Source organism: Leuciscus leuciscus, assembly GCF_965113295.1.
Source record: "Leuciscus leuciscus genome assembly, chromosome: 10".
NCBI lineage: Eukaryota > Metazoa > Chordata > Actinopteri > Cypriniformes > Leuciscidae > Leuciscus > Leuciscus leuciscus.
Genome location: NC_138734.1, coordinates 30,554,874 through 30,699,052, shown reverse-complemented (window position 1 = coordinate 30,699,052; position 144,179 = coordinate 30,554,874). Strand labels below are relative to the sequence as shown.

General features: G+C 38.3%; 2 protein-coding genes across 3 annotated transcripts; one reads left to right on the top strand and one right to left on the bottom strand.

Annotated features, from left to right (window-relative positions):
- Positions 1–2,605: 2,605 nt before the first annotated feature.
- Positions 2,606–5,696, top strand: LOC309507338 (serine/threonine-protein kinase pim-2-like; the record flags this gene model as incomplete). Its single annotated transcript, XM_082181502.1, has 7 exons — positions 2,606–2,735; positions 3,770–3,913; positions 4,246–4,340; positions 4,493–4,543; positions 4,786–5,164; positions 5,269–5,448; positions 5,589–5,696. 7 exons carry the CDS (start codon positions 2,606–2,608, stop codon positions 5,687–5,689), a joined length of 1,080 nt encoding a protein of 359 aa, XP_082037628.1. The 3' UTR covers positions 5,690–5,696.
- Positions 5,697–56,529: 50,833 nt separating this feature from the next.
- Positions 56,530–101,539, bottom strand: LOC309507549 (protein arginine N-methyltransferase 8-B). Of its 2 annotated transcripts, none has more exons than XM_082181830.1 (10): positions 100,775–101,539; positions 81,257–81,496; positions 79,816–79,971; positions 71,661–71,724; positions 70,199–70,341; positions 70,003–70,090; positions 68,816–68,931; positions 62,490–62,640; positions 59,093–59,214; positions 56,530–57,540 (listed from the first exon to the last, which is right to left on the bottom strand). In XM_082181830.1, exons 1-10 carry the CDS (start codon positions 100,850–100,852, stop codon positions 57,457–57,459), a joined length of 1,242 nt encoding a protein of 413 aa, XP_082037956.1. In that variant the 5' UTR covers positions 100,853–101,539; the 3' UTR covers positions 56,530–57,456. The 2 variants fall into 2 exon arrangements, with proteins under 2 accessions (XP_082037956.1, XP_082037957.1); XM_082181831.1 differs by having other exon boundaries at positions 100,784–101,539.
- Between the last annotated feature and the right edge of the window lie 42,640 nt (positions 101,540–144,179).

Below are 144,179 nucleotides of genomic sequence, written 5' to 3'. Positions count from 1 at the left end.
AAATGTTTCCAGAAAAAAATAATACTCAAGTAAAGTACAGATACTCAAAAAGTGTACTTAAGTACTGTACTCAAATAAATGTACTTTGTTACTGTCCACCTCTGCCGCTGCCAGACCCGATCCAGACACAGAGCCAGGATCGTCCTGGACATTTACCATCTCTGTCTTCTGAGTTTTCTTTTTCTGTGTCCAAAGGTCAGGCTCACGGGGCGACGGCGAAGCAGAACCCAGATGTTGGACGTCCGTCCACTTCATCTAAACACTCTCGCAGAGGTCAGAATAGGCTTTTAATAAAGATGTAATGGCTTAGTTTCTATTTCTATTTTCAATGGCTGATTTGTCAACTAAACCAACTAAAGTACGGTAACACTTTATTTTGATGGTCCCTTTTGACCAATCTGTCGACTATAAGTAACTTTGCAACTACATGTCGACTAACTCTCATTAGAGTATATCAGTAGACTCTCTCCTTAATATCTGCAAACTCTTTATTGTAATGCTCACCAACAGACACTCTACTGACAACAAGTAACTTTTCAACTACATGTCAACTTATTCTAACCCTACCAGTCTATTAATACTCTAATGAGAGTTAGTAGACATGTAGGTGCAATTTTACTTATAGGCAACTGAATGTCTGTTGGGAGGAGCATTTTACTATTAAGATTTGAATAGTAAAATGTAAGTTATGTCATTGGTTAATTTGATGTCAGAGATGGGTCTAATAGTTGTTTTCATTCGTTTTTTCTTCATTTCAGAAAAAGCTCCAGAACATAGGGAGAGACTTTGCCTCAGGATCTGGAAGGCTACGAAGGGTGTTTTCAGCTGCTGTTTCTGTGGTGCTGTGACTGTTGTGGAGCCTTTCATTCCTGAACCATCGTCACCTGCTGCAGATCACTCTGGTGTCAAGCCAAATAATGGTAAATCATTATTTCTCCAACATTATTTTAAACAGTATTATCTTGTTTTCCACTCAAAATAAGGCTTGTTTTTACAGAATATTAAAATTATTTCCCCCATTATAATATTATTTTCTCGACCAGCACTGACATTTTTAAAATAAAACAATGGATTATAAAATTATAAAATAGAATGTTCCTTTAACCAAGATAAAACATTTTTGAAACGGTGAAACTGGACGTTTTGAACGTTCAGGGAACATTTAGAAATAATGTTTTCTTAATTGAATGGGAATGTTAGCAAAACGTTCTCAATAAGGCATGAGCTCGATGGCTGTCTGACACACACCCGAAACACACGCACAGAATGCCGCTTCACAGACAGCATACGATCCAGAAAAGAATTCAATTTCACCACTTATTTCTCTTGAATTGTCAAAAACATGCAAAATTGTCAAAATGGCTGTCGTGCCGAGTATTACAGAGTCAGTTATGTCATAAATAAGACATTGCTATGCATTTAATAAATGTCAGTGTTTAATAAAATATATCTATATTTAGATATGGCCCATATGATCTTTACCATTACAAAAACTGAGCCACATGTGCCAGAGTTGGCCAAATGAAGCCTGGAAATGTATGTTTTCTTTTTAATTAAAGATCAGATAAAATAAGAAAAATAACTTTAGCGTTGAATCGGAATCACCAGGCTCCACCCTCGTAATCGTGATAATAGTGAAATGAAATTACTATTACTATTGTGAAATAATATGTTGGGACATTTATGCAGGCATTAAGCAGAAGTCAGGTGGATAGCGTGAACAATTCCCATTACTTTAGATCTGTAACTTTACAGATAAGATTTGAATAGTAAAATGTAAGTTATGTCATTGCTTAATTTGACGTCAGAGATGGGTCTAATAGTTGTTTTCATTTGTTTTTTCTTCATTTCAGAAAAAGCTCCAGAACATAGCGAGAGACCTGGTCTTTGCCTCAGGATCTGGAAGGCTACGAAGGGTGTTTTCAGCTGCTGTTCCTGTGGTGCTGTGACTGTTGTGGAGCCTTTCATTCCGTCACCTGCTCCAGATCACTCTGGTGTCAAGCCAAATAATGGTAAATCATTATTTCTCCAACATTATTTTAAACAGTATTATCTTGTTTTCCACTCAAAATAAGGCTTGTTTCTACAGAATATTAAAATGATTTCCCCCATTATAATATTATTTTCTCGACCAGAAAAAGCTCCAGAACGTATGAAGAAACCTGGTCGTTTCCATAAGCTCAGGAAGGCTGTTTTCAGCAGGTCTTCCAGTGGTGCTGTGACTGTTGTGGAGCCGTTTATTCCTCAACCATCACCACCTGCTTCAGATCACTCCGGCGTCAAGCCAAATAATGGTAAATCATTATTTCTCCATCATTATTTTAATTAACTGCAGATGTTTTGATATTGGATCATTCGTGCCGCGAGATGTTTTATAGGGGGCGGTGAAAAAAGTCAGGCACCGAAAGTTGCGTTCTTATTCGGTCTCGATACTACCGTTTACGTCGGAACCGGTTCCCTATTGGAACCGGGTTTCGGTACCCAACCCTAATCATTGCTTAATTTGACGTCAGAGATGGGTCTAATAGTTGTTTTCATTTGTTTTTTCTTCATTTCAGAAAAAGCTCCAGAACCTGGTCGTTCTCTCAAGTTCTGGGAGGATACGATGGGTGTTTTCAGCAGCACTTCCAGTAATTCTGTGACTGTTGTGGAGCCTTTTATTCCTCCAGCAGATTCTGTTCCTGAACCATCATCACCACCTGCTCCAGATCCGTCCGGCGTCAAGCCAAATAGTGGTAAATCATTATTTCTCCATCATTATTTTAAACAGTATTATCTTGTTTTCCACTCAAAATAAGGCTTGTTTTTACAGAATATTAAAATTATTTCCCCCATTATAATATTATTTTCTCGACCAGCGCTGACATTTTTTAAATAAAACAATGTATCTAGCAACAGACACTCTACTGACTATAAGTAACTTTTCAACTACTGTACATGTCAACTTATTTTAACCCTACCAGTCTACTAATACTTTAATGAGAGTTAGTAGACATGCAGGTGCAATGTTTCTTATAGACTTATAGAATGTCACCAAAATAAAGTGAAACCAAAGTAACAATTTGATGTGACCACTGACATTGATAATTAATATAATAAAAAAAGTAATAAAAAAACCAAACAGTTTTTGATGTCTGAAATGTTCCATCCTCAGGAACTGTTTCCATAGATTCCTCTCCGGGCATCACGTCATCCTCAGCTTCCTGGTTCGACAGCCTCGAAGGGTTTCTGTGTCCTCCGCTGCCGGGTCAAGTTCCTGTCGAGCCAACAGAGACATCAACTGGCCGAACTGCTCGGCGTGCCGTGAGGGCTTCTCCAGTGAACAAGAGCTCAACAGGTGAGACTGAAATAAGGCTGGGCAGTGCAAAGTCTACAGATAGAGATTTTGCTATTTCATGCATAACTGAGTCAAGTTTTTAACACGTCCGATCACATTTACTGTTGCTCGACCAGCACTGATATTTTTTAAATAAAACAATGGATCTAGCAACAGACACTCTACTGACTATAAGTAACTTTTCAACTACTGTACATGTCAACTTATTTTAACCCTACCAGTCTACTAATACTCTACTAATACTTTAATGAGAGTTAGTAGACATGCAGGTGCAATGTTTCTTATAGACTTATAGAATGTCTTAAAGGGACCAAAATAAAGTGAAACCAAAGTAACAATTTGATGTGACCACTGACATTGATAATTAATATAATAAAAAAAGTAATAAAAAAAAAAAAACAGTTTTTGATGTCTGAAATGTTCCACCCTCAGGCCGCTTCAGATCCTGGAGAACTGTTTCCATAGATTCCTCATCCTCAGCTTTGTCCTCAACCCCCCCTGAGGCCCATGTCGAGAGGAGATGTCGAGAGTCGTTGAATCTGTGCAGCCGAGGCACGTACAGCGTCGAGGAAGAGGGTTTGTCCTGGTCCGACAGCCTCGAAGGGTTTCTGTGTCCTCCGCTGCCGGGTCAAGTTCCTGTCGAGCCAACAGAGACATCAACTGGCCGAACTGTTCAGGGTGCCGCGGAGGCTTCTCCAGTGAACAAGAGCTCAACAGGTGAGACTGAAATAAGGCTGGGCAGTGCAAAGTCTACAGATAGAGATTTTGCTATTTCACGCATAACTGAGTCAAGTTTTTAACACGTCCGATCACATTTACTGTTGCTCGACCAGCACTGATATTTTTTAAATAAAACAATGGATCTAGCAAGCTAATAATTGTCTCATGTTTTTCTGTTTGTTTTTCAGAGTCCTTTGAGTCTCTCTATAACATGGAAAAGTTAATTGGATCCGGAGGATTTGGCAGAGTGTTCCTGGGAACACGCAAATTTGATGGCAAAAGGGTAAATCTTACTGAATTGTACAAACATTTTGCTCTTGCATGCATCAAAACACATTTAAAACAATTTACAAATGGTTTAATACTTAATACAAGGCCAGATGCTTGAATACTGTTACTGTTATTGAAACTGTTTTTTTTGTTTGTTTTTTGCAGGTTGCCATCAAGCAGTTACGCAAGATTGACAACAATCGTTATCTTAATATTGTAAGTTGGCCAAAACCTGAATGTGTATAGAGTTGTTTAAGTGCAGATTACTGTAGTTAATACACCCGTAGGAAGCATTAGGTATAAATGTGATCAACAAATAAGCTTAGAGGCACCAAATAACTTTGAGCTGAAAAGGCTCTTTTGAACGCATCTAAAAAGATCAAAGAATAGTACATTTCAAAATGATGTTTTCTTCAGATTTTTACCCAGCTAACCTTCTGTCTGCTTCTTCTCTCTAGCCTGGGAATCCCGAACCTCTCGTTACAGAGGTGGCACTGCTGTTGCTGATAAAGCGAGAACCCATAAGCCCTTTTGTCATACAACTGCACGAGTGGTTTGAACATCCTAGATCATTCACTCTGGTTATGGAGTATCCGGAGCCCTGCCAGACCTTGCTGGACTCAATGAATCGTCAACCTTTGAGTGACTGTCTCTTACGGGTCATCATGAGACAGGCTGTGCGGGCAGTGCAACACTGCATCCGTTGTGGGGTTTTCCATAGTGACATTCATACGAAAAATTTCCTGTGGAAGAAAGACACGCTAGAACTCAAGCTGATAGACTTTGGCTGCGGTCAGCTAGTTAGTAGTGAAGGCTGCGAGAGCAACAAATACAAGGGTGAGCATTTTGGGAGTGTGGAAACCTGAAGGTAGTGACTTACTAATTATTTGATGATGCTTGAAAAAAAAAAGCTCAACAATGTGCAAATGTCTTTCTTACAGGAATGATGTCATACCGCCCACCTGAAGTCTTTAAAGAACCTCGATTCCACGCCGTCCCAGCAAATGTCTGGTCTCTAGGAGTGTTGCTCTACGAGTTGTCGAACGAATGTCTTCCTTTTGTTAGTGTAACGGAAGTCACACGAGCCAAAGTTACATTTGTAAACCCCGACTTATCCAAACGTGAGTGAATAATGATGATAACATTGAAATCAGAATTTTCATATATAGCTCAACGTATAGCGAAAGCCATCGCTGTTTTCAAAAATGCCAGGTCACATGGTCATGACTAACCAGCTCTCTCCTTATTAAAATGTGTACAGACTGCAGGGATCTGATTAGACAGTGTCTAGCGAGGGATCCAACTAAACGCCCCAGCTTAGACCAGATGTTACAACATCAATGGACTGATGAGGCAGTATAACAGGTAAAGTAGGATTATTATCTTTTGTCTTAAATTCTGGATTATTTGTAGTGAGATTTTCAAATTTGTGTTCATTGTAATGTTCTTGTTATAGTCAAATCACCTATATAGCTATATCATTTATATAGCGCTTGATACTATACAGATTGTTTTAAAGCTGCATCCCTGAAGTAAACAGGAAAATAACAGAATCAGTAAACCAAACAGAATTCAATTCTGCTCTAGCTCTAAAAAAACATTCATGAGTTGACTTGTTCATATTCTCTTTGTTTTGGATAGGAAATAACATACTTGCTGAGAGCTCTGAGCTCGAGACTTGACCCGAAGCCTGAAGACCAACACCAACCTGACAGAAACTCAGAGCCTTTTATTCCTCCAGCAGATCCTGTTCCTGAACCATCATCACCACCTGCTCCAGATCCGTCCGGCGTCAAGCCAAATAATGGTAAATCATTACCATGACCATTAGCTGCAATCACTCATCATCGCCAGCTGCCACTCATCTCATCTCCTATAAATCCTCACCACTTTCTCATCTCCTTTGTCAGATCATTGTATGAAGTCTCTGTGTTGTCTGATCCTGTTCCCGTGCCTCGTGTCCCGTCTTGAGTTCCTGTGTTCCGGTTTCGCGTCTTGTTGGATTACGTTTCATGTCTGGATCAAGTCATCACTCATCAGAGCACGCTGCACTTCATCCATCACTCCGTGTCTGACCATCAAAGTCCCTGCGCCACCGCCTGCATCACCCGGATTAATTCTTCATCATCATCATCATCATCAACATTATTGACTATTAATAAAGAGCTTTTACTTGCATATTGTGTCCTCGTTTCTGACGTAACATGCAGACTATACCTGGCTGCGTTTCATTACAATGAAAATGCTGGTCTTGCACAAGCAACATCATCAATATTGATGAACTTTCGGACACTGTTTCGTCCTATGTTACCTTTTGTGTGGATACTGTTATCCCAGTCAAAACCGTTATCACTTTCCCCAACAATAAACCATGGGTTACCAAAGATCTAAAAACAGTGATTAATAAGAAAAAAAAAGATCTTCTTTACTGGTGACTCATTGGAGAGAAAGTTTGTATCCAGAGAGGTTAGGGCTGAAATAGTAAAAGCCAAAAGTAAGTATAGGGAAAAAATAGAAAAACAATATGTAAATGGCGACCTTAGGTCAGCATGGCGTGGGATTAATCAGTGTGGTAATGAACCCAAGCAGCAGATCAGCCTTAACAGTGTTCAGGATGACTGTTTGCCTGATGCTTTTAATACTTTTTTTTTACTATTTGAAACGTCTGATTTCATGCATGATGTCTCCAGGTTGAAAAACTCCTTGACACCATGTAGGCAAGGCAAGGCAAGTTTATTTATATAGCACATTTCATACACAATGGCAATTCAAAGTGCTTTACATAGAAGAGATTAAAATAATAAAAAGAAATAAGAATAATTAAAACAGTTTAGAAAAATAAAATAAAAAACAGTACTTTTAAAAATAAAAAAAAGAATATTATTATAGATCTTTCCTTCAAAGGATTCCCTTAAGACTTAAATCTTTCCTTCTTTTAACCTTCAATCTTCTTACGACTTCCATCTATCAACTTTCCTTTAACTTTCTTTTCTCCCTCATTTACTCACACGTTCTTTTCACTTTCTTTAGCACTATGTTCACATTCTTTCTCAGACGAAAACTTTAATATCGTCATTTAAATACTGTTCTACTTTCAAACCCACATTAATACACGTCACTTTCACCTCCATAATTATTTCTCATTTGACAGAAAATAGGTGTGTAAAAATGGTCTAGTTTACTGTTAGATGACCCCATGTTTGGCTGAATCCCCTTTCTGGATTTAACTCTCTTGACACGTGTCTTACTAGTCCGTCAAACGTCTTCAACAGACCCAATTTTTTCACCCAAAATCGGCCAGGTTTTAGCAAATATGCTCTGTGATTATCTGTGATTATGGTTTTACTCAGAATCTTCTCATGAGCACTTTCTAGCGCTTGATTACTGATGACCCCATGTAGCAGGGCCGGAGTGGGGCCACTTTTCAGCCCGGGAGTTTCAGGCCCAAGACCGGCCCTCTTTTTCCATGGTGGAATTCCATATTAGCACTTTTTCCAAATTGGATAAATGAAGCAACAGTTCAGCTCTTACTATTGTGTAGTTTTTATTAATAACATGGTTCAACAAATAATGTAAAGGTTAAATAATAATTCACTTAAGCTGAGAAGTTAACAAAAAATGTTCCACTATTCCACATGGGTAGGTTGATAAATTAACAAAAGCAGAAAGAAAGAAAGAAAGAAAGAAAGAAAGAAAGAAAGAAAGAAAGAAAGAAAGAAAGAAAGAAAGAAAGAAAGAAAGAAAGAAAGCATTTGAAATGTATCCCACTCTTCCACAAAGAGGCATATTGAACTAATGTTTACAGATTTATTTGTATTTAAAAATATTCAAAAAGAATGCTTTTTTAATCAAAAAACGTGATACCTAATGACATTTGAGGTTATTAAAACAGTAAGTCCCGCCCATCGACTGCCAAAAATAAAAGTGTTCGAGCGAGCAAAAGCAGGAGATCAAGCGCGAGAGCGTGGGGAATGATCACGCGCGCGCGCGAGGGCAGAGGAGATGTCATACGCGCGCGCGGGGTTTGAATGAGCTCGCGAGTTCCCGCTTCCTCGCGTGTAGATCTGTTATCCTCTCGCGAATGTCATTTACTGCGCGCGCCAGCATCAGTTGTGCGCTCCGTTTATTTTGTCATTGATTTGCCGCCATAGGGCCGGCCCAGCTATCGGTAGGCACCGGCGGTGCCGCGGTAGCCTACCTGAGAAAACGTTTTAGAAAAGACAGGCTATGGACCCAACCAACTCTATGGGAGGGGAGGGGAGAACTCCCTCTCATGGTACAACCCATGCAGAGGCTGCGCGCTGCGGTGTCAGAATGCGGAAAGTGCATTTTCCTAACATAAAATGTAACTAACGTGACAAATAAAAAAAAATAAAAAATCCTCGACCGGCCCAAAAGTGAAGCGGCCCAATGTAACTAACGTACGGTGACGCATTGCTGCCACATACATATTATTTTTTTTCCCTCAATTATGTCGTAATAACGAGATCTTATGTCGTTTTAACGACATCTTTTCTCGTAATAACGAGATCTTATGTCGTTAAAACGACATCTTTTTCTCGTAATAACGAGATCTTATGTCGTTAAAACGACATCTTTTTCTCGTAATAACGAGATGTTATGTCGTTAAAACGACATCTTTTTTTTGCCCTTATAAGGACATGTGTAGTCATGTACAAAATATGCCTTTATCCACATAAAATTGACAGCCTATCTCGCCTTTATCACACGTTCAAAAAGCTTAAGCAAATAGTAGCAGCCCCCAATCATGCAAAATTAATCAATGAGGCCCTTTTTTGAAAATATATTTTAAATAGGCCTATAAGTTTTTTTATATATATAATATATTATATATAAGCTTTATTTTTGTTAATAGGCTATATCTTCATTCATTAGATACAAGTAGTCAAAACACAACAGAAAATTTTACAACATTGTGTTCTTATTTTGTTTAATTAACGAAATGTCAATCTTCGTCTTTATAACAGAAGATACAATACAATACAAAAATCTTCAAGATGTATAACGGATTGTCACCTTATAAACAGTCCTTTTTTAATGGAATAATACACCCTTATAATAAAGAAAAAGCTTCAGTGATGAAGAATATGAACGCAATGCATTTAATTATACGTTAAGCGTTTTAGAAACCCTTTATTATAAAGAAAATAGGTGGCTCTTAACGTGTCTTTCTATGGGAGGATGGTATTGCGGTGCACAGCAAATATTCAATGCATGCAATGCAAATATTCAATGGTAGCTATTCAATGCAAAACAAAAATGAAAAATACAAGTAGCCAATAAAATCAACAAATTATTGTGGCATTAATTAGCCCATAAACAATATTTATTTTAAAGCCTAAACGAATTTGTTTAAAGAAAAACACCAGCGTTGGGCGTTTATCTGCAGGCTTCAGCCGCCCTTTTCAAACTGGCGCAATAAAATGCAACAGAATTTGATTAGTTAAACATGAAGAGGATTATCCGTCTGGCATGGCCACTCGCTCTAACGTTAACCTAGATAAATGTTTATTAAGCGTATATCCAAGTGTTTGTGCGGAGTGTGGAGCGCGCAATGACATGGATGAAGGCGCCGGTGCCATCACTCGCATTTTCCTATCAACAGTGGAAACAACTTAAAATACTCCATCATTTCTGGTCATACAGAAAATAATACATCAGTCGCAACTACTTTTATTTGTGTAAACTCACAACAACAAGAAAACGGTGTGCTTTTGTAAAATAAAAGAAAACGAACAGGGCGCGCTTTCATGATCTCCGTGAATTGGAGCGCGCCTGAAAAATGAACTGAAAAACAGTGTATAGACAAGCCTCACAGACATGAGAAATATATAACTATAAAGTTTATAAAAAAAAATGTCTACCAACGAAAAAAAATCCAATCGAAAGCAAATACGGTACCATCTGATTATGTAATCCTGTCCGTATGAAAGGCGCATCTAGGCTACATTACAGCGGAGATGTATGGAGATATGTATGCAGGCAGCCTACACTGATTTAGAAAAGACTAGTTCATTAATTAAAATGCTTCGTTATTTTTTTCAGATACATTTATTATATCATTAGCCTACTTTTGCCGGCGCTTTGCGGCAAGTTTTATGCATGCGCTTGAGCGCGGAATATCCTACATGCACCCAGGATTGAATATAAACGTGCATTCATTAAATGAATGAATACTAGTCTAGAAAAATCCTTTAGTCTATGGCAACTCTAATCAATAGCCTACATTTAATATTTGACATTATTTCATTAGTAATTAGTATCCAGCTCTTCACATTTAATTAGTTGAGTTAGCATAATTAATGAACTAATAAAATAATAAAATAAAATTTAAATTAAGATACTAACCATATATTTCTATATAGCATTGCTTATTCCACCACACAAAGGACTGTTTATAAGGTGACAATCCGTTATACATGTGAAGATTGTAGGCTGTATCTTGAAGATTTTTGTATTATATTGTATCTTCTGTTATAAAGACGAAGATTGACATTTCGTTAATTAAACAAAATAAGAACACAATGTTGTAAAATTTTCGGTTGTGTTTTGACTACTTGACTCTAATGAATGAAGATATAGCCTATTAACAAAAATAAATCTTATATATAATATATTATATAAAAAAAACTTATAGGCCTATTTAAAATATATTTTCAAAAAAGGGCCTCATTGATTAATTTTGCATGATTGGGGGCTGCTACTACTTGCTTAATAAGCTTTTTGAACGTGTGATAAAGGCGCGATAGGCTGTCAATTTTATGTGGATAAAGGCATATTTTGTACATGACTACACATGTCCTTATAAGGGCAAAAAAAAGATGTCGTTTTAACGACATAAGATCTCGTTATTACGAGAAAAGATGTCGTTAAAACGACATAAGATCTCGTTATTACGAGAAAAGATGTCGTTAAAACGACATAAGATCTCGTTATTACAACATAATTGAGGGAAAAAAATAATATGTATGTGGCAGCAATGCGTCACCGTACTAACGTGACAAATATATGTAAAAAAAAAAAAAAAAAAAAAAATCCTTGACCGGCCCAAAAGTGAAGCGGCCCACCGGGAATTCTCCCGATTACCCACCCCGGGCCTGGTAGTATAGATAACAAGGGTAACATGATAGGGTCCAGGTCCAAAGACAGTTTATAAATAAAAAGACATCAAAAGCAGAAAAAAGCTCCTAAAGTGCATAGTGCCAAGAACAGATCAGTCCATAATGATTTCCTCAGCTCAATATTTAAAAGCATAATTGCTGAAGGAATAAATGATCTTCCATAACGGTTTGTCTTTCTAGGGGGCTGCAAGTAACGCCGACCTGATGACATAAGAACAAATTCATCTCCCAGAATATGATGTTGGTTCATCAGACTTTTTACTTTTTGAAGAACACGTTTCTCCCAAAGAGAATTTAAGTCGCACATTTGGATTCCAATAATTTTGGAACAGACTTTCACAATATTATTTAAACAGTTTCGGTCCTTCACTGAAATATTACCAAACCAACAAATGAAAGAAAAAGTAAGAAGGCTCTCAATATAAGACAAATACACCGTGCACAGTATAGATTTAGAAACCCCAAAGGAATTTATCCTGCGCAATAAATGTACTCTCTGCTGGGCCCGTTTGACCACTGATTCAGAGTTCCTTTCAAACTTCAGTTGAATCAAAAACCGTACCCAGATATTTATAATAATTTACCATCTCCACATCCTCGCCATGGATCCTGCATACTGAAGTATTTGTCCCTTTTTTTCTAAAATCGATAATGAGTTCCTTAGTTTCAAGAAGGCTGTCATCACACCACTTAACGAAATCAGGAAGTGCACGTCCGTGATCTGACTCTGTGCCATGGAGGAGTGACAGCAGAGCAGTATCATCAGAAAATTGAACAAGAAAACTATCCTCTTTAAGAGACCTACAACTATCCGTGTATAAAATGAACAGTAGCGGGGAAAGTACACAGCCTTGTGGGGAACCTGTGTTGGAGACTTGGGTTTTTAAAGTAACCCCATTTACTAAAACCCTCTGTGTCCTATCAGTCAGAAAATGTAAGAACAAGGCTAAAAGCTGATCGGGCAGATTAAAATAAGAAGCAAGCCTCTCAATCAAAATGAGAGGCTGCATTTTGTTAAAAGCTGATGAAAAGTCAGCAAATAAAAGCCTGGCATGAGATTGGGGTTTCTCCAAATGCTTATAAAGTGTGTCCAAGATAAAAAGCTTAGCATCATCCACACCTTTATTCCTCTGATAGGCAAATTGAAGAGAATCAAGTTTGCCCTCGACCAAGATGAGAACCTCTTCTTTTAGGATTTTCTCAAGGTTTTTTACTACAAGGGAACTTGCTGATATTTAAAAAGTCACCCTAAGAATATAGGAAGCTGTAGTGATTTGTTGCTTTCTTTAATATCATTGAATCTATTCACACAGAGTATTGCGGAAACAAATAAGGTGTCGGACAAGCATGCAAACAGTTTTTGGATACACATAAATAGCTTTCTGTTAGTCGCAGGTGTCTTTCGAATATATTTAAGAATGTCCGTTTGAATTCACTAAACAGGTCATGAGAGAAATGTAACTCTGAAATAGTAAACACCTGTTTAAGTAACTCTTCTGAACCATGCTTAGTAACCGACGTTATTCTAGTTTATTAATAAACCCTAAAATAGTGTTGGAATTCTATACACACACTGTTTTAAACTAACACCTCTTAATGCTGACCATTTCTAGTATCTTTAGTTACTTATATTTGCTTTAGTCCACTCTCTAAAGCGAATGAAATGTTGCGAAATGTTCAATGGCATTGAAATCCATCCACTAAAAACCTGGCTCTGACTGCAATGGTCCTAATTTTACATTGTTTCCTCACTGTCGCTCTGAATGCACACAGTTAATCACATGGTGCAGGATTTGTCCAGTGGATCCTGTGGAGGGGGCGCCGGATGCTGCGCCGCTCCCGTCTTGGGTATCGCCACCATGGGTTTGGGCCGCAGGGCAGGGGGCTTGAGCTGCACCCCCATGCGCGGGGCCACGGCGGGTTTGAAGGTGCTCATGGTATCGCAAGGGCGAAATTGTCAATCACACATTGGGGGGGACAGCTGTGTACTTGGTACCTCTAGGGGGGTCCGGGGGCATGCTCCCCCGGAAGAAAATTTTGTACATTTTAAAGGTAAATTCATTAATCTGGTGCACTTTGAGTCACCCGAATCCACTGTTAAAAATAAATAATCCACCCGCAAACCGCCCGAACCTATGATATTCTCTGATTTAGATATCTGCATCTGATCATCACATTACAATTATTCAAATTCTTAGTGTTAAGCATGATAATATGGTAACATATCACACTGACATGCTGATTTAAAATGAACATTTATTTAAAATAAAAGTTCTTCTTTTGGCAAAATTATATTTCCTTAATAGCCTAAACAGAGGCTTTACTCCCTTCAAACTTAAAATTGTCAATTTTTCATTACATCACTGTTTGAAAACACTCAGAATAGTTTTTTGTACCTTTATAAAGGGCATTTTCCCCCCTAATTTTATTAACTGTATGCTCCATCTTTCATTTCAAATTCTTAAATTTGATAAATATATCCAATTAAAATAATAAGACACTAGGCTGTTACCAATCAAATTAAATAATTTACATTGAAAAATTATAACTGTATTAAATTAGATTATTTTAAATATTTTTATAACTGCAACAGAACCATCACGGTGGGGAAAGTGTATCTGACCATGTGACTGTCTGTCCGAGTTTTGTCGAGAGCCGGAGGCGGCACGAAATTTGACGGAGGCAGCCGCCTTATAATTCTTTATGCAGGAAAAACTCTGGCAATACCCATAAATGGAAACATACATTTACAACTGTACTTCGGTTTCTCTGCGAGGACACCGCCGTCACCTGCCATATGAGATTTCACCATGTGAGACGACACCGCCGTCACCTGCTCTGTCAGATTTCGCGCTCCTAACTCTTCTTCTGTTTGGTTTTTCCTAACTCACTGACGGTGCACGAGCTACTAAAGGTATAGGGAAAACATGACATGGATTTCAGGAGAAATAGGTTTTGTTATTGTATAGTGTAAGGCCAGTCGAATGGATTTGGGAAATGGACCGGCCGGGATTTTATATTTTCGGAGCTGGAAAGAAAGACATATTTGCAATCACATCGATATTGCCCGCATAATCATACAGTATGATCAAATATTGGGGGGGACAAATTGTCCTTCTTTGAATATTGGGGGGGACGTGTCCCCCTGTCCCCCCATAGAATTACGCCTATGTGGTATCGCTAGAGGAGCTGGTGCTGCGGCGCATGGGCGGCTCCGTCAGGGCGGGCCGGAGCAGGAGCCCGTGCAGTTGGCTAAGGGACTCGGTGGAGCTGGCCGGTGTGGGAGCGTAAAATATGCCTTATTGATGAAACACAAGCAGAATGAGTGTGTGAACTGTTTGTAAAGCCATTTTTACTTTACTTAAATTAAATTAACTTCTGGTATTTCGGTAGCTTCAACAAGGGGGTCATTATGAAGCCTCAGAAAACTTCCAAGGGTTTCAAATGAGACAAAACAAGTTTTAAAATAATCAACAACAACAACAACAACAACAACAACAACAACAACAACAAAACAATGTAAAAAATGTTTTCCTCTTCCCCTGATTACTATACCTAAAATAAAACAAAATATATATTTTTTTGAATTAGAAAAACATTCAAAGAAAATATAAACTGAATACGAAAATATTTTTTTCTAATTGATCCTTAAAATATTTTATTGGGTAGAAAATGCTCTTTGTGCGCAAAAATATTTGTAAAAGTTTTTATTCAGTATTAATCACAAATGACTGGAAAGTTAACGTAAATTCACTAGGGTCTCAGCAAACTTATTTAAAATAATAATAAAATATAAAGACATGGACATTTCTATAATTCATATAAATATCCAAATCATTTTACTGGGTAGAAATTTATCTTTGAGAGCAAAAATATTTGTAAAAATCATGTAAATTAATTTGTCAAAAAGAGTGAGAAGCCTAAAGAATTTTAAAGAAAAGCATTTTCTGGGCCAGCAAGTTTCAATCACTTAGAAGCCTATGGAGAGGTGATCCAGCTCTCAGTTTTAATCAAAAATATCTTAATTTGTGTTCCGAAGATGAACGAAGGTCTTACGGGGTTGGAACAACATGAGGGTGAGTAATTACTGACAGAATTTTCATTTTTGGGTGAACTAACCCTTTAAGAGTTTTTCTTTATTTCTTCTGTAATTGTGATTGTTAAAAGTTCATGTCGTTATCATTTTGTTCCTTTAATGTTAGGGGTATTCAAGATTTAACTAAACGAAAGGCTGTTTTTTTGTATTGCAAGAGATTTAATGTAGATTTTTATTTTTTTACAAGAGACTCATGCTTGTTCTTCAGATGTGAATTTTTGGAAGTTTCAATGGGGCAGCGAAATTTGGCATTCTTTTGGAAGTAATTACTCAGCAGGAGTTGCAATTTTAAAGGGTTCATTTAAAGGTAAAATTGTTTATAGCAAAGTTCACATTGGGGTAGGTGGATAATTCTAACGATATCCATTGATGGGAAAATGTTTTTGTTAGGTACAGTATATGCTTCAAATATTAAAAAATATAATGTTGATTTGTTCTCTGATATTGAAAATGAGATTAAGAAAGAAAAAGATTCCATGATATTGAAATAATTCTAGGTGGGGACTTTAATATTGTCCCAGATGTTAAGATGGATAGAATTCATATTCCAATTGGACCATCTACAGGTGATTCAGAGCTATCTGTATTTTGTGAAAATGTAGGGGTAATTGATATATGGAGATATAAACACCCACATTTGAAAGAGTACACATGGGGTAATAGGGATAAATCTTAACAGTCAAGAATCGATCTTTGGTTAATTTCTAATTCATTAGAACAAACAAACAGAGTATCAATTGAACCATCGATATTGTCTGATCACAAAATGATTTATCTTTGCATCAAAGGGAATAATGAAACTTCATTTAAAGGCTCTTAGACTTATTGGAAACTTAATAATAGATTATTGGAAATTGATAGTTTTCAACATGAAATTTAGAAGATAATACAAACATATTGGAATCAAGCTTAGTGAACAAATTTATACTGTAAAAATTGGGAGCTTATGAAGTTTCAAATTAGACTTAGTGCAATTGATAAGGCAAAGAAGTTGCAAAGTCTAATAAGTCAAAGGAAGAGGAAATTATTAGATTCTAATTTTTTAATGAATCTGCAGGCTGAGTTAGATAAATTATATATAATCAAGGCCAGGGGCGATTCTAGGATTTTCATTTTAGGGGGGCTCAGCCCCCAATGAGGGTATGATTTAAAAAAAAAAAGTTAGTTTATGGTCTAATGCGCATTATTAACTAGTTTCATTCATTCATCCAGTAACATGCATATGTCAGGGTTTTATAATCACTGAGGTACCAAATGCGAGGTATTTAGGGGGGTTCGGGGGTAAGCTCCCCCGAGAAAATTTTGATTTCTCTGATCTACATATATGCATTTTAAGATGTTTTGAAAGCCAAAAAAATTGGATAACAACAGCTTTAAAACCATGTGCGGGTAGCTGTTTATTTTCCACACTTCATCAGCATCACACTCTTTTTCTCTTTGTTTTTATCTTGCTCTGTCTTTTCCCCTCCTAAAGCTGAGCTTTGACTGATATAGGCTTTTCATTTTTGTCTGTCAGTGAAGAAAGTAAACATAGGGTCAACTGATAGGTTGATTTATGAATCATTTTCTCAGACAAAGCTACCAGGAAAGCTAGGTAACTAAGTTTATTAAATTCATTCACAATATGTACACATTCATTATTGATCTAGGCCTAATACATGGCCGTAGACAGGGCTTTATAATTAAAGAGGTCATAAATTTGAGGTTGTTATGGGGTTAAACATTTTTATTTCTCTGATATGTGCATTTCAAGACGTTTGAAGGCCAAAAAAGGATAGGAAATATATTTAAAACCTGCTCTCTCCTCATCTCCATCACTCTGTCTTTTTCATCACTTCAGTCTCCTGATCTTACCCTGTCTCTTCACCTCCTAAAGCTGAACTTTTTTAATTTACTGAAGGCTACAAATTGTATTAGGCTATATTAATTCTCAACATGTACACATGCATTATTAATCTTGTGCCTATGAAAACGGCTTTGTTAATGTTTCTTGTCCCCTCACAATGACATAATTACACGTTATATAGGCCTATTTTCAGCTCAAAATGGCGAAATTAGACAAAAGTTTATTAGTTTTCTAATTATTTTTGTCATTCGTTTAACATTTATGACCTAAAAAACTGTCAAATATAAAATGTTTAGTTTAGCTATTTACATCTTCTTAACTCGCACTTGACCGTAAACTGAAGCGTCAGTCGTGCTGCTAAAATTCCATGTAAAATTCGCGCTCAGCAGCTTCTGTGAACATAAAGCCCGCCTACTTTAATTTGATTGGTCATCTCAAATATTCTGACACTGACGAGAAGTGAAAGACCAATGAGGCTCAGATGAACAAACACACACACACACACACACACACACGCGCGCACCTCTGTTTCTGACCTTCGCTCTGCTTGGCGCTGCTGCCGACTGAAGATGAAGAACATTATTTAACCTTGTCAAAGACAAAAAAAAAATATATATATATATATTTAGAATAACAACATTTCTTACTCCAAGTTTTAGGGGTGCTGAGCTCCTTTTTAGGGGTGCTGAAGCACCCCTAAAAAGGGGCTAGCCTCGCCCATGATCAAGGCAAAAGGAACATTTGTTAGATCACGAAGACGTTGGTTAGAGGAAGGGGAAACTAATTACAGATACTTTTATAATTTGGGGAAAAGAAATGGAGAGTATACTATACATCTATTAGAAAGCTTAATATTAATGGCCATGAAACACAGGACCCTATTATTATTTCAAAATATGTTTCAAATTTTTATGGTAAATTATATTCCAGCAATGCATGTTCTGTAAACAAAATAGATGATTTTTCAAAGCCCGCTTACTTGGACATCAGTGTGTTTTTTCCCCCTCAAATTATAAATGGTTCGCTAGTACTTGTGTATTTAAATGCCTGAAAAAAAAAAAAAAAAAAAAAACATTATTTGGTTGAAAACTGTCTGAACTTTGTGATAAATGACAACTGACACACAGTGCAGTGCAGAGAGCTCTCTGGCTCAGTGCCAAACGTGCGAAAGCAGCGCTAATCAGCGCTGTGATCATGCGTCAGTGAGATACAGTGCTATACTACAGTGATTATTACAACTCTGATCTGTGGTTTTAGAAGGTAGATCAAGTCTTTCCAAGTCACTCACAGGGCTCAAGTCCGAGTCAAGTCGCGAGTCATTGTTGTCAAAGTCTAAGTCGAGTCGCAAGTCATCTTTGATTATGGCAAGTCGAGTCGCAAGTCATCAAATTTGGGACTCGAGTCCAAGTCAAGCGACTCGAGTCCACAACCCTGCAATTGAACATGACTTTATTTTTTAAAACTCTTAAATTCTTCGGTTTTGGGGACAAATTTCAAAAAGCAATCAGAACCCTATATAATAAGATTCCCAGCTCTGTAAAATTGGCATATGGAACTTCTCATAGATTCGAAATTAAAAGGGGTATTCGACATATGAATACCTGCCCTATTAGTCCATTACTTTTTTTGTTGGTTAGACAAATTATGGCCATTCATATTAAGAAAGACATTTTTCGCGGTATTAAAATAGGAGATACAGAAATTAAATGCACACAATTAGCTGATGACACTACTCTTTTCTTAAGAGACTGAAGTTGAAAAAGCAATTAATTCCCGTGCAAAAAGTTATCAAATATTTGGGTATTAAGATTTCAAAAAATAAGGAAGTCAGGAATGAGTTAAACTTCACTCCCATCATTCAATCATTTGTAAAAGAAACTGAATTCTTGGCTGATGAGAGATCTCTCTTTCACTGGTCGAGTGTTATTGGTTAAAGCTGAGGGTTTATCCAGGTTGGTTTATGCTGCTCAAGTGTTAGATGTCCCCCCCTCATTAATTAAAATGATAGACACCAAACTCTTTAAATTTACTTGGAAGAACAAATCACATTATTAAAAAAGAAAATATTTGTAGGTCAAAAATTGAAGGAGGATTGAATGCTTTGGATGTTAAGACCTCTAACACGATATTTAACATAAAATGGCTCCAAAATTATTAAAAAAAAACAAAAACAAAGTAGGCTATGGTATACAGTACCTAATTTTATATTTCAAAAAGTAGGTGGTATAGAATTTATACTGAAATGTGATTATGATGTTAACAAAATACCCATTAAACTTGCAAGTTTCCACAAACAATCATAACCCTCATGGACCCAATGGAGGGACCCAATGGTCTCCAATGTCCCAAGACCCAAATGTTTTGGAAAGAACTCAGTATTACTTGCAAAGAAAAGTTATGACTCTTGTTAACTTTGAAGAAATTGATGTTATGTTAAAATTTGTTTCATTTGAGGGTGATACAAATATTTTGTTTATTTTATATTGAATTGTTATAATTGCCCGTTACTATATTCATAAAGTCAAATGGAATGGAAAACTACCACATTTTGAACATTTTAAAATTGAACAATGTTAAAATATATTTAGAAACAATATCCAAAAGTAAAAACCTAAAAGCTAGGAAAACTACACAGCTGTTTGACAGGTACAGGTGTTTTTTCTTTTTTTTTTGGGCTTTTTTTTATTTTCTTTTTTTACCCCTGACATGTATGGTTATATGTACTCTTGTATGTAAATTATGTTTTGTTCTTGTTAAAATGCAATAAAATAAAAATAAAAAATAAAATCAGTTGTCACCCAAAAGTTCAGGGATCAGCGGCCATTTTGACGTCAAAATAGCTGTATTATTTATATGTAATTTGTAAGTTTACCCAGAGACAATTTATATAAGAGACATGCCACTTCCTCAATCCTCAATACAACTATATAAGGAAAACCATAGACAGTATAAGAAGATTACAGCGCAGTCTTGCCCTCCGCAAAATGGCGGACGCGTTGACGTATCGCAGCAACGTTCCAAAGCGGCCAATAGGGCATATTTATTATGTCTATGTGTCCGATCTGATTGGTTAATAATAATCCTATTTCAGTATCTTGCCGCACTATTGGCTCGACTTATATAGTAGGCAACCGCGTTTGCCTGCATATTTACGGGTCGTGCAATATAATTTCGGGGGGAAATGTGCAATAAATGGGAGTGGCAACACTTTTCATATCGTTGAGAATAAAACAACCGTCACAACTTTACAAATCCAGGTTCTCCCTCCATGGGGATCATCCATTTCGAAAAGTAAAGCAGATACGGACCCTCGGCCCACGCGAGATGCAATGCGATTGGTTGCTGGACCAGCCAATGGAATTAATCTGTGTAAATCCTATTATTTTAATAATAAAAAATCCTATTATTTTAATAGGATTTAAAATTGCCTAGTCATTAGATTTGTGAATTCTCTTTCTGAAAAACAAAATTATATCATTAATCTTTTAATTATTTTGGCGAAGTTTTATATTCATTAGACAAAAATAACTCAAAAGAAACCCTCCTATATTACCTTTTATAACACTGATCTCACAATATACTTAGAATATCTTTTAAACATGAGATCACAAAACAAAAAGCTTATAAAAACAATACAACTTTTAAAGCTTTTCAAATACATATAACTGCCCTGATATTATAAACTTTCATTTCTGTATTTATTATTTATTTTATTATTATTATGTACATTTATACTTTAGTTGTTGTTGTTATTAATACATTTTGAATTGTATTTACAGTGCCTTGTATTCATTTTGTTTTTTGTTGCATTGTACTTGAAATGTTTGTAATTTAACTAAATAAATAAAAAGCCAAATATGTTATGTATACCGTACGTAATAAGATATATTTCTAAAATCAATACTTTCAAGCAAATCTGGAGGCTAATGAAATGAAACAGATGAGAATCATTTTCCCATCTAAATACAGTTGATTTTATTGTAATGTGATGAATCAGAAAAATAAAAAAATATAACATTCGCTTAGGCTGTTTTTTAAATGGAACAAAATAAAGTGAAACCAAAGTAACAATTTGAAGTGACCAGACCACTGACATTGATAATGAATATTATAAACAAATATATAAGATGGCACCACAAGACGACTTTCACTTGCAGAGCAAATTTAGCACGTTTATAGTTAACTGGGTAGCAATTGTGAACAATTTTAATAGAGAATTCAAAAATAATTTGGATTTCTTCACCACTACGGTTGGATGGCGTATTAGTGATACTGAAAGCTGATTGGCCTTGATATATATGCGGAAAAGGGACAATTTAATTATTAATTTATATGATGTCCGTTTATTTGATGTTTTTGCGCGCATTTTCCACGGGTTTTAATAATAAAACTGGTCTGAAAGAATGAATATCATATTAAAGAAAACGTCAACATTAAGGTTGCAATTATTTAATAAATCAGAGTCGATGTGCGCGTGCATGCGTGATTCGAATTTTAGTTGCTAATAGCAACGCATTTTATGAATCTGAACAATCTGCATATATCTAGCTACTCCGCGATCGACCGCTGTCTGTTGGTTGAGAGACGAGGCGAATTGACAGACTGACTTTTGCAGAGCGAAACTTGAGACTTTTAACCTGTTTTTTGGATTTGTGAGAGGAGACTTAACGTTATATTCTTGAAGGACATCGGAGGATATATCCTTTTTGAAAGCGTCATTGAATTTTCTGATAATACTTTTGTTTGATATTTTTTTTCAGAGGAGTAACTTAACGTTAACGTTATTTCTGAGGAGATTTCGATTGTATTGTGTTGTGTTGTCTTGTTTGTTTTTTTTACCGATTTTATTGCAGTTTGGGGAGGTTGGCGATGGCTCGTCGTAACCACATGATGGGTGAAAGAGGAAGTGAGTGCTTTAATTTTTCATTTATTTGTTATGGTGTGTTGTACAATGACTGACTGATCCCATTTGATCCCATTTATTTGATTCATTGCATGTGAAATAAACTTGAATTGAATTTGAGTAACTTAACTGAAGTAAAAATCAGTAATTGACCACAGAAATTGATTATTGATTATTATGATTAAATTAACGTTATGTGATATGTGAAATATTCCATCCTAAGAGCACTCCAGATCCAGGAGAGCTGCTTTCGGTCAGACGGCTGGTCAGGAGGTTTGGAGGCCCGATTCTGATGACCGTGATCAGGATCCGCTGCCCAGAGATGGACAAAGTAAGTTACACAATTTCCTTACTTGAGTGAAAGTAAGTTACAGATACTTCTGGTCAAATATTACTCAGTTACAAGTAAAAGTTGAAAAGACTGATTTTTACTTGAGTAAAAGTACAGAAGTACTTGTTTTTAAAAGTACGTAAGTATCAAAAGTAACGTAAAAAGTAAATGTCAATGCATTGTTTTATTATTGTTTGTAATACGTATAGTACCTTATGCCTCTGAATCTATGCCTGCCTACCTACCCACCCTCATATCAATATGAAATTTATTTCTAGAACACAGTTCCTGTAGTGGGATTGAATGTGAGATTGAATAAGTGCTCTCAATAACGTCCACAATAGTTTCGGCTGTTCCCTCAAATAGTGCCCTATTTAAAAAAATGTGGCTTTTAGGATGAATATGTCAGCCACTGTTATAAGCTAGTGTGTTCCAAAACAATGGCAAAATGAGCATTTAGAAGACCAAACCCAACATTGAAAATGAAAGTCAGATTGATGTCAGAATCCAACTACTTTCTACTCAAGGACCTTGACAGAAATGTAACGTTAGTGGAGTAAAAAGTATGATACTTGTCTTTCAAATGTAGTGAAGTTAAAGTAAAATGTTTCCAGAAAAAATAATACTCAAGTAAAGTACAGATACTCAAAAAGTGTACTTAAGTACTGTACTCAAATAAATGTACTTTGTTACTGTCCACCTCTGCCGCTGCCAGACCCGATCCAGACACAGAGCCAGGATCGTCCTGGACATTTACCATCTCTGTCTTCTGAGTTTTCTTTTTCTGTGTCCAAAGGTCAGGCTCACGGGGCGACGGCGAAGCAGAACCCAGATGTTGGACGTCCGTCCACTTCATCTAAACACTCTCGCAGAGGTCAGAATAGGCTTTTAATAAAGATGTAATGGCTTAGTTTCTATTTCTATTTTCAATGGCTGATTTGTCAACTAAACCAACTAAAGTACGGTAACACTTTATTTTGATGGTCCCTTTTGACCAATCTGTCGACTATAAGTAACTTTGCAACTACATGTCGACTAACTCTCATTAGAGTATATCAGTAGACTCTCTCCTTAATATCTGCAAACTCTTTATTGTAATGCTCACCAACAGACACTCTACTGACAACAAGTAACTTTTCAACTACATGTCAACTTATTCTAACCCTACCAGTCTATTAATACTCTAATGAGAGTTAGTAGACATGTAGGTGCAATTTTACTTATAGGCAACTGAATGTCTGTTGGGAGGAGCATTTTACTATTAAGATTTGAATAGTAAAATGTAAGTTATGTCATTGGTTAATTTGATGTCAGAGATGGGTCTAATAGTTGTTTTCATTCGTTTTTTCTTCATTTCAGAAAAAGCTCCAGAACATAGGGAGAGACTTTGCCTCAGGATCTGGAAGGCTACGAAGGGTGTTTTCAGCTGCTGTTTCTGTGGTGCTGTGACTGTTGTGGAGCCTTTCATTCCTGAACCATCGTCACCTGCTCCAGATCACTCTGGTGTCAAGCCAAATAATGGTAAATCATTATTTCTCCAACATTATTTTAAACAGTATTATCTTGTTTTCCACTCAAAATAAGGCTTGTTTTTACAGAATATTAAAATTATTTCCCCCATTATAATACTATTTTCTCGACCAGCACTGACATTTTTAAAATAAAACAATGGATTATAAAATTATAAAATAGAATGTTCCTTTAACCAAGATAAAACATTTTTGAAACGGTGAAACTGGACGTTTTGAACGTTCAGGGAACATTTAGAAATAATGTTTTCTTAATTGAATGGGAATGTTAGCAAAACGTTCTCAATAAGGCATGAGCTCGATGGCTGTCTGACACACACCCGAAACACACGCACAGAATGCCGCTTCACAGACAGCATACGATCCAGAAAAGAATTCAATTTCACCACTTATTTCTCTTGAATTGTCAAAAACATGCAAAATTGTCAAAATGGCTGTCGTGCCGAGTATTACAGAGTCAGTTATGTCATAAATAAGACATTGCTATGCATTTAATAAATGTCAGTGTTTAATAAAATATATCAATATTTAGATATGGCCCATATGATCTTTACCATTACAAGAACTGAGCCACATGTGCCAGAGTTGGCCAAATGAAGCCTGGAAATGTATGTTTTCTTTTTAATTAAAGATCAGATAAAATAAGAAAAATAACTTTAGCGTTGAATCGGAATCACCAGGCTCCACCCTCGTAATCGTGATAATAGTGAAATGAAATTACTATTACTATTGTGAAATAATATGTTGGGACATTTATGCAGGCATTAAGCAGAAGTCAGGTGGATAGCGTGAACAATTCCCATTACTTTAGATCTGTAACTTTACAGATAAGATTTGAATAGTAAAATGTAAGTTATGTCATTGCTTAATTTGACGTCAGAGATGGGTCTTTCATTCCGTCACCTGCTCCAGATCACTCTGGTGTCAAGCCAAATAATGGTAAATCATTATTTCTCCAACATTATTTTAAACAGTATTATCTTGTTTTCCACTCAAAATAAGGCTTGTTTCTACAGAATATTAAAATGATTTCCCCCATTATAATATTATTTTCTCGACCAGAAAAAGCTCCAGAACGTATGAAGAAACCTGGTCGTTTCCATAAGCTCAGGAAGGCTGTTTTCAGCAGGTCTTCCAGTGGTGCTGTGACTGTTGTGGAGCCGTTTATTCCTCAACCATCACCACCTGCTTCAGATCACTCCGGCGTCAAGCCAAATAATGGTAAATCATTATTTCTCCATCATTATTTTAATTAACTGCAGATGTTTTGATATTGGATCATTCGTGCCGCGAGATGTTTTATAGGGGGCGGTGAAAAAAGTCAGGCACCGAAAGTTGCGTTCTTATTCGGTCTCGATACTACCGTTTACGTCGGAACCGGTTCCCTATTGGAACCGGGTTTCGGTACCCAACCCTAATCATTGCTTAATTTGACGTCAGAGATGGGTCTAATAGTTGTTTTCATTTGTTTTTTCTTCATTTCAGAAAAAGCTCCAGAACCTGGTCGTTCTCTCAAGTTCTGGGAGGATACGATGGGTGTTTTCAGCAGCACTTCCAGTAATTCTGTGACTGTTGTGGAGCCTTTTATTCCTCCAGCAGATTCTGTTCCTGAACCATCATCACCACCTGCTCCAGATCCGTCCGGCGTCAAGCCAAATAGTGGTAAATCATTATTTCTCCATCATTATTTTAAACAGTATTATCTTGTTTTCCACTCAAAATAAGGCTTGTTTTTACAGAATATTAAAATTATTTCCCCCATTATAATATTATTTTCTCGACCAGCGCTGACATTTTTTAAATAAAACAATGTATCTAGCAACAGACACTCTACTGACTATAAGTAACTTTTCAACTACTGTACATGTCAACTTATTTTAACCCTACCAGTCTACTAATACTCTACTAATACTTTAATGAGAGTTAGTAGACATGCAGGTGCAATGTTTCTTATAGACTTATAGAATGTCTTAAAGGGACCAAAATAAAGTGAAACCAAAGTAACAATTTGATGTGACCACTGACATTGATAATTAATATAATAAAAAAAGTAATAAAAAAAACAAAACAGTTTTTGATGTCTGAAATGTTCCACCCTCAGGCCGCTTCAGATCCTGGAGAACTGTTTCCATAGATTCCTCATCCTCAGCTTTGTCCTCAACCCCCCCTGAGGCCCATGTCGAGAGGAGATGTCGAGAGTCGTTGAATCTGTGCAGCCGAGGCACGTACAGCGTCGAGGAAGAGGGTTTGTCCTGGTCCGACAGCCTCGAAGGGTTTCTGTGTCCTCCGCTGCCGGGTCAAGTTCCTGTCGAGCCAACAGAGACATCAACTGGCCGAACTGTTCAGGGTGCCGCGGAGGCTTCTCCAGTGAACAAGAGCTCAACAGGTGAGACTGAAATAAGGCTGGGCAGTGCAAAGTCTACAGATAGAGATTTTGCTATTTCACGCATAACTGAGTCAAGTTTTTAACACGTCCGATCACATTTACTGTTGCTCGACCAGCACTGATATTTTTTAAATAAAACAATGGATCTAGCAAGCTAATAATTGTCTCATGTTTTTCTGTTTGTTTTTCAGAGTCCTTTGAGTCTCTCTATAACATGGAAAAGTTAATTGGATCCGGAGGATTTGGCAGAGTGTTCCTGGGAACACGCAAATTTGATGGCAAAAGGGTAAATCTTACTGAATTGTACAAACATTTTGCTCTTGCATGCATCAAAACACATTTAAAACAATTTACAAATGGTTTAATACTTAATACAAGGCCAGATGCTTGAATACTGTTACTGTTATTGAAACTGTTTTTTTTGTTTGTTTTTTGCAGGTTGCCATCAAGCAGTTACGCAAGATTGACAACAATCGTTATCTTAATATTGTAAGTTGGCCAAAACCTGAATGTGTATAGAGTTGTTTAAGTGCAGATTACTGTAGTTAATACACCCGTAGGAAGCATTAGGTATAAATGTGATCAACAAATAAGCTTAGAGGCACCAAATAACTTTGAGCTGAAAAGGCTCTTTTGAACGCATCTAAAAAGATCAAAGAATAGTACATTTCAAAATGATGTTTTCTTCAGATTTTTACCCAGCTAACCTTCTGTCTGCTTCTTCTCTCTAGCCTGGGAATCCCGAACCTCTCGTTACAGAGGTGGCACTGCTGTTGCTGATAAAGCGAGAACCCATAAGCCCTTTTGTCATACAACTGCATGAGTGGTTTGAACATCCTAGATCATTCACTCTGGTTATGGAGTATCCGGAGCCCTGCCAGACCTTGCTGGACTCAATGAATCGTCAACCTTTGAGTGACTGTCTCTTACGGGTCATCATGAGACAGGCTGTGCGGGCAGTGCAACACTGCATCCGTTGTGGGGTTTTCCATAGTGACATTCATACGAAAAATTTCCTGTGGAAGAAAGACACGCTAGAACTCAAGCTGATAGACTTTGGCTGCGGTCAGCTAGTTAGTAGTGAAGGCTGCGAGAGCAACACATACAAGGGTGAGCATTTTGGGAGTGTGGAAACCTGAAGGTAGTGACTTACTAATTATTTGATGATGCTTGAAAAAAAAAAGCTCAACAATGTGCAAATGTCTTTCTTACAGGAATGATGTCATACCGCCCACCTGAAGTCTTTAAAGAACCTCGATTCCACGCCGTCCCAGCAAATGTCTGGTCTCTAGGAGTGTTGCTCTACGAGTTGTCGAACGAATGTCTTCCTTTTGTTAGTGTAACGGAAGTCACACGAGCCAAAGTTACATTTGTAAACCCCGACTTATCCAAACGTGAGTGAATAATGATGATAACATTGAAATCAGAATTTTCATATATAGCTCAACGTATAGCGAAAGCCATCGCTGTTTTCAAAAATGCCAGGTCACATGGTCATGACTAACCAGCTCTCTCCTTATTAAAATGTGTACAGACTGCAGGGATCTGATTAGACAGTGTCTAGCGAGGGATCCAACTAAACGCCCCAGCTTAGACCAGATGTTACAACATCAATGGACTGATGAGGCAGTATAACAGGTAAAGTAGGATTATTATCTTTTGTCTTAAATTCTGGATTATTTGTAGTGAGATTTTCAAATTTGTGTTCATTGTAATGTTCTTGTTATAGTCAAATCACCTATATAGCTATATCATTTATATAGCGCTTGATACTATACAGATTGTTTTAAAGCTGCATCCCTGAAGTAAACAGGAAAATAACAGAATCAGTAAACCAAACAGAATTCAATTCTGCTCTAGCTCTAAAAAAACATTCATGAGTTGACTTGTTCATATTCTCTTTGTTTTGGATAGGAAATAACATACTTGCTGAGAGCTCTGAGCTCGAGACTTGACCCGAAGCCTGAAGACCAACACCAACCTGACAGAAACTCAGAGCCTTTTATTCCTCCAGCAGATCCTGTTCCTGAACCATCATCACCACCTGCTCCAGATCCGTCCGGCGTCAAGCCAAATAATGGTAAATCATTACCATGACCATTAGCTGCAATCACTCATCATCGCCAGCTGCCACTCATCTCATCTCCTATAAATCCTCACCACTTTCTCATCTCCTTTGTCAGATCATTGTATGAAGTCTCTGTGTTGTCTGATCCTGTTCCCGTGCCTCGTGTCCCGTCTTGAGTTCCTGTGTTCCGGTTTCGCGTCTTGTTGGATTACGTTTCATGTCTGGATCAAGTCATCACTCATCAGAGCACGCTGCACTTCATCCATCACTCCGTGTCTGACCATCAAAGTCCCTGCGCCACCGCCTGCATCACCCGGATTAATTCTTCATCATCATCATCATCATCATCAACATTATTGACTATTAATAAAGAGCTTTTACTTGCATATTGTGTCCTCGTTTCTGACGTAACATGCAGACTATACCTGGCTGCGTTTCATTACAATGAAAATGCTGGTCTTGCACAAGCAACATCATCAATATTGATGAACTTTCGGACACTGTTTCGTCCTATGTTACCTTTTGTGTGGATACTGTTATCCCAGTCAAAACCGTTATCACTTTCCCCAACAATAAACCATGGGTTACCAAAGATCTAAAAACAGTGATTAATAAGAAAAAAAAAGATCTTCTTTACTGGTGACTCATTGGAGAGAAAGTTTGTATCCAGAGAGGTTAGGGCTGAAATAGTAAAAGCCAAAAGTAAGTATAGGGAAAAAATAGAAAAACAATATGTAAATGGCGACCTTAGGTCAGCATGGCGTGGGATTAATCAGTATGGTAATGAACCCAAGCAGCAGATCAGCCTTAACAGTGTTCAGGATGACTGTTTGCCTGATGCTTTTAATACTTTTTTTTTACTATTTGAAACGTCTGATTTCATGCATGATGTCTCCAGGTTGAAAAACTTCTTGACACCATGTAGGCAAGGCAAGGCAAGTTTATTTATATAGCACATTTCATACACAATGGCAATTCAAAGTGCTTTACATAGAAGAGATTAAAATAATAAAAAGAAATAAGAATAATTAAAACAGTTTAGAAAAATAAAATAAAAAACAGTACTTTTAAAAATAAAAAAAAAGAATATTATTATAGATCTTTCCTTCAAAGGATTCCCTTAAGACTTAAATCTTTCCTTCTTTTAACCTTCAATCTTCTTACGACTTCCATCTATCAACTTTCCTTTAACTTTCTTTTCTCCCTCATTTACTCACACGTTCTTTTCACTTTCTTTAGCACTATGTTCACATTCTTTCTCAGACGAAAACTTTAATATCGTCATTTAAATACTGTTCTACTTTCAAACCCACATTAATACACGTCACTTTCACCTCCATAATTATTTCTCATTTGACAGAAAATAGGTGTGTAAAAATGGTCTAGTTTACTGTTAGATGACCCCATGTTTGGCTGAATCCCCTTTCTGGATTTAACTCTCTTGACACGTGTCTTACTAGTCCGTCAAACGTCTTCAACAGACCCAATTTTTCCACCCAAAATCGGCCAGGTTTTAGCAAATATGCTCTGTGATTATCTGTGATTATGGTTTTACTCAGAATCTTCTCATGAGCACTTTCTAGCGCTTGATTACTGATGACCCCATGTAGCAGGGCCGGAGTGGGGCCACTTTTCAGCCCGGGAGATTCAGGCCCAAGACCGGCCCTCTTTTTCCATGGTGGAATTCCATATTAGCACTTTTTCCAAATTGGATAAATGAAGCAACAGTTCAGCTCTTACTATTGTGTAGTTTTTATTAATAACATGGTTCAACAAATAATGTAAAGGTTAAATAATAATTCACTTAAGCTGAGAAGTTAACAAAAAATGTTCCACTATTCCACATGGGTAGGTTGATAAATTAACAAAAGCAGAAAGAAAGAAAGAAAGAAAGAAAGAAAGAAAGAAAGAAAGAAAGAAAGAAAGAAAGAAAGAAAGAAAGAAAGAAAGCATTTGAAATGTATCCCACTCTTCCACAAAGAGGCATATTGAACTAATGTTTACAGATTTATTTGTATTTAAAAATATTCAAAAAGAATGCTTTTTTAATAAAAAAACGTGATACCTAATGACATTTGAGGTTATTAAAACAGTAAGTCCCGCCCATCGACTGCCAAAAATAAAAGTGTTCGAGCGAGCAAAAGCAGGAGATCAAGCGCAAGAGCGTGGGGAATGATCATGCGCGCGCGCGAGGGCAGAGGAGATGTCATACGCGCGCGCGGGGTTTGAATGAGCTCGCGAGTTCCCGCTTCCTCGCGTGTAGATCTGTTATCCTCTCGCGAATGTCATTTACTGCGCGCGCCAGCATCAGTTGTGCGCTCCGTTTATTTTGTCATTGATTTGCCGCCATAGGGCCGGCCCAGCTATCGGTAGGCACCGGCGGTGCCGCGGTAGCCTACCTGAGAAAACGTTTTAGAAAAGACAGGCTATGGACCCAACCAACTCTATGGGAGGGGAGGGGAGAACTCCCTCTCATGGTACAACCCATGCAGAGGCTGCGCGCTGCGGTGTCAGAATGCGGAAAGTGCATTTTCCTAACATAAAATGTAACTAACGTGACAAATATAAAAAAAAAAAAAATCCTCGACCGGCCCAAAAGTGAAGCGGCCCAATGTAACTAACGTACGGTGACGCATTGCTGCCACATACATATTATTTTTTTCCCTCAATTATGTCTTAATAACGAGATCTTATGTCGTTTTAACCAGGGCCGGCCCTGACCAATTTGCTGCCCTAGGCAAGATTTTACCTGGCGCCCCATGCATCACAGCCCATTTCACCCCATCATTGTGTTCATGATTTAGCATATATATATATATATAGGCCTATATACACACACACACACACACACACACACACACACATTACAGCCTAAACACAAATACCAAGAGCATTACATAGCATTCAAGTCAAGTCCCCATTATCTTTTATAGCACGATTTACAATAAAGATTTAATGTGAACTTTGCTATTTTGAATAAACCTGTAAATAAATATCATTACTATGCCATAAAATGTACAGGCCAAAAGTTTGGAAACATTACTATTTTTAATGTTTTTGAAAGAAATTTCTTCTGCTCATCAAGCCTGCATTTATTTGATCAAAAATACAGAATTTTTTTTTATATTGTGATATATTATTACAATTTAAAATAATTGGTTTTCAATTTATTATACTTTAAATTATCATTTATTTCTGTGATGCAAAGCTGAATTTTCAGCATCATTACTCCAGTCTTCAGTGTCACATGTGACATCCGGTCTATCACATGATCCTTTAGAAATCATTCTAATATGATGATTCATTATCAAAGTTGGAAACAGTTCTGCTGCTTAATATTTTTTCATAACCTGTGATACTTTTTTAGGATACTTTGATAAATAAATAGTAAAATAGTTTTTTTAAATGTTTTAAAAATAGAAATCTTTTGTAACAACAATATACACTACTGGTCAGTAATTTGGGGTCATTTTTTTTTTTTTTTTTTTTTTGAAATAAATCAATACTTTTATTCAGCAAGGATGTGTTAAATTGATAAAAAGTGATCGTAAAGATGATTTATATAATTAGAAAATATTTTTATTTTATTTTAAATAAATGCAGTTCTTTTTAACCTTTTATTCATCAAATATATTAGGCAGCAGAACTGTTTCCAACACTCATAATAAATCAGAATATTAAAATGATTTCTAAAGGATCATGTGATAGACTGGATGTCACATGTGACACTGAAGACTGGAGTAATGATGCTGAAAATTCAGCTTTGCATCACAGAAATAAATGATAATTTAAAGTATAATAAATTGAAAACCAATTATTTTAAATTGTAATAATATATCATAATATTTATAATTTTTTCTGTATTTTTGATCAAATAAATGCAGGCTTGATGAGCAGAAGAAACTTTTTTCAAAAACATTAAAAATAGTAATGTTTTTAAACTTTTGGCCTGTACTGTATCCCCACAACTGTAGAGTAAAACATTAATAAAAAAGTGATAATAAAAAATGCGTCTTAAAACTGACATGATTGTTACAAAACCACACAGTCTGGGGACTCTGGAGAACTCAGAACAACTGCTAAAATTAAGTTTAAGGTAAAAATAACTGCCATGAAATTATAGTATCTTACTCCTATGCCATAAATTGTTCATTCACTACATCACTTTACCTCTGTATTTATCCCCTTTTATCCTCTTCTCTTCGGCACTGTATCTATCGCAGACTATGCTCATTTATAATGTGTCATGTAAATTCGGCCTTCCGTCACAATCAGGAAACTTTCACCGCGTCTAGAACTGGCGCGAGCCCGTTTCTACGTCGCGCACGCTACACAACAAATTACCAACAACTGATCGCGCGCGCGCTCTGTTTCTGACGCACTTCAAGCACTCGATGGGCGGGGGACGATTGGTGAGCCGGACTTTTTTTTTTTTTTTTTGGTAGTATTTCGAATTAATGGTTTTAAAATAGTATTATATATATTAAAAAAAAAATGTAAAAAAATAAAATAAAATAAAAAAATTCACTCGTTCACTCATTCTGGCGCCCCTATGGATGAGTGGCGCCCCTAGCATTTGCCTATACCGCCTATGCCGCGGGCCGGCCCTGGTTTTAACGACATCTTTTCTCGTAATAACGAGATCTTATGTCGTTAAAACGACATCTTTTTCTCGTAATAACGAGATCTTATGTCGTTAAAACGACATCTTTTTCTCGTAATAACGAGATCTTATGTCGTTAAAACGACATCTTTTTTTTGCCCTTATAAGGACATGTGTAGTCATGTACAAAATATGCCTTTATCCACATAAAATTGACAGCCTATCTCGCCTTTATCACACGTTCAAAAAGCTTAAGCAAATAGTAGCAGCCCCCAATCATGCAAAATTAATCAATGAGGCCCTTTTTTGAAAATATATTTTAAATAGGCCTATAAGTTTTTATATATATATAATATATTATATATAAGATTTATTTTTGTTAATAGCCTATATCTTCATTCATTACCTAGAGATACAAGTAGTCAAAACACAACAGAAAATTTTACAACATTGTGTTCTTATTTTGTTTAATTAACGAAATGTCAATCTTCATCTTTATAACAGAAGATACAATACAATACAAAAATCTTCAAGATGTATAACGGATTGTCACCTTATAAACAGTCCTTTTTTAATGGAATAATACACCCTTATAATAAAGAAAAAGCTTCAGTGATGAAGAATATGAACGCAATGCATTTAATTATACGTTAAGCGTTTTAGAAACCCTTTATTATAAAGAAAATAGGTGGCTCTTAACGTGTCTTTCTATGGGAGGATGGTATTGCGGTGCACAGCAAATATTCAATGCATGCAATGCAAATATTCAATGGTAGCTATTCAATGCAAAACAAAAATGAAAAATACAAGTAGCCAATAAAATCAACAAATTATTGTGGCATTAATTAGCCATTTATTTTAAAGCCTAAACGAATTTGTTTAAAGAAAAACACCAGCGTTGGGCGTTTATCTGCAGGCTTCAGCCGCCCTTTTCAAACTGGCGCAATAAAATGCAACAGAATTTGATTAGTTAAACATGAAGAGGATTATCCGTCTGGCATGGCCACTCGCTCTAACGTTAACCTAGATAAATGTTTATTAAGCGTATATCCAAGTGTTTGTGCGGAGTGTGGAGCGCGCAATGACATGGATGAAGGCGCCGGTGCCATCACTCGCATTTTCCTATCAACAGTGGAAACAACTTAAAATACTCCATCATTTCTGGTCATACAGAAAATAATACATCAGTCGCAACTACTTTTATTTGTGTAAACTCACAACAACAAGAAAACGGTGTGCTTTTGTAAAATAAAAGAAAACGAACAGGGCGCGCTTTCATGATCTCCGTGAATTGGAGCGCGCCTGAAAAATGAACTGAAAAACAGTGTATAGACAAGCCTCACAGACATGAGAAATATAACTATAAAGTTTATAAAAAAAAATGTCTACCAACGAAAAAAAATCCAATCGAAAGCAAATACGGTACCATCTGATTATGTAATCCTGTCCGTATGAAAGGCGCATCTAGGCTACATTACAGCGGAGATGTATGGAGATATGTATGCAGGCAGCCTACACTGATTTAGAAAAGACTAGTTCATTAATTAAAATGCTTCGTTATTTTTTTCAGATACATTTATTATATCATTAGCCTACTTTTGCCGGCGCTTTGCGGCAAGTTTTATGCATGCGCTTGAGCGCGGAATATCCTACATGCACCCAGGATTGAATATAAACGTGCATTCATTAAATGAATGAATACTAGTCTAGAAAAATCCTTTAGTCTATGGCAACTCTAATCAATAGCCTACATTTACTATTTGACATTATTTCATTAGTAATTAGTATCCAGCTCTTCACATTTAATTAGTTGAGTTAGCATAATTAATGAACTAATAAAATAATAAAATAAAATTTAAATTAAGATACTAACCATATATTTCTATATAGCATTGCTTATTCCACCACACAAAGGACTGTTTATAAGGTGACAATCCGTTATACATGTGAAGATTGTAGGCTGTATCTTGAAGATTTTTGTATTATATTGTATCTTCTGTTATAAAGACGAAGATTGACATTTCGTTAATTAAACAAAATAAGAACACAATGTTGTAAAATTTTCGGTTGTGTTTTGACTACTTGACTCTAATGAATGAAGATATAGCCTATTAACACAAATAAATCTTATATATAATATATTATATAAAAAAAACTTATAGGCCTATTTAAAATATATTTTCAAAAAAGGGCCTCATTGATTAATTTTGCATGATTGGGGGCTGCTACTACTTGCTTAATAAGCTTTTTGAACGTGTGATAAAGGCGCGATAGGCTGTCAATTTTATGTGGATAAAGGCATATTTTGTACATGACTACACATGTCCTTATAAGGGCAAAAAAAAGATGTCGTTTTAACGACATAAGATCTCGTTATTACGAGAAAAGATGTCGTTAAAACGACATAAGATCTCGTTATTACGAGAAAAGATGTCGTTAAAACGACATAAGATCTCGTTATTACAACATAATTGAGGGAAAAAAATAATATGTATGTGGCAGCAATGCGTCACCGTACTAACGTGACAAATATATGTAAAAAAAATAAAAAATCCTTGACCGGCCCAAAAGTGAAGCGGCCCACCGGGAATTCTCCCGATTACCCACCCCGGGCCTGGTAGTATATAACAAGGGTAACATGATAGGGTCCAGGTCCAAAGACAGTTTATAAATAAAAAGACATCAAAAGCAGAAAAAAGCTCCTAAAGTGCATAGTGCCAAGAACAGATCAGTCCATAATGATTTCCTCAGCTCAATATTTAAAAGCATAATTGCTGAAGGAATAAATGATCTTCCATAACGGTTTGTCTTTCTAGGGGGCTGCAAGTAACGCCGACCTGATGGCATAAGAACAAATTCATCTCCCAGAATATGATGTTGGTTCATCAGACTTTTTACTTTTTGAAGAACACGTTTCTCCCAAAGAGAATTTAAGTCGCACATTTGGATTCCAATAATTTTGGAACAGACTTTCACAATATTATTTAAACAGTTTCGGTCCTTCACTGAAATATTACCAAACCAACAAATGAAAGAAAAAGTAAGAAGGCTCTCAATATAAGACAAATACACCGTGCACAGTATAGATTTAGAAACCCCAAAGGAATTTATCCTGCGCAATAAATGTACTCTCTGCTGGGCCCGTTTGACCACTGATTCAGAGTTCCTTTCAAACTTCAGTTGAATCAAAAACCGTACCCAGATATTTATAATAATTTACGATCTCCACATCCTCGCCATGGATCCTGCATACTGAAGTATTTGTCCCTTTTTTTCTAAAATCGATAATGAGTTCCTTAGTTTCAAGAAGGCTGTCATCACACCACTTAACGAAATCAGGAAGTGCACGTCCGTGATCTGACTCTGTGCCATGGAGGAGTGACAGCAGAGCAGTATCATCAGAAAATTGAACAAGAAAACTATCCTCTTTAAGAGACCTACAACTATCCGTGTATAAAATGAACAGTAGCGGGGAAAGTACACAGCCTTGTGGGGAACCTGTGTTGGAGACTTGGGTTTTTAAAGTAACCCCATTTACTAAAACCCTCTGTGTCCTATCAGTCAGAAAATGTAAGAACAAGGCTAAAAGCTGATCGGGCAGATTAAAATAAGAAGCAAGCCTCTCAATCAAAATGAGAGGCTGCATTTTGTTAAAAGCTGATGAAAAGTCAGCAAATAAAAGCCTGGCATGAGATTGGGGTTTCTCCAAATGCTTATAAAGTGTGTCCAAGATAAAAAGCTTAGCATCATCCACACCTTTATTCCTCTGATAGGCAAATTGAAGAGAATCAAGTTTGCCCTCGACCAAGATGAGAACCTCTTCTTTTAGGATTTTCTCAAGGTTTTTTACTACAAGGGAACTTGCTGATATTTAAAAAGTCACCCTAAGAATATAGGAAGCTGTAGTGATTTGTTGCTTTCTTTAATATCATTGAATCTATTCACACAGAGTATTGCGGAAACAAATAAGGTGTCGGACAAGCATGCAAACAGTTTTTGGATACACATAAATAGCTTTCTGTTAGTCGCAGGTGTCTTTCGAATATATTTAAGAATGTCCGTTTGAATTCACTAAACAGGTCATGAGAGAAAATGTAACTCTGAAATAGTAAACACCTGTTTAAGTAACTCTTCTGAACCATGCTTAGTAACCGACGTTATTCTAGTTTATTAATAAACCCTAAAATAGTGTTGGAATTCTATACACACACTGTTTTAAACTAACACCTCTTAATGCTGACCATTTCTAGTATCTTTAGTTACTTATATTTGCTTTAGTCCACTCTCTAAAGCGAATGAAATGTTGCGAAATGTTCAATGGCATTGAAATCCATCCACTAAAAACCTGGCTCTGACTGCAATGGTCCTAATTTTACATTGTTTCCTCACTGTCGCTCTGAATGCACACAGTTAATCACATGGTGCAGGATTTGTCCAGTGGATCCTGTGGAGGGGGCGCCGGATGCTGCGCCGCTCCCGTCTTGGGTATCGCCACCATGGGTTTGGGCCGCAGGGCAGGGGGCTTGAGCTGCACCCCCATGCGCGGGGCCACGGCGGGTTTGAAGGTGCTCATGGTATCGCTAGAGGAGCTGGTGCTGCGGCGCATGGGCGGCTCCGTCAGGGCGGGCCGGAGCAGGAGCCCGTGCAGTTGGCTAAGGGACTCGGTGGAGCTGGCCGGTGTGGGAGCGTAAAATATGCCTTATTGATGAAACACAAGCAGAATGAGTGTGTGAACTGTTTGTAAAGCCATTTTTACTTTACTTAAATTAAATTAACTTCTGGTATTTCGGTAGCTTCAACAAGGGGGTCATTATGAAGCCTCAGAAAACTTCCAAGGGTTTCAAATGAGACAAAACAAGTTTTAAAATAATCAACAACAACAACAACAACAACAACAAAACAATGTAAAAAATGTTTTCCTCTTCCCCTGATTACTATACCTAAAATAAAACAAAATATATATTTTTTTGAATTAGAAAAACATTCAAAGAAAATATAAACTGAATACGAAAATATTTTTTTCTAATTGATCCTTAAAATATTTTATTGGGTAGAAAATGCTCTTTGTGCGCAAAAATATTTGTAAAAGTTTTTATTCAGTATTAATCACAAATGACTGGAAAGTTAACGTAAATTCACTAGGGTCTCAGCAAACTTATTTAAAATAATAATAAAATATAAAGACATGGACATTTCTATAATTCATATAAATATCCAAATCATTTTACTGGGTAGAAATTTATCTTTGAGAGCAAAAATATTTGTAAAAATCATGTAAATTAATTTGTCAAAAAGAGTGAGAAGCCTAAAGAATTTTAAAGAAAAGCATTTTCTGGGCCAGCAAGTTTCAATCACTTAGAAGCCTATGGAGAAGTGATCCAGCTCTCAGTTTTAATCAAAAATATCTTAATTTGTGTTCCGAAGATGAACGAAGGTCTTACGGGGTTGGAACAACATGAGGGTGAGTAATTACTGACAGAATTTTCATTTTTGGGTGAACTAACCCTTTAAGAGTTTTTCTTTATTTCTTCTGTAATTGTGATTGTTAAAAGTTCATGTCGTTATCATTTTGTTCCTTTAATGTTAGGGGTATTCAAGATTTAACTAAACGAAAGGCTGTTTTTTTGTATTGCAAGAGATTTAATGTAGATTTTTATTTTTTTACAAGAGACTCATGCTTGTTCTTCAGATGTGAATTTTTGGAAGTTTCAATGGGGCAGCGAAATTTGGCATTCTTTTGGAAGTAATTACTCAGCAGGAGTTGCAATTTTAAAGGGTTCATTTAAAGGTAAAATTGTTTATAGCAAAGTTCACATTGGGTAGGTGGATAATTCTAACGATATCCATTGATGGGAAAATGTTTTTGTTAGGTACAGTATATGCTTCAAATATTAAAAAATATAATGTTGATTTGTTCTCTGATATTGAAAATGAGATTAAGAAAGAAAAAGATTCCATGATATTGAAATAATTCTAGGTGGGGACTTTAATATTGTCCCAGATGTTAAGATGGATAGAATTCATATTCCAATTGGACCATCTACAGGTGATTCAGAGCTATCTGTATTTTGTGAAAATGTAGGGGTAATTGATATATGGAGAATTGGAGATATAAACACCCACATTTGAAAGAGTACACATGGGGTAATAGGGATAAATCTTAACAGTCAAGAATCGATCTTTGGTTAATTTCTAATTCATTAGAACAAACAAACAGAGTATCAATTGAACCATCGATATTGTCTGATCACAAAATGATTTATCTTTGCATCAAAGGGAATAATGAAACTTCATTTAAAGGCTCTTAGACTTATTGGAAACTTAATAATAGATTATTGGAAATTGATAGTTTTCAACATGAAATTTAGAAGATAATACAAACATATTGGAATCAAGCTTAGTGAACAAATTTATACTGTAAAAATTGGGAGCTTATGAAGTTTCAAATTAGACTTAGTGCAATTGATAAGGCAAAGAAGTTGCAAAGTCTAATAAGTCAAAGGAAGAGGAAATTATTAGATTCTAATTTTTTAATGAATCTGCAGGCTGAGTTAGATAAATTATATATAATCAAGGCCAGGGGCGATTCTAGGATTTTCATTTTAGGGGGGCTCAGCCCCCAATGAGGGTATGATTTTTAAAAAAAAAAGTTAGTTTATGATCTAATGCGCATTATTAACTAGTTTCATTCATTCATCCAGTAACATGCATATGTCAGGGTTTTATAATCACTGAGGTACCAAATGCGAGGTATTTAGGGGGGTTCGGGGGTAAGCTCCCCCGAGAAAATTTTGATTTCTCTGATCTACATATATGCATTTTAAGATGTTTTGAAAGCCAAAAAAATTGGATAACAACAGCTTTAAAACCATGTGCGGGTAGCTGTTTATTTTCCACACTTCATCAGCATCACACTCTTTTTCTCTTTGTTTTTATCTTGCTCTGTCTTTTCCCCTCCTAAAGCTGAGCTTTGACTGATATAGGCTTTTCATTTTTGTCTGTCAGTGAAGAAAGTAAACATAGGGTCAACTGATAGGTTGATTTATGAATCATTTTCTCAGACAAAGCTACCAGGAAAGCTAGGTAACTAAGTTTATTAAATTCATTCACAATATGTACACATTCATTATTGATCTAGGCCTAATACATGGCCGTAGACAGGGCTTTATAATTAAAGAGGTCATAAATTTGAGGTTGTTATGGGGTTAAACATTTTTATTTCTCTGATATGTGCATTTCAAGACGTTTGAAGGCCAAAAAAGGATAGGAAATATATTTAAAACCTGCTCTCTCCTCATCTCCATCACTCTGTCTTTTTCATCACTTCAGTCTCCTGATCTTACCCTGTCTCTTCCCCTAGCTCCTAAAGCTGAACTTTTTTAATTTACTGAAGGCTACAAATTGTATTAGGCTACATTAATTCTCAACATGTACACATGCATTATTAATCTTGTGCCTATGAAAACGGCTTTGTTAATGTTTCTTGTCCCCTCACAATGACATAATTACACGTTATATAGGCCTATTTTCAGCTCAAAATGGCGAAATTAGACAAAAGTTTATTAGTTTTCTAATTATTTTTGTCATTCGTTTAACATTTATGACCTAAAAAACTGTCAAATATAAAATGTTTAGTTTAGCTATTTACATCTTCTTAACTCGCACTTGACCGTAAACTGAAGCGTCAGTCGTGCTGCTAAAATTCCATGTAAAATTCGCGCTCAGCAGCTTCTGTGAACATAAAGCCCGCCTACTTTAATTTGATTGGTCATCTCAAATATTCTGACACTGACGAGAAGTGAAAGACCAATGAGGCTCAGATGAACAAACACACACACACACACACACACACACACACACACACACACGCGCGCGCCTCTGTTTCTGACCTTCGCTCTGCTTGGCGCTGCTGCCGACTGAAGATGAAGAACATTATTTAACCTTGTCAAAGACAAAAAAATATATATATATATATATTTAGAATAACAACATTTCTTACTCCAAGTTTTAGGGGTGCTGAGCTCCTTTTTAGGGGTGCTGAAGCACCCCTAAAAAGGGGCTAGCCTCGCCCATGATCAAGGCAAAAGGAACATTTGTTAGATCACGAAGACGTTGGTTAGAGGAAGGGGAAACTAATTACAGATACTTTTATAATTTGGGGAAAAGAAATGGAGAGTATATACATCTATTAGAAAGCTTAATATTAATGGCCATGAAACACAGGACCCTATTATTATTTCAAAATATGTTTCAAATTTTTATGGTAAATTATATTCCAGCAATGCATGTTCTGTAAACAAAATAGATGATTTTTCAAAGCCCGCTTACTTGGACATCAGTGTGTTTTTTCCCCCTCAAATTATAAATGGTTCGCTAGTACTTGTGTATTTAAATGCCTGAAAAAAAAAAAAAAAAACAACAACATTATTTGGTTGAAAACTGTCTGAACTTTGTGATAAATGACAACTGACACACAGTGCAGTGCAGAGAGCTCTCTGGCTCAGTGCCAAACGTGCGAAAGCAGCGCTAATCAGCGCTGTGATCATGCGTCAGTGAGATACAGTGATCTACAGTGATTATTACAACTCTGATCTGTGGTTTTAGAAGGTAGGTCAAGTCTTTCCAAGTCACTCACAGGGCTCAAGTCCGAGTCAAGTCGCGAGTCATTGTTGTCAAAGTCTAAGTCGAGTCGCAAGTCATCTTTGATTATGGCAAGTCGAGTCGCAAGTCATCAAATTTGGGACTCGAGTCCAAGTCAAGCGACTCGAGTCCACAACCCTGCAATTGAACATGACTTTATTTTTTAAAACTCTTAAATTCTTCGGTTTTGGGGACAAATTTCAAAAAGCAATCAGAACCCTATATAATAAGATTCCCAGCTCTGTAAAATTGGCATATGGAACTTCTCATAGATTCGAAATTAAAAGGGGTATTCGACATATGAATACCTGCCCTATTAGTCCATTACTTTTTTTGTTGGTTAGACAAATTATGGCCATTCATATTAAGAAAGACATTTTTCGCGGTATTAAAATAGGAGATACAGAAATTAAATGCACACAATTAGCTGATGACACTACTCTTTTCTTAAGAGACTGAAGTTGAAAAAGCAATTAATTCCCGTGCAAAAAGTTATCAAATATTTGGGTATTAAGATTTCAAAAAATAAGGAAGTCAGGAATGAGTTAAACTTCACTCCCATCATTCAATCATTTGTAAAAGAAACTGAATTCTTGGCTGATGAGAGATCTCTCTTTCACTGGTCGAGTGTTATTGGTTAAAGCTGAGGGTTTATCCAGGTTGGTTTATGCTGCTCAAGTGTTAGATGTCCCCCCCTCATTAATTAAAATGATAGACACCAAACTCTTTAAATTTACTTGGAAGAACAAATCACATTATTAAAAAAGAAAATATTTGTAGGTCAAAAATTGAAGGAGGATTGAATGCTTTGGATGTTAAGACCTCTAACACGATATTTAACATAAAATGGCTCCAAAATTATTTAAAAAAAAACAAAACAAAGTAGGCTATGGTATACAGTACCTAATTTTATATTTCAAAAAGTAGGTGGTATAGAATTTATACTGAAATGTGATTATGATGTTAACAAAATACCCATTAAACTTGCAAGTTTCCACAAACAATCATAACCCTCATGGACCCAATGGAGGGACCCAATGGTCTCCAATGTCCCAAGACCCAAATGTTTTGGAAAGAACTCAGTATTACTTGCAAAGAAAAGTTATGACTCTTGTTAACTTTGAAGAAATTGATGTTATGTTAAAATTTGTTTCATTTGAGGGTGATACAAATATTTTGTTTATTTTATATTGAATTGTTATAATTGCCCGTTACTATATTCATAAAGTCAAATGGAATGGAAAACTACCACATTTTGAACATTTTAAAATTGAACAATGTTAAAATATATTTAGAAACAATATCCAAAAGTAAAAACCTAAAAGCTAGGAAAACTACACAGCTGTTTGACAGGTACAGGTGTTTTTTCTTTTTTTTTGGGGCTTTTTTTTATTTTCTTTTTTTACCCCTGACATGTATGGTTATATGTACTCTTGTATGTAAATTATGTTTTGTTCTTGTTAAAATGCAATAAAATAAAAATAAAAAATAAAATCAGTTGTCACCCAAAAGTTCAGGGATCAGCGGCCATTTTGACGTCAAAATAGCTGTATTATTTATATGTAATTTGTAAGTTTACCCAGAGACAATTTATATAAGAGACATGCCACTTCCTCAATCCTCAATACAACTATATAAGGAAAACCATAGACAGTATAAGAAGATTACAGCGCAGTCTTGCCCTCCGCAAAATGGCGGACGCGTTGACGTATCGCAGCAACGTTCCAAAGCGGCCAATAGGGCATATTTATTATGTCTATGTGTCCGATCTGATTGGTTAATAATAATCCTATTTCAGTATCTTGCCGCACTATTGGCTCGACTTATATAGTAGGCAACCGCGTTTGCCTGCATATTTACGGGTCGTGCAATATAATTTCGGGGGGAAATGTGCAATAAATGGGAGTGGCAACACTTTTCATATCGTTGAGAATAAAACAACCGTCCCAACTTTACAAATCCAGGTTCTCCCTCCATGGGGATCATCCATTTCGAAAAGTAAAGCAGATACGGACCCTCGGCCCACGCGAGATGCAATGCGATTGGTTGCTGGACCAGCCAATGGAATTAATCTGTGTAAATCCTATTATTTTAATAATAAAAAATCCTATTATTTTAATAGGATTTAAAATTGCCTAGTCATTAGATTTGTGAATTCTCTTTCTGAAAAACAAAATTATATCATTAATCTTTTAATTATTTTGGCGAAGTTTTATATTCATTAGACAAAAATAACTCAAAAGAAACCCTCCTATATTACCTTTTATAACACTGATCTCACAATATACTTAGAATATCTTTTAAACATGAGATCACAAAACAAAAAGCTTATAAAAACAATACAACTTTTAAAGCTTTTCAAATACATATAACTGCCCTGATATTATAAACTTTCATTTCTGTATTTATTATTTATTTTATTATTATTATGTACATTTATACTTTAGTTGTTGTTGTTATTAATACATTTTGAATTGTATTTACAGTGCCTTGTATTCATTTTGTTTTTTGTTGCATTGTACTTGAAATGTTTGTAATTTAACTAAATAAATAAAAAGCCAAATATGTTACGTAATAAGATATATTTCTAAAATCAATACTTTCAAGCAAATCTGGAGGCTAATGAAATGAAACAGATGAGAATCATTTTCCCATCTAAATACAGTTGATTTTATTGTAATGTGATGAATCAGAAAAATAAAAAAATATAACATTCGCTTAGGCTGTTTTTTAAATGGACCAAAATAAAGTGAAACCAAAGTAACAATTTGAAGTGACCAGACCACTGACATTGATAATGAATATTATAAACAAATATATAAGATGGCACCACAAGACGACTTTCACTTGCAGAGCAAATTTAGCACGTTTATAGTTAACTGGGTAGCAATTGTGAACAATTTTAATAGAGAATTCAAAAATAATTTGGATTTCTTCACCACTACGGTTGGATGGCGTATTAGTGATACTGAAAGCTGATTGGCCTTGATATATATGCGGAAAAGGGACAATTTAATTATTAATTTATATGATGTCCGTTTATTTGATGTTTTTGCGCGCATTTTCCACGGGTTTTAATAATAAAACTGGTCTGAAAGAATGAATATCATATTAAAGAAAACGTCAACATTAAGGTTGCAATTATTTAATAAATCAGAGTCGATGTGCGCGTGCATGCGTGATTCGAATTTTAGTTGCTAATAGCGACGCATTTTATGAATCTGAACAATCTGCATATATCTAGCTACTCCGCGATCGACCGCTGTCTGTTGGTTGAGAGACGAGGCGAATTGACAGACTGACTTTTGCAGAGCGAAACTTGAGACTTTTAACCTGTTTTTTGGATTTGTGAGAGGAGACTTAACGTTATATTCTTGAAGGACATCGGAGGATATATCCTTTTTGAAAGCGTCATTGAATTTTCTGATAATACTTTTGTTTGATATTTTTTTTCAGAGGAGTAACTTAACGTTAACGTTATTTCTGAGGAGATTTCGATTGTATTGTGTTGTGTTGTCTTGTTTGTTTTTTTTTACCGATTTTATTGCAGTTTGGGGAGGTTGGCGATGGCTCGTCGTAACCACATGATGGGTGAAAGAGGAAGTGAGTGCTTTAATTTTTCATTTATTTGTTATGGTGTGTTGTACAATGACTGACTGATCCCATTTGATCCCATTTATTTGATTCATTGCATGTGAAATAAACTTGAATTGAATTTGAGTAACTTAACTGAAGTAAAAATCAGTAATTGACCACAGACATTGATTATTGATTATTATGATTAAATTAACGTTATGTGATATGTGAAATATTCCATCCTAAGAGCACTCCAGATCCAGGAGAGCTGCTTTCGGTCAGACGGCTGGTCAGGAGGTTTGGAGGCCCGATTCTGATGACCGTGATCAGGATCCGCTGCCCAGAGATGGACAAAGTAAGTTACACAATTTCCTTACTTGAGTGAAAGTAAGTTACAGATACTTCTGGTCAAATATTACTCAGTTACAAGTAAAAGTTGAAAAGACTGATTTTTACTTGAGTAAAAGTACAGAAGTACTTGTTTTTAAAAGTACGTAAGTATCAAAAGTAACGTAAAAAGTAAATGTCAATGCATTGTTTTATTATTGTTTGTAATACGTATAGTACCTTATGCCTCTGAATCTATGCCTGCCTACCTACCCACCCTCATATCAATATGAAATTTATTTCTAGAACACAGTTCCTGTAGTGGGATTGAATGTGAGATTGAATAAGTGCTCTCAATAACGTCCACAATAGTTTCGGCTGTTCCCTCAAATAGTGCCCTATTTAAAAAAATGTGGCTTTTAGGATGAATATGTCAGCCACTGTTATAAGCTAGTGTGTTCCAAAACAATGGCAAAATGAGCATTTAGAAGACCAAACCCAACATTGAAAATGAAAGTCAGATTGATGTCAGAATCCAACTACTTTCTACTCAAGGACCTTGACAGAAATGTAACGTTAGTGGAGTAAAAAGTATGATACTTGTCTTTCAAATGTAGTGAAGTTAAAGTAAAATGTTTCCAGAAAAAATAATACTCAAGTAAAGTACAGATACTCAAAAAGTGTACTTAAGTACTGTACTCAAATAAATGTACTTTGTTACTGTCCACCTCTGCCGCTGCCAGACCCGATCCAGACACAGAGCCAGGATCGTCCTGGACATTTACCATCTCTGTCTTCTGAGTTTTCTTTTTCTGTGTCCAAAGGTCAGGCTCACGGGGCGACGGCGAAGCAGAACCCAGATGTTGGACGTCCGTCCACTTCATCTAAACACTCTCGCAGAGGTCAGAATAGGCTTTTAATAAAGATGTAATGGCTTAGTTTCTATTTCTATTTTCAATGGCTGATTTGTCAACTAAACCAACTAAAGTACGGTAACACTTTATTTTGATGGTCCCTTTTGACCAATCTGTCGACTATAAGTAACTTTGCAACTACATGTCGACTAACTCTCATTAGAGTATATCAGTAGACTCTCTCCTTAATATCTGCAAACTCTTTATTGTAATGCTCACCAACAGACACTCTACTGACAACAAGTAACTTTTCAACTACATGTCAACTTATTCTAACCCTACCAGTCTATTAATACTCTAATGAGAGTTAGTAGACATGTAGGTGCAATTTTACTTATAGGCAACTGAATGTCTGTTGGGAGGAGCATTTTACTATTAAGATTTGAATAGTAAAATGTAAGTTATGTCATTGGTTAATTTGATGTCAGAGATGGGTCTAATAGTTGTTTTCATTCGTTTTTTCTTCATTTCAGAAAAAGCTCCAGAACATAGGGAGAGACTTTGCCTCAGGATCTGGAAGGCTACGAAGGGTGTTTTCAGCTGCTGTTTCTGTGGTGCTGTGACTGTTGTGGAGCCTTTCATTACTGAACCATCGTCACCTGCTCCAGATCACTCTGGTGTCAAGCCAAATAATGGTAAATCATTATTTCTCCAACATTATTTTAAACAGTATTATCTTGTTTTCCACTCAAAATAAGGCTTGTTTTTACAGAATATTAAAATTATTTCCCCCATTATAATATTATTTTCTCGACCAGCACTGACATTTTTAAAATAAAACAATGGATTATAAAATTATAAAATAGAATGTTCCTTTAACCAAGATAAAACATTTTTGAAACGGTGAAACTGGACGTTTTGAACGTTCAGGGAACATTTAGAAATAAGGTTTTCTTAATTGAATGGGAATGTTAGCAAAACGTTCTCAATAAGGCATGAGCTCGATGGCTGTCTGACACACACCCGAAACACACGCACAGAATGCCGCTTCACAGACAGCATACGATCCAGAAAAGAATTCAATTTCACCACTTATTTCTCTTGAATTGTCAAAAACATGCAAAATTGTCAAAATGGCTGTCGTGCCGAGTATTACAGAGTCAGTTATGTCATAAATAAGACATTGCTATGCATTTAATAAATGTCAGTGTTTAATAAAATATATCTATATTTAGATATGGCCCATATGATCTTTACCATTACAAAAACTGAGCCACATGTGCCAGAGTTGGCCAAATGAAGCCTGGAAATGTATGTTTTCTTTTTAATTAAAGATCAGATAAAATAAGAAAAATAACTTTAGCGTTGAATCGGAATCACCAGGCTCCACCCTCGTAATCGTGATAATAGTGAAATGAAATTACTATTACTATTGTGAAATAATATGTTGGGACATTTATGCAGGCATTAAGCAGAAGTCAGGTGGATAGCGTGAACAATTCCCATTACTTTAGATCTGTAACTTTACAGATAAGATTTGAATAGTAAAATGTAAGTTATGTCATTGCTTAATTTGACGTCAGAGATGGGTCTAATAGTTGTTTTCATTTGTTTTTTCTTCATTTCAGAAAAAGCTCCAGAACATAGCGAGAGACCTGGTCTTTGCCTCAGGATCTGGAAGGCTACGAAGGGTGTTTTCAGCTGCTGTTCCTGTGGTGCTGTGACTGTTGTGGAGCCTTTCATTCCGTCACCTGCTCCAGATCACTCTGGTGTCAAGCCAAATAATGGTAAATCATTATTTCTCCAACATTATTTTAAACAGTATTATCTTGTTTTCCACTCAAAATAAGGCTTGTTTCTACAGAATATTAAAATGATTTCCCCCATTATAATATTATTTTCTCGACCAGAAAAAGCTCCAGAACGTATGAAGAAACCTGGTCGTTTCCATAAGCTCAGGAAGGCTGTTTTCAGCAGGTCTTCCAGTGGTGCTGTGACTGTTGTGGAGCCGTTTACTCCTCAACCATCACCACCTGCTTCAGATCACTCCGGCGTCAAGCCAAATAATGGTAAATCATTATTTCTCCATCATTATTTAAATTAACTGCAGATGTTTTGATATTGGATCATTCGTGCCGCGAGATGTTTTATAGGGGGCGGTGAAAAAAGTCAGGCACCGAAAGTTGCGTTCTTATTCGGTCTCGATACTACCGTTTACGTCGGAACCGGTTCCCTATTGGAACCGGGTTTCGGTACCCAACCCTAATCATTGCTTAATTTGACGTCAGAGATGGGTCTAATAGTTGTTTTCATTTGTTTTTTCTTCATTTCAGAAAAAGCTCCAGAACCTGGTCGTTCTCTCAAGTTCTGGGAGGATACGATGGGTGTTTTCAGCAGCACTTCCAGTAATTCTGTGACTGTTGTGGAGCCTTTTATTCCTCCAGCAGATTCTGTTCCTGAACCATCATCACCACCTGCTCCAGATCCGTCCGGCGTCAAGCCAAATAGTGGTAAATCATTATTTCTCCATCATTATTTTAAACAGTATTATCTTGTTTTCCACTCAAAATAAGGCTTGTTTTTACAGAATATTAAAATTATTTCCCCCATTATAATATTATTTTCTCGACCAGCGCTGACATTTTTTAAATAAAACAATGTATCTAGCAACAGACACTCTACTGACTATAAGTAACTTTTCAACTACTGTACATGTCAACTTATTTTAACCCTACCAGTCTACTAATACTTTAATGAGAGTTAGTAGACATGCAGGTGCAATGTTTCTTATAGACTTATAGAATGTCACCAAAATAAAGTGAAACCAAAGTAACAATTTGATGTGACCACTGACATTGATAATTAATATAATAAAAAAAGTAATAAAAAAACCAAACAGTTTTTGATGTCTGAAATGTTCCATCCTCAGGAACTGTTTCCATAGATTCCTCTCCGGGCATCACGTCATCCTCAGCTTCCTGGTTCGACAGCCTCGAAGGGTTTCTGTGTCCTCCGCTGCCGGGTCAAGTTCCTGTCGAGCCAACAGAGACATCAACTGGCCGAACTGCTCGGCGTGCCGTGAGGGCTTCTCCAGTGAACAAGAGCTCAACAGGTGAGACTGAAATAAGGCTGGGCAGTGCAAAGTCTACAGATAGAGATTTTGCTATTTCATGCATAACTGAGTCAAGTTTTTAACACGTCCGATCACATTTACTGTTGCTCGACCAGCACTGATATTTTTTAAATAAAACAATGGATCTAGCAACAGACACTCTACTGACTATAAGTAACTTTTCAACTACTGTACATGTCAACTTATTTTAACCCTACCAGTCTACTAATACTCTACTAATACTTTAATGAGAGTTAGTAGACATGCAGGTGCAATGTTTCTTATAGACTTATAGAATGTCTTAAAGGGACCAAAATAAAGTGAAACCAAAGTAACAATTTGATGTGACCACTGACATTGATAATTAATATAATAAAAAAAGTAATAAAAAAAAAAAAACAGTTTTTGATGTCTGAAATGTTCCACCCTCAGGCCGCTTCAGATCCTGGAGAACTGTTTCCATAGATTCCTCATCCTCAGCTTTGTCCTCAACCCCCCCTGAGGCCCATGTCGAGAGGAGATGTCGAGAGTCGTTGAATCTGTGCAGCCGAGGCACGTACAGCGTCGAGGAAGAGGGTTTGTCCTGGTCCGACAGCCTCGAAGGGTTTCTGTGTCCTCCGCTGCCGGGTCAAGTTCCTGTCGAGCCAACAGAGACATCAACTGGCCGAACTGTTCAGGGTGCCGCGGAGGCTTCTCCAGTGAACAAGAGCTCAACAGGTGAGACTGAAATAAGGCTGGGCAGTGCAAAGTCTACAGATAGAGATTTTGCTATTTCACGCATAACTGAGTCAAGTTTTTAACACGTCCGATCACATTTACTGTTGCTCGACCAGCACTGATATTTTTTAAATAAAACAATGGATCTAGCAAGCTAATAATTGTCTCATGTTTTTCTGTTTGTTTTTCAGAGTCCTTTGAGTCTCTCTATAACATGGAAAAGTTAATTGGATCCGGAGGATTTGGCAGAGTGTTCCTGGGAACACGCAAATTTGATGGCAAAAGGGTAAATCTTACTGAATTGTACAAACATTTTGCTCTTGCATGCATCAAAACACATTTAAAACAATTTACAAATGGTTTAATACTTAATACAAGGCCAGATGCTTGAATACTGTTACTGTTATTGAAACTGTTTTTTTTGTTTGTTTTTTGCAGGTTGCCATCAAGCAGTTACGCAAGATTGACAACAATCGTTATCTTAATATTGTAAGTTGGCCAAAACCTGAATGTGTATAGAGTTGTTTAAGTGCAGATTACTGTAGTTAATACACCCGTAGGAAGCATTAGGTATAAATGTGATCAACAAATAAGCTTAGAGGCACCAAATAACTTTGAGCTGAAAAGGCTCTTTTGAACGCATCTAAAAAGATCAAAGAATAGTACATTTCAAAATGATGTTTTCTTCAGATTTTTACCCAGCTAACCTTCTGTCTGCTTCTTCTCTCTAGCCTGGGAATCCCGAACCTCTCGTTACAGAGGTGGCACTGCTGTTGCTGATAAAGCGAGAACCCATAAGCCCTTTTGTCATACAACTGCACGAGTGGTTTGAACATCCTAGATCATTCACTCTGGTTATGGAGTATCCGGAGCCCTGCCAGACCTTGCTGGACTCAATGAATCGTCAACCTTTGAGTGACTGTCTCTTACGGGTCATCATGAGACAGGCTGTGCGGGCAGTGCAACACTGCATCCGTTGTGGGGTTTTCCATAGTGACATTCATACGAAAAATTTCCTGTGGAAGAAAGACACGCTAGAACTCAAGCTGATAGACTTTGGCTGCGGTCAGCTAGTTAGTAGTGAAGGCTGCGAGAGCAACAAATACAAGGGTGAGCATTTTGGGAGTGTGGAAACCTGAAGGTAGTGACTTACTAATTATTTGATGATGCTTGAAAAAAAAAAGCTCAACAATGTGCAAATGTCTTTCTTACAGGAATGATGTCATACCGCCCACCTGAAGTCTTTAAAGAACCTCGATTCCACGCCGTCCCAGCAAATGTCTGGTCTCTAGGAGTGTTGCTCTACGAGTTGTCGAACGAATGTCTTCCTTTTGTTAGTGTAACGGAAGTCACACGAGCCAAAGTTACATTTGTAAACCCCAACTTATCCAAACGTGAGTGAATAATGATGATAACATTGAAATCAGAATTTTCATATATAGCTCAACGTATAGCGAAAGCCATCGCTGTTTTCAAAAATGCCAGGTCACATGGTCATGACTAACCAGCTCTCTCCTTATTAAAATGTGTACAGACTGCAGGGATCTGATTAGACAGTGTCTAGCGAGGGATCCAACTAAACGCCCCAGCTTAGACCAGATGTTACAACATCAATGGACTGATGAGGCAGTATAACAGGTAAAGTAGGATTATTATCTTTTGTCTTAAATTCTGGATTATTTGTAGTGAGATTTTCAAATTTGTGTTCATTGTAATGTTCTTGTTATAGTCAAATCACCTATATAGCTATATCATTTATATAGCGCTTGATACTATACAGATTGTTTTAAAGCTGCATCCCTGAAGTAAACAGGAAAATAACAGAATCAGTAAACCAAACAGAATTCAATTCTGCTCTAGCTCTAAAAAAACATTCATGAGTTGACTTGTTCATATTCTCTTTGTTTTGGATAGGAAATAACATACTTGCTGAGAGCTCTGAGCTCGAGACTTGACCCGAAGCCTGAAGTCCAACACCAACCTGACAGAAACTCAGAGCCTTTTATTCCTCCAGCAGATCCTGTTCCTGAACCATCATCACCACCTGCTCCAGATCCGTCCGGCGTCAAGCCAAATAATGGTAAATCATTACCATGACCATTAGCTGCAATCACTCATCATCGCCAGCTGCCACTCATCTCATCTCCTATAAATCCTCACCACTTTCTCATCTCCTTTGTCAGATCATTGTATGAAGTCTCTGTGTTGTCTGATCCTGTTCCCGTGCCTCGTGTCCCGTCTTGAGTTCCTGTGTTCCGGTTTCGCGTCTTGTTGGATTACGTTTCATGTCTGGATCAAGTCATCACTCATCAGAGCACGCTGCACTTCATCCATCACTCCGTGTCTGACCATCAAAGTCCCTGCGCCACCGCCTGCATCACCCGGATTAATTCTTCATCATCATCATCATCAACATTATTGACTATTAATAAAGAGCTTTTACTTGCATATTGTGTCCTCGTTTCTGACGTAACATGCAGACTATACCTGGCTGCGTTTCATTACAATGAAAATGCTGGTCTTGCACAAGCAACATCATCAATATTGATGAACTTTCGGACACTGTTTCGTCCTATGTTACCTTTTGTGTGGATACTGTTATCCCAGTCAAAACCATTATCACTTTCCCCAACAATAAACCATGGGTTACCAAAGATCTAAAAACAGTGATTAATAAGAAAAAAAAGATCTTCTTTACTGGTGACTCATTGGAGAGAAAGTCTGTATCCAGAGAGGTTAGGGCTGAAATAGTAAAAGCCAAAAGTAAGTATAGGGAAAAAATTGAAAAACAATATGTAAATGGCGACCTTAGGTCAGCATGGCGTGGGATTAATCAGTATGGTAATGAACCCAAGCAGCAGATCAGCCTTAACAGTGTTCAGGATGACTGTTTGCCTGATGCTTTTAATACTTTTTTTGTACGATTTGAAACGTCTGATTTCATGCATGATGTCTCCAGGTTGAAAAACTCCTTGACACCATGTAGGCAAGGCAAGGCAAGTTTATTTATATAGCACATTTCATACACAATGGCAATTCAAAGTGCTTTACATAGAAGAGATTAAAATAATAAAAAGAAATAAGAATAATTAAAAAAGTTTAGAAAAATAAAATAAAATACAGTACTTTTAAAAATAAAAAAAGAATATTATTATAGATCTTTCCTTCAAAGGATTCCCTTAAGACTTAAATCTTTCCTTCTTTTAACCTTCAATCTTCTTACGACTTCCATCTATCAACTTTCCTTTAACTTTCTTTTCTCCCTCATTTACTCACACGTTCTTTTCACTTTCTTTAGCACTATGTTCACATTCTTTCTCAGACGAAAACTTTAATATCGTCATTTAAATACTGTTCTACTTTCAAACCCACATTAATACACGTCACTTTCACCTCCATAATTATTTCTCATTTGACAGAAAATAGGTGTGTAAAAATGGTCTAGTTTACTGTTAGATGACCCCATGTTTGGCTGAATCCCCTTTCTGGATTTAACTCTCTTGACACGTGTCTTACTAGTCCGTCAAACGTCTTCAACAGACCCGATTTTTTCACCCAAAATCGGCCAGGTTTTAGCAAATATGCTCTGTGATTATCTGTGATTATGGTTTTACTCAGAATCTTCTCATGAGCACTTTCTAGCGCTTGATTACTGTTAGATGACCCCATGTAGTGATATTAAAATATCTCAAGAACAAGTTGAGGTTCTATTTAAGAAAACAAAAAAGAGGAAAGCCTCAGGCCCAGACCTTATCTATGGTCACACATTACACCACTGTGCTGGACAACTCAGTGGTGTTTTTTCCCATCTTTTTCAAATGTGTGTTGATAACTGCAAGCTCCCAACTATTTGGAAATCTTCCATTGTTATTCTTATCCCCAAAATCAATAGAGCTAGGGAATTACAAGATTTCAGACCTGTGGCGCTTACTTCCCTTGTAGTAAAAAACCTTGAGAAAATCCTAAAAGAAGAGGTTCTCATCTTGGTCGAGGGCAAACTTGATTCTCTTCAATTTGCCTATCAGAGGAATAAAGGTGTGGATGATGCTAAGCTTTTTATCTTGGACACACTTTATAAGCATTTGGAGAAACCCCAATCTCATGCCAGGCTTTTATTTGCTGACTTTTCATCAGCTTTTAACAAAATGCAGCCTCTCATTTTGATTGAGAGGCTTGCTTCTTATTTTAATCTGCCCGATCAGCTTTTAGCCTTGTTCTTACATTTTCTGACTGATAGGACACAGAGGGTTTTAGTAAATGGGGTTACTTTAAAAACCCAAGTCTCCAACACAGGTTCCCCACAAGGCTGTGTACTTTCCCCGCTACTGTTCATTTTATACACGGATAGTTGTAGGTCTCTTAAAGAGGATAGTTTTCTTGTTCAATTTTCTGATGATACTGCTCTGCTGTCACTCCTCCATGGCACAGAGTCAGATCACGGACGTGCACTTCCTGATTTCGTTAAGTGGTGTGATGACAGCCTTCTTGAAACTAAGGAACTCATTATCGATTTTAGAAAAAAAGGGACAAATACTTCAGTATGCAGGATCCATGGCGAGGATGTGGAGATGGTAAATTATTATAAATATCTGGGTACGGTTTTTGATTCAACTGAAGTTTGAAAGGAACTCTGAATCAGTGGTCAAACGGGCCCAGCAGAGAGTACATTTATTGCGCAGGATAAATTCCTTTGGGGTTTCTAAATCTATACTGTGCACTATTTGTCTTATATTGAGGACCGAAACTGTTTAAATAATATTGTGAAAGTCTGTTCCAAAATTATTGGAATCCAAATGTGCGACTTAAATTCTCTTTGGGAGAAACGTGTTCTTCAAAAAGTAAAAAGTCTGATGAACCAACATCATATTCTGGGAGATGAATTTGTTCTTATGCCTTACCACTACACGTTAATGGACAAATGGCTTTTATTTTTTGATTTACCATCCAACATCTTACATCAATAGATACATAGGCCTATTTATCTTTCATTACAGCATTATGTCAACCTTTACAAACAGTCAAGGACACTTTCAAATATGGCATGCTATTACACCTAAACATTTTACTTGGCTTTAATATTATTAGTTTTAAGTTATGTTATTTACTATTATCTTGACAGATGCTGAAATCATGGCAGAATTATAATTTTTAAAACATTGTTTACATGTAAACCTCAAATTTCAGTAACAAACACTCTATCAGACCTAATTATGAACAATAAATATTAATAAAGGACAATGTGCTTTACTAGTGAACCGAATGTCTTTGGTGAGGACTTGAACAGTATAATCAGCTGTGACACAGGGGTCACAGATGTACCGGGACAGGACGGATCCCAGTCATTGCCTTGGCAAAGACTCTAATAATAGCACGTGGTGAAGAGCAGCATGCCATCCGAGTCCAGCTCATCAAGATCTCACCGCAGACAGAGCCAACATTCCACATGGCATATGGTTTGATATGTATAAATTATGTGTTTCTCTTTCTCTATTTTCAGCTCTGTGCTCTGTTAGCAGATGCAAGTGGAAATGTAATTATCACACACCTAGAATCATAATTAACACTAACACTACATATTGCAATCTCATAAAGCTAATAGAAAAACTAATTCACAAGTTCATCACATCACTGTATTGCAAACTCTCGTTCGGCTTGTAATTTCCATTATTAGCTTTTGATTAATTTTACTCTGTTATTCTTATAGGCGAAAACATTTGTAGGTTTAAAACTGTCATTGATGCCTCAAAACTTATTTTTATTATGGATGGGGCATTCTCAGGAAATGGTGTCCACATGATGCACTACATATAATTGTTAGGATACAGAACTTAATGATTTTATATTATTAAAAAAATACTTTGGTGTGTAATGCACAGAAATTTTAAAATAAAACATTTAGTATTAAATGTATAATTTTCTTTGCAACATGCAAATTGCCATGCAATTTTATTCCAATTTGTATGTCCATGCATCATAATATTATATATATATATATATATATATATATATATATATATATATATATATATATATATATATATATATATATATAAATTTAACTAAATTGTCCTTTTATTGAAATGTATAAAATGCTAAAAAATAAAAAAAATAAAAAGCTGTGACAAACAAAATTGATTTTTTTGACAATATATTTTAACATCATAAAAATGTTTCACCACATAATTTGTCTTACAGTCTTTATCAATATTTTTTCACAATGAACCTGGTTTGCAAAAACAACTATTGAGCTTTTACGAAGCCAATATACGTAGCCTACATTGGCTTCGTAAAGCTCAATAGTTGTTTTTGCAAACCAGGTGGGAAAAAATATCATAGTGATTAATGCTTTAGCTTTACAGAAAAAAAAAAGTTCAAAGCACAAAGCAAAAAAGAAATGCTGACTTTAAAAAAAAAAAAGTGGTATTGGCCAATGATATTTAACTAAAAACCTGAAATTTTCAAACACAAATGGCCTCGTTTCCTGAGAATGACCTGGATTTTGTCAAAACCTGATCCTAAATCTACAAAACGACTTATCCTACAGCAATAAAGTTGTTAAATTTAGTTCAAATGAATTATTACTACAGGTATGTAAGTGGAGTCATTCTCTTAATACAATATGTTAAACTTCGCAATGTCTGGGACTCAGACGCACACCTTCAACATGAACTCACACTCCTAATATAAAAAGCAAAGCAACCATAAACTAACACTTAACATTCATAAGCCCATGACATTCTTTTGTTTGCAGTGGGGTGCAGTCATAGTTGGCCCCTGAACAGTCGGAGAGATGGCGTACTAGTGCAGGCTATAGTTGGCAAAGGCAAGGACGCTATTGCTAGAAGTGCCACCCCGCTCCAAAAAAACATTGGCAAGACTCCCAGGAATAACTTCTGTCCTGGTCTTTCTCTCTGTGTCGCTGTAGCTATGATCTGGAGCGGCTCCTGCATCTGCTTCTCTGAATGCTGTCAAGAACCGTCTCTCGCCTCTGCTGGATATTTAGCGCATCTTATAGTCGTGAGCGATGGCGGCCTCACATAGCTGACCTTTAAAATCCAGCTCAAAGGTAAAGTCCAGATCACGCTGGATAGAAAACAGGAAGAAGCAGAAACGTTAAACTGTAGAATCATTATAACAATTTGAGTAAAGAAAGTTTAAATGAATAATACACTACCATTCAAAAGTTAGATTTATTGCATTATAACTGATTCAATTAATCAAAAGTGACAGTAATGACTTTAAGGGCCCTATTTTAATGATCTAAGTGCATGGTCTAAAGCGCAGGGCAGAAGTGCACTTAGGTCGTGTCTGAAGTTTAATGACGGAAAAATGGTCGGTGCGCGCGGCGCATGGTCTAAAAGGGTTGTCCCTATTTTATTATTGAGTAATGGGTGTGTTTTGGGTGTAACGTGCAAAAAACTAATCAGAGTCTCATCTCCCATTCCCTTTAAAAGCCAGTTGCGCTCATGCCATGGCGGATGGCTATTTACATGACGGAATTTGCAAGTGTAAAGACTGAACGCTTCTCCAGAGAGCAAACGGATCTGCTCGTGCGCGAGGTTAAAGCTCTGTGTGTGTGTGAGGTTAAAGCGCGCGAGCAGACCCTCTACGGGACAAGCCGGATTCCACCATATATTTTTGTACACTTTAAAAATCTTTTACATTGTACTCCTTTTATTTTTTATATTTGGCATGTTTGTGTGCTGCTGCGCGTCCCTGTGTGTGTGTGTAATAAGCAGAGTGGATGCGCATTTAAATAACAAAAAAATACTGCACCATTGACTTTAGAACAGGTTTTTGTTGGTCAATGGCGCAGCCTCAAAATAGCAACGCGCCAACAATACACCTCGTTTTCAGTCCAACACGCCAATGAATTGCCAAAAGACAGTTATAATTTCAGAATTATATTCAGATATAAACTCGCAATAGTCAGTTATTAAGTCAGATTTTTCAGATTTTTTTTTTCTCACAATTGTGAGTTTATATCCTATGGAAGCTTGTTTCCGCCACACACACAAAAAAAGGTAATTGCAACTTTTCATCTCACAATTTTGACTTTGTTTCTCGAAATTGCGAGTTTATATCTCGCAATTCTAACATTATAACTTGCAATTCTGACTTTTGCAACACAATTGCCAAAAAAAAAGATTGAAATTATCTTTTAAATTGTTTTATTCCGTGGCGGAAAGAAGCTTCCATAATATACCGCAATTCTGATTGACTGATTTTTTTCTTACAATTGCAATTACGAAATATGAGATTACAATATGAGAATACAATATGAGTTTTTATCCCGTAATTCTGGCTTCGCAATTGCAAGTTTATACCATGCAATTGTGAGGGGGAAAAAAGTAAAAAAAAAAATATTCAGTGGTGGAAACAAGCTTCCACGGAATTTTTTTTTTTAAATGATAATAATATTTCGCAGTATTCCTGTATTTTTTTATCAAATAAATGCAGCTTTAGTGAGAATAGAAGACGTATTTTCAAAACATTTATCAAATCATACCGACCTCAAACTTTTGAACAGCAGTGTATTTAAAGAGTCTGGAAAACATGTTTTGAGCAGTACTTATATTAATCAAAGAAAGAAAGAAAGAAAGAAAGAAAGCATATTAGTAATGAGGGCACATACCACGTTCTTCTCGTTTGGCTTCATGCTGACGGTGCCGACTATCTCCTCTCCTCTTTTCACAGTCAAATACTCCTCCAGATAAAACACTGTCTGCTTCCAGTGTGTGTAAGGGGCATCTGGTGCTACAGTGGAGTAAACAGAAGAGAACATAAATAACATTAAATAAATAATAGGCTATTTCACACATTGTTACGGCCTTACTGGACTCTCTGAAACAGCTGATTGGTTGCTGCATTTTGTAGGTCAACTATATAATGGCCGCTACTGACCATTTTGTGCTGTCTTTTTGATCATAATTCAAACTTCAATCAATAAATCTATATTTCATGTTAATATATTTATTTGCAAGGCAGCCATGCAATAGTTGATTAATATTTCAAAATATAAGGGTCCTGATCATCCTGTCTGTCTTTATTTTGCAATAGATGTGAAACTATAACAATACAAGTGAATCTTGTACTAACCCCGACAAATTCACTTCATATATTCAGATTATGCTTTCCCAGACATAAATCTGCGTAAGCCTGTACTTATTTCAAGATTGCGGAAAAATAAGATGCAAATGTTTGTGTGTGTGCATTTGAGAGAGGAAGAAAGGACCCTAAAGGAGTCTATGTGTTAGTTTTCATGCCAGCTGAAAGATCACTTGTGCTTCCGTTCCACCCAAGAGGAAACGTCTATATGCTGACTGAGCAATACGCAGAACCTGAAAGGTCAATAGAACTTAACAGAGCCCTCAGATCAAAATCCCACAACACCTTACAACACTGCAGCTCGACATCCAGGAGTCAGGTCTCTTGACTATACAATGCATCACACTGCTAAGGTACACAACAGGGAAAAAAAAAAAAGAAATGCAACAACAAAACCCCCACACAAATCCTCAGTGTAAACCAGGAGCACAGATCTAATTTGTGTCCAGGTGCTAAAAAAAGACTTTGGCGACAGAATTAATAACGCAGAGGACAAATATTTCACATTTCACATATTTCACATTCCAACTGGTGTAGGTTTGCTATTGTTGACTGTGTTAAACCAAACGACCGCAAGAGCACCATCATCGTGTCTGACTTTGCTTCAAAGTAAGGTGCATAATAATACATATAAACTCCCTAATATAACCCTATACGCAAATAGCATAACACGCGTTTCATGAATAGCGCTAGATCGCGTTTGCTCTTTATGGAAGACCAAAAGGGCCAAAGCGTGTGAAACTGTCGTGTAAACACGTAATTACGTCTTAACACGCAATTTACACGTTAACACGTCATTTACGAGTTAACCCTTTAGGCGCCAGAGGTTTTTTCCTAAAACGTTCGATTTTGACATCTTAATTTCAAAAGGCTATATCTTAAAAGTGATAAAAGATAGAGACTTTCTGTAAATTAGAGAAATATTAAGGATGACCCAAAATTTATGTAGGGATTACATTTTCCCATCTAATTTGCATATTATGACGTCATATGGTGGCGGTGATCTTGGATTATAGAATTTTTATTGTTTTTGTTGATGTTAATTTGGTTGTTTTTTTGTTTTTTAGCTGACAAAGACGCACACATCACAAGGACATGAACACACAAAAAAGAACACATATTGTACACTACTAAATGGTCAGGGAAATAGATAGTAAATCTACAGTGTAATAAATGGCAGACAAAAAACAATTGTTGCAGGGCTTTTGCTGTAGAGATAATGACTCCCTATTCATCCAGGTGACATTTCTTGTAGTGTTTCATGGTGTGGTCTTGCGATAGACTATGCATAATAGCCCCTCTGCCCCGTGTCACATCGCCTCTTCTCCTGCTACGAGCAGCGCGGGCGCGGCCAGATCTGTCTCGCGCGCGCGCCGAGTGTGCACAGCTCGGACTACTGTCATTGTCATTGTGACTCCCCACCCTGCCTCCACGTTGCCCCCTAACTGTCCTATGAATACTTCGACCTCGTCTAACATACCCAGTGGCATTAGACAAAGTCTCCACCAGAATACTGTCGCCGCGATTGCGGAGAGGCACACGGTCACCATGGCTAGCGCGGTAAAAATCTCCCGCGGCCGCCTCGTTCCCCACTGCTAACTTCGCGATGAACACTCCGACCCCGGGAAACATTGTTCCCACCACTGACATTGGGCAAAGGACCATCTAACGTTATATTGGGCAAAGGATTCACCGTTTGTGCTTGGTGTAGGGCTATACTTTCACTTTCAGAATCACCGTCATTTTCTGAAGGCAGATAACGTTATTCCCCCTCAGAATCAGGGTCCGCGAATAGAAGACCCAACACTTCATTGCGGGTAAGCTTTATTGATGCCATTAGATAATAATAATAATAATAATCTAATGCAAATACTCGCTGACGATGACAATATTGCTCTGATAAAATGGCTCACTCGCACGCTAGCTCCGCTTTTGTTCGCACTGATTCAATGCGCTCTAGCTCGAATATTTTGTATAGAAGCATGACTTTTTTTTGAGTCGGGGATGAAGTATGACATGTCTGCCAACTAGTGGAGGGGAGGTCGAACGAAATTTGACACCCTATTTGACAAAATCGGCCGTTTTATTCAGTGCCGCATCTTGTCGAGTAAACTCGACCGTGGCGCCCAGAGGGTTAATACGTAATTAACACGTTTTGGCCATTTTGGCCTTCCATAGTTCTTCAGCATCTTGCGTCTTTAAGTTTTTTCTTCAGCACGCAACGCATAGACTGTAAAAAATAGGCACTTGCACTCTATCTATATGAATGAAATCAAGGTGCGTAATTATTATTAATTGAGTCATGAGGATATGGCTTAGTAAATGTATGTAAAGTCAAATAGCTTAAAATGTAGCCTATTCATAATTGTTTAGCCTACTCAATCTTACCTGCATTATACTATAATTAAATAATAAATACATAATTATTATAGTGGGATTTTGTTACTTACTAGCTGGTTACCAAAGTATTATTTTCAACCCAAAAAGGTTGAGCCTACTGGATGAATGTCAAGAAAATTAATATTAATGTGCAAACTCAGCAAAGGCTTCTCAAGTAGTAGGACTTACAGACTCCGGTTATAGCCTATATGAAATTGTACTGCTAAAAGTTTATAATAACTTTAATATCGTAACTTTATAATGCTAAATTGTAATGATATTTAGCAATTATGAACAATATTTTTTACAATGACAAAATATAGGCTATTTTATTTATTATAAAGTATAAATATATGTGTGTATGTAACTATGTTTCAGGTTTACTTCATCCTTGGTGCCTGTTTTGGTTTAATGCAATGTCTTTGGCATTGCTGTTTCACAACTGAGCCACTAGAGTGCAGACATCGATCACAAACTCAAACTACACATTCACATACATCACTGTGGCCACAGGTACATAAAATAGAAGTTTTTAAACATGACACCTGTGGAGAAGCCAGTCTTTTTATGACACTTGGTGAATTCGATATTAAAGTAGGTGACCAAAGCATGGACGTAATCGTTCCTCTGGATCTGCAGACAGAAGGAGGAGGTGAAGGACAGTTCCTCTGGCTTCACCGTGTAGATGTCCACTTCCTGAGAAAAGACAAGCAAAGCCTAAGTTGCTATTTCATGGTCAAATGAAGGCTGGCCATGTGCCAGTGGCTAATAATGTTCTCAGTTGTGTTTCTTTGAAGTATCAACTATGTATCAAGAAAATGTAAGCAAAAAATAAATAAAAAATAAGACCTATAAGATTTATATGGATAGCATAACAGATTATTTGGTCTTGGTAGAATGAGAATGATAATTTAAGTATTTAGATGTTTTACATCTGACTGCAGACTTTGGTATCTCCTGAATCTCTTTGCTATCTCACAATTCTGACGTTTTAAAGATTGCGAGTTATAAAGTCTTAAGTGTGAGATATAAATGTGCAATTCTGAGGGCAAACAAAAATAAGCTCACAATTCGGACATAGTTTCTCGCAACTCAAAGTTTATATCATAATTCTGAGAAAAAAAGTCATATTTGTGAGATATAAACAGACTTTTTTTCTAATAATTGCTACTTTTATCCTGCAATTCAGATTTTTTTTTATCTCAGTATTGTAAGATATAAACTCACAATTGTGAGTCCTAACTGCAAAATATAAACTCGGAATTAAAAAAATTGATAAAAAATTCATAATTGTGAGATAATGATTATTTAAAATGTATTGTTTTATTCCATGGCGAAAACAAGCTTCCGTTCATTTCTCTTTCCTGTGGGAGAGAAAAAATAATCCAGCTTGATCTCTTATTCTCTCTCTATCTAATTCTTCTGAAATGTCATACTGTACTGGTAACATTACAGTAATTACGTTAGGATGTTATTACTGCTCTTGGATCAGTACGTTCAGACCGCTATTTCAGACTCCATCATTTCCCGACAGTAAACTGAGCCCTGTCTCTCGGTCTCACCACTGATATTTGCCTGAAAAACAACAGGAAACTGTTATTTTCTCTCTCTCTTTGTGTTTTCCTCTCACTCTCACCTCCATTAGACATCAGGCTTCCCATTTGTAAATGTGTCCGATCTACTTTAGATTCAGTTATAAAGCACAAAGTTTGAAATGGAGCATTAATCACTGTATCAAACAAGGCGATAGAGGAGGTCCGTGTGAGTGCGTGCTTCACACTTCCATTTAGCACTTAATTTAAGTGCCTTCATCCATTATCCCCCCGCTTTGCTTCATTGGACTGATCTGATCTTTAAAGTAAGTTACTTATCTAAACTTTAAAGAAAGATGGATGCGAGTAAAGGATAAAATGTGACCCTGGACCCCAAAACCAGTCACATGGGTACATTTTTTTAAATTTGATCTGAAGGCGGAATAAATAAGCTTTCCATTGATGTGGTTTGTTAGGATAGGACAATCTTTGGCCGAGATACAACTATTCGAAAATCTGGAATCTGAGGGTGCAAAAAAATCAAAACATTGAGAAAATCGCCTTTAAAATTGTCCATTTATGTTTACGATTGTGCTGCATTCACTCACAAAAATATATGTTTTATATATTTACGGTAGGAACTTTACAAAATATCTTCATGGAACATGATCTTTACTTAATATCCTAATGATTTTTGGTATAAAAGAAAAATCGATAATTTTGACCCATACAATGTATTGTTGGCTATTGCCATAAATATACCGTGCTACTTGTGACTGGTTTTGTGGTCCAGGGTCACAAATATCACGATTTAAATTCCTCATATCATAAGAGGAAAGGTCAGTTCAGGACATGCGTCAATCAGTAGAAAAATAAAGTGGCGTACAATGGCTCCAAATGGTATTAGGACAATTAAGTGGCCCCTAAAAATGCATTATTTATATTTAAAATTTTTTTTACTTTTGGAAAGACACAAAAAGCACACTTCTCAGGCAACATATTTTCAGTCAGGATATAATAATAATATAATAAATCAATATTTATAAAATATTATCAATTTGTTTTCATTCCATACATTGAGTGATATTTTATATATATGTGCGTGTTATGTAAGGGATAATGTAGAGCTAGGCGGTTGTTATAGCGAATACAACCCCGACAGGCTGATCAGGACTGAATCACCCTCTTGAATCAGCCTGAAGGGGTTGTATTCGCTATAACAACCGCCTTGCTCTACATTATCCCGCTTATTACATGGCTACCTACCAAATAAATCAATAATTTGACACAAAATATTGTTTATATTGTTTATATAACGTTTTTTGATTTAAAAACGATTGTATTGCTTCCGCTAAAGAAAATAGTCCGTTCTGTCTCTACGGTTAGAATCCTGCGTCCATAGCAACGCTCTGTTTTTCATGGCAACGGTGTGTTATACTTCGCAGCGGTCTGTTATCAAGAAATTACAGACCGCATTCAACATTACAATTCAACCAAGCCATGTAATATATATATATATATATATATAAAACATGAAAATAATCAATCAGATTTTTTATATCAGTGTATCCTTAGCTAAAGGTGACTAGTGACTAGTTAGTTCTGAGAAAAATATAGCATTATTTGATTGTAGATATGGGTTTAATGTTATCTTACATGTAGTGAAATTAATTGTTATGAATGATTCCACTGGAGGCAAGATGTAGAGAACCCAAATGCAACTTTAATTATCAAACACAAGATTAAACATAAAACAAAAACATGACAAAGCATGGAAACTAGAAGCAAGAACATAGACTAGACACAATCCTCCAATTCATGGATTTCATCAGGTCCCTTTCCACAGGTGTATTAATCAAGCACAATGCAGTCTGCATTAATAATCTAGGTGCTTGATTTTATACACCTGTGGAAAGGGACCTGATGAAACCAAAGAGTATAGAAGCCCAAGAGGCGAAACTCAATAGAACGCTCCATAGCAACAGTTGCCCCCATGACGTGACGGCGCGGCCGCCATTATGGACTGAAAACTGAAGGAAAACGCCGAAAAATAATGGGAGTCAATGGCACTGAACCAACTTAACATAACAAAAACTTAACATAACTTAATTTTTTCTGGCCGTCATATCTAAATATGAAAACAATTTAAAATACATTAATGAGGATGACCGACGTTAAATGACAGAAAATGTTACGTTTATGTGTTGGTTATGCATGGCCTAATTACCCTTAGGAAAATAGTATTTTGGGACAAAATATTACTATAGAAGGACTATAAGACTACTATAGAAATACTATAGCGGCTCGTATTCCTATAAGATTACTATAATATTTTGTCCCAAAATACTATAAGATTCCTATAGGCTAGTACTTTTTCGTAAGGGTATGTCCCCCACCGAATCGGCTTCATTAGCCTACCACTTACGGTTTGCAAAGATACAATTATAAAATTACTGCAAACCTTTAATCTATCAATATTTATGTTCTATTATGCATTTTCCTTGTTATATGAACAGAAATTCATGAAATAATACATAGGTAGACACACAGTAATAAGATATTTATTCAAATGTTGATTTTGAAATTAGTGAACATCACCATATGATTTAAAAAATATATATTATAAATGAACATTTCTAAAAACAGTTAATCTTTTACATAGAATATCACAAAAATATGAACAACTTGTTTTTTCAACATCTTCAGTGAAAGTGCACACAGTGAACGTTTCAATGGCAAGAATAAAAACAATCTATGAATGTCCTATTACAGGCGGAAAGGTAGGCTACAAAAAAGATGTGCAATCTAGCAAGTGCACACATGAACTATAAACAGTACTAAAATGGAAGTGGTGCCAAGATCTCAGTAATTAATCAGACACCACCATCTATTGTGTTTGCATTTGTGTATGAGACGTTTTTTTGTATTTTTTTGTGAGAGAAGAGGCATTGATTTTGCCATTGACTGGCGCTAACGATTTCAGCAGCTTTCAGTCCATAATGGCGGACGCGCCTCCGCAGCGCCATCTACAGACTGTTACCCATAACACAACAGAGTTTCGCCTCTTGGGCTTCTATACTCTTTGATGAAACCCATGAATACTCAACCAAGACACAGGGCAAACATGAGGGCTTAAATACATAGACTAATTACAAGACAAGGAACACCTGTGAACAATGATCAGACGATTAACCAATGACAAGACACATGGCAGGATCACATGACAAACAGGGGATCACATGACAAACAGGGAATCACATGGCAAGACATAGAAACATGACAATGACAAGAAAGAAAACCCAAACCGTGACATTAATGTACAGACAATGATTGACAATGGTATACATCAAATTCTTAAATCCCTTCAGTGTTTCCCCTATAAATTTTTCCAGCAGCGGTGCTGTTACGTGCCGGAGGTTGTTACCAAGCCGCTCGCGGTGGGTCCGGGGGCATGCATCCCTGGAAGATTTGTTTTTTTAATTACCCCTTAAACCATGATTTCTGGCAAGTTTTGTGGATAGAAATGGACATTTTGAGACATACAAATTTGACATACCATCAACAGAAGGCATGATTATTGCAGCACGTACCTTGAACTGGTCACAAACAGGATTAGGACAGGATTATTGTTATTTGTTTTTCTTTTGTGTTAATTTTCAGCTGTAAGGTGAAAAATGAAACTCTTTCCACCTTACCTGCACTACAGATCTTTTTTTCTGTAACACACTTTAGCACTTAGATACATCATCATGTAACCAGTACTTTCATTTATTTTATCCTGTAGACATTTTGAACATTAAAATCCAAATGAAACTTTTCATTAGTTTAAAAGGTGACTAGCTTGCATAGCCTATTTTACTTCACTAACCTCCAGGGACGTGCAAAGAGTTCATCAGGGGCAGGGGCTCAAATGTAAGAAACGGTAATGTAATAAAAATAAAATTATATATATATATATATATATATATATATATATATATATATATATATATATATATATTACGGCTGGGAATCGATAAATGTTTTTTTTTTACTAATTAATCGCACAATTTGCTGTGATTAATCGCAATTAATCGCATTTCCCCCAAACTTATAATCATCCATATTTAAATGTAGAATCACTAATTAAATTAAACACACAAAAAAGGGGAAAAAAAGAAAAATGTCCACACAAATTGGACAGAAAATAGCCCTATATTAAAATATAAAACACCAATATATTATTCTTCATTCACTCCTATGCAACTGACTAATTATCAAAATAAAGTAGTCATACAAAGCTATTATTACCAGAGCATGTGATCAGAGCAGGTCATTTTACCATTGTTGCCCAGCATGGCTATACCAGCTCATCAAACAGAAGTCTACTACTGAGAAATTTCACGTTATTTGAGCGGACTTTGCTTTTCCAGTGCGTGATCGGTAGCCAACATGATTGGAGCGTTTGGGCCGTTAAGGAGCAGAACACGGAGCGGAACATTGAGCAGAGAGCGCAGTGCGCCGACACACACACACACACACACATGAACCATGAAGAGAGGCGCGCCTGAGAAAACGAGCGCGCCGGGTTGCGTCGCGTCGCTTCTATATGAGCGCGCTTACCGCGCGCCCACATTTGAAATATTTGCATGTGAATGTGAATGTGAAGTGAACGGCCCCTTATGGCAACGTGACATTAGCCTAATCAAAAATATTTCCATTTGCTCTTTCCTTGTCAACAAGTGGATTCAGAGCCATCGCATTAGCAGCGCCGCCGGTCGCCATGTTTCAGTGTTTTTAGGTGTGTAAGTGAATGTCGTGATATTACTGATCATGTGAAGATTTTTCAGCGGCGCTGAAAATCCAGTGGCGGCGCTGCGCCGCTGCCTAATGCATTGTTGGGGAAACACTGCCCTTTATTTAGTCCTTTACATATCAAATTGTTTTCCAGCTTTGATTTGCATCAAAGTTTTAAATTGGATTAGTTGTGACAGAACTGCTAAATTCATATCTGGGAAAAGCTGAAAAGCCTTTTGTTTCAAATATATTTATTCTATATTAGAGAGGTTTGCAGATGCATTTCACAGTCCATCTGTGGAGCCATAAACTTTCCAGGCTTGATGAATCCGATTCAACCAATAATCATCTCATCAGCACCTTCTCCAGTGGTTTATAATGAAATGAAATTGCATTTCAATGGATCATTATGTACTGTAACTGTCACACTGAGTGATGCAGCTAATGATCGGTTACACACTAATGCTGGTGTATTCTCTGTGGATCTTTATCTTCTCGTCTACCACACATGCACATGTGAGAAACACGCACATACACATATAAGAAGTGTTTTAATGGCTGACCTTGATCAGGCAGGCATTGGATACCATTTGCTTTGAGTCCACGATGTCCACCAGTGGTTCTTTCATTGCTACGTTCCTGATGCAGGTCATGTCAAAACCATAAACATTCTCCCACCCTGCTCAAACATAGACACATTTGATTTTTAATAAACAGAGCATGACTAAGGCCCAGAAAATACTCTACACGAATGTAAAGATCAGCACTCTATTTCATGTCTCAAAATGTATTTCCAATTTATAGTGCAAGAAATATGTACTGTAGAAGATATTAGCATAAACTATCCTATGGTTTTCTCTTGCTCACTTTAACAGTTTGAAGAAAATCTTCCTGAACAAGTCTGATCTTATGATTAAAGCTGCGCTATGTAACTTTATTATATATATATATATATATATATATATATATATATATATATATATATATATATATATATATATATATATATATATATATATATATATATATATATATAGTATTTCACAAAATTACTGGTTTCCCTAAATTTTTTATCTAACAAGTGCTACCTAGACTTCTTTCAAAAACATTAAAAAAAAAAGTAATCTTACTAACCCCAAACGCCTGAACGGTAGTGTATAAATCAAACATTTAGTTTGTTATAGTAAATGTATTATAAGCTTTTTTAATACGTTTTTAAAGAGTCTTTTTTTTTTTTTTTTTTGCAGGAAAATCAAAATCAATATAACAAGAAGATACATTTACTTGAGAAATAACACGGCATAAGATTGCTGCTTTCATAGATTGTAACTTTTATCTCAAGTATATTTTGTCTTAATATATTGGCAAATTTCCCCCTCATTTGTTTTTAACTTGTTTATGCTTAAAGAAGTGAAAAAAAATCTGCTGATGAGATCTTTGTCAATGACACTCAGGATCTGTTGCGCACCAAATCCTCCACCATCGTCCTGTCAGTCATCTCAAGTGAAAAGTGAGTACTGACTCCAGCTGAACTGAGCAAACGCTTTCAGTTTATAATTGTAGCATATGCTGTCCCAACTGAACAAATTTTTTTTTATTTCTATTTAAAAGAAAAAAAACGACAATGGGGTGGTGCTGCGGCGGGCAAGTAATGTAATCGGTATACTGTCGAACATAGTGTAACACAGACTACCACAGCAAGCCTAGTGTGTGTGTGTGTGTGTGTGTGTGTGTGTGTACTGGGACTCACAGTGAATCTTGAAATCCTTGTACTGCCTGTCTTCAATGGCCACCACATAAAGAGCGGCCCTGTCTGGGAACATCAGACCTCCAGGTTTCTAAAGATGAAGAACACAGAGTCTATGTTCACTCTCTAGAGACATTGGCTGTGCACATATTCTCACACAAAACCATGCTTCCTGTATTACACACACACAAACACTGACCAGCCACTTATCTCTGGCGTAGATGACCGTGTTCAACATTGACTCATAAAAAAGGCAGTAGCCCATCCACTCTGAGATGATAATGTCCACCTGATCTACCGGCAGCTCCGTCTCTTCCACTTTCCCTTTAAAGATGGTTATAACTGGAACACACAGACAAATAAGGCCATGCTTGACAGATCCTTTCTACTCTTTGAATTTTTAAGGTCAGTTAAAAGATGTGGGTCAAAACATGTGTGTGTGTGAGTGTGAGAGAGAGAGACTCCAGCTGAGAATGTAAAACATCAACTTTTATTGCACTTCCATGAAGAGATACTGCAGTGGTCTAATGCCTGAATGAAAACTGAGCATGTTATAGTGATATTATGTTCTAGGTAATTAAAAGAGCCATAACCTGTTAGCAATGTGCTGTTTGCTTGCTAACCGATGGCTAACTGAAAACAAAAAGAAAGGGAAATGTTTAATTGGACCATTTTTAGCTTTGGTAATAAGTGATGCATTTTAAAAGATCTTGACATCTTTCATGATAATAATACATGATCATTACGCCACTGTGCAGCAATTTTTTCCCCCATCATTACCAATCAGATACTGAACAGAATTAAAGTTTTAGCCAATCAAATTTTTTTTTTTATTGGATAGGATTCTATTTGTAATATTTTTGACAAATAAATGTAGCCAGGGTTTGAAATTAACCCCTGCCAACCTGCCAAATGCGGGTAAAAATCAACTGTGGCGGGTAACGCTGTCAAATCACTAGCCAATTTGGCATGTTACTTTGTTTATTCACTTTGCTGGGGAAGTTAGTGTAAACCAAATCTGCGCAGATTTAGCGCAAGTACTCAACTCGTGAGTCAAGCTATATATAAGCTATAAGCTGTGACTTAGTAAATTCATTTCATTTCTTTTTTTCCTTTTTCTTTTGGCTAGTAGAAGTTCTGAATGGCCGGTAACTTAAACATTTTGTAGCCAAATTGGCTGGTGAGTGAAAAAGTACATTTCAAACGCTGAATGTAATATTCAATTTAAAAGTTTCATCATGCATACTACATTTCTATATTTTGTCTTGCTAGTAAACCAACACTTAAACATCTTATTTGGATGTCAGTAAGATTCAAGTGACATTAAAGACATTACATCACAATATATTTAATATATATAATAAAAAAAAATACTGATTAACAGTTGTTTTTGGAAAGACCGTGTCCTTTATAGTCATTTTATCATTTATAAAGCAGAATATTAGACATTTAAATTCTCTCTTAATATTCAGATTACTGCAGAGGTTTTAAATTAAGTATATTTAGGAGGCTGAATAGAAGAAAGCTTGATGACTACTCTATATCCTTTCAGTGTCTCATCCTATTCGTCATTCTGCTTTTCTCACACACCCACACAAGCCAGCCAACTACACAGCAAACACACACTTCTACAACATCGACACATGTTGCAATCTGCTTACCACTGTCCAGATGATTGGCCTTGATGATTTTCTCAGAGTATTCTGATATACTTGAGCATTCAATCTGAGAAACAAAAAACAAAAAACAGAACAATATAAAAATGTAACTTACAGTTGTTATTCCCCGCTGTCTTGTGCTTCAAGCACATAAATTAATGGTTGGTTATAGGTGCTGGTTTAAGTGGTAGACAGTGTTTTACCTTCCCTATCTATATATCCTCTTTCAGACAAGACATAGCTTATAGAAACACTGTGATTTGGTTAATGTTGAAATAATTGGTTCCTAGCAGTCACCATTATGTTCAGTTTAGCTCATTTCATGGACTTTTAGTTTGTATTAAAAATGCGCATAAAAAATGTACGTGCTAAATGGAGCTCAATTGATAAGAAGACATGCGCATATACTACGATGGAAACTATAAATCCTTCAATGCGAAACAAAAAAACTTAAAATAAACTTAACTAGAAAGCATTCACAAACATCAGGCATCCGAATGCAAGATAACATGAAAGCGTCATGCGTTTCGTCATTTAATATGTGCGATAAAAGAGCCACAGTGGCTTACCTGATTGCAGCAACTTCCATTTTTATTACAGAAACGTTCAAAACTTCCCCGACACAGCAACACTGGCTCAACCAATGGCATGAGTTTGTGTTGGGACGTTCTGCTTTTCTGACCAACGTCACTATTTTTGAAGTTCTGTTTGGTTAGTCTAGTGGTGCTAAAATAACACAGAGCTACACAGATTTAGAAGTTTGCAAAAATGTGTGTTTGTCTGTGAAGGATAGTTAATTGTTATATATTATGTTTTGTTACACTACCATTCAAAAGTTTGTGGCTGGTGAGATTCTTCAATGTTTTTGAAAGAACCCTCTTATGCTCGCCAAGGCTGCATTTATTTGATAAAAAATACAGTAACAACAGTAATATTGTGAAATATAATCACAATAAACTTTTTTCTATTTAAATATATTTTAAAATGTCACATGATCCTTCAGAAATCATTCTAATATGCTGTTGGTGTTAAGGAAACATTTCTTACTAATATTAATGTTTGTGGAAACTGCAATATGAGTTTCTTTATAGGATTTTTTTTAAATAGAAAGTAAAACAAACAGAATTTATTTGAAATAAAAATATTTTGTTCTCAAGCACACATAGTAACAGGGCTGTCAGTGGCCCGAGGCTGAAGGGAAGAGGAGGAGTGAGTAAGTAGGAAGCTGCCAGCAGTATAAGTGAGAGGTTGATTCCTGACAGCACAGATCCTTCTGCCTCATGACATCCCTTGGGTTTTCTCAGCGATTGTTTGCGTCCAAAGCCATCGCCGTCAACTCCAGTGTTGCACGGGGAGTCAGTCAGCATCGCTTCAACTGACAAACTCTCAGAAGCCTCGCTTTCTCCTACATGGCAGCCCCATCGGTTTATGTAAAAGTTTCACGTACTGCAGTGGGTCAGCATTGAGTTTAAAAGTAATCAGAGAAGCCCATAACACAGTCAGCACATTTCCACTTTCAGAAGAAAAGTTTTTGATGTGCATGATCAAGATGAGAGGAAAGTGCCTGGGCCTGACCTGCAGTAAACAGAGATGAAGGGCAAAACTTTGCAAACATGACAAGTTCAAATATTATATATATATATATATATATATATATATATATATATATATATTATATATATAAAATATTATGAAGTATCTTGTTAAGCATTAATGGACTTCCTGGTTTAATGCATGTTGTCAAAAAAAAAAAAAGTTCACAGTAAAGCTCTTATAATGGAAGCATATAGGGGAATTATCACCCTACGTCACACGGCGTCACGCAGGTTCTTCTGCGCATGTCGGGACCAAAAGTGGTAAAAAAAAATACGCAGAAAACATTCCGAAAACTAAATATAAACTCAAATATATATAAAAAATTTTTTAAATCGAGCTATTAGTATTATTCTTATCCGTATCTGTGTAATGATCAGCTGTTAAACGGGTCTTTCTGCAACCACGATGCGCGCGCATCCCGGATGTTTACAAACCTATAATTGGTCTATAGGTTTTTCCATCAGGGTAAATGTTATACAGTTCCATTAGCTAATAAACCCATGGCATGACATGTGAGGACACAAGAAAAGGACTGTTTTGCAAACTGAGGGAAATCAAAATAATTTCAGTGATAAATGACACCAAGTTATAGGTGCATGTTACATAACGTGTATGCTATAGGGCTGCATGCACGATATATAAAAATTAACGAAATAAAGCAAATGTGCATATGGCAATGGTTTGTGATTAATTAATGATTTAATACTCCAAAAAGTCATTTATAGTTAAAGTTTTGTGTCAATGCAGTTAGCATAGCTACTGGCACGCAGATATTAGATTTATTAACAAAGTTTGGGAGGAACACGTTCAAATTATATATATATCCCGTCGATGATGCGAGAGTGACTCACTCCAGTGACTCACCCCCTCCCCCCAAATCAGCGCACCGTCAGCTTTGCTCTCCGCAATTTTTTTGGGGGGGTTGTCAGTATCGTTTCATTGCTGCTGTCCCACGTTGGTTTGCAACTTTTTGGGGGGAGTACTCTGGTTTCGGGCCAAAATACTGAGCTCGGAGCCTCCTCCTCGGACAGCACGCCAAATACGCATACTCTTTTACTCTATCTGATTATTTGTAAGTGTGAACTATGAACTATGAGAACCATGTCTATGCTCTTTAGGTGTCTTGTAAGGGGATTATTTGTAAGTGTGAACTCGTGAATTGGGATATGTCTGCGTGTGTGTGCATGATAGCATGCGCGTGCTTTGACGCAAGACAATCAACAAGCCGCGATGCTCTCGTTGCAAACTAATCTGAGAAGATGAGTCAGCCCGAGGCACTCGCAGCTGCTGCTGCCGACGATTTAGTGACAAAATGAAAAGCACCTCAAAGTTATGGCAGTATTTTGGTTTTAAAAGAGATGAACACATGCAGACTGAAGTTATTTGTAAAACATGTAAATCTCAAGTAGCAACGCGAAAGGGAAACTCTGCAATCTTTGCAGTCACCTAAAGACGAAGCACAACAATTTGTATCAGCTATGCTGGGCAGAAAAATCTTCAAGCACAGGTGAATCAACCCTCGTTCCTGAACCTAACACTCCATCGCATCAAACATTGAAATATTAACACCGTATCCTGCAAGCTCCTGGCATCATAGAGAAATAACATGCTATCTGGCAAAGGATATGGTTCCAATCGCCATAGTCGGGAAACCAGGTTATGTGCATTTGATGAAAACCAAAGACAAATGGTATAACATTCCCTTTCGCTCTTATTATTCCCAAACTGCTATCCCCCAAATGTACGAGCATACTCTTGACCATGTCAAGTTGGAACTGAGAGATGTCGAACATTTTGCATGTACGACAGACCTCTGGTTAGAAAACAACAGAGCTGTACATTAGTTTAACGGTTCAGTTTATTGACCAAGACTTTAAAATGAGAAGTCTGTGCTCACAGACTGAATATTTTCCCAGTGATCACAGCAGGACAAAACAGCTCTGGGACTGCGAGAGGCTTTGTCTGGTTGGAATTTGAGTGAGGCGTATCTAGTGAGTTTTATCATGGACAACGCAACCAATATAATTAAAGCTATTGGAACATTTCTCCCATAGCTGGAAAAAGAAAGAAGCACTGAAGAAAGCACAGAGCGAACCTGCCAGAATATAGTCTGATCACAGAGTGCCCAACACGATGGGGCATTAAGCAGCAAATGTTGGAAAAGATACTGGAACAGCAGAGGGTATTGTCACAAATTCTCTCAGAAAATCTGAGTACACGACATCTGGTTGAGGCCCTTGAGTCAGTAAACAAGGCATTGAAGCCACTTCAAGAGTTTACTGATGCTCTGTCTGCGGAGGACTACATGAACATTTCTTATCTACAGCCAGTTCTTCATTTACTGAAGACAAAAACAGAGAACACAGTGCTGTATATGTGGATCACCAACCCGATCTCATGGCAATTCGTACGTATTTTACGAGGTGGCTAATTTGTATGAATTCATACGACCTCATTCGTACGATTTTTGATAAATCATACATATTTTACGAGTTGCCCAATTCGTATGAATTCGTATGAATGACCTGACCCTGCCCCTAAACCTACCCATGACTGGGGTTTAGACAAATCGTACGAATTCGTATGAGTGAGGTTGTACGAATTCGTAGCCACCTCGTACTCACTCGTACGAATTGGTCGTGAGATAGCGTTGGGATCACACAACCCAAACTCTGCTGAACATTGCCCCTTTTCTTGACCCAAGGTTAAAAAAAGACTACATTTTTGAAGAAAAACTGCCACAAATGAGTTCAAGGGCAATATCAGAAATGAAAGCAATTCAGAAGTTAAGAATATTTTAAATGGAAAGAATGATTTGAGCTCTTGAGTGCCTCCATGCTTTATTATTAATTAATTACTTTCTTTTCTGGGAGGCACAGCCTGCTGTTGACGTCCCATCATCAGCAGGGGCTGAATCAGGGAATCAGCCAAGGCAAAGTGCCATAGCCACAAGTGCAAAGAGGATGAAGTCTTTAAAAAGCCTTTTACAGACCTCAGTCACATCTACATCTCCGTCTGAATCCTCTGACCAATCATTGAAGCAGAATTTGACAACTACATTCTGATGCCGAAACTCCACACTGTGTCTTTGTGTGTCTGCCACCAGCACACCCTCTGAAAGACTTTCCAGCACATCAGACAATGTTATTATATGTCAACACACATCTCTGAAACTAAGCAAAGTGGAAATGCTGGTTTTCTTGTCCAAAAAAATCTGTAACAATTTTAGTATGAATGCTGAAACGTGACTAAGCAAGCAGGGGTGTAACCAAATTTGCCCATCCATCTCTGTCCATCATCATGGCCTCCTAATCATCCCCATATATTGGCTCCAACACTCTGTCCCCTCTCCACCAATAAGCAGGTTTTTGGTGGGCGTTCTGGTGCAATATGGCTGCCGTCGCATTATAATATAGTACTTGATGTTTTCATGTTGATATACAGGTAACTATACCAAGTTGAGAAAAGTGTTGGTGGTATTTAAATTGTTTTTCTTGTTTGTTTGTTTACATTGTTAAAAATCTGATTTGTTTTATGCAACAGTAAAACGTGGCTGTTCACTTTCAGAAGTTGTAGTGATGTTTTCTTTTCCCTGAAATAATGTGAAATAGATACTGTATGCTGGTCATATATTTAAAAAATTGTTTTATATATATTTGAATTGATTTGAGAAACTTATAGCATTATTGTATCGAATATCGCATTATTTATCAAGTTATTGCATATCGCATTTTTCTTCAATATCATACAGCCCTACTACAGTATACACCATGTGAAAGCAAATAAATATCTAGTTTTAAACCTCATAAACATCACTACAAAGTGTAGTATTAGCATTTACATTTATGCATTTGGCAGACGCTTTTATCCAAAGCAGGTTATATTGTATTTCATGCTATGCAATTTATCAGTTCATGCATTCCTGGGAATCGAAACACTGATTTTGGTGTTGCTATAGCGCCATGCACTATAAAAAAATTAATAAAAATTAATATTAGTCACATGATCAGCAGATGATAGGTGCAAAACAATAAACTACTCAACTTGAAATCTATATTGTTGTTGTTATGTCCCATCAGCTCATATTTGAGTCTTTGTGACTTGATAGACTAAAGAATTGAAAAGGATTCGTTTTTGTACTACTCTGATGAGATCCTCCAACGTCCGTCTTGTCGTTTTTTGTAATCATATCAATCCATATCATTGGCGGTCTTCCTCTGCACCTTGCACCCTCAGATTGTGATATCCTTTTCCAGTGATCTTTCCCTTCGAACCATGTGGCCAAAGTATGACAAACACAGTTTCATAATTTGTGCTTCGAGTGGCATTTCCGGTTTGATTTCCTCTATGATTGACTTGTTAGTCCATTTCGCTGTTCATGGCTCGCGCAGGATTCTTCTCCAGCACCATATTTCGAATGAGTCAATCTTCCTTCAATCTTCCTTCCGGATTGTCCAGCTTTCGCAACCGTAGGTGACAATCGAGAAAATGAGGGTCTGAAATATTTCATCTAGAGGCTGCATAGCATATATATGTGTGTGTGTTTAAGATTTACATGTGTGTGTGAAGTTTAAGATTTATATATAAGTTGTTATTTTTTTAGGGTTTGATGAGGCACTAATTGTCTATACACAGTTTGTTCTAAAGTATTAAACTTTGGTGTGTAACTCATTCTGCTTCATTTAAGCTGTGATTTTTGCCTGGCAGACCTATAAACTTACAATGAAGCAGGGACAAGAACAATATATTCATCTTATTTTTCAACGCACCTGAAAAATCAAGACATTTGAATTTGTATGACTTTTGATTCATTAAGAATCAAGAAGAATAACAAAGTGCAGTAAACTGTAAAACCATTTGTGCTATGAAAGTGTGTGTTTATGATTATGATAACACATTTAAATAATATGATTTGGCTACAAAATGACTAATAATGGCCACAGCTGCTCTTACATTAAAAATAAGGTGGATATCAATATCAAAATACCATGCAGAATACCCTAGTAGTGTGGCAGCCAATTTTGCACAGGAAAGCAAAGTGTAAAAATCTAGTTTATATTCTGCACTGAGCAAGTGTTTTTCGTTTGCGATGAGCACTGTAACATAGACACTGAGGAGAGTTTGCGCTCTCTGGCATTTGATGAATATGATGAAGCCATTCAGAGAATTGTTCATTATCACAGTGCAACTGGATAAGAGCAGCGAGGTGCAAATCACATCAGCTCAATTACAGCAGAGACCGCGACTCAGACAGACACCAACACATGGCTAGGCTTCCCGAGGTAGTTTCGTTCTCTTCTGAAAACTGAGAAAAGCTCTTGAACATTCTGTCCCAAGAGGATGGCAGGACACATAAAATCGAGTTTTTTCTCTCCGTTCATACTCTAACTTGGCTTAACAAGCTCTGGCTTTAGTTCCCAAAGAGAAAGTGCAAAACAAGCACCACATGGTTCATGCGGCCCTTCTGACCTTTACTGATTTCTTTGGTGTGCCTTTTCCTCAGATTTATCCGAAGAGCCAATTACCACATCCTCACAATGTAGTGTGTTAGAGCCTGATACATCAGCACGACCAATATAGGCTGCCCGCTAAAAACCTTCACTAACCACTGGGGAGGAATGCATTAAGGGGGAGAGGTCTGAATGGACAGGTCAGGAAGTGAAATGGAATGGAATGAAATCGGGGAATTGCAAGAAAGAAAAACAGAAGGGGTCCCTTATAAAGTACTATGGTGGTGTCATGGTATAGTGATGCTATCACATGGTAGTTCAAATCACAGATACCAGTCCTGCAGAGATGTATTTTGAGCCATTCCTCTTCCAGATCAGTGGCCAGGTCACTATCTGATGCTGGTGGAGGAAAATGGTTTCTGACTTGCTCCTCCAAAATTCCCCAAAGTGGCTCTAAAATATTTAGATCTGGTGACTGCGCAGGCCATGAGCGATGTTCAACTTCACTTTCATGTTCATCAAACTATTCTGTCACAAGTCTTGCTGAGTGTATTGGTATGCTACAATGCTGAATTTGGCATCACAACATAATGTTCATTATGAAAAAATGTATATATTTAAAATGACATTTAAAAATCTTACTAAATTATTTGTAAAGCCTAATTAAATCTGTAACTAAACTATACTAATTTTTACTGTAAAGCTGCTTTGAAGCAAGTACATGAAGTATGGTGTAAATATTGCTATATAAATAAAATATTAGCTGATATATAATAAATATTGAATGATAAATTAGTGATAAGGTGTATATACACATATATTTGTGTTAAAATGCAATAATTTTTAACAAACAATTAATTTGTTTGTTATGGCCTTTAAACATATTTTTTTTTCAGTTATGAACTTATATTTATGATCCTTATTAGGGAATAAGTTGGTGGTAATATATGATCATATCTCTCTAAAAAAAAGAGGATTATTCGCTTACACCTTCAAAAGCTCTTGGTGCGACTGCAACACATGATGCTATTTTGGGCTCAGTGGATCATTCCAGCAGGGTAGGAGGCTACAGGCTCATGTGGTTTTAGGCATAAGGAGGGCCGCCCTCTTACCCCATACACGTGCTTGGCTCCGGCCTTGGCAGCAAACATGGAGAGGATGCCAGTACCACTCCCCACGTCCAGCACGATCTTGTCCTTGAAGATGTGTTTGTTATGGTACATGGAGTTCCTGTATGTCATCGTCCTCACTTCGTCCTTTAGCATTTCCTGTACATCCATGCAGGCACATACAACTTTTAACTACTTTGTAACATGATTGTGTTTCAAATTCTGGTGAGCTGACTACCAAGACAACGTTTGAAAACGTTTCTTTAACAGAAAAGTACCATAGTAAAATCATGGTTGTTTGGGCACGGTACCATGGTTTATTGTTCCTTTGTGTGCCATTTAAATACAATGATATATTGATATGGTAATCACTGGACATGGAAATATCTTTTGATTTGATGCATCATTACACCTTGTAACGGCCTTTTTTAGAAAGGGTATGGGCCCATGAATGCTGTCTAGGTAGATAAAGTATCTCACCCGGATTTGAAACACAGGCAAAAAAAATCAATAGTTTTAATGATGTTTAACCTATAAAGCCTACTGTATCAAATTTGATTACAAGATTTCTAAGGTCTCTTAGAATCAAAACATTGCTAAAAAAAACCTGTTATACACAATCTGCTACATGCTTTCTGTCATTTGACATACATATATAGCTACATATATATATATATATATAGCAATTAAAAGGCCTTTAAGTATACCTCTAAGAATGTGGCACATGTGTCTTTTTGCAGTGAAATCTTTACTGATTTTTAGTAAACATAAGAATAACTTTTATGTTGTTAGTAATAGTAATCAATAAAAATTATATACAGTAATCTGCCAATAGATAGGTGAAGATTTTGGGAATTGTAGGTGCGTTTGAAAATGCCAACGATAAGAAAGCATCATGGTATTGTCTTGGTTTTTTGGACATGATTTTTTGAAGTACTTTGGAGTACCATAAAACTATGGTATATTACAGTAATATACATAATCATTCACTACCACGGTTATTATTCAGCATTATTGTAAAAACATAAAATAAGACGTGGATCTCTGACAACCTGTGAGAGCGTAAAAAACTTGCTGTCACCATTACAGCATGTCTCCTCAGATCTATGCAGCTTTTTTTGGTGTACGCCTCTGTCACATTTAGATGAGAGAAGGGAAAAAAAGATCTGACCTATATACTAAAAATGAGTCTGAACAAAATTAATCTTGCAGGTCTCGCCTGAACCTTCCGTTCTCTGCACTCTCTCATCCTAAAATTCAATGACACCCCCACCCCGTCCCTCTCTCCTGCTCCATTTCTCTGCATACTCTGCATTATATATAACTCCCAGCATAAATCAACATGACTGATGCTGATTACCCTGAGTACTTATATCCTACAGTACATCATATGTCTCAGCATCTATGTTAAATGCAAGCATCAACTGCTCTGAGGTGCTCATACCTCATGAATACCGAAGTGGGCATACGAGTCAAAATAGTAATCCCTGGAGGTCATCTCATCGGGGTTGAGGAACTTGGCCATCTTTCCTCTGCCGGGGCAGCTGGGTAAGCTGGCTGAGTGAGGGGTGTGAGGTGTGAGGGACGGGTGTGTGGGCCGCTGGGCATGATGGACCGATGACACTGGTTTGGGCAGGGGAGAAGGCTGGACCGACTGGGATGGGGCGGCACTCAGGGGCTGTTGCTAAAACGGGGAGAACAAGAGAAATTCTCATCATGGTAATGTAAAAAAAAGATGGTATACAGTGGCACCAAAAAGTATTTTGACACTTAAACCATCCTTACAATTTTTTGAATGTTGAACAAAATATCAAACTAGGAAATATGGACACATAATGCAAAAAATGCTAAAAAATTATTAAATGATAAAACAATAGATATACTGTTAAAAATAAAGACAAAAGTATTTGGACACCTCCTGGTTATCAAACATCTGCTGGGACATCTGTGTGAACTTGAGGGAACTGTAAAAAGGTCTAATGTCATTTTTTTGCATATGCCATTTGGTTTGACATGTTTCCATTGCAATAACATTTGTTCACATAAGTGTCGAAATACTTCTTGAGGAGTGACTGTATAATTTAAATGTAAGGTATTTTGAGATTATTTGTTATATTATGTTTATTTTTTTTTATTTTTTTTATTTTATAATGTTTTAATAAACGTATTTTGATAAATAACATGAATTATAATTGATGTACTTAATTAAAATAAAGTCACAATGCAAAAACAAATCATAATGGTCCTAAATCAGGATCTTTAATATTTCGTTTTTTGTTTTGTTTTGTTTTTGTAAAAAAAGGAAGGAAAAGTTGGCACACCACAGCTCCAAAATAGTACAAATATTGATTTCATGTTCTCACCATAGGAGACGTTTCGAGCCCAGTGGCTCTTCATCAGACAATGAACATATACACTGATAAGCCCTTAAATACACCACAGAACTACATCACATGATCACATTTATTTTGTGGTTGAGCACTCTCATTGAGCTTTTTAACCGTTAGATGCACGCACTTTGTATTGAATCTTTGTTTTTGTCACATTCAGGCTTGACTTGATAATCCAAACAAAGATGCTTGATGCAGAATAATGATAAACTTACAATCAATAAACACCTGAAACAATACCGATAAACACGAAACTTCAACACAAGACAATGAACAGAAGATAACTGAGGGTTTAAACACAGAGGCTGATGAGGAACAGGGGCCTGTTTCAGAAAGGAGGTTAAGTGAAAACTCTGAGTATGTTAACCCTGAAATGAGGGAAACTCTGAGTTTTCTGTTTCAGAATGGGAGGTATGTTAAACCTGAGAAAGCAGAGTAAGTCAAGCCTGTTTCAGAAAGAGAGGTAACTTATACTCAGAGTCAGTTACCATGGTAACTTACTCTGTGAACCTAACCTGGTCGGGAGCAGGTTTTCTTCAGTAAACCCAGAGTTTCTTTCGGTCTCCTCCCCTTTTTAAAGAGGAAGTGGTGTTTAAACACCTCATTCATTCTTTCAGTACATTTTTATTAATAAAATTAATCTTTTATTAATAAATAAAATATTGCTTTTTTTTTTTTTTTAATAAGATAAAGTCTATATAACTCCTTAACTGGCAACTGAAAACACAGTAGTATATTAGAGTTACATAATGTAGTTCTAAACAAATTCTACAGAATTAAACTGTGGCATTTACTGGAAATCACTGAACTGTTCATCTGTGCAACAGAAGTTGATGGACCGTCCTCCACCTTCCACACTCTGGGGGCGCGGGGAGAGATAAGAATACCCGTTTATACTTAGATTTAAACTTAGATTTAGACTTAGATTGAAAAGTAGCTTTCCTGTAGCTCAGTGGTAAGAGCACTGCGTTAACAATGCAAGGTTGTGGGTTTGATCCCAGGGGATTGCACATACCTATGTATAAATGTATAGGATAATGCAATGTAAGTCGCTTTGGATAAAAGCGTCTGCCAAATGCGTAAATGTAGATTCTATAGGCTACTCCACATAAAAATGTGAAAGAATGTGTAGACACATAATGTTAATCTCTGTAGCAGCAGAAACTCTTTATCCCCATGTGATGAGCATTTGGTTGAGTACACTTTATAACACTATTTGTCATAATTTCTGGTGTATTGAGTAGGCAACTTACAACTACCTGGGTTTCTGTTGGGACAGGAGGCTCCAAAAGACAGATATTACCATCAGAATCTATTGGGACCAACAAAAATCCTAACCCAAAGTAAAATAAATGGAAATATCAAAAATAGCCTATATCAAAAATAACACATATGTAAACCTCTTACATTTTATGAAGGCCCTTGGATCTTTGGGAGTGACTGGCTCTGAAGTCCGTCCAGGAATTCCCTCAGCCAAAAATGCTGCTGCACTGCTAGACACTGGATGCTTTAGTTATTTAATATGTCACATGTTTGTAAAGCCAGGTAGCCTACACTGCAGTAGGCCTTACTTGACTGAATTATGTTTTTATATTTAAATTTCAGCTGCTGCCATGTTCTTTTAATACCTGCAGGATTGCCCCTACATGAAAATTAAAATTAGGTTGAATAACATACTGTTCTTCCAGTTTCACCTCTGATATTATAACAGTTGGGCAAGTTACTTGTATTACTAACTACAAATGACATCTTCAACATTGTAATTAGATTAATGTAATAATGACTATCTTTAGAAATTATTGGTCTACTTATTACTAATTACTAAATCCCATGTCAACCTTAAACACTTGAACAATACAAGGAGAGACAAGAAACAGCACTTTTAATGCTTTCAAATAAACAATATACAATTGCATGAATTATTCTTGAATTGACCAAAGTGTGTAGAGGGAGAAGGTTACATTAAAAATATAACTTTTAAAAATGTATGTTAAATAGCCTATACAGAATTGTTCTATAGTCTAATACAATTACATCAGATTTAACTTTAAATTACAGAAGAATTAAGAGTAATCCCTTTAATTAAATTACAGTATTTAGATTACTTGGTAATTAATTACACCCAACACTGTATAACAGTAATTAAAATGTGAAGAAATATGCAGACCTCTTTTTGTCTGGCGCTGTTGCCATGGTGACTCATAATATCTGTGCTCCATTGATAATGGCTTTTTATAGTTGTGGCGCACGCGCTTAACTCAGAGTCAGTCAACTCAGAGTTGATTTAACTAACTCATTTCAGCTGTTCTGAAACCAAAAACTCAGAGTTTCCCATCTCAGGGTAAGTCAACTCAGAGTTCAAGTTTTAACTCAGAGTTGGTTGAACCTCTTTATTGAAACAGGCCCCAGGTGAGACACTAATCAATAAAATGATTAATCACTATGACAACCAAGGAAACAAAAAACAAAACAGGACAAGGGAAATAGGCAAAACGGAACAGAAAGAACTTCAGACTTAGGGTACGTACGTTTACACGACAACAATATGCTTGAAACGGAGAAGTTTTTCCTTTGAGTTTTCCGCGTATAGATGACACCACTGTCAAAACTATCCCCATTCACACTGATCCGCGTAAACGACTAAAAACTCTGTATTCTGCTGCCAGGCCATTAGATGGCGATGAACACTATAGACTGAACACGTAATACGAATGTGCATGACATCATCGTCTTTAGAAATTTGCGTTTTTGTTGTTGACACCGTTTTCAAAAACTTGCAGGCACCCAAAACGCCGTTGTCGTGTAAACAAACGGCCAAAACGCATAAAAAGTTCTATGTTTTTAGTTGAAAACGGTGTCGTGTAAACAGCCCCTAAGAGTTCCAACACACACACACAGACTAAAACTGGGAGAGTTTTGTTTTGGGGTGAAATATGATCTGGACATTAATTGATGAGATTAAAAAAGCTAAATGAACAGTGATAATACAGTGCTGTTTAAAAATAGTCCAGTCCAATAATGTCTAGCACTTGTCTCTCACATTTCTGAGACCTGGCAGAGGTGTATTGTGCCTTAAGAGCAAATGGAGTGCAGGACAGTTAGATTGCTGTGGAAAGGACTTAAGACAAGTATTACATATGGTAAGCCTCTCTGGCTCTGATTAGATCTTCTACGTCCTGCAGAGAAGCTTGGCCCTTCCTCAACCTGGCAGAGAAAATGCTAATGAACCATCATCCCACATTACAGACAACAAACGGGTATAAACGGGCCATTTGAGCCACTGGAAGCTTTGACACACACACACACACACACACACACACACACACACACACACACACACACACACACACACACACACACACACACACACACACACACACACACACACACACACACACACACACACACACACACACACACACACACACACACACACACACACACACACACACACACACACACACACACACACACACACACACACACACACACACACACATATATATGTGTGTGTGTGTGTGTGTGTGTGTGTGTGTGTGTGTGTGTGTTTTATGTACAGTATTTATAAATGTATAAATTATATCATATATCATCTCTAATGTTATTGAAAATGAAGTTATAAAATATTAATTTATTTAATGTCATATATATCTTATATCTATAAATGAAGACTTCAGATGCAAAAGCCTCTAAGTCCGTCTAAAGTTTTTGTTTAATATTAACATTTTTATCAGGCTCCATAGTACGGGCATTTCTGAATGGGCTGAGGCTGGAATTTTGTGAGTTTGAAGTGAAATTATTTGATGAGCGTATACTATGTGCGGAGAGCATTCACTCAATATTATTATCTCATTTTTGACAGAGGTGGCTTTTAGAGGCTTTTGCATCAGAGGGTCTTCATATATATATATATATATATATATATATATGTATGTATGTGTGTGTGTGTGTGTGTGCATGTATTATTTTATATAATATCCTAGATATAATGTTTTCTCATATATTTCTCATGTTTTGCAATTTTGTGATAGTGAAGATATGTCTTTGTAAAGTGTGCAAATCGGTATGTGTGTGTGCAGCCTTTTAGCTCAGGGGATTTAAAATAATGAGTGTCAGCAGAGGGGAAGAGCAGCTGTATCAAGAGGCATGAAGGTGTTCGGATCTATTAGAAAGACCGGAGAGGGGAACTCATGTCCTTGCCCCTCCAGTCAGCTAACAAATCTCATTTCACATTCTATTTTTAACCTCAACAAATGGCACATTTCGGCAACATTCCACCTTTCAACCATGCTCTTGAGAACTCTAATCGTTTTTTTCGTGACATAACTGGATTGATGTGTGTAAGGGGAAAATAGGTGCTCTTGGGATCCTTTCACAAATAGAACTGCCATAGCTTTTCTCTGGTGTTAGTTTATGACAGGGAACAACCTAAGAGTTTAAGAGTTGTTTTGCATTGCATTTCTAAATCATTAATGTATTCAGAACAGCTCTAATGAATTTTGCAGATTCATGGGCAGCACTCTCTGCTTTGGCTGGGCATAATGTAAAAAGGCTGAAACTGCTAGTGTGCATTTCAGAGCTAAGTGGTGTATTCTCAAGGAAGAACCATAACTGTAAGCTTTATACTTGTGAAACCCACTGCTGACCTTGAAGAGTACAACAACATCTCTATTGAAAAGGCTGTAAAACATCTCAAATTGTTACAGGTGAGGCTTCCTCTCCGTTTCCTCCGGATTACCAGAATACTGACTATTGCTATTCGGACTACAATTCCCATAGGCCCTCAGACCTGGGACTGAGTGCGCACGCACCTGCAGTTCATCACACACACACTATTTAGGCACATCACACACACACACCACCATTGCGAAGTCTTGATTTGCTAAGGTTGTCAATTCTGAGCGTTTCTACTGTAGACTGTTTTTCTGTGTTTGATCTTGGACTGCTTCCCGTTGTTTGATTCTCTGCTGCCTGCCTCAACCAAAGCCTGTCCCTATTTACGATTCTGTATTACCTTCTCCAATGCCCCTGCTGTGTCTCGACCCTGTATTGTTTGACTCAGACCAAAATAAAGCTGCAGATGGATTCTCACTCCGCTGACTCTGCGTTACACAAATGACTGCATTCAAGTTCATAGCCATTCAAGAACATTCAGATGCAGATATTGGCAATTACTTAAAAGGATACACTTATTCCAAAAAAGTGTTTTTGCAGCAATGCCATAGTGGAACCATTTTGGGCTTCCCAAAGAACCTTTCAGGGAAGTTCTTAAAATAACCATTTTTTTAAAGAATATTTCAATAATCTGAAGAACCTATTTCACTATAAAGAACCTTTTGTGCAATGAAAAGATTCCATGGATGTTAAAAGTTCTTTATGGAACCAAAGAAGCCAATTAAGAACCAATATTTTTAAGAGTGTAGTTCACCCAAAAATGAAAATTCTGTCTTTTTCTCACTCTCATGTCATTGATTCCAAGTATTAATATATTTTCTTTTGTGGTATTTCTTTTCCTTTTTTTTTTGGCTTTCTTTGTGAACAAAAACTTTCTTCAAAATATCTTCTTTTGTGTTCTGTAGTATAAAAAAAGTCGTACAGGTTTGGAATGACATGAAGGAGAGAAAATGATGACAATTATAATTTCTTTAGTAAACTTTTCTTTTAAAAGTCTTACACTAAAAACACCGCTTCTATCTACTCTCTGTGGAACCCTATTTGACTAACAGCCCTAGTGCAGAGCAGTCTTCAGTGTCTGCTATTTTGGGAGCGGTTTCAGAGGTCAGGCAGCATCTATCAGATGGTTTTAAAGATCCCTTGACATTATACGGTGGCCTACTGCTGCGCTGAACTTTGCGAGGAACTTTTAACAACAGCTTCGCCCCCTTTCTTCATCCTTTTAAGAACATGGATTAGATTTCATGCTTCCATGACTATGTCAATACATTCCAGCTGGCTAATCCCTCATTGAGGATTGCATTAAGTTCAAGGCCACTAATGAAACTGGAATTCATCAAAGCATTTTGCTCAATGGCAGCTCTGGATTGCAACCTCAGTATTGTAACGTGTAGATGAGCACGCAGTGTGTGGTGCGCAGCCACACGGAAAAATCAACACATCACACACGAACCGATTTGACTCCCGAGCATTCCCAGATCAGACGGGAAATCGTGCAAAATACCTCGAGATCAAACGTGACTTCAGAGTAAACAATCATGGCGGACGAAGAGGATGCAGTGGCAATAGTTTGTAGTTTGTTTTTAACCGAAAAAAAACGTTATCAAAAGAAAAGGCGATGATCTCTGACGTCCACCGGACTTTCTGGTGCGCGATGCCGCCGGCTGTTTTGATTATATTTCCCGGTGTTTCCTCGCCGCCTCGTCACCTCGTTTTCTGATTGGCTACACTCCACAGTCCACAGGCTGCGTGCTCGGGGGACACCACACACGAGAAGAAATCGGGCCAAATAAATCCAACATGTTGGATATCCCCGATTTGAGATCGGAGCGGTCCCGACGTCCTTCCGAGCAGACGAGAGCAGCCTTAACACACCACACACGGCAGGAATATCTGATCAGATTATTTTACGATAATCGGAGCATCCTTAAGATTGTCGGAAGGGGTGAATCGGGGCTAAAATCGGCCTAATCCTGCCGTGTGAACCAGCCTTAAGGGCTTAAATACACAGAGTGAGGTAATCAACTGGAACAGAAACAGGTGCGTGACAAATCAGAAACGGTGGAAACTAATAACGACCAGGAACACAAGCAAAATGGGAACAGGGAAAATGAAACCAAAACCTGATGACTCAGATTTTTAGCTTTCTGCCCTACTGCAAACGGACTTCTTTGACATTCGCTGCCCTCCACTAAAACTCTGGCTAAATGCTGTAATGGGACACTCAAGTAGAAGTGCTCACAGGAGTGGGCCCAGGGCCAATTTCGATTTTAAGATGTCTTCCTTTATGACAACACAAAGTTATTCCAAAGCTTCGATACAATAGTTTCCAAGCTTGCAAAATCTCAGTATTTCAGTAACAATAAGGTTTAGAGTCAATAAAACAAGTGCAATTGAATAAATGCTATCTATGTTGTTTTCACCAAATTCAATTCATCTTAAATAAGGGCATCAATACGTTTGCAACACAGGGCTACATTCAGGCAAGGTTCAACTAAAGAAAGGCAATTTTAACCAAAAGTTACATCAGGTTAGTGCAAGTTGTCACATTTCAGGGCAAAATGTCATGTACAGTATGTTGTAATATTATACAGTAAATTAAGTCTGCAATTATTTTAATATGGGCAATATGAAAGATGTTTTTTACTTAGGATTTTTACATTATTGAATATTTTCACAGTATTTAACAAAAAAAATAAAAAAGAATCTTGTATAATTAAAGGTTTAGTCCACCAACCCTCAAGTTGTTCTAAACCTGTATGAGTTTCCTTCTTCTGCTGAACACAAAATAAGATATTTAGAAAAATATCGTATAAGCAGTAGTGGTGGAAAGAGTACGAAAAAAAAAAAAAACATACTCAAGTAAAAGTACCATTACATTCCCAAAAAATTTAGTGTGAGTAGAGTAAAAAGTTATTGTCCAAAAAAACCCACTTGAGTAAGAAAAAGTAGCTTATTTAAAAGTACTCATGAGGAGTAGTGAGTACTGAGCTGTGCATTCTATCCCCTTATAATAAACACTGCACTATAATTAATAAAGTAAAAAAACATTGTACATACTGTAATTCACATAATCTTTTGTTCTTTGTCAGAAAGATTGAAGAATATCTATCATCCATCTTTTTAAAATGCATCAAAACAGTAGGCTACACTCATCACCATTTAAATCATATTGTTTGAAAAAAAAATTAGGTGTATGGCCACTGAGCCTGAGCATGCTATTGTTGCACATAAAATATCAATGTTCATAACTGTGCAAAGAATTCAAAAACTTTTAGAAACTCACACGATAGTTCAGCATCACACACCATGAGATGGGTTAAATAGAGAGAATAAAAAATACGCAATTTCTCTCAAAACCGGTACAAGTTTTTGTGGTTTGATAAAGAAATGAGAATCATTAATATAATCAGTTTACATCACCTAAATTAGGGTGTTTTCCCCAAATCGTGCAGCCCTACTTAAAAAAAAAAAAAAATGTATCATTGTCTTGTGAACTTGTCATTCAGCTTTTGACCAATAGTGATTGGCATGTCAAATCCCACACCTGGTGGGCCTTAGTATTGTGTGTGTGTGTGTGTGTGTGTGTGTGTGTGTGTGTGTGTGTGTGTGTGTGTGTGTGTGTGTGTGTGTGTGTGTGTGTGTGTGTGTGTGTGTGTGTGATTGTCAGGTAGGGGAGGGGGCCCATGAGCTTCAGTGCCCAGGGGCCCCTGGGGGTACTAATCCAGCTCTGCACCTAATGCAGAGTTGTTCCTAATGCACTAAAAAAGGCTAGGATAGTGAGCTAACACTAATAACACTGTAATTCCATTAAATATGTTACAATTTAAACGTAAATGCACATTGTTCTAGAAGGGTGGCATCGTCCCTTACATTTTACACAGCTACATTTACTCAAATTGTAATGCTGATAATATAAGGAAAATTGTGCATTAAATAGGGAAGTATAACCGGGTAAACTTTTACAAAAGAACGTACTCGGTTACTAACGTAACCTCGGTTCTCTCTAGAAGAGGGAACGAGTACTGCGTAAGATATCTTACGCTAGGGGAAAATCCTTTTTCCGCGAGATATTGAAGCCAAAAATTATCCTTAATTTTGTAATAATGCAAAACGCGTTGCGGCAGCATGCAGACATAGGCGAGACAGCTCGCGCGCCTATTGGCTGCTCTGCGGCAACTGCAGCAGCCTATCGAGCGAGGCCTGGCGTGACGCCAGACCCAATCAGGGCACTTCGCGCCCGCTGCGTCACGTCCCGCCGAAATGGGCGTGGTCTAGGCCTATAAATACCGCTCGCAGGCAGCTATTATCTGGTTTTTCATCATCGAAGCAACCAGAGCGTGTGCATGCACGGCAAGATACGCAGTACTCGTTCCCTCTTCTAGAGAGAACCGAGGTTACGTTAGTAACCGAGTACGTTCTCTTACGAGAGGTCTCTCGTACTGCGTAAGATATCTTACGCTAGGGGACCCAATGCAAAACGCCGTGCATGCTGAGATCTGACACCAAAGACCCAAGGGCGAAAGCCCGGGGTACATATAGTGCACAATCACTCAGGGAACTCACAGGGAGTCCAGGAAGAGGGAGGGGCGAAGCCGCACTCTTCCACATATGGTAGCGTCGCTGAGACGCGAATTTCATCATACAGACAGGGCGGGGTACGGCCTGAACTGATGGGGGAATGTGGGTCTTACACAGTTTGCCCAGGCACATCTCGTGCTGCTACTTTTTTTACTGTCGAACATTGAGCTGTGCTCAGTAGACGCAGCATTCTGAGCTGATCGCATTAGGTCAGACAATACTGGTAAACTTAGACCAACAGCAGCCTGGCCTGCAGGGCGGGAACCTCTAGGTTATAAAACCTTATAAATGTAGACGGGGAGGCCCAGCCTGCCGCCATACAAATATCTTGCAAGGCAATCCCACTTGACCAGGCCCACGAAGAGGCCATGCCTCTCGTGGAGTGCGCTCTGACACCCAACGGGCACTGCATGCCCTTGGAGGCGTATGCCAGCGCTATAGCATCAACTATCCATCTGGATAGGCTCTGTTTCGACGCGGCTAGTCCCTTAGAACGTCCGCTAAACGAAACAAAGAGCTGCTCCGTCTGTCTGAAACCAGACGAGCGAGACACATAAGCTCGTAATGCCCTGACTGGGCAGAGGAGGCTCGTGTCTCTTTCCTCATCAGGGACCGGTAGGGCTGACAGGGAGATAACCTGCGCTCTAAACGGTGTGTTGAGGGATTTCGGAACATAACCGTGCTTAGGTTTGAGTATAACTTTTGAGTCATTAGGCCCAAACTCCATGCACGCCGCGCTCACAGTGAGCGCGTGCAGATCCCCTATGCGCTTCACCGAAGCGAGAGCCAGCAAAAACACCGTCTTGAAAGACAGGTGTTTCAAATCGATTGACTGTAAAGGCTCAAATGGCGCACCTTTCATGGCTTCCAGAACCGTAGAAAGGTCCCATACGGGGACTGAGGGAGGTCTGGGAGGATTCAGTCTCTTAGCCCCTCTAAGGAAGCGGATGACTAAATCGTTCCTTCCTATTGACTGACCAAGCGTTGTTTCTGAGAACGCTGCTATAGCCGCCACAACTTTGAGCGTGGAGGGGGCCCTGCCCCCATCCAACAGCTCTTGTAGGAAGGAAAGCACCTCCGCCACACCACAGTCTGTGGGTGACACACCACGGGCTGTGCACCAGCCCGAAAACACTGACCATTTCGAGGAATAGAGTCGTCTCGTAGACGGAGCTCTAGCCTGCGTGATCGTGTTTAATACTCCTTCAGGGAGTCCAACATGTACCCGTTGATGGCCCAGACATGAAGGGACCATAGTTCCGGGTGAGGATGCCAGATCGAACCGTGGGCCTGTGAGAGGAGGTCTCTCCTCACTGGTACTGGCCACGGGGCAGTACTCGCTAACTGCATCACGACTGGGAACCAAGGTTGGTTTTTCCAGAACGGTGCCACCAGCAGTACTGAGCATCCTTCTTCCCTGATCCGTTCTATCACCTGAGGCAGGAGAGAGACGGGGGGAAAAGCATAGAGCGGGCGGCGGGGCCACACATGGGCCAGCGCGCTCCTGCTCTTTGAGAAAAATTCCTGACAGTGAGCGTTTTCTTGAGACGCAAACAGGTCTACTTCCGCTCTGCCGAATTTCTTCCACAGCAGTTGGACTGTCTGTGGGTGTAGAGACCACTCGCCTGCCGGAACATTGGTCCTGGACAGTCTGTCCGGTCCTATATTCAGGAGCCCTGGCACGTGCGCTGCTCTGAGCGAGCGCAGGTTGCACTGAGCCCATACCAGGAGGCGTTCTGCCAGCCTGTACAGGTTCTTGGACCTGAGGCCGCCCTGGCGATTTATGTAGGACACCACAGACATGTTGTCCGAACGGACCAAGACGTGGCGTCCTTTAATCTGGGGACAAAAACGCGTCAGCGCGTTGTCTACTGCCAGCATTTCGAGGCAGTTTATGTGCAGGAGCTTCTCCCGTTCCGACCACTGGCCGAAGAACGGTCTGCCCTCGAGCAGCGCTCCCCATCCCGAGGTGGACGCGTCCGTGGACACCACTTTCACCCTCGAGGAAGTCCCCAGGCTTACACCTAATTGGTACCAGTCGTTCGCTCTCCAAGGTTTCAGAGCTGTGACGCACTTCTGATTGACCCTGAGGCGAAGCGAACCGGATGCCCACGCTCTGCGTGGGACTCGCGCTTTCAGACAAAACTGCAGCGGGCGCATGCGGAGCAGGCCCGCTGGAGCACTGACGATGCTGAGGCCATGAGACCTAGCATCTTCTGAAATTTCTTGAGCGGGACAGACGCGCCGCAGCGAAACGCGTTCGCTGTGCGTTGAATGTCTACCGCGCGCTGTGGTGATAGTCGCGCTATCATGGACAGCGAGTCCAATTCTGTGCCCAGGAAAGATATCTTCTGACTGGGTAACAGAGAACTCTTCGCCCAATTGACACTGAGACCCAAATCCTCGAGGTGATCGAGTAAAATGGTCGTGTGTTCTATGAGCACTGCGCGAGATTGCGCTAGAATCAGCCAATCGTCCAAATAGTTCAGCACTCGCATGCCTCTCATTCTGAGGGGTGCGAGCGCCGCGTCCATGCACTTCGTAAATGTACGGGGTGCCAGGGACAAACCGAATGGCAGGACTGTGTACTGATATCCAGGACTTGGCGACTTCTTCGTGTAACTCAGGAAGAAAAGGCGCCGGTCTGGACGCAGGCGAAGCGCGCTCCCCAGGCAGGAAAAATCCATCCAGCCGGTTGTGACTGGGCTGCTCAGGCGAAGACCACTCGAGGCCGAGGCTCGCCGCGGCCTGTGCGAGTACTCGCATGAGCTCCGTCTCGATGGACGCTCTCTTGCCTGACGACGGTCCTCAGAGCCCGCCCAATCCTCACTGCCTGACGCCAGGATAGAGCAGGAATCATCCTCTCCCAGCAGGGCTTCCTCATCCACGATGTCAACGGAAGCGGCGGCAGACGGCGGCCGCTGTCCGTCAGGAAGCGAGGCTGACGAAGCCGGGGAAGCAAGCGGGCGAACCGGCGAGCTTTGGCGGCTGAGGGAGGGTTCCGGGGCCCGCTGGGCACGGCGCTTTTTACGGCGCGACGCCGCGGCGGGCGGGGGAGCAGTCTCGGTGAAGAGGGAGTCCTCAGAGTCGCCATTGCCATCAGCTCGCAGTGAGGGCAGCCGCCGTCAGCGAGCGCGAGAACTGCATGTTCCTCACCCAGGCAGGAAACGCAAACCACGTGGCGGTCCCCCTCGGTGAAGAGGGAGTCCTCAGAGTCGCCATTGCCATCAGCTCGCAGTGAGGGCAGCCGCCGTCAGCGAGCGCGAGAACTGCATGTTCCTCACCCAGGCAGGAAACGCAAACCACGTGGCGGTCCCCGTCGCTGAGTGTGGCTCTGCACGAGCCGCAGGAAGGCATCTTTAAAAAGATGCTAGCTCTTTTAGAATGTGTGTCGCGGCGGCGACACACACACACAAAAGTACAGTGTAATAAAGGGAAGGATATAAGCGCCGGAAAGCGCAGCAGGAAGGCAGGAAGGCGGCGCGGCCAGCGACTTCAGTGACTCGTCCCGCTGAAGGTGCTCTCTCTCAGACGGCGCGGCTTCTTCTCCGGCTCCAGCGATGCGTGTGCTTCGCTTGAAGGATGAAAAATCAGATAATAGCTGCCTGCGAGCGGTATTTATAGGCCTAGACCACGCCCATTTCGGCGGGACGTGACGCAGCGGGCGCGAAGTGCCCTGATTGGGTCTGGAGTCACGCCAGGCCTCGCTCGATAGGCTGCTGCAGTTGCCGCAGAGCAGCCAATAGGCGCGCGAGCTGTCTCGCCTATGTCTGCATGCTGCCGCAACGCGTTTTGCATTATTACAAAATTAAGGATAATTTTTGGCTTCAATATCTCGCGGAAAAAGGATTTTCCCCTAGCGTAAGATATCTTACGCAGTACGAGAGACCTCTCGGGGGAGAAACACACACACAAACAAATGCATGTCTCTTTGTAGTCTCGCCGAAATTGTTTTATCAGCAGCATCCACAACAACAACAAAAATGTTGAACTTGAAAAATGTTTTTGCGCAAGTGCACTTGCTAAATGCGGATTGTACGAAACTGATCAATCAAAAAACGTTGTTTATTAACGAGCTGTACGCACTGACAGAAACGCAGTTCAAGTTAACGCCATGGGTCAGGTGCACTGCATACTGAATCTGGTCCTCCAATTTCAGTAAAAGGTGTTTTTCCACAGTTTTAGAGTGTCCCCAACACACCATCACAGCGCGCATCGCGTGCTCACTAAACTCCTTAAGACTCAATGAGCTGCAGTATGAAGGTAAAATGATGCCATAATGAATTGCATGCAGGGTAAGATTTGTGAAAGTGTACATAAAATTGCAAGCGTAAATTAAATTTGCATGCGCAAGAGAAGATTTGTAAAGGTGTAAATCGCCTTTCAAGTGTAAGAAAAAAATATTTGCAGCATTTAACTGTTATTCGTAAGTGTAATTCATGTATTGTGAAGCTGCAGCTTCATGCTAACGCAAAATAAATAGGATCTGTATTCTTCTGACTTCCATTTTTCCGCGCTAACACTTTTGGCACGGTTTTTGCGCACAAATACGGCAAAAAGCACTGCAGGCCTGTGAACAGCAATTTGCGACCGAAAACAACAGAGTTAGGAACTGCAAAACAGATTCATTGCGTAAAATCAAACTTTGTGTAAAAAAATAAACTGTTGCAAATGTCTATATGACTTGTTGTGTACATGAGGCAAAAAAAGTTCCCGGAATAACCCGATTTGTACAGTTGCGTCTTTCCTTTACCTGCGCTTCCAGTTTTGGCACGGTTCTCTCACTCATTGAGTTTTGCAAGCGCGAAGAGGAGGGAGGGTCCACCTTCTTCATGTAGCCAATCAGATGAGCCTCTCGCTGACTCTAGGTTTACTCTTATCTGATTGGTTCAATAAACACGCCAGTCACCAGAACACATCTTTATCTTCATTTGGCTCAGAAACGTTCTCGTTGCCGAAATGGTACTTTTAGTGCACACATACATGTTAAATAAATAGATAAATAAACAAACAAATAAATAAACATACATCATGGTGGCTTAATAAGCTGTGCACCATTAGGCTGATTAAGGCTGACTAACATTCATACTGAATTTCAAGCTGGTGTTAACGTTATTGGATTGAAATTTGATATATTATATAATCTGTTACACCACTGAGCAGATGTTAAACTTTACAATCAAAACATTTAATACCCATTCTTTATGTAATAATACCATTCTGATGCAGTGTTTTTCACATCATGTCTCTGTTCATGGTAATTAACACTCAGTTATATATTTTGAAATATTGTCTTGGTCGCACTGTCAATATTCATTCTGATTAGTGATTACTTTCCTGTGACTGAATCAAGCTATTTTATGTAGCTAGCATGAATAACAAAATGCTTTCTCTGTGTCCAGATTTGTCCTAAATTTAAAACTTTCACAAAAAGTAACTAATTATGTCTGAATAAAAACCCAGCAACCAGGGAATATACAGCCTCTTGATATGATTATATATAGGGCTATACAGTCATCTAGTGGTTGCACGATGGCATTGCAGGCAGTAAATGGTGCATAATTCAGAGATGCTCTTAAAATACAATATTGAAAATTGAAAAAAATATTATTGTAACTCATTTAAGTTAAATAATAATAGTAGCCTATGCATGCAGTAGTGCAGATACTTAATTTTCTTAACACACCAGCTCGAAATTCAGTATGGACTCATATAGGCAGCCTAATGGTTCACAGGCTATTAAAGGTAGGGTAGGTGATCCTGTTCAGAAACACTTTTTTTTATACTGGGTGAAATGGTCCTTCCATCCTGATAGTAGTCAATACATTATGTGTTTAGAAAAAGGAATGAAAAAAATCAGACCTCTGTAGCAGCTGCAGGACAGTAAAAACTCTGACCAATCACTGCCATTCGGTGCGAATGTAAAGAACCAATCAGATGCCTTCATGTCTCGTGCCCGCCCCGAGCCCCACTGCGCGCGCTGCCCGGCGTGCACTCATCACATGTCACCGTTCCCGGAAATATTCAGCTCAAAGCACCTGCATATTATGCAGTCAGCGAAGGCAAACAAGGCAAAAACTACTTCCTCGGACCCTGCCCGCGCTCTTGAACGACCTCCTCTGCTTCGCCCTCAACCCCGGACCTGTCCTCGAACCGACGATGCGGTACTTGTCTCCGGACTCGGAGTGTACGTTAGTCTTCATTAGAGTCAACAATGTTTTCATCATGGAAACTCTTACATGCAAAACACCGTATATGTTATGAATCTTACACGAAATTCATCTTCATCACAGTGTAACTGATGGTAATGGAAAAACGTGTATCAATGCAACCTGTTTTTAGTTTTGCCTTATAAATATAGCTCGTTACCGAATGAAACTTTACCATTATCGATATGCTAGCTTGATAGTGAGTACTAAAAGAAATCTTATTTGTTTATATTCATAGTGATAAAGTTAGGTATTTTATTACATGTGATTCTGACATGATGTCACTGTATGTACTGCGCTCCTTCCTCTCCACTCGTCTCAGGTAATAAATGCGTCTTGTTCCAGCCTGAGCGTTTGGCGTCGCGCGTTCATGTGTTTTGGGGGCGTGGCTTTGGAAGGAGCTCAGAAGGGAGGGGGTGGAGTGAATGGAAATAATGAGCTGTGTTTATTGCAGATTAAAAGGTCTACAGTCACTCGATTTTTATATTTTCTTTTTCAGAGTACTTACATTTTAATTATGTATTGGTATATAATGACAGTTTAAACAAATTTGGAATGTTTTTTTTTTAGAAAAATGATCACCTACCCCACCTTTAAGCAATCATGATCTATTTGTTTATTTGTTTAACATGTATGTGTGCATTAAAAGTACCATTTCGGCAACAAGAACGTTTCTGAGCCAAATGAAGATAAAGATGTGTTCTGGTGACTGGCGTGTTTATTGAACCAATCAGATAAGAGTAAACCTAGAGTCAGCGAGAAGCTCATCTGATTGGCTACATGAAGAAGGTGGACCCGCCCTCCTCTTCGCGCTTGCAAAACTCAATGAGTGAGAGAACCGTGCCAAAACTGGAAGCGCAGGTAAAGGAAAGACGCAACTGTACAAATCGGGTTATTTCGGGAACTTTTTTTGCCTCATGTACACAACAAGTCATATAGACATTTGCAACAGTTAATTTTTTTACACAAAGTTTGATTTTACGCAATGAATCTGTTTTGCAGTTCCTAACTCTGTTGTTTTCGGTCGCAAATTGCTGTTCACAGGCCTGCAGTGCTTTTTGCCGTATTTGTGCGCAAAAACCGTGCCAAAAGTGTTAGCGCGGAAAAATGGAAGTCAGAAGAATACAGATCCTATTTATTTTGCGTTAGCATGAAGCTGCAGCTTCACAATACATGAATTACACTTACGAATAACAGTTAAATGCTGCAAATATTTTTTTCTTACACTTGAAAGGCGATTTACACCTTTACAAATCTTCTCTTGCGCATGCAAATTTAATTTGCGCTTGCAATTTTATGTACACTTTCACAAATCTTACCCTGCGCATGCAATTCATTATGGCATCATTTTACCTTCCTGCTGACTTCTCCAAGTGATGCTGCATGACGAGCGCGAGGTAGAGACAGCAGTGCACAGATCGCGACGCGCGTCTCTCAGTGTGAAGTAAATGGGAGCGGGAATTCACCGCATTTACGCGCATATTATGAACGTAGGACTTGAGGGAGTTTACACTGTACGAAGTAGCCTACCCCCAACCTCACACCAAATGTCAGGCCCTGTAGATAGGCTAGCCTATATAAAGATAATTTAGTAAGCAGAAATGTGAAATGTACCTTAGCATAAATAGAGGAAGACGCTGATATCTCGATTGAATTGATGCTTGAAGAATGCACTTCCACAGTAGCCACGAGTAGGCTAGCGTTAAAGTTTTCTATGCAGAATTTGATTAGAGACCGATTTCTCGATCCAATCACGTTGATGGATACAAATAAACTTTTAAAACAAGCATTTAACGAGTATCGACCACAAACGGAAGGAAAATAGCGGAGTAAAAGTAGGCTACCGATACATCACTTAAAATGTAGGCTACTCAAGTAAAAGTAAAATTACACAATTAAACTAGGCTACTCAAAAAAGTACAATTTCTAAAATAAAAACTACTTAATTACAGTAACGTGCGTATTTGTAATTCGTTACTTCACACCCCTGGTAACCAAACAGCTGATGGGCACCAATGAGTATGGAAAAAATACTATGGAAGTCAATGGCGCCCATCAACTGTTTACCGTCGACATTCTTCAAAATATCTTCTTTTGTGTTCAGCAGAAGAAAGAAACTCATACACGTTTGGAACAACTTGAGGGTGAGTAAATGATGGCAGATTTTTTTTTTTTTGGGGTGAACTATCCCTTTAAGTTATTTCCAATTATCCTACTGCTGCGCTCCTCGACGCAGGTGCAGCAGCAGCACCAAGGACAGCGACCAGTCTCGAGCAGAGCACAAGGACAGGAGCTTTGCTCAAGACACTAATTACGAATCAATCACTAATTAGTCAAGCTTATGCTTTATAACAGTGTCTCACAGACAGTACTCTAAGCTATTACAGGATCAATCCCTCTGGAGCAGACTTGTGGATAAGTGTCTTTTTAAATGGATCAACCATTGCAGAATTTGCACAACGGTACAACATGTAGTTTACCTGCCCATATCTTTATCCAGCATTTGATTACGCAACCGGTCTCGGACAGACTATTGCAACTGACTTTTTTTTGTAAACAATAAACGTCCTAATATCGCACGCGGCTGTGTTTACAAACTCGTGTAGGCGTAACTGTTATATGTTTCAACTGCGTTTTAAAATAATGTATCAATAACCGTACCATACATCTCGCTACTCACTACTTATCACCAGGCGCAAAATAAACGCTTTCGAATGCTGAGGTAACCATTGCAAGCAACAGTGCGCCGCTGGAACGCCTCCCCTTAGGAAACAACACAAATACTGTCAATATTTACATTAGCCTAATGGTTTACATTTCCTTTAAAAAAAAAAAAAAACGTTATTGTTTTCCTTAAAATATAGTACATTTGAGATGACCTGTGAACTGTGCAAGTGATGGCAAAATACAATTTATGTTGCGCGAGAGAACCATTGAGCCGCGAAATAGAAGTTCGTTACACACGTTAAACAGTCATTATAATTCGCACACTGGTATAAAAACTCAAAACCTCGAACCCAATGTTGCTTTTAAATGTACGTTTTGATCTACTGGGGCTTTATAACTGAAATGAATAACAATCGTTATTTGATCTGTTAATCCACGTACGTCGCTTACCTCAGTGCTCTCCGTATCCGCCATTTTTCTCCTAAGGAGCAAACAGCGGGAGGAGTGTTTAATTCCCATAAGAGCCAGCGGGATCTGCTCCGGATCGTGCGATAAATGAATGATAAAAACCTCTTCAAAGTCTTTCCCGCAGCCGTTTGCTTAATAACCTCAAACAAATCACAGAATAAATTCGAATCACGTTCCAGAAGATAAACGAGCCCTAAAACTTGTTGAAAGCCCTCCTAAATCCATGGTGTAAAAGTTACCTACAGCAGTGGTTCCCAAAGGAGCGCATAGCGAATTCTCCATATCGTGGGAAAAATATTATAGCCTACTTATTAAGAGGCTCCACATCCTTCCATGGCTTGAGGAATATGAGATCAGCTGGCCAGTAAAAGTGTTAATCATTCACGTCTCCATCCTTTGGATCTGGAATAAAGTCCCTAAGTAACCCTTTAAATATGTTATGAGGAAAATCGCTCTCTTTATTATAATAGGCTGTTTCAGTGAGGCAAGAAAAATGCTTTCTGCTGCTCTGAAATCGTTCGTCGATCACTGAAGAGATTCTCTCACGTATTAAAGTGACTCAAAGACGTTGCTCCACGCTCCAAATCGGATCTTCGAAGATTTTCAGAAAACAGCCAACGTTTAAAGTTCCTCTTTTGAGATGCTGCAGGATCTTAAACGACGAATAAGTTGGATTCCTTTAAATGGAGCAGCGGGAGCCAATTAGGTCTGTGTTCACCTCGCCTCCATGATCCTCTGACCGGCTGAATCAAATGTGATTCAGGAGCTGAGCAGGTCCCAGTGCTGCTGTAATACTGAAGCCCCCCACACACGGTGAACTTCAATTAGTAGACTAATAATGTACTTAAATTAGCGTTCTGGTTCATTTTCTCTTGGACTGAAAGGTTTATTTATTTATGAATGCATACCGGTCAAAAGTAAAAAAAAAAAAAAAAAAAGAAAAAAAAGAAGAAGACTAATTTGAATGTTTTTGAAAGAAATATCTTGTGCTCATCAAGCCGGCATTTATTTGATCTAAAATACAGAAAAAACAGTAATATTGTGAAATATTATTTCAATTTAAAATAATGGTTAAAGTATTTGAATATACTTTAAAATATAATTTATTTCTGTGATGCAATGCTGAATTTTCATCAGCCATTACTCCATTCTTAAGTGTCACGTGATCCTTCAGAAATCATTGGAATATGCTGATTTATTATCAATGTTGGAAACAGTTGTTCTGCTTAATAATTTTTATAACCTGTGATACTCGGGGATTCTTTGATGAATAAAATGTTAACAAAAGAACAGCATTTATTTAAAATAGAAATCTTTTGTAACAATATACACTCTACCGTTCAAAAAAGTTTGGGATCTGTAATTGTTTTTTTTCTGTTTTTGAAAGAAATTAATAGTTTTATTTAGCAAGGATGTGTTACATTATTAAAAAGTGATGGTAAAGACTTTTTGGTAAAAAATTTCTATTTTGAATAAATACTGTTCTTTTTAACTTTATTCATCAATAAATCCTGAAAAAAAGTATCACAGGTTCCAATAGATATATATATATATATATATATATATTAAGCAGCACAACTGTTTCCAACATTAATAATAACAGAGAATCAAATCAGCATATTAGAATGATTTCTGAAGGATCACGTACTGTAAGACTGGAGTAATGGCTGAAGAAAATTCAGCTTTGCATCACAGAAATAAATTATATATTAAACCATTATTTTAAATTGTAATGATATTTCACAATATTACTGTTTTTAATTTTTTTTATCAAATAAATGCAGGTTTGATGGGCATAAGAGGCTTCATTCAAAAACATTAAAAATAGTAATGTTTCCAAACTTTTGAGCTGTGTGTATGATTGAAACCTTTATACATAAAGAAAAGATTAGCACTTTCAAGACAAATCATTAAAACGTTTAGCATAAATTGAAATCTCCAGACATGTCAATATTCTAGAAATAGCTGTTTTTATTACTTTATTATTTATTTTACATATATTACCCCAAGATTATTATTCAAATAAAATGTAATATGCACCCCCCTCATAATAAAGTTTGCCCCTTTATCAACTCAATGCTTTAGTGTCCATCTCTCTTGTTCCTTATAGTAAAACCATAGTATTTCATCTGAGACACTGCAGGGCTCATCTCTGAATCTGGTTGCCAATGATGTTTAATCCTGGTTCAAAGAACTAATGACAGCAGGGGGGATGTAACATCCGCTCTCTCTTTGTACTTCGCTGAAGAGCTGTTTTCTGTGATGTTCTATGAATTACCTTTCCTGGCACTATCAGATCACTCTCATCTTACAAAGCGCAGCAATTCAAGATATGGCCCTCTTATTTCCTAGCATAGGATAGGTAGTATAAAAAAAAAATACAAACAAATGCAACAGGAAGGAAGGAATGATAATGGTAGCCTAGTCTGCATACTTCAACTGATAAATATCAAGAATAATACAGAATGATGTGTGTGTTATTAGCACTGCACTCTATTTAATCATATTATTGCATTGGTTTTATTATGCAAAATATTGTTGCACACTATATCTTAAACTCTTTTTTTAATTCCGTTTATACCATTAAGGAGAACTAAATATAGAAATGAAGTGTGGGGAATTTGTGTGGGTTTTCAAGACTTAATTATACAAGTGAAATGTAAGTCAATGTAAGTCACTTGAAATAATCTGGCTTTGCTTTTATTTGCATTAAAAGATAAGGATTATGGCAGCCAATAATTTTCAGCGGAGCATGAGGGGATATTCTGCACTCTTCTGAGAGCTGTGTGGGAGTTGTGGTGCTAGAACAGGAGCATGGGCTTGTGGGTGTTTCAGGACGAATAAGCCAAACTGTGCACCAAGTGGGTGGACAAGCGATCTGCCAGGTTTTTACGCAATCGAGTATACAGAAAAAATTCAAACTGACTGCAGATATGCTGGGTTACGGAAAATCTAGAAGTATGTATATACGGGGCATGATGAAGTTTTGGTATGAGTTTCTGTGAATATGTTGTTTTTCATGGTAACTCAAAGAGCATTGGTTGATAAGTCAGTTTTTGCTCATTTGTGACCCTGGACCACAAAACCAGTTACATGGTTACATTTTCTGAGATTTATACATCATCTGAAAGTGGAATAAATAAGCTTTCCATTGACGTATGGTTTGTTAGGATAGAACAATATTTGGCCGATATAGCACAACTATTTGAAAATCTGGAATCTGAGGGTGCAAAAAAATCGAAACATTGAGAAAATACTAATAGCTTTTAAAGTTGTCCAGTTATGTTCTCCATTCTGCTGCATTCACTCACAAAAATAAATGTTTTATATATTTACGGAAGGAAATTTACTAAATATATTCATAGAACATGATATTTACTTAATATCCTAATTATTTTTGCATAAAAGAAAAATTGATAATGTTTACCCATACAATGTATTGTCGGCTGTTGCCACAAATATGCCCGTGCTACTTGTGACTGGTTTTGTGACCCAGGGTCACATTTGTGGGTTCTGCTTTGTGGAAATCCTGGTTTATGATCCTGGTTCATTGGGTTCATCTCACACTCACTTCTCACGATCGCCCCCTAGTGTTTAGTCACCTCTGTGGCATGTGTGGTGCAAACCACAATTTGCTGCTGATGAAATTTCTCATTATAAAAAGTAAAAAGATTTTTTGATAATATAATAATATAATATAATATAATATAATATAATATAATATAATATAATATAATATAATATAATATAATATTAATTCATTTAAAACAGATATTAAACTAAATTAAATTATTCTATTATATTACTAAAGAAGATTATTAATACATTTTATAGTTATACTATAACTATATTATATTACATTATAACTATAGTTATATTATATTTTGTGACAACATATCTGATTCTCTATGAGCATCAATTTATGAATATACCAAATTAGGCATATCGATATTTACCAGTGGTGATAATCATACCCAGTCGTGACACCTGCTAACCCACAATTGAGCCATCACGCCGAGCCCAAGCCAAAAGAGCTCTTGTAATTGGATGATTGGCGGGTGGATGTGGCATGTGTGAAAGCTCATTAACCTTGTTGCATGTGGCTATGAATCAAAGTTTTATAATTTGTCACCATGGACCTCTTCTGATGTAAAGCATTTGAGACAAGAACCCAAAGTGTTTCTATTTAAAGAATGATGTCGAGGCTCTACCCCAGCTGTAGTAGTTTTGCCAGCAGTGTTGGTTCTTTGGGATCACTAATGCGTTTGTTCTGACCTTTTACAAGACTACTGACAGTCAATAGCCTCTATTACAAACATTCTGGCTTTGCAGTGAGAGATATGATGCCTCAAAATGCAGGCAGCTCACTGGGTTTGAGAACAGACCATCTTAGTCAGATAGGGAAAGGTTAAAGAGGACATTTTACAAAGTCTTGATTTTGATTTAGGGGTCTACTAGAATAGGATTTCATGCGTGGTTGATTGTTCCAAAAACACATTATCATTCACATATTTTACATTGTTGCAGCACCTTTCTTCCCACTCTGTCAGTAACGCTCTGTTTGGTTTGGAAGCCCCTCCTTCTGATTGGTCGACTGGACCAGTATGTTGTGATTGGTCAACCGCTTCGAGTGTGTTTCTGAAATGTCACTGCCCTTACCATAACCACGAGTTTCAACACTATCTATGCAACTCAACCAGGACTCGTCCCCCTTTTTTATGGTGCCTTGAATGCCTTGGTCGGGAATTATTTAAATAAGGAATAACGTGTATGTACATTCCCGGAAGAAATCTCAAGACTTCAATCGAGGTGTTTCAGGGAGTTTAGAAACAGTGCTTACTGATAGAGAATAACTCCATTTGGAGAGGATTTTGTGCTTCGTAACTTTGAAGACCTTTTTCGTGCTCAAACAAAAAACAAAAACAAAAAAAAAGATGAAAATGAAAAAAAGGATAATACATCCTTCAATTTGAATAAATTATCTCGGAATTAGTTTTTTGAAAACTTATGGAACATTGTGCATTTTGACGAATCTAGTCCATGCATCGCAATAAACAAGAACATTTACATATTTTTCACAGTGTCAGCAAGGTTGCTGCGACACTTAATTAGTGAGTAAAATAAAGTTCTACCAGAAAGACTCGGGAGATAAATTGATATAACAAGCGCATGTTTATTAACAGCCCAGCAAGCATAAATTTATAAAGTTCTTTGGCGTAGGCCCCGTCCTTAGCGCGCAATGCGAGGGTAGCGGAAGCTGCATATCCTGCCTGAAGACGAAGGCAGGGGCGCAGCCGACCCCCTGGAGGTAAAGGAAGGGACCATCCTGGTGGTGGTGGGGAGGATGGAGGGAAAGGACCATCTTGGAGGTGGTTGGGGAGGATGGAGGTAATTGGCGCCGTCAGTATCTGCGAACTCAGACGAATGTAAGTAGGCTACCATTCTTTTATACTGAGAGGTGTTAACACATGATTGGTTAGAAGGGAGTTAATACATTACGCGCTGATTGAGTCTTCCTGGCAGAACTTAACGCTAAGCTTACATTTCTGAGTCGCAGCAGTTTGTTCTAGAAGTTTTTTGTATCGTCTGTGCTTTTTCATGATGTTTCTGTACTGTAACCATTACAGAACTCGAACAACAATTCAGCTCATTAGCAATGGTTTGTTGTTAATAAAGTGTAATGTCTGGTACTTTTGAGGAACACCATTTCACAATAGGGGCAAGCTGCTCTTGTTTGCAGTAATGGACTCACTCTTCTGTGCACACTTCCCTTTAAGCTACTACAGCAGTGTTGCACTTTAGCACCCTCTGTGCTTTTATCCTGTGAATGTTGAAGTGTTTGAAATGGTTTACCTATTCTTTGACAATCAGGAGTGGGTACAGTGCCTTACAGAGTAAATAAATATCTTAAAAGCATTTGAGCCTTTGTTTTCAACATGGCACGTCATGACAAATGCATCAGTGTGATCAGAAATGGGACTTTTCCACAAGACTTTGCATTACGGTGCTGTGTAAAAATGCAGGAGCCATTACACACAGGCACATCCACTCAGTACAAGAGGATGATTGTCCCCTAGAAAGTCTTGGCAGAGTGGACGGCATCCATTTGCTTCATAACCTATGCCCAACTGTGACTTTTGAGAACTATCATTGGCTCTCCGTTTCTAGCATATATTTAATCTGGCAGCACAGAGCGAGGAGTCTCTTTGACGCTGACTAATCTGAGTCCCTGCAGGAGGAGACAGATAGACCAGCTGAGTGTGTGCGATGTAAAGGCTGTCTGGTCTATTTTCCAACCAGAGATTCTGTTCCAAAAGCTAGTGCGCTGCCGGCATTTTAAGGCATCATAAGCACATCCTCGATGCGAAGGCCTTCCAAGGTATTTACCTTTTAAGATAGCTTCCTTTGGCCAAATTCTGAAGTCGCAATGCATGTATCAATTGCAGAGAACCCTAAGGCAATCCCAGAATTTATTGTGACAGTCTCCAAAAAAATACAAGATGATATAGAGTAGACGAAGTAAGAGAAATGTGAATATAAATATTTATATGACAAAAAGTATAGATTACAAAAAAATACATAATTACAATTGATTATTAATTATAATAAATTTATATATTTTTGCCACATAATATTAATTATATGTGATCACAATATGTGATATTCTGTGATCCTTGGATCACAAAACCAGTCATAAGTCTCACGGGTATATTTGTGGCAATAGCCAACAATACATTGTAGCCTATGGGTCAAAATTATCGATTTTTCTTTTATGCCAAAAATCATTAGGATATTAAGTAAAGATCATGTTCCATGAAAATATTTAGTTAATTTCCTATCGTAAATATATAAAACATTTATTTTTGTGAGTGAATGCAGCACAACCGCGAACATAAATGGACAACTTTAACGCAACACTGTGTAATTTTTTAAGTTGATTCTTAGCAAAAAACACTTTGTTCTTTCAAAATGATATGTGCTCATTAATGTGTAATTACTTCTACCAACTAATCAAGTATTCTCGTAAGCGTAGAATCTGCCATTTAGAATACATACGAGCGAGTCGCTCGAATGGCGGCAGCCATGTTGCGCCTCCATCTTGAAAATACATTAGCCAAAGAGGGATATACCTGGAAATTCAAGCTTCGCCTTTCGTGTTTTTGCACCGTGACGAATGCGAGGGGGAGATTACTCGCGACTGCAGGCAGATTTGAAATAATACAGCCACCGTAGGAGTTAAAACGCCCTCGGAATGGGAGGGGCTAGAAAGTAATATTCAGTTGGTAGTCATAAACAATTTCATCGCTAGATGGGAGAAAATCCTACACAATGTAGCTTTAACGGCGATTTTCTCAATGTTTCGATTTTTTTGCACCCTCAGATTCCAGATTTTCAAACAGTTGTATCTCAGCCAAATATTGTCCTATCCTAACAAACCATAAATAAATGGAAAACTTATTCAGATGACCCATGTGACTGGTTTTGTGGTCCAGGGTCACATTTTATTCATTTATTAAGTACCGGTATATAAATTGTTTCGATTTTTTATGTTGTTACATGCTCAGCAAGGCTGAATTTATTTGATAAAAAAAATGCAGTAAAAAAGTAACATTTAATTTTAAATATACTGTTTTCTTTCTTTTTTTTTATGTAATTAAATCTGTGTGTGAGATTGTGTGTGTGCAGTTTAATGGAAGGAGTCCAGGTGGCATGTTAGGCCTACTCTCAGGTTAATTAGACTGCTGCTGTGTCATGTTTAGCGGTTTGTGGGTGTGTAGTTAAGCTGTGTGTGTGTCCAGACTGGAGTGCGTTACCTTGTGGCAATGACATTGTGATGTATTTGACATATTTAGCACTAGGCATCTGGCCCTGGTTAATGGTGTTCCGAGAGAGAGCTCTACAGCTGGTGTTACCCTGCAGTGCTGGAGTTGATCCAAACTTTATAGACATGCAGATGCGTATATTGGATTTAAAATCGGACCGGAGATCTCATAAGACTAAACAAGAGATGTGATGAATATGGCATTTGGTTATTCTCTCTTTCTCTCTCTTTCCCGGTCACCGTGATTTTGCCAAGTAAGACATGTTCCTGGATCAACATATTTTGTTGATCCTGGAATAACATTCCTGTCCTAAAATGTTGTCCTTACCCTATCCCTACCCCTAAACCTAACCCTACCCATAACTTTTCCCTAAAATCAGAGGGAAATGATGGGTGAATAACACTGATGTTGAAGCACCTCACCCTGGTTCTAAGTCTATACTTGACATAAACTGTAAACTTGTCCCTCAAATCTGATTGGTTGATTGGAAAGTTGTTCCAGGATCAACAAAGATGTTGATCCAGGAACATGTGGTGAAATCACTTGGTGAAATCACGTTCACCCTCTTTCCCCCGTCAGTCTATTTTAGGATGTGTTACTCTTTTCCTCTCTTTACACTTTGACGGGGTGGGATTCATATTTAATGATCCATGATAAATGGGCCACTGCAGAGCTAACCTGAGAAAAGAACAGCAATCTCTTCAATAATGCAGTTTGCCTTTAGCCCTTTTGAGTCAGGCAGGAAACCTGAGGTAACTTCAGCCACAGTAGATCTCTCAGTCAAATCTGTTTGACGGCTCTGATCACAGGTGAAAAGAAAAGTCGGGGCTTGGCTTTATGAGGACAAATCACAAAACAACATTAAATTGTAACGTTGCGGCTGTAGTACAGCACACAATGACAAAGGAGATCAACAAAAACATTCTTTGATAAATAAATCCAATACATAACACGCAGGAGATCGACGGGAAAACAAAATCGCACATGAACATTAACAAGACATAACACTGAACAGAGAAAACAAGGGCTTAAATTCACAGGGGCTGCGTCCGAAAACTTAGGTGGCTGATTTTGTAGGCAATGTTTGCGCACAAATGTACCTGACAAAACTGATTTCGGACATAATTCTGATGCAGCATAAATGATCAACAGCAAAATAGAGCGAGCTTTGGTAATAACTGTCACAATCCTCAGTCACCAGACCAGTCCCCTCAGCACACTACATTTCCCATAATCCATCCTGGCTCACACCTGCACACACTCATCTAATCATCACACCTGTTTGTTTTCATTTCATTATCTCTGTGTATTTAGTTCCTCTGTTTTCAGTCTTTGGTTGTTGTTTGTGTATATGCTATGTTATGCACTCTGTTATGCCTGTCTGCCTTTTTGGTTTATTAAATCACGTTTATATTTGTATCCAGTCTTCATCTGTCTTCTTCATCTTGTGACAATAACTAAGCAAATATTTGAATACTGCAATAGTAATTTCTCGCTAAATGACATCAGAAGTGGAAAACGTTGGTCAAACGTATACATTTACACACAAACTGTTGTAACTGTTTTTTTTGTTTTTGTATTCACTTCAAAAACGATTCAAAATGAATGTTCTGTGGTGAATCTGAAAAAAATATACAGTTGAATTTAGCATGTATTTTACATGTTTTAAATCAGTGCAGCATAGTTTTGCCAATACGGTTGTCATAGTGACCTACTTGTCACTAGGACTTGAATACTTCCCCAGTAGATTTAATGCCAGCAACACAATTTTTCACAAAAAGTGTCACATTCTGGCGTCTGCCTAGTGCCTACAGAGCCAGCAGATTTCTCCACCGGTCCTTAGAGTGCATGGATAACCTTTGTAACATGCAACCTGTTCTCTATCTCAGATGCATAATACAGTTGCCTTTACTGAAGAAAAGCCCATCTAGTACTCAAGAGTAGATGGCCTCACTACTTGCTTTTGGGAAAACCATCCCCCAAATCATAAATTAATGTTTTCTTTAAAGGGTTTTATGAACTTAAGAGAATTTTCTTTGTTTTTGGCAAGAGTATCTTCATACGCTGTCTCTTTTCTTCAAAGGGTTTTCATAAAGTCTCGCAAAAAAAAAAAAAAAGAGATGAAAAAAGGTTTGATTCTACCAGAGGCAGACCTCACAGTCATCTTCCAAGATTTAATCGAAGCCGTCAAGCTAAGTTCACACTGAATTTGCGACGCCCCTTTCCTAATTATGATTCTCTTTATAATAAATCGCTTATCTGAGTGTTTTCATTTTAGGCCCAGGATGTGGAAATTGATTGGGTTCTGTGTTGATATGGAGCCAGCTGTTTGTTTTGGAACCTCTATCATCTTTGATCTTCATCTCATTAGGGAGAAAATGAGCCATGGACAGATTAGTCCTGTGTGCTCAGCTCGGTATTCTGAGACAAGGACTCACATCCACTGAGTTCATTTGTTCATGCTGCATGAGAAAAATGAAGGCGACTCTACAAAGAGGTCTGTAAAACAATATGTGTGGTGTTTAGACATGTGGATATATAAAAGTGAACATAACGTTCTTTATCTTTTCCCCTCATCCATTAAAGCTAAAACAATTAGTGTAAGATGGAATCTCTTTATTAAGAAAACAGCTGTGCTGAAATGATAACCCCAGGGAGCATAACACAACAGCATAAGCAGAGTAAACAAATAGCACTAGTCTTCAACAGAATAACATAATACTGTTTCAATGACTTACTTGAGACACTTCAACTTCAAGTGACAACAGTATAAATACATATTTATAGATTTTTTTTTGCTCAAGACCACCACAGGAATGAAATAGAAACCATTTGCATTGTTTTTATGATTTACAATTTGTTATTTGTAAACCCTTCACTGGGAACTATCTTGAGCTAGCAGACTGGGATAAATGTGTTCATTTTATCCTTTATGAGCAGAGTAGGAGGGAGAGCTAAATATAAAATGGAAAACTCCTATATATTGGAAAGCTAATTGTCTAAGGTCTAGTCACAACAATGGGACTGCCTGTGATCCAATTTTGCAATCAATATTTCACTAATGTTCTTGCATTCGTTTTATCACATTATATAGTCCCCGGATTTCGCTAAGTTTGTGGGGCAGAAGCATTTGTCCTATACTGAAAAAAGTTTGGTGTAGAAACTCTGGCTAAACCAGACTCAATGACAGATATAAACAATCCAAACAATCGTTTATTGAACAGATGGACGAATGGGACAGTTCAGGTCAGCAAATGGCAGATAAACAGTGGATAACTTGCGTTTCATTTCGTTGCAGGTAGTGAATGGTGATGATGGTAGAAGAACTGCATGAAACACCTCTTGATGAACACGGTGAATATACAGGGTTCAGGCACGAAGAGAATGGAGATCGTTGGAGAGACGAAGGGAATACAGGTGAATCAACACAGGAGATAAACAAGGGTTAGCTGAAACAGCAAAGAGATAAGGAGTCAGTTTTCACGTTCAAGGCCAGACGATGAGTGAGAGGGTGTGTTTACATGACAATAATGTACTAAAAACCAATCCCCGTTCACATGGATCTGCAAAAATGACTAAAAAGGCTGTATTATGCATGCCAGGCTGTATTATGCATGCATTTCACTTTGTCAAGTAACACCCCTCAAACACATAATACGCATGCGTGAACATCTAATATGCATTAGCATGACGTCACCGTTTTCACAAATTCACATTTTTGTTGTTTACAAGGAGACTGTAAAGACATCAGTTTCAAAACCTGTTTTCAAAGGTTTGCGTTTTCAGGCCCCCAAAATGCTGTTGTCGTATAAATGAACGGCCAAAACGCATACAATGTTTTCTGTTTTCAGTTGAATATGGTGTCAGTTGAAAATGTACGCCAATAATCTGTTTTATTTACAACTAAAAAAAAAATTATTACAATGGGTTTACTTATACAATAAATTCACTACATCCAATACATTATGTTAATTTAGCTTCCCTAGTGGGTCAGAGCACTTCTAGATCACTAGGGTAGATCACCCAAAAAAGACATTTCTGTCATCAAATACTCACCCCCATGTCGTTCCAAACCCATAACACTTTCATTATTCATATATTTTAAAGAAAATCTGAGATATTTCTGTCCCTTCAGTGAAATTCTATTCACCAATAACTCGTTCATAAAGTGATCATAAAATAAATCCATATGAATCAAGTGGTTTAATCTAAGTCTTCTGAAGAGACATAAGAACTCTTTTATGTGTTCATTTAGGTCGTTTATCATTGGTTTTATATATATATATATATATATATATATATATATATATATATATATATATATATATATATATATATTTTTTTTTTTTTTTTTTTCTGAAGAAGGGGGAAGAAGAAATTGGTAACCACCAAGAATGTTGGTAGCTAATGGTGGCCCACAACCAGAATGTGAATTTTGCATCAATGTTCTCATTTTAAATCTTCTTATGGCATACAACCCACCATACTGCCCTTTACAGCTTTTGACATTTACAGAGATTTAGCAGTGGTCTCCTGGCAAGTTTTGTCCTGAGGCATGTGATGTTTTTTTAAGGTCGTTGTATAGTTAGCGCTCACCCATTACAGCCACACAATCACAAACCATTAGAATCACAGTGTTTGACAGGAACAATGTAGCATCCAACAATTTTCAAGGCTTATACCCCAAAATATCCTTCCACTGAAAGTAGTTCCCCTTTTGTTTCTGACCATTTGACAGTTTCATATTCACAAAATGACAGCCAAAATTCTTCCACACTGTGACAAGTAGGCAATAATTCAGGGAGCTCAGATGAGCTGCAAATCCATATTTTCCTTGATGGCACCGATGCAGGTGGATGTCAGACATAATGTTTTTGCCCACATCTGAGACAGCAGTAAACAAGCTAAAGATTGAAGTTTCATGTTCTTCCGGCTCTCTGTCCCAGAAGTATAGCTTCACTGGAATTAGACATGAGTAATTGTCATGCCACAAGCAGACAACTGTCGATGACAGAGATGGATATTTCACAGATTCCACAAAACTTCTACAAGATTTATGGCAAATTAACATCTGATAATCAGTAATAGCATAGCGGAATGCGATGGATGGGTGACAGATTCTGTAGGTCTATGTGTTTTTCTAGATGCGATTTGTAAGGAAGTTTGGTTGTTTTTCTACGTAGTGATTCCATAATTACTTTTAATGATTTTTTTGAGAAACCCATGATGCAGTTTTTGGTCCTTTTACAAAAAATAGGTAACACTCAAAGTCAATAATATTGTACACGGGTTTCATTATTTTCAGTGTTCAAATCACAAGCCTCAAGAACACATAATACATACCAGTTCATGAGTTGAGTAGGACATGATAAAAGTAACTCATAAGATTCATTCATTCTGCCTGGTTTTGCAGTATTTTTGCTATTGTGTGCGACCAGAGAGAATAACACAACAGAGAGATATGTATATCTATTTATTGCTTTTGTACTACTGTGTTTCATGGCAGCTCCATCCATCACATTCAATCTACACAGCATACTCCTAAATAAAACAGGGTTCTAGACTAAAAAAAAATCCTAAATCAAATATTTAGGAGCCAAATGACTTTTAGTAGACAAATTACACAATGGCTCAAAAAACGTGGTGGGTGGTTCAAAAGTGATTTAGTTCCCTGATTGTATATGTGCCATTTAAATGTCACTTTGTTTTTCAAGAATATTTATATTAATATATTTATATTAATAGCACGTCTCACATGCGGGAAACACTGGTGTGCTCTCTATAGATCTGATATCTGTTTGTCATGAAACAGAAGTTAGATGTTTCTTCACTATTGTGACTTATATCTGAGTGAAACAGTTTTGGAAAAAAAAAATTTTTTAAGGCAAAACTTGATTTTGTACATCAGGAATTGATTGGATCGTTGGATTGTTGTGGTTTGCTATTGCTGTGATCTCATGTGAGTGACAGGTTCTCCCACCCTCAGTAAACACGTCATCTGAGAAGAGAATAGATATTGTTGCAAAAGGGAGGGGAAGTTATTTTGATTAAAGATTACGAGGACACATGCATAAAAAAAAATAAAACAAATATGTGCACTGTTAAAGCTTTCATAACAAATACTGCAATATTCCACTAAAATATTTTGGTTGCAGTAAAAACAGTTTTGAGTACGAACTGGTTCTCGATTCCCTATGTGTATTTGTGAGGATAAAGAGAAGGTTGAATCAGCGTTAATCTGTAGATTACAGTGGTGTTGTGTGTCTGACAGGAGGCCACTGCTTGAGCTGATGTTATAACCAGAGTCCAAATGAAGGGCAGATAACTAAAGCTGAATTGGATCATTAATGATTAAAGGGATTTGTGTTTTTCCTCAGAAAAAAAAAAGCTTAATTCTTAAACCTTAGTAATCTAATTAAAGCATTTCAAAATGCCATATCATGATCCTCACACATGAAAATTAGACATCTTTCAGTCCTGTGAAAAAAATCAATACATTTTTTTTTTCTTTTACAAAATTAACAATAGGTGACCTCCTTTTTTCCAAATTTTTCCTGCTTGGTTTGCTGTCCAACAATCTTGAAAGCATTTTCATCATATCCATTGCACAACTGAATGTGGAACTGTGGATGTTTTCTCCCCCAACTGTCCTCTGGACTTTAACTGGATTAACACCCCTGGGCTGATTGTGTGAGTTTAGATGCGCATGATTTCTCAGCTGTTTGTGATTTATTGCTGTGCCATTATCCATGGAGTGGCATTATGGAGCACTTCCTGATGGTTGAAGCCTTTGAACTTCAGCTCGAGGCGAGAGGAGTCCTATCTGGTGTGTGCTGATAAAACCCTTGATCGACTCTGCAAATCTGACAGTCCTGTCAAACACTCTCAGGGACGCCGACATCACCTAGCCAGCAAGGACACTTGGAACTAAGAGGCTAAGAATACCACCTGAAACTGCTAAAAATAAGTTTATCTGATGGCTAACATTTCTTGTCCTTTTGATATTGCTGCAGAGTCTACCTTGGAGAGCAGTGAGATGCATTTGGCAAAGTGTGTGTAAAACGAGTGGAGAAGACAAAGAGTTTGGGGAAAATGGCTGTGGAAAACGTTCCAATGTTTTCAAAGAAGTGTTCTCTGATACCTTTGTCAACCAAGGTCACCTAATAGGTTTTTAGTCTCTTAAAGGAATAAAGTCTGTCATCATTTTTACATATTTTTGATATATTTATTAATTGTATATCATAATTGTATATCATAATCACTTTCACGTCACTATATACTGTAATATATACAAAGTTATGTCACGAAAATGAAGCCTAGCGCAAGTTCTGCCAGGAAGACTCAATCGTTCACGTCACTTATTACCTTCTCATCTATCCAATCATATCCTAATAGCCCAGTATAAAAGGGTGGTACTTACACATGTCTGAGTTCGCAGATGCTGTCGCTTCAACCACCTCCATCCTCCCCAACCACCACCAAGACGGGACCTTTCCTCCATCCCCCCCAACACCACTATGCTGGGTCCTCCCCTCTATCCTCCCCAACACCTCCAGACAGGCTCTCCCCTCCATCATGAAGACTCCAGGATGTCCTCTTCCTCCTTCCACCCCACCACCACCAGATGGCCCCCTTCCTTACTTCGCAGGGGGTGGGCTGCGCCCCTGCCTTCGTCTTCAGGCAGGATTTGCAGATTCCGTACCCTCGGAATGCGAGTTACGGACGGGGCCTACGCCAAAGAACTTGATTGTTTGCTGAGCTCTTAAATAAATGTTCATTGTCACAGTAATATTCTCCCGAGTCTTTCTGGTAGAACTAGATGGGACAGGCTGTCTTTTCTGTTTTGATAAAGTTCTGTCATGAAACTCTAGATGGCACAGGCTGTCTTGTCTATTTTGTCTTTGTTTAATGTTTATTTGTCTGTCTTGGGCTTGAGCACATGGCTCTGTCTTTGTTTGTGTTGGCCATGTGCTCCTCAGTGCAACATTTAGTTTTCCTTATAGTTCTATTGCTTCATATAGCTTTGCTCCTGTTTTCTATTCGTCAAGTTCCAGTCTTAATTTTGCTTTAGTTCTCCCAAGCCAGTCAAGTCAGCTCCTATCATACCAGAGTCCGTAAATTCCACACGTTATCCTGGAGCCAGTGCAGTCATCCCAGACTCGGACGAGATAGTTCCAGTCATCCCAGAGTCAGCCGAATCAATTCTAGTCACTAGGTCCTAAAACCATTATAGTTCAGGAGCCCCCAAGCCCAGTGGTCCAGCGCTCCCTTTATATTGTGCTCCTTTCCCTTATGTCTTTGCTGATTCGTTGCATTCATTGTGTGTGAGCATTTCTTGCTTGTCTACAGGCCTTGTCGGTCAGTGCTACATGTAGTTTTCCCTGTGTCTTTCCCTGGTCGCTGACTCTCCTGACCTGACAGTCAGTCTGGTGCTTCTGGAGTTTATTTCACCAAATGTTGAGCCTCTGGTTCCCTGAGCCGCTGCCATTGTTGCCTTAGCATCTGGAGCTGCCTCTTCCCCGACCAGCCTGTTCTCCTGTTGTGTAGCCTGCCCTTTTGTTTGAACTGTGTTCCCTCCTAACATATCTTGTGCTGTGTCTTTTGGTATTAATAAACATCACTCCCCTGCTCTCTTGTCTTGAGAGAAGTTTTTTTTTTTTTTTGCATTTACAAAATATATAAATTCAATATCAAAATAAATATATATATATAAAAAACATTTAGCTTATTATGCATTATTATTATTATCATCATCATCATCATCATAACAATAATCTAAAATACATGATTTATACTTTTAAGTTAACATGCTATAGGTAAACTGAAAAAAATCTAATATTAATCAGCCTTAAAAATTTAAATAGATTGACAGTAATAGTTTAAATTATGTGAACACAAATTGGCTCATTAAAATGCATTGTGGTCTGTTGAACTTTCATAACCATTTAGTTCTATTTTCACAGTATCCTTATTTTTATTTATTTATTTTTGACAAATATAATATAAAGAAACCAAACAAAGCATGATTCAGGGGAGGCAGGATTATTATCAGTGAAATAATAAACTGCCAGCTGTGTTTGTTTTTATGTCTGGCGAGGGTTTGGATCTTTTACAGAGGCTGAGCAGAATGGCAGCCTTTATCAGGCAATAGATGCTGGTGTCATTACTCGCTGCATTTGCTGTCATGTGGCAGGCCATGTATTGTGGTATCACATTTCATCACTTATGTTATCTTGATGTTATGAGGATGCTTGCACAGATGGGGCCTCCTATATGCAGCTATACCATTCACAGTGGACGGCCTACATCAGTTATACAAATTGAATTTGACTGCTCATAATTACGAGAAAACCAGGGAAAAAGCTTATATTTATTTTAAAATAATGTTCAATTAGTTTTTTGTTTTGCAGGGTTGTGTTTGCATACATCCGCCCCAAAAAGTGTGAAATGCCATTGCGTTAGATAATAAAATGTCAAGTGGCATCTATTTTAAAGTGAAAAGTGTACATTTTCATGATTTTTTTTTTTTTACAAAAATACATTCGATGGGGGATCGTTAGACATTCTAAGCTTGGCTCATGAATATTAATTAGGTGACTTTATATTCACGGATTTACTGAAAAGCAGGTACGGTAAGTGGATTCAAGCCTTACACAGCATTGACCTTGATGCAAACTGGATAAAAGTCATTGCAAAAAGCAAAGTTTTTTTTTGAAAAAGTGTTTGCAAATACCACTTTGTTTGATACTTTATTATTTAATGCAGTAAAAATATTAAAAATGAAGGCGTCTAAATAGGGTCAAAGTATGTCTGTGTGGACCTAAAAGCCAGAGGAGACAAAAAAACAAAACAAAAAAACACACAGAAACCCATCAAGCATCCATTGTGCCACAAGGCAGGCTGTACCATTTTATTCCTCCAAGCAACATGAGAGGTGGTAAAACCAAATGTGTTTATCTGGATTCTAATGGCTGCAATCTCAGTGATGGGAAAGAAAAGCCACAGAGCCGTTTCACTGTCAGTCTATTCTTGCCTCTGGTCATAGTGGTTTTAACAAGTTGACAGTTCCCCAACTTTATAGTGGTTGTAAGTTGCCCTCAGATTCTTTGATTTCGAAATTCAAGGATTTCTTGTCCTAAACAGTGATCTCTTGTGATATCACTGTAATATGTGGTATAGTGTCACACACTCACGCATTGCTTCTAACTTTTCCTTCAGGTCTTCACTGACTCATCCCACACCACATAGTGGTTTTAACAAGTTGACAGTTTTTTTGCTTATTAATAGTTTTCCCGCCATGTGAAGAAAGATTTATGAGCATTGACATAATGTCTGTCTATGATCACATAAAGGTTACTTTTTTTCATAGCTCAGGAGATTTTACGGAGTTCCCATTTATTTTTCATTTTAAGTATCAACATTGTCTCAGAGATGTTATACCTAAGATTCCTTTGAAGGTCTTAAAATAGACACAAATTTGCGAGACAATTGTTGACCTATGTTATAAATATAGGCCCGGTTTCACAGACAGGGCTGAGATTAAGCCAGGATTAGGCCTTAGTCCAATTAGGGCATTTAAGTATAGCTTTTATAAACATGCCTTAGAAAAAAAAAAACGTGTGCACCTTGAGACAAAACAATGGCTCTGACATATTTTAAGATATGTCAGTGCAGTTTCAGTTAAAATAGCTCAACCATGCATTTTAATCTGGGACTAGACTTAAACCTTGTCTGTGAAACCAGGGAATAGAGCACTACAAAATTAGTAGTGAGGAATTTTCAGAGAGTCAGTCACTTGAGTCTTATAAACATGTTCAACATAAGATTTATTTAGATGATCTGATTAATTTAGTCACACTTTTGCTGAGATTACAAATTCACGCCAGTTGGTGTTTTTTGTGTTATGACTGAGTCATTGAATCATTAGGGCAGCACAATTTGAGGGATGATAAAAAAATAATGTAAATTCCAGGTTTGCTGTGCTTGGTTGTAGGGGTACACAATTTGGCCAAAATCTTGTGATTTTAAATCAATAATATGGTTTAAAAATATATTAATTATTATAAAAAACAAAAACAAAAAACATTACTATTGTAATATAGTTGTCAAAATCTCCAGTCACAGTCACCAGCCCATTTACCACATAACTACATTTCCCAGCATCCCTTCTGGTTCCCATCTGCACTTATTCAGCCATCACACAACCTGCCTCTGCTTATGTGTGTGTCTTGATGAGGTGATAATCGATCACCTTACACACCCTCATTGTCTGGTCTCGTTGGACACCAGCATGTGTTTTATTTACCTGTTGATCCATAATGAGCTACTTACCCGAATGTCTTCCAGTGACACTTACCAGTTACAATCCCATCTTTGATCATCTTCATTCTCCAGCCATCCTGTTTGCACCAGTCTGCACCTACAACAATAAGAACTGATATTCATAGCTAAGTGTTTGCTGATATTTAATGAACTCAGTCACTCACCTGCTTGCTTCGTTTGTTTCCTGCACACCTGCAAATAAAAAATATATTGCTTATGTTCTATGGTTGTGTGGATCATACTCTACAGAAGAGGAAGCAGTCCCAGAGTCCATTCCAGTGAGAGAAGTCCCTGGGCCCGCTCTAGTGTTGGCTCCAGCCCCTGAGTCCGCTCTAGAGTCCGCTCCAGTCGATGCTTCTATACTGGAATTCCCCAGAGTCCAAGAGTCCGCTCATTTCTCCGAACTCAGTCAGAAGCCTGCTCAGATCCCCGAACTCAGCCAGGAGTCCACTTAGATCTCAACGATTCGTTACGAGTTCACCCCATGCTCTAGAGCTCAACCTAGAATCCTCCTCCTGGTTGAACACCACCCTAACCCCAGCACAAAAGAGGAAGAAGAGATCAACCTTTCATCACTCTGATGCAACCACTGAGCCCAGTCCAGTGATGGCTCCAGCCCCTGACCAGAGTCCAGTGATGGCTCCAGCCCCTGACCAGAGTCCAGTGATGGCTCCAGCCCCTGTGATGGCTCCAGCCCCTGACCAGAGTCCAGTGATGGCTCCAGCCCCTGACCAGAGTCCAGTGAAGGCTCCAGCCCCTGACCAGAGTCCAGTGAAGGCTCCAGCCCCTGACCAGAGTCCAGTGATGGCTCCAGCCCCTGACCAGAGTCCAGTGATGGCTCCAGCCCCTGACCAGAGTCCAGTGATGGCTCCAGCCCCTGACCAGAGTCCAGTGATGGCTCCAGCCCCTGACCAGAGTCCAATGATGGTTCCAGCCCCTGACCAGAGTCCAGTGATGGCTCCAGCCCCTGACCAGAGTCCAGTGATGGCTCCAGCCCCTGACCAGAGTCCAGTGATGGCTCCAGCCCCTGACCAGAGTCCAGTGATGGCTCCAGCCCCTGACCAGAGTCCAATGATGGTTCCAGCCCCTGACCAGAGTCCAGTGATGGCTCCAGCCCCTGACCAGAGTCCAGTGATGGCTCCAGCCCCTGACCAGAGTCCAGTGAAGGCTCCAGCTCCAGAGCTCACCCCAGTACTTGCTCTACCATCAGAGTCATCAACCAACATTAATGTTTGATGATCACATTATTTTACATATCTGAAAGCAATACTTCAATCACTTGTTTCTGCTGCTGCTTCTTCGCCAGTGTTTTGATCCGGGGGATTCTGTACTCTTTCAGAAAATGAAAAACGGCACCCCCATATAACAGTGAAAACATGGATTGCTAGGAAAATTTTGTCAATGGTGGAGAAACTGTTAAGCAGACAGTCTACTAGTAATCTTGTATTGACATGTAGTTGCAAAATTACTTATAGTTAGTAGAATGCCTGAAGTATAAACTAGTATAAACGAAGTATAAAACAAAATGTCTATTGTTGTTAACAAAAGGGTGTTGCGCAAAAGGGTGAACTACTGTATTTATTTAAGCAAAACTCTCCATTTGGTCCCCATTTTGCTGTATGGTACAAACTTTTTAAAAATTAGATATTGAAGATATTTCAGTTGCAATATTTCTTTTCTAGTCATGACCTTAAGAATTTCAGCATTTTGATATTACACATTTTTTTCCTACCCTGTTTAGAAGAGCAAATTAGGTGGAGAAAGAAAAGATCTCACTGAATGCAATGCTTATACAACATTCCATGCTATTTTTCGTTTATACAATTTCAGGACTGCAATAGTCCTGTGCCATTTGCTGAATTACTGTGTTGAGAGCAGTGGACCCTGTGTAACTCTCCTCCCAGCAAAATGGAGCCACTCACTGTATTTGACAGGGCCCGTAATGAGTTCCCTGGGAGAGGGGGCTACATATCAGACCGGCCTCATTAACACCTCATCATGCAGATGGGCATATAAGCTCCATTCCTGTTCTCTTCCTGTCTGGAGGACATCTGCTGGAAGCAGCTCGAGGACCAGACAGGTGGCATTCCAAGCCCCTGTGACATTTTGTTCACTGACATGTCATTTTGATGATGACACATCATTTCACTCAATCCCTCAGGTCCTTGCTGGAAAAATAGTCCTCGGAAAATACTCCGGAAAATACGCCTTTTCTTAATTTGCTGGTGTTTTAATATTTTAATATCTTATATTGTTTTCTTCAGTTCCAGCACATTGAGCTCTCTCAGCCACCGTACAACTGTTTTCAACATTGATAAAAAAATAAAAAAAAATAAAAAATGTTTCTTGAGCACCAAATCAGCATAAAAGAATGATTTTCTGAAGGATCATGTGACACTGAGGATTGAATTTTCAGCAGCCATTACTTCAGCTTTGCCATCAGAGACATAAATTACTATTTAAAATATACTGAATTGTTTATTCAATTATAAACAGTTGTTTTAAATTGAAATACTATTTAATTTTTTTTCTGCTTTATTTTTTATCAAACAAATGCAGCCTTGGTGAGCAGAGACTTCTTCCAAAAACATAAAAACAATCTTACCGACCACAACATTTTTTAATGGCATAGTGCACATTAATAAATGCGATGAAAACAGTTTTTCAAAGTTTGGTCTCGATCAACTATATGTTAAGAAATTGAAATGTATTGTAAAGTGTTTCTTTATCGGTTGGCATCACCAATCACTCTTAGTTCTCAGTTAAGAGACTTAGTTTTCAGTCTTTGAACAGCAGTCATAGATTACAACAGCGATTTTTCTTTCGTTTGTTTTACCAGTTTGGAAAGGCTGATTAGGTGCACTGTAATTGTTCTGTTATGCAAATTTAAGCTCAATGTTACTTTTAATGACTCACATAAGATTAAATTGTTTTGCTCTTGAGAAAAGGCAAATGAGAACTGCAGACACATTTGACAAAATCAGATGCAGTAATTGTATACACACTTGGCAACAACATTCACAAAGAGACTAAATATGTCTCCATGCTTGTCAAATAATGATCTTGGTCTTATTCAGGAGAGAGTGCATTTCTTTTAATACTCATTTTTGTAGGGATGAGGAAATTTAATTTCCACTCTGCCCCTCAGTCATTTCCACATCTTTTCAATTTTTTATTATTCTAATTAAAAGCTGAAGTTAAATATAGAATCTGTGAATGTGGGGCTATTGTGAGATACTATTATGTGCGAGAGTAGGTCTGAATGCACGTCTTATAAACTAAAGAGCTTGAGCAAAGTCTTTATTTTATCGGAAAAGTGTTTGTGTCAGTGGATTTTAGTTTGTCAAGATTTGCAGAATTTTCTTTAATTTCAATCTTCTAAACTGCTTTATGAATCTTGTTAATGGAAAGCAGGCAAATAAACCTCTTATTAAATACTTTCCAGTTCTCCTCCCACTCTTTTTTTCTCTCATTCACCAGTGAAGAATGTTAAATCTGTCATAAGTCTTAGTGCTACTATAAATCAATTTTCATCTGATATTATTTCCCACCTTTTTTTGACAGGCTTTTAGCCATGACACCAGTGTCTGCACAATCAAATTGCTTTAAATTTTGAGGCAAAGTGCAAGCACAGAATAATACTGCTGTCTGAACCAATCTCACGGTTTATATTATCCACTCATATTTCATTCTAATATTTTTATTTTATAACTCCTTTAGGGGGCACAGATGAGGACCTCTAACATTTTGCACTCAAATTGTGCAAATGCATCTCAAAACCTTAGTTTTGTTAGACAAACTCTGACATTTTTCTCCCACATTTAAAAAAATGCATCTTCCTTCCTTCCTTCCTTCCTTCCTTCCTTCCTTTCTTCCTTTCATCCTTCCTTCCTTCCTTCCTTCCCATTTATGTCTGTTTCTTACTGTAGCATATAAAAACTCAGAGTTAGGCTGCAGTCCATGCATCACCCTACGGTGTGGGCAGAACAGTTTCCCTGGGTCTCAAAGCCCAGATGTGTCAGCCTACATAATCAGGGCTTCACCTGTTCTTAGACAAATGAGCTGACAAACCTCTTGTCGTCCTCATTTTCCAAAAGGACCTTATAGAGGGAAACTAAAAAGTAGGGAAAGAGAAAAGCAGAGGAATAGAGAACAACATCTGTAGTTGGGTTTTATGTAACCTATATAGAAAGACCTAAATATGACACATGCATGCTGGAGCACTGTATGGAGATGAGGCTGAGGTTAGGATTCGCTGCTACTGCCAATTTCCTGTTCCTATAATTAATTGGGCAGAGGTAAAGAGAACAAAAAAGAGAGTTATAAAAATAAAAGCAGTTATACTTGATACTGACTAACTACTGAAAGAGGACAGCAGAAGTCAAAAAGTTTTTCTTGTCTAAAGACCATCACCGCTGACGCACCATATATTTTAGGTTATATTAGATAGTTAGAAACACAAAGGCTTTTCGCACTGCGCTTGACCTTGGGTTATCGTCGTTCTAAACCCCACTTTTAACTCCGGATAGAGGAACGTTTCACACTTGTAATTTAGAAGCGGGATTAGAACCACTTTTTACCCGAGGTTATGAAACTCTGCTGTATGAAACTCTGCTGTATGTTCTTAAGCCATCCATCTATCCAGCCATTCGTGATCCCCCACATCTGTAAGAAAGGACATTTCAGTGAATATCCATCTCCATCCATCTCAAGTATCATTGCTCTCTCTACTCACCTGATTTCTGCCATAATGCTCAGTGCTGTCAATAAAACATCCTGTTCACCTAATTACTCTGTCTCTGATTTCCATAACAAGTGCAGTGGAATGGAAAAACGTGTTCTGTGTGAACCGGGCCTTACAATGTTGCGGCAAGTTACTAAGCAACTAGCAAAGAAAATGTGTCAATTTGAGTTAAGACTGTTTCAGTATACCTTTAAAGTCCATTTAGGAAAAAGCTTGATTGTACAGTCAGCAATATATAATACGATGATGCGCAATGCCTGTAAACATATTGCATGCAGTGTTCATTTAGTCAGTAACACTGACACCATTTATGCAAATAAGAACATTAACCCAGGGTTTAGGAATTTACAGTGTGAAACAACAGTTTATGAATACCCAGGATTATTGTTAACCCTGGTAAATTATGAGCAGTGTGAAATGTGAAACAAGATAACCCAGGATTCCATTGACCCAGTGTTTCGAATGACCCAGGGTTAACTATTTCAAGTGTGAAAAGCCCTACAGATAATGGCTCATTTTAAGTTTTGTTTGGACTACATGTAATACACATGCAAACAAATATGTGAATCGAATTGCAAAGTTTAGGTTTCATATAAACAGAGCTTCCTAAATCTGAAATTGGATTGGATTTATTCGGACTGACAAGAATCAGTGAATGTAAACATACCTAACAAAGTCTCTGTGTTACATGTTTTTGTAGTTCTCTTACGAGAGGTTCTCTCGTACTTGCGTAAGTTATCTTTCGCTAGGGGAAAACCTCTTTTCCTCGAGATATTGAAGCCAAAAATTATCCTTAATTTTGCAATAATGTAAAACGCATTGCAGCAGCATGCAGACATGGGCGAGACAGCTCGCGCGCCCATAGGCTGCTCTGCGGCAACTGCACCAGCCTATCGATAGAGGCCCCTCATGACGTCAGAACCAATGAGGGTGCTTCGCGCCCAATACGTCATGTCCCGCCGAAAGCGGGTGGGGCTAGGGCTATAAATACGGCCCAGAGAGGCTGGTTTGGTCAGTTTTTTATCTCTTCAGCGAGCTACGCATCGCTGGATCCTGAGAGGAAGCCGCGCCGTCTGACTCAAGCACCCAGCGGGATTTATCTGCATCTGAAGCTGCCGGTCGACAACTCGCCGCCTTCAGTCGCCGTTCCTGCTGACGCTTTCCGGCGTACATATCCTTTTCTCTGCTACTGTGTTTTGTGTACAGTATGTGTGTGTGTTCGCCGCCGCGACACACACTCTCATTGCACAAAAAAAGCCGGGCGTCTTTTTCAAGACGCCCCTTTCCCCCCCAACCCGCAAAGCTCGCCGGTGCGCCTGCTTGCCTTGCCTGCTTGGAGGATGATACCTGCTCTCCCTCTGTTCGAGCCGCGCATACCGCGCCGTTCACAGGGGATGTCAGGAGCGGACGGTCACGGGGCTAGCTTTCTCTCTCCCTCTGTTCGAGCCGCGCAAAATGCGCCGTTCACAGGGGAGGCGGGAAGCGGACGGTCGGGGTTAGTTTTTCTTTACGTACAAGAAAGCTACCCTGCCTCTGCGCCCCATTCACGCGTCAATCACCAGCGAAAGGAGAAAATAGTGTTTTAGTCCCGCCGAGGCTGGACTGACCTGAATTTTCTCACACATTTCTCAGTCCCCTGATCAGGCGACTGGAAATATAAATATTGCAGCGCCGGCAAGCAAACGCCGAAGAAAACATGTTGACGCTCTTATATGCTCGTGCATCTGAAAGCCTTTGTGTTCCCCCCTGTGGCTCAGTGGCGGAATCTTTGGTTTTTCACACGAGAGACCGGTGTTCGAATCTCGGTCTAACGGCAGATTAATTTTGCCGTCAATGCTCGCTCTGTCAGTTCCCTGAAAAGGCGACTGCAGATGTGTATTTTTGCAGCCAACGAGCGCGTTGTACAACCCGCTCACCTGCACCCAAGCACCGTTTCTATGGTTTCCGTGCGTCACTACCTCCATTCTCACACATTTCTCTGGAAATGTCAATATTGCAGTGGACGAGCCTATTGTAATACACGCACACCTGCAAACAAATGCCAGCATGTTGACGCTCTCTGTTTCTATGGCAACTTCTCGCTCGTTCAGTTCCAGTAAATGCGACTGTTCCAGTGTATTCTGCAGTAAACAAGTCGGCGACACAGCCCGCTTGCCTTCACACAAACGCCGCTTTACGGCTACCCAGATAAATCCCATAGAGTGTATTTTCTGGTGTTCCGGCCACGGCCGATGGTGTTATGAGTGTAGACAAAATGCCCACTGCCCAGTGCTCATTCCTACACAGAAACACAGCCCGTCGCACAGGGCTCGCGCACATGAAATCGACCCAGATCGATTGCGCATTAAATGTGGTAAATGTGCCCACTGCCCAGTGCCCACAAACACTACGTTCTGCATGTCTCAAGGTTTCTGTAAAACGAAACCAACATGCATTCGCTCTGCTCAGGCAGACAATGCTCTCAGTGTTGTAAATGTGCCCGCTATCCCACGCCCACATTCACACATAGACATGACAGGTCTTACGGGACTCGCCCAGCCCTCCCCCTCTCGGTTGACCACCGCAGAGGAGTCGAGCGCGGGCAATCTGCCCGCTGTTATCAGCGCGCCCCCTGCCTCAAATGTCATAAGCGCGACGCTTATGTTGCAGCACACTGAAGCCCCTCTGTCGCTGAGCGACCAGAGCGCGCTTCGCATTCAACCCCTAGCCATTCGTGCAAACGCATGGGCAAGGCTACCCGGGGTTTCGAAGTGGGTGCTAGACATTATAGAAAGAGGCTATTCGCTACAGTTCGGTCGACGCCCGCAACGCAAAGCGGCGCGAATCGATACTACGGTGAAAAAGGAAGTAGCACACCTACTTCAGGCCGAAATAGCGAAGTTACTGAGCAAAGGGGCTATAGAACCCCTATCACAAGCTCAGAGCGAAGGGGGCATGTACAGCATATATTTTCTGGTACCCAAAAAAGACGGGGGTCTCAGACCCATTTTTAGATCTAAGATGACTAAAAAAAGCACTTCTAAATGACGGTTCATAATGCTCACGACCAAGAAAATCCTCTCGCAAATTTGCCAAGGGGACTGGTTCATGTCGATAGATCTGAAAGACGCTTATTTTCAAATACAAATAGCGTCACGTCACAGGCGATTTTTGAGATTCACCTTCGAGGGCCAGGCATATCAGTACACAGTCCTGCCAATTGGCCTATCCCTGGCACCTCGCGTATTCACGATGTGCATGGATGCAGCGCTCGCACCCCTCAGGCTCCGAGGCATACGAGTGCTGAATTATTTGGACGATTGGCTGGTTCTAGCTCGATCACAGTCGGAGCTCGTAGAACATAGGACCATATTACTCGATCACCTCGAGAATTTAGGTCTCACAGTCAATTGGGCGAAGAGTTCGCTGTCTCCCAGTCAGAAAATATCTTTCCTGGGCACAGATCTGGACTCGCTGTCTATGACAGCACAGCTGTCGCCGCAGCGCAGACAAAGTATTCAGCGCATGACAGAGTTTTTTCGCCACGGCGCTTTAGTCCCGCTCAAAAGGTTTCAAAGGATGCTGGGTCTCATGGCTTCAGCATCCTCAGTGCTTCAGCTGGGTCTGCTTCGCATGCGCCCGCTGCAGTATTGGTTGAAAGCGCGCGCGCCGCGCAGAGCATGGACCTCCGGTCTCGCGCGCCTCAAGGTCGATCAGAAATGCGTCGCAGCTCTGAAACCTTGGACAGTGACCAACTGGTACCGGTCAGGTGTAAGCCTGGGGACTTCCTCGAGTGGAAAGGTGGTGTCTACGGACGCCTCAACCTCGGGATGGGGAGCGCTGCTCGAGGGCAGACCGTTGTTCGGCCAGTGGTCGGAACGGGAAAAGCTTCTGCATATAAACTGCCTGGAAATGATGGCAGTCGACAACGCGCTGAGGCGTTTTTGTCCCCAGATAAAAGGACGCCACGTCTTGGTACGTTCGGACAACATGTCAGTGGTGGCTTACATAAATCACCAAGGAGGTATCAGATCCAGAATCCTTCACAGGCTGACGGAACGCCTCCTGGTCTGGGCCCAGCACAATCTGCGCTCGCTCAGGGCAGCGCATGTGCCCGGCCATCTGAATGTGGGACCAGACAGACTGTCCAGAAACAATCTGCCGGCAGGAGAATGGTCTTTACATCCACAGACAGTCAAAATGCTATGGAGGACATTTGGCAGAGCGAAAATAGACCTATTTGCGTCTCAAGAGAACGCTCATTGTCAGGAATTCTTCTCCAAGAGCAGGGATGCGCTGGCTCACGTCTGGCCCCGCTGCCCGCTCTATGCGTTTCCCCCTGTCACGCTCATACCCCAGGTGTTAGAGCGAATCAGGGAGAGCGGATGCCCGGTGCTACTCGTCGCCCCATTTTGGACAAACCAAGTCTGGTTTCCAGTCCTGATGCAGCTGACAAGTACCGCCCCGTGGCCGATACCGGTGAGGAGGGATCTCCTCTCGCAGGCAAACGGCTCGATCTGGCATCCTCACCCGGAGCTTTGGTCCCTACATGTGTGGGCCATCAACGGGTACCCGTTAACCTCCCAGCGGGAGTGTTAAACACGATCACACAGGCTAGAGCTCCATCTACGAGGCGGCTCTATTCCTCAAAATGGTCTGTGTTCACTAGCTGGTGCACAGCGAGTGGCACTTCACCCTCACGCTGTGGAGTGCCAGAAGTACCTCTCCTTTTTACAAGAGCTTCTGGATAAGGGCAGAACCCCATCCACGCTCAAAGTTTATGTGGCGGCCATAGCAGCGTTCGCTGAACCACCGCTTGGCCAGTCATTGGGAAGGAACGATCTGGTCATTCGCTTCCTTAGAGGAGCTAAGAGGCTGAACCCTCCCAGACCACCCTCAGTTCCCGTTTGGGACCTTTCCACGGTTCTGGAAGCCATGAAAGGTGCCCCATTCGAGCCAATACAGTCAATAGACCTGAAACTCTTGTCTTTCAAAACAGTGTTTCTTCTGGCTCTCGCTTCAGTGAAGCGCATAGGGGATTTGCCTTGCCTTGCAAGATATCTGTATGGCGGCAGGCTGGGCCTCCCCGTCTACATTTATAAGGTTTTATAACCTCGAGGTTCCCGCTTTACAAGCTAGGTTGCTCTCGGTTTAAATTTTCAGTATTGCCCGCCCGAATCCTATCGGCTCAGGATGCTGAAACCGCTAGAGCGTCGATCACTGATCGTATATATACTTCTGTGGGCAGTGCGTAAGTCCCCCATATCTATCAGTCCAGGCCGTGTTCGCCCTGGCTGTGTGGAACACTTGATATAATATGCTCTTATCAGAGCTCTATTTACATTTACATTTATTCATTTAGCTGACGCTTTTATCCAGAGCGACTTACAATTGCTATATATGTCAGAGGTCGCACGCCTCTGGAGCAACTAGGGGTTAAGTGTCTTGCTCAGGGACACATTGGTGTCTCACAGTGGATTCGAACCCGGGTCTCTCACACCAAAGGAATGTGTCTTATCCATTGCGCCACCACCACCCCAGCTCTATATTACAGGAATGATGCTATTCTAGCCCCTCTTCCCGGATTCTCTGTGAGTCCCTTGTGATTAGGCACTGTATGAGCCCCGGGCACCTGCCCTTGGGACTTTAGTGTTATGTCTCAAGCACGCACGGCGTTTTACACTGTGTTCCACTAGCGTAAGATAACTTACGCAAGTACGAGAGAACCTCTCGTAAGAGAACGTACTCGGTTACTAACGTAACCTCGGTTCTCTTTAGAAGAGGGAACGAGTACTTGCGTATCTTGCCGTGCATGCGTCACGTTCTGATTCGCTTCAGCGATGAAAAAACTGACCAAACCAGCCTCTCTGGGCCGTATTTATAGCCCTAGCCCCACCCGCTTTCGGCGGGACATGACGTATTGGGCGCGAAGCACCCTCATTGGTTCTGACGTCATGAGGGGCCTCTATCGATAGGCTGGTGCAGTTGCCGCAGAGCAGCCTATGGGCGCGCGAGCTGTCTCGCCCATGTCTGCATGCTGCTGCAATGCGTTTTACATTATTGCAAAATTAAGGATAATTTTTGGCTTCAATATCTCGAGGAAAAGAGGTTTTCCCCTAGCATAAGATATCTTACGCAAGTACTCGTTCCCTCTTCTAGAGAGAACCGAGGTTACGTTAGTAACCGAGTACGTTATTTCTGAATTTTTAGTTCAGTAAAAAGTCACATAATGCATAATAATGACAGTCATTATTTTCACGATCATTAATTAGCATTGTAGCTATTTTTACATTCACCTATTTTAAGAGGAACTGTGGGAAATCGCATAAAAACTTATTGTAACGGTTATGCTGAGTTATGTCCTATTTTAGTTTTGTTTTCACTCTGTTTCATCGTTTCCCATTTCCTGTGTTCCCTAGTTAGTTTCTCTGGCTGTTAATTAGTTCCCATACCTTTTGCTGTTCTACTCACCTTGAGTTTTCCTTAGTTTTTTCTCCTGTCTCGTCAATGTATATGTGGTTGTTTTATTGCTCCTGCCATCTTCTGTGTTTTCATTTTAGGATTTATTAAAGACTTGTGTTCTGCTACTACTCCTGCGTCATGTGCTTCATCACAGCCACAAACCCTGACACTTATGTGCTCAATTGAGCCGGATATTTTTTTTTATCTGATAAGAAGACATGCAAAAAAACTATGACAGAAACACATTTACTGAATAAATCCATCGATACGCAACAAAAAAAGTCATATGACTTTGCTTCAACAGATCATGTAATTAGAAAAATAGCAGAGAGCAAAAGGTATATTTGGATGGGTGACGAGGTCTGAACATTCTTAAACAGCCTTTTTGAAAAGAAAACACTTAAATTCTTGATGGAAAACAAAGTCTGTCATCACAATGTTTGGGTATAATTACCTCCCAGAACTTTCTCACACAATTGTATTCCCAAACACCAGACAACCGCCTCTGAATGCAAGATAACACGACAGCATTTATTGCGTTTTTTTCTACACGCTCTGAGGCGCAAGTAATTTTGATGTATGAAAAAGGCTTCCCTGATTGCAGCAACTTTTTTTTCCAGAAATGTTGAACCAATTTCCCAGGAAGTGGTAATTTTGTTCTCATGAACACATGGGATGGAAATGGTGCTGTATTCACAAATGTATTATATGATATTCCAATTTTGCACATAAGTTAAATTTGCAACTTTGGGTGGAAACATGGCTAATCACTTACTGCACCTTTAACCTGCCAACACTCGTTTCTTGTTGAGAACACAGTTTTGTAATAGTGTTGTAGACCATAACTCTTTAGCGATCCAGTAGATGGATACACTTCCTTAATTTGGAACAATGTGCATTCATGGATTGAAAACAAAAAGACTGAAAAATACATTACAAAACAAGATAGGACTACAATATTCAGTATCCACAATATATCTGGTTGTGATAATGACGTCAACATCAAATTAAAATGAATCCTATTATTTAATGTATTATGAATGAAGTCTCGTTTACTTTTGTAACCTCCATTCCATGATAGAGGGAACGAGATGTGGTGTCAGTGACTAACACTAGGGGTCATACTTGGGAGCCCTAATCACCTCTGATACTTTGAGAAAAGGCCAATGATAAGTGGAAAGTGGTATTTGTATGCGCCACTCCCCTGGACATATGGGTATAAAAGGAGCCATGTGCAATGGGCATGCTGGCGATATTGCTGGCCCTACGGAGATCCGGAAATCCGGACGTTTTTTCCCTGAATATCTTTAGGGAGTTCAGCAACGACTGAGTACGCTCGTTCGTGAGACGAGCTGTCATAGTGACTAAGTCCAACTTCATCCAGAGAAAGGAGATGCTCTACACTGAGGAGAGCTTGCTCTTTTCCCAGTTGACCTGAAGCCCCAAACGGCTGAGGTGTCTGAGCACCAGGTCCCTGTGTGCACACAACAAATCTCAAGAGTGAGCTAGGATCAGCCAAATGTTAAGATATCATTTGAATGCCCACTTCCCTTAATGCAAGGTCAACCTCTTTCGTGAAGACACGAGGTAACATGGAAGCTGCCCAGAAGGAAGGGCCTTGTACTAGTATACCTGACCCTTGAAAGCAATCCGAAGAAACCATCTGTGTCGTGGCAAAATCGAGACATGGAATTACCCATCCTTCAGGTCTATCGCCGCAAACCAATCCTGTTGGCGAACACATCAAAATACATTTCTGCATTAACATCTTGAATGGGTCATCTAAGATTGTTTGCAACCCACACCTTTTTCTGGCACAATGAAGTAAGGGCTGTGTTCCACACAGGCGGAAGGGCATCTTTAAAAAGATGCTATTCGTCTGTGCTTGCTCTTTTTGAGGAAGCTTGCTCTTTTTAGATCGCTGAAGTGCCCAGGGGAAGCTCTCTCTACACTTATCCATGCGAGGTGTAGAGAGAAACCGTTGCCCCGTAGCACCAAAAATCCTTCTCAAACAAGGCAAATTGAATGAGCTTGTGTATAGATGACACTTCACTCGGCTCCGAAGAACAAATGAGTGGATGTATGCCGGCTCCTTTTATACCTATATGTTCGGGGGGAGATGCTCATGCAAATTCCAGTCGCCAATATTCATAGGCCTTATCCCCTAGTGTCAGTCATCTACAACACGTGGAAACTGATTGATATAGTTTTTTTACTTTAACTTACTTTATCAATGAAACTGAATTAAAGGATGGAAAGTGTTTAGCTGCTCTCAGAAATTACACTCCGATAATCTTCTCTCAGTAGTGGAAATCACATCAAATGTGTTTGTTTTAGAAAGAGCAAATTGTGTTTGGATTAAATGTGTTGTATGTCTTGGCAAAGCATCTTGGAAGCACTGTGCACTGACTGACATCAACCTCTTTTCTTTAGACCTGTGTGGTCTCCGATCTAAGTCTGGATTCCTTTTCTTACAATGTGTTTGCCTGCCAAGCCATTAGACATGGCAGTATCAAACTCTAGTGAATAATGTAATGTTCTGCCCATGCTGTCAGTTAAATGGACATTTTAATGTAAGCTGTTTCTACACTAAACAATTATAGAAAAACTATCTCTGCATTTAAAAGGTGGTCTTTTGAGCTAAGATGAAATTGGGGGCACTAACGGTGCAGTTTGCTTCAAGTTACGCATCAAATGTTTTAATGCTCTTCTTGTGTCCATGCACATCCTAAAATCTCTATGGGTGAAGTGCTTCTTTGGCTTTGCCTTTTACAACATGCAATTAAACCTGCTGCATCTTTCATTGGAAGTGATTTGTTTCTTTAAGGGATGCTTGCAAGTGTACATTCAGTTTCACAAAGGAATCAGGAGGCTGCCAGACACTGATTTACCCTTGTTCTTTGATCATAATCTAATCTTAACCTAGTTTAAGCAAAGACCTGATGCCATTTTCCCATACCAATCCACAGCAAAGGCCTCCCTTACACCAAACCAAAGGGTTATATAAGTTATGGCAACTTGACATTCTAGATTTAGTCAGGATAGTTATTTAAAATAATTAAGTAAATGGATTCAACTAAAAAACAGCTGACAATGTAGATTAGACAGAAATTGTACAATATTTAGGCTAGATGTTTTTACTTCCTTCTCTTGAAAACACAGATGCTCGGCCATCTGATTAGGACAGACAGCGTTGATGAAGCGATACTGATATGATAGAATAAAAATAAAGAAAGATGTCATCATTAGCGTTTCATGTCTGTCAGAAACATTGACATGCGTTAACCATCAGTCTCCTTTGTTTCTAACCCCACAGTATTGTATAACTGTATATCTGTCCATATTTCTAAATCACGGTCTTTGAACTCTGGCTTCAAATATTTCTTTATTGTGCCTTGCATTATTGACTGAATGTTTGACTTTTTAAGATTTATAGATTACTAATGCTCTTTCTATAACTTGTTCTGTTCAAAGCAAACAATCTCTTCCAAGGAATATCTCCCTTTTTGTTCTTTTTTTTTTTTTTGGAGAACAAAACACTTGCCAGTATATAGTTATCAGGGCAGCTACAGATTGCTTTCATTTACCCTGAATAGACCTTTCTCACCACAGCTGGTGTATCTTTCAAGGAATAGCAGCAGTATCTGATGAGATGATGCTGTGTTTTTGAGAACAATATATGGGATGGTGTGATTCTCGCTCCATCAATCATTGAGGTCACAGAGAAATAAGACTCAGACTTTTCTGAGACCTGGAATGTGGATATTTGGTGTGATGTCATGGAAGATCACAACAGTTTCTTGTGTTTATTTAAGAGAATCCTCGACTTAACCAGCAGTAGATGAAGCATGAAAATGAACTGGCTTTTGGAGAATGACATGATTAACCCTTAAAGGCATGAATGTTTCACCAATCATTATTACATATTTGAGTCTTTTGAGAGTCAGATCAGTATCTTACATGGATGGATCTCTACTGTGATAATATAAAACTCTCCTTATATTAGAGTAGCAATTACAAAAGAATAAAATAAAGCATATTTGGTTACCTTTTGGAGCTTGCAAGAGTTCAGTTTGAGCAGATGTTTTATACCATCATCACTGTCCTCATCAGAGCTCATTTCCCAGTACATTCAGCATCTGGCTCGATCACATTCACAATCTCAAACATTCTCAAAAACTATCGTTTTCAACATCTTCAAAATCAATATTTTGATCACTGACAGTTTCTTCACCAGATCCACCATCAAGAGACAGTGACACTAATATTTGATTGTGTTCAGTACTTAAAGAAGTAAATCACTGATTTCAAGTTTTGCTGATGATACTTCGTATTTTTTGTTTTCTGCCTGCGATGACTATGAGTGAAACATTACTTCATCATTGTGTATCAGACATTGCCACCTTGTGGAATAAAGGTGAATTGCAGTTATTCAGTCATCAAATATTAAATTATTGTCGTGCATAAAAATATACTTACACTGTTACAAACCAATGTTTTTTTTTACAAAAAATGAATGGGAAAAGAGGCATTCTCTTATAATTGTATTATTTTTACTTTTATATTTTGTATATAATGCATTGATTGAAGAATACTAAGAAGGTTGATATCCAACTTTAAAAAATTAACAAGGAGGCGGGTAGTGAATGACGTCTAGGGTCACTAAATACCCCAGGTATGTGTTTAAGTGTTAATTGAACAGGAATACAACTAAATAAAAATGAAAGAAATTGAATTTAAAAGAATCTGACAGTAAAAAGCAATGTTTAAGTTAGTGTGCTTGGTGTATGAATGTTTTACTCTTAATGCAACCCATTACTAAATGCAACTGATTACTTGTTATAGGCCTATGTTTTATTGTAACCATCAAAGCCAAATTTTCTAAAGGGATTGGCAAATTATACCCTCAGTTTCCTCTCTAAGATAAAACAAAATCAATATAAGATTTTAGAAAAGAGCCCCATGAACCAAGAAAGACAGCAAGAGTCACATGTGGACTCATTCAACAAAAGCTAGTTAATTCTCCTTTAAAAGCCAGACTTCCAATGTTCCTCTTCCCAAAACCCCTATTATCATCTCACTTTCATTCCCTCACTGCCAATAGGCAACTGAAAATGTAATTTCAATTAAATCTGTCCTCTCCTCCTCATATTTCCCCATCTAACGTGTTGTCTCCCTAGATTAGCGTTTATGCATCTTCATGCATTTTTGTCTTGACTCCAGTGTATCTGAAATGGAAAAAGTGCTGTTGGTTTATCAAATCAGTGTTTTGGGATCTACATATTATACATGTCATATGAGTTATTTGCTCACAAAGAGCCTGACTGTATGTCAGCTGTAGATTTGTACAAATTGCATGCTGGTTAATGCATTTGAAGAGAATGATTTGTTTGAGTATTTCATTTATTATGTGTATTTGCTGTTACCAATCATTGCTTAAGAGAAGAAACTCTTTCCAGCCATGTATATGAGAAAAACTGTACGGTGGCCGAGAGAGCTCACCGCACTGCAACTAAAGAAAACATGCAAATAGAAAACATCATCAGTTTAACAACACGTGTTGCAAATACTCACAATGCAACCAAATACAGTCCAGATAATTTAACAGCTGAAGGAAAAGGTTATTTTTACCCAAGACCTACTTATGTATCACAAGAGGGAAGACACCTCATTGTTGTTTCTTACTTACACAATTGTGCCACAGAACTGTAAACGGCTGATTACCTATACGGACTAGTCAGACTCATAGCTTGTTACGAGACGTGGTGCAAATTGAAATACTCATGACGAGGAATAATTTGAACATATTAAACATATAGGAGAAACTCAGGAGAAAACCACAACCAGACACTAACAAGAACCAACAATGACTGAGGGAAAACACCGTGTAGCCTATATCAGAGCCATAGAGAGAAAGAGTTGCGACACTCCCATAGACCTCCGTTGTAAAAAATGGCATCGCTTTTAACCGCCTACTTCCGGGATTTGAAGATCGGATTAGTTCCAAACACTGTCATTTGGGTGTTGGACACCATTCACTTACATTGCTGCGCGTCGAGTTGTTCCAGAGGCAAGTTGCTGAAATATCGACCTCTTTTGAATTGTCAACTGTCTATATTCTATCAGAGGCCCTTTGCGATGCTTATACTGGTCTTCATTTGTACATGCACAGCGTAATTATTTATATTTTATGTTGGTTGTTTCAACCAATTTTCAAGCACTCCCTGCTAGCTAGCGGGACTTCGTCCGCTGTGACAGTATAAGAGTTCGGTAATGAATCACTACCACCTTTATAGCAACTTTTATTTAATAAAATGTTTTGGGGATATACTAACTTTTCATTATGTTTTGTTGTCTTGAGTGAAGCGGCTTGTGAGAACAATGCTGGACCTCTAGGATTGTTATGGCCATCACCAGTCCTGTCTGTTTCATGGATCACCTGCCCCTGGTTTTTGTTTTTCTTGTTCACACACAAGCACACATTTTTGTTGTCTGCCATTGTTTAATAAAAAATATTTTATTTGAAAACCTTCATTTGTATCAGCCATGCTTAATTGATGTCTCAATAGCTGTAACAGAAGTTACAAGTGTTTTGTTAGTTAATTGCTTAAGTTACTTGCTACCCTTACTCTTAGCCTCCTCTGTACACTAACCCAGAGCCATAGAGAAAAATCTTCACTCTGCACTTATATATACCCAAACATAAAAGCGTAAATTCGTTTTTAATCTGTTATAGTTTTGATAATATGTATGGCTTAATCTTAAAATTATATTCTTAGTCTTAACATGATCATGTTTCACGTTGTGGACCTGGGGGTGGCCACTTTCATCAGAAGAAGTGAGCTAGCTTCTAAGCGAATTCTGAACGGACCGCCACGGCAGACCTCTTTGCGTGATCACGAAGGTAGGCTAATGGCTGAATCGGAATTTATAAGCAAAATCACGGGAATCAATAGCCTAATACAGCCCAGTTGTGCTAAAATAAATATCATGAGACGTCCATCATCAGATGAATGATATGGAAAAGTTAAGTTAGAGCCGCTTAAGCCAGTGCTACTACCCATGCGAACATGAATACTAAGCTTTTCCCTCCAAAAATATAGCCTAAAACTTATCTCCAAATGCAAAACTGACATTAACAAAATGCAATAATGCTATAACAGCTGAAAAAGTACTTGGGTGTGTGTTTTATTTTATATTTACCATTCAATAATGCAATCGTGACAGCCAGCGTATTTTTTGGAACTATTGGGGCTTACATGAACCACGTGACAGCCATAGCTGCAACATCAAAGAGTGTCACAACTCTTTCTCTCTATGGCTCTGGCCTATATATACAGGAGACAAACAGGACCTTAACAAGATAATTAATTACACACAGCTGAACCAAATTAACTAATGAAGACGGTGACCATGGAAACAAAGGTGTTGTGGGAAACTGAACAAATACAAACCGAAAGTCCAAACACAAACTGACATGTAACACACAACCATGCTGATAAAGAACCATATATATTGTGTTATTGCTCATACACAGAATATATATATATATATATATATATATATATATATATATATATATATATATATATATAGGCCTATATAAATGACAAAAACACACAACAAAATGACTAAAACTTTAACTTAAATTAAAATAAAAACGGAAAATATAAACATACATTCCAGTTAAAAATATGAAAATAAAACCTATATTAGTATCTCATTGATTCTAAAATAACACTCTGGCCCTGATTAGACAGAATAGTGTATTTTTCATCTAAATTTGCAGGAATTTTTATTTTCAGGTAATTTTCAGGGATATCTCTTGTTCCTGGGGGTTGTAATTTTACAAAGAAATCAAACCAGACTGTTGATGCATCCATTAAGTTGTTTTTGTTTATGTTTATGGTTCATTTCACTCGTTGTTATTTAGCTCTCTCTCTCTCTCTCTCTCTCTCTCTCTCTCTCTCTCTCTCTCTCTCTCTCTCTCTTTATACAGACATATCTGAAAACTAGAAATCCATGAATGGTTTTGCCATTATTTAATTAATGCACACCTTGTCAGCCTTAATTCTGCAAGTCAGGCATGTAAACAGCCAGAGTGTTTGTGTTTAGAAAGCAGTTTAGAAGAGGGCTGTATACGTATGTGCACCAGATGAGGCAATGTTTAATGAGATTGGGCTTTAGCTGAGAATGAACGAGACTCTGGGACATTCATGCTCGTAGAAGAGGAGGCCTGGCTTTTACGCTAATATGATGCACACATGCCAGCGATTCTGGCAGCTGAATCTGTTTAGCATTGATAAGTAGAGAACAGGATGTTCTCCTATTCTTAAGGAAATGCCATGAAGCAGAAACAGCTTGTTTGTGTGTTTTGTGCTGAATTTGAATCTTGTTTGCAAATTGCAATATCTGCTGGTCACATACTCTTGAATAAATGCTGTATTAATGCAAAAGACAGGGTTCGCTAAACTTCTTTTCGTTTTGATGGATTGGAGCATTTTAAAGTTATCCGAACATGGAGTTAAGTATTATAAGAATTTACTGGTGTATCAACACAGTGTGTAGGGGAGAGCGGGGCACAAACACATTTTGGTTTTGGCTCAATTATTAAAAAAATAATTAAGTTAGATTAATCTTCTTTTTTTTTTTCTTTTTTTTTTTTTACACAAGCAACATACACATCTCTGCTACTGAAAAAGACAGAAGTGCAAATGTTACAACTAACCCCATATGCAGGATTAATTGTAACAGACAAAGGGGTTAGTTGTAACACTTGTGTGTAACACACATAATTCTATTTTATCTGTATAGTTTGATATTGTTTGTACATCTGTATAGATAGATATCCATACATACATCCCTCATCCAAGCATCCTTCTATGGATCAATATCATGGATATGAAAGGGCTGCACAGTTTTGCAATAAATAAATGAATAAAATCATAAAATATGGTAATTGCTATTGAATTATATTTGTGTGTGGCAGCTGCATGCAAAAGTATAATTATTACAGTAATAATAACAGTAATAATAATTAAAAAAAACGAGCTCAAAATCACATTTTAAAGGGTTTATTGCATGAAAAACAGGCTTTTTAAGTGATCAATGCATAGTTAACAAATGTGAAAAAAAAAATCACACTTTGACATTTAAATTACAACATTGTTTGTAAGTCCAAAGTCCCAAAAAGTTAAATGTGGCAAAAATAAATACATAAATACTCAAACCTGAAAAGTTGTGTGGCTCCGTTTTCATTTCATTATCGTTGTATACCTGGCGGCTTAGTTGTAACACTGTGCTACAACTAACCCCGCTGTATAAAAAATATATTTTAAGCCTAGCTAACAGTTTCAAAATGGTGCTATGTTTTAGCCAACAAGACGGTGATTAAGGTAATATAAAGTTAGATTTGGTAACTCCTAGCTAAGAGCCTCTAGTCTACGTTTTATTACAGCACTTTTTATATTATTGTCCTTTTAGAATGAATCTCTTGTGTTGTTGAAGTTATTGTGGATAAAAGTGTGTGCTAAATTAATAAATGTAAAAGTAACTTTTCATTGTTGACGGCTGGTTTTCAGGTAAGCTGTTTTTGACTAGTGTTACAAAGGTCACAGTCTCTCTTTACAACTTCAGGTTATGGCCATTGTGTTAGCTTTCATTGCTCTTTTTTTTTTTTTTTTTTGGTAAAACTAATGGTTGTGAGAAAATATTCCATCATTTTGGGGTTAGTATACCCTGGGAGCCCCTTAGCAGCTTTGTGCAACTGGAATTTTTCATCGACCAGAAACAGCAGAACAGTGGTCAAAATCGACTGTTCAGGAAATTAAAACCAGGTTCATTTGAGGGCAAGGATTTTTCACTGTAACATAAGATTGGTATTCTTAATTTAACGCACTGTCTTATTGTAGTTAAGTAAGCTCCGGTGAATGCTTAGGCTAATGGCTTTGGCTTACTGCTGTTTTGAGAACAACAGAGGATATTCATTGAAAGACTGAGGAAAATAACATAACGCAATAGTGAACACAATATCCTTAATCAGAGAGAGACATAAGAGAGGTAGGGAATCCCACAGTTTGCTATGAAATATATTGGTTGATATGGGTGGTTTTTCATTTAGGGCTGAAAAGCAGTTCAGTTAGGTTTATTATGTCATCTTTGTCTAAATATACAAAAGCAATATTATAATCTGTCCAAGAATAATCTTTAAAATCACACTGTGCTGTAGAAAAGTTCCTCTAATTGAAGAATCATTCATACTGAACATTCAACATTCAAATTAAATCACAACAATGACTTTTAAGAAACAGCAGAATGTTTAATTACGCTAAACTAGCATCAGCGCTCCTTTGAAATTTGAACTTAAAACACCACAGGTAATTGGAGACTAGACAGACAGAGGAAATAGAGCTAGATCATAAATGACAAAGGGGTGAAAGTATTGTAGAGGTCTCCAGTCCCCCCAGGACCCCCCATCAGTTATAGGCCTGTGGGACGCCTGTCCAGAACTCTGGCTAATTTTACCATCCAAAAGTGTGATCCCTGTTCTCCTGCACCCATTGACACTGGGCTCCTCGGAGAGGAATAGTCTTTCACTATGAAGCAGTATGTTGCCCATTAAATGTGTTTTTTCACAGAGGGTGTTTGCTTTGATCTCTGGATTCATTAGTATGTGTGATTGAGTACATACTGTATGTCACCCTCTGTTCTTCTCAGCCGCTGAGCTGTTGAACAGGGTCCTAAAGACTTAAATTAGTGAAGTTGTGATTATTACAACAGTAGGCTATTTTAGCCATTTGTTTTGACATGTTCAGCTTTTGGCATCTATCTATCCATCCATCCATCCATCCATCCATCCATCCATCCATCCATCCATCCATCCATCCATCCATCCGTGGTGAAAATGAAGTTTTTAGTGTTGTTTATATGTCTATGTGGGGTTTTTAATATGCTTTAAAGCTACAATATGTATTTTTTCGCCGCCAGAGGTCGCATTTTTAAAACAATAACAAAGGTGAAGCTTGATGCAGAGTCCTGCAACGGGTCGGGTACCCGCGGGTATCCGCGGGTACCCGCATAAAAGTGGCTAAAACGGGTGGATTGTGACATTCCTAAAATTCACGGGCGGGGACGCGGGCGGATAATGAACTCCTTGCGGGCGGGTAGCGGATGAAAAATATGTGCAATATTTCGTATGTCTAAATTACCAGCATTACACATACGCAAATAGGTGTTTTAGTAAAAATATTATTGTTTGCCGTAACCCGACCGACCCTGTCAATTTAGGACCGACCCAATTTTATTTTTTTCTCCCCTTTTAGTCCGACCAAGTTGCGACATTACATTTCTCTGTACTGTAAGCTAATAGGCCTATGTGTTGTAGCCCAGTCATTAAAAAACGATTTAGTTTCATATTCATGTTTAAATAAAATAATATACTTTTTTATTTTTATTTCATGTTGATTATATGAAAAGTGAAAAGCATGAATAAGATAAGATGATCCCGAACAGTGCCGTCGCAGGTGGGGTGCGAGGCCCTGTGCGAACTTGAAATGCGAGGCCCTGCTCTTTGATGTGTATGCTCAATTGCGTATGAATTACAGTCACACGGACGTAGCTGTTCTAATTCTTTTGCACGCATAATCTTGCTGCAATACGTTTTTATCAAGTAGAATAATACAGCATAATCATGCACATAGTCTCAGCTATGACTTTTTGCTATTTATTTCAGAGGGGAAAAAAATCAACTGTGCAGCCACGAGTGGTTTTACATCAAGTCAGCTCGAGAATTTTCATCGAGAATCCGCCTACTTCATCAACGTGTATCTTAATGGTCCAGTGGTAGAACTTTCGCCAAACGTGACAGAGGTCATGGGTTCGAATCCGCCCTCGTATTGTTTTATTTTTCTCGTATAACGTTAGTTTTTTTTCTTCTCATCAAAACCGATTATGTTAATCAGTGGTTGTATATCAAGCAGGGACACATTTATGTGCATTTTGTTAGAGTATCCACAACGGATTGAAGCGCGCGTCCAAATGAAGACAGTGCGGTGTGTGCGCGAGCCACACGAGAAAACACTCCGCGCCACTGATCGCAGCTGCAACGAGCACTTTGATCACTTGATTTAAACGAAATGAATGCTCTGCTGGTTAACTGGATATGTTTTATTTATTTGTAGAATTGTTACATTCGTGCCGCGAGATGTTTTAAAAAAGTGGTAAAAAAAATAAACTAAAAAAAAACAGCAGGATTGCGAGGCCCCCTATTGGCGCGAGGCCCTGTGCGGTTGCACAGTTCGCACAGTCTATGCGACGGCTCTGATCCCGAATATCGTGAGACAAATGGAGTGGGCAGACATGATTTTGACCTCTTCATTAAGTTTGTTAAGCCTTTCTTTAAAGTGAATTTCGTTTTGTATTAATTGTATCTTAATTTTAATCAATGTTTCATCTACCAAATTCATGGATTTAATACATAAGAATATAGCAGGCAGGCAATATAATCAGGACACGGCCGGAGGCGCCCGCGCGTGAACTGATCGTCTCTTAAATGAACCGAAACTCATCGTATAAGCTACTTGCCTCACAGACCTGAGAAATAGAAAGCATGAAATGTGTACTTTTAAACAAAACAATTCAAAACGAAAGAAAACAGACTGTTCTCTGCTTATAATCCGTATGAAATGTGCATTTCTCTCTGGCGTTCACTACTGCGAAGATCGCGAGTCAGCATCGTCATCTTTGACACAGAAAACACTTGCTTATTAATAAACAATTGAAATGTCTCATTGATATATTTGACAGGCCTATTAATAATCATTACTTTTCCCAGTTCTTTGTGACAGCTTTTAGGTGCGTTATTGGCAGCGCACCCTTATGTTACATGAACGCGTCACCTGTGTGGTTTATCGCGGGCACGGGTCGGGTAACGGGCCAAATATTAACTGGTCTGGGCGGGTGCGGATTTAATTTTGCTATTATCACGGGTTACGGGTCGGATCTGGTGCTGAACTTTGCGGGTACGGGCGGGGGCGGGTCTCCAAAAATG

What these genes read in the sequence shown, in the direction of transcription:
- LOC309507549 (XM_082181830.1), bottom strand. Translation starts at nt 100,852, where the DNA reads ATGGGAATTAAACACTCCTCCCGCTGTTTGCTCCTTAGGAGAAAAATG. An exon ending in AGAGCACTGAGGTAAGCGAC is followed by an intron (nt 81,497 to 100,774) that starts GTACGTGGATTA and finishes TCCCCGTTTTAG; the next exon opens with CAACAGCCCCTGAGTGCCGC. An exon ending in GGCCAATCATCTGGACAGTG is followed by an intron (nt 70,342 to 71,660) that starts GTAAGCAGATTG and finishes TGTGTGTTCCAG; the next exon opens with TTATAACCATCTTTAAAGGG.